Here is a 139,871-nt window from a genome sequence, read left to right as displayed (position 1 = left end):
ATGTATAATTATGTAATCAATATGGTTAATGAAATATTACCTGTGGGTTTTAACTTCTAACTTTAATTAAAAGCTATGAAGGGAATACAGGCCATTATAGCCCATGTATGTACACAGTGCTATGACACATTTGTCATCAATTACAAAAACAACTTATCTGCTGAAGATCACTTGTTGTATCCCATTATAAACCCAGCATCAATTACCACAGCATTTGTTCTGGTATAACATTATTTTATGTCACTGCGTCAGACTCTGGCTGCTACTATGACACGTAAATATCTGTTGATGAATCAGTGCAGCAGTTTCTGTGTGAATACAGAAATGTTTCTGCTGGAGGTGTAATAGCAGACTATCAACGCTAGGTAGCAGTGAAGTACTCACTGGAACTTGGCTGGACAGGGGGAAGCCGCTGCCAGGGCTTTTCTTTTTGTTGTTGTTATTGTTGTTAGTTCCTCCTCCTCCGCTGATGGTACTGCCACCTGACATCTTACGCTTCCGCCTTTTGTTTGGGGCCTGTCTCGATGGCTCAGCTGCAGAGAGGGGATGAAAGGAGAGTTATAGATTCAGTAATTGTGGCTGTTTGTGTGATGGTGTGCGCCTAAATCTGTGCATTGCGTTTGCCTACCTGGTGGTGCCACCATCCTCTGCCATTTCTGGAAAAGGCAGGTCTTGAGGCAGTCTCTGGGGCTGAGGCTGTATGTCTTGTGTCTGGACATCAGCTCCTGCATGGGCTCCAGAATCACACACAGCTGGAAGAGGGAACAAAGAGAGGCAGCAGGTTAGAGATTACACGGTGCTTCAGATCATTAGAGAGGCTCTGATTGATTGAGCACCATGATTATCAGCTGGTGTTCAGACAAATGACTCCATCGGTGAACTAAAAATTCTCTGATCGAAAAACCTAAGGGGCAGAGACAGGGGTGTGATGTTTTGCCTTGACAATTTGCAACCCATAATTGGTAGATTTAAAAAGCACTGTCTCCCTAATTTGTCTGCAAATTAGGGATTCCACCAGACCAGGAGCTCCTTACCCTCACAGCGGAGCTCAAGCGTCCTATTACGGCAACAGTAAATGGTTGCTATATACTATGGTATGGCATGGTTAGTCCAACATGTGCAGCTTTCTGTTTGTTGGCAGAACACAATATACATGTGTCACATGTATATAGTGTATCATTTTCAACGGTTATATTTATGTTGTGTAATTATCCTTTGCAATGAAACAATAATGTTCAGCTGAGTCATCATATTGCTCCATGAGTGCGGGGGTTGTTTTTCTTTGTAATTGGAGCACAAATAAAAGACAAAAATAATACAAAGTATAGTGTGGTCACTTTAAACTATTTTTTAATTTTTACTTACCAACTGTGATTTATAAATTACACACACAGCATTCAAAGATTGGTTTCATCAACCCCTATCTGTTTTGGATTAATTTCCCCCAAAAAATGAGTCATCCACTTATACTATCAGAATCTACTCTACTCTGAACTAAAACATGGCTGGACTAGTATTAAACCACCTTAAAGAAAAACAAAAACATTCAAGAGCAGTGTTGCTCTGGAGGTAAAATTTTGTATTTGTGCTCCACTCACTCGGAGGTAGTTGAGGGTGGAGTTCGACAGACCACATCTTGTTATGTTTTTGGACAGCTGGTCCAGCATCTGTGGGTCCTGGGCCTGAAACGACAACAGAGTACAGATATGAAATCTCAAATTCACACAAAGACATCTTTGTATACATCAGTGGACTACATGTAGCCAGTGGGTGCACTCACATGCATGGCCAGTATACTGCGGGGGATGAGTTCACGGTGTTGTCTGATGCTGAAGTGCCACGTCTTTATCCTCATCATGTCGTCAAACATGAACTCCAGGTACAAGCGCCCTTCTACACACACCTGTAGTTCAGAGGACTCAGGTCAGTTTACAGCAGTTGGACTCTATACAGAGATGAGTACAAGTTTCACCTCTGCAGAGAGATGTAAAGCAAACACTACATGTGTACTGTCAGGGTTGTATGCCGGGTTGATCAGATTGCTGAAGACTTTCAAACTATATAATGGCTTTCAACCAAGTTCAATGAGATTTAGATTTAGGCTTTACTCCACAGAGACCCTACAAATGGGGTGTGTATCCATCTCTTTAAAAGGAGGGAAACTTGACAGTGGGGTTGGGACGATTAATCAATTAGTTGTTCAAAAGAAAAGTAAATGCCAACTATTTTGATAATTTAGTAATCATGGCAGTCATTTTCCAAATAAAAATGTTAAATGTTATTTTTCATTTATGCAAGTAAGCAGTAGTTTTGGACTGTTGGTTGGACAAAGAAGCAATTTGAAGACGTTGCTCTATGTTCTGGGAAATTTAATAAGCATTGATGCTTTTCCCAAACTTTTTGGCATTTTGTAGACTAAACGATTAACTGTGACAATAATCTGTTGATTCAAACAACGGTTTGTTGCAGCATGAGTTAACAACCATTTACAATAAAATTAAATCATCTTTTAAAACATTTGTTGCACATAAATCATTCCAAATGTTTCCATTGTTTTACTTCTGTTTTAACTTAAATCTGAGCTTATGAGTTAATATCTATGTTGTTTTCTAACTGCGTTGATAACTGACAGAAAAAGCTGTACATATTTTAAACAAGATGTAGACCAATAAAAACTAGAGACATAAACACACACCTGTGTGAACATGGGCTTTCCATTCTGGGTGACCATGGTGCACTGATCACAGTCGAGGGAGACAAAGTTATTGTGGAAGGACTCCTTGGGGTGTTTTAGCACATAATAGAGCTCAGTTGCACCACCCTCGAATATACTCCGGAAGTACCTTGGAATCAACGTCCGGCCAATTGCTTCAGAGGAGAGAAGACAAATGTTATAGTATGCAGACCATTTGTGACTGAGGGACTTTACATTAATGGCTGACTTTGTCTCTTACTGTAGCGTTTGGGTCCATCTTCAAGACAGAAAGTAATGGTCAACATGGCATCATCTTCAAAGAATTCTGTAGTAAATGCATCCCACCACAGATTATCGCACTCCTACAGGGTGCAGAGGGGGAAAATAGGCAGTGAGCACAATTCTTGAATTGTTCTGAGAGTGTGTGTGTGTGTGTGTGTGTGTGTGTGAATGTAAGTGCCTACAAACCTCTGTCCAGTTCTGTAGCCGTTTATTAAGTTCAAATATTCTGTAGTCTGTCTGGTTGCCATATGGTGTGTGCCTCCTGGTCCATCACAGAAAGCCAGAAGGAGGATAGAAAAGCAGGACAGGATGTAGAGAACAGTCAGCTTGTGGTATTATGAATGATATATGTCAAGAAAATAATCCTGATCTCAGCAACGTTAAACCTCTCACTGTGTTCACACTTATAGAGCTGTTTCACATTCTAATTTAGTCTCTTGTCACAGACTTAATGCAAAATCTCTATTAGGAGTGAGATAAGAGCACAACTTCCCACCACCTTATCTTCACTCGTGTTATTAGTGCCTTTCACACCAGCTAGAGATAATGGGAAATAATGCAGCCTTACCCTATTCCAGGCTCCAGGTATGTGGGAGGATACATTGGGGTGGGACTGGAGAAACAAAAGAAAGAGAAATTATTACATTCAGCTATACTGCTAATATGCCTTTACAACCCTGGGACACAAGCCAAACATGGCACAAATTGGATGATACAAGGAGACAGTAAATAACAACACTTCTCAGACACACACACGCAAGGCACACAGACATACCGCAACCAAAGCTGATTTGCTTACTTGCTGCAAGAAGGCAAGATGTGAAGCACAAGGCACAGTACTGCAGAGGTATACCCATTAACTTTACTGGTCCACATAAGTCAAGTCAAATCAATGGTAGCATTAACACCAGTCACACACATAGCCCCTCCAGTATTTTCACTTAAGTGTGTGGTGTTAATGGTGAGAGAAAAAAAGTCTAAATTCTCTGATACGATTTTTGGTTCCGTTCCTTCCCTATGACAGTAAACTGAGCATCTTTAGGTTGTGGACAAAACAAGACATTTAAGGTCTTCTTCTTGGGCTTTGGGAAACACAGATCAACATTTTTATCATACATTTTATGGATGAGAAAAGTGACGAAGATAATCGATGGTTGAAGCCCTAATGTTGAAACGTTCATATTCAGCACCTGATTACGGCATATGACATTATCCTGACACAGTAATGTACAAGTGTCCAATCAGTGCACCTGACAGGACAAACAGTGCTACCTGGAGTCTTCCTAGATTTAACCTTTAAGGTTAAAACTGGAAAAATGGGCAGCTGTCCTGGGAACAAATCTTAAACTATCAGCGCAAACCAGTTCCTCAGTCAATTTAAAAAAGAAATCTTGTAGTAACTGTTCATGGTGTTTCAATCCGTGTGCATTTCAAATTCACAATACAGGCTGCCAAATTGAATCAATCTCCAATAGGTTTTACAGACTAACATCTCATTGCAGAAATGACACTGATGATATTTAGGCTGGATTTACACAGCTATATAAATATGGTATCCATTAATACAAACACCTGTCGAAGACATTCAAGGGCATGACTGAACTCCTCACCCACAACACACACAAAAAAAAACAGACATAAACTCACCCCACGTCTCTGTCCAGCATGGTGCCGGGATGGAAAGGGGGGAAAGTGCTACCGTTGGGGGGCTCCTTGGGGGAGTACAGTTTGAACGACTTGGAGGAACAGCCTGGAAGAGAGGCGAGGAAAAGATAAGAAAAACCATAAATGATGCGCTCAATTTTCACATTATATGTTCAAGGGTTACTGAACATGTTAGATTTTAGGGGTTCTAGATAAGAGCAAAAGAAAATCTAAAACAATGTGACAGCTAAACCCAACTACACATGACTCATGCTTCAAAGTTGGTAATAAATGCTGCATTTATTTAGCCACAAATGTAACGATTCACACGATAAACCTTTCAGCATGTAAATACCTAAATTATATGACACAACTAGAGCTGCACAATGAATCAAGATAAAAACAAACTGTATCAAGATGTAGGTAAAATGTGATGATCTGAATAATAATGGGTTAGGGTTAGTTAGTATTGTAGTGCTGCAGAGATGCCCTGGTCTATCAATCATGATCTCTAGAAAACATGTCTCTTTGGTACAGACCCCAACAAATGCCAAATCATCATGATTTCATTTTTATTTTTTGAAAAATGAAATGTTAGCAAAAATTATCATTTCCACTAACCCTAAAATACATTGCAATGCCTGTCGGAATAATCGCAATATACTCCAAAACCTTGTGGATTAACAATGTGCAAAAATTATTTTTGACAGCAATTGCCATTTTAATGAGTCATGATTTTAGTGGGAATGGTAATTTTTGAAAAAAAAAACTGAAAAATGACGATGGTGTGATTTTTGCTGGGATCTGCACAAAACAAACATGTTCTTCTGAAGAACATGATTTGTGTGCTAGGGACAGCTCTGTAGCACCACAATGCTTCATTTTTAATGGTATGTTGTGACACTTCTTGCTTTTCTCAAGAAACTGCAGCTCTTGCACTTTGGACTGCACTTAGCCATACTCTAATTTTGCTATTATTTTGATCAACTGTTCTGCCCAAAATTTAAGTTATATCTAATGTTATTTTTTTCACTTTGTTTTTTACAAAGAATGACTGTATCACGTGAAGGTGAGGGCACATGCAGCCTGAACTAACCAGTATGTCCCAGTTTCAGTTGGCTGCACTCATTCTCTGGTCATCCCCAATACACCAATCATGTTTCATAAAGACCCAAAACAACAACATGATGAGGAGGGAGCATCCTGTAAACAATGCTGCTACTGCTACACTGCTGCCCTCCATCTACAAATGCCAAACAGAAACAGATGGAACGATACTGACTCAATTCACACCCCCATACAATGTTGTTTTAAAAAAAAAAAAACACACACACACAAAAATAGATGAGTCCCCACTTCACACACACAGCTCCAACCCTTGTTCTACTCTAATTGCCCAGCTCTCCAATAAAGGCCATCCAGGCGTGGCGGCCTCTAGGTCACGACCTCTGGCGTCACCATGGTAAAGCCCCGCCTCATTAATGTCTCTCTGTCTTGTCTCTGCATATTAAACCAATCTCTGACACTGTGTGTGTGTGAGAGAGAGAAAGATATACACATACACACATACATACATACACACACACACACACACACACACACACACACACACATACACACACACACACACACACACACACACATCTAGAGACACGGACATGACTTAAGATTTAATTGCATTAATAGGATGTTCTTCAGCAGGGGAAACTGTGATTTGACAAAAAAAACAAAGATGTGAAAAGTAATATTCTTGTATATGGTATGACAAATATATGTATATGACAAATATAATGTATATTTGCCTCTCAGCAGTGAGAAGGTTAAAAAGCAGAAATTTTAGTATTACAGACTATATGTATTTTGATCAAGGGACATTATATCATTATAAACACTCACATATCAACAGTTACATAACAGAGAGATGGACAGACAGCCAAGCTGAACAGTGACATTTGGAGATATGCTGATACAAACTAGATTAGTAAGTCAGTCATCTATGTTCATATCCCTTTCAAATCAAACTCAACTTATCTTTAAGGAGATGAGTTACATCCCTACAACTTTAAATTCGACTGGGAGATTACTGTTATTATGGCCAATAGTAGTTATAGAGTCAATTATAGAAAAGTTTTCCATAAAGAGAAACACAGTTTCCTCAATACAAGACCTACATCTGAGGCCACAGAGCCTCCATCCATTTGAAACCCCGCCTTCACTTTGTGTAAAAACAAGTTGTTTACTGTGTGAGGCAGCACTGCTATGCTATAGGCTGGACGCACCACCAGAGGAAAAACAAATGGGATTGATAAATAAATAAATAAATAATCGATGGTTATGTGTCCATTAGTTGTTGAGAGCTCCATTAGCTCCTCTCCTCTCCTGTTAGCGGTTAATGACAGGCAGTCACAATCACATCAGCTGGACTCCACTTCCTCCACTGGGAATCGTGTTCCTCTCTCTTACAAGTAGACACAGTAACGTTATACTATGCATACGTACACACACTATACGTGCATACAATTGTAATCGTCCTGGAGTGGGTGTTGGTAAGCGGATTTTCACTACAAATCAAAACACAAATGTTGAGATTACACCCTGAACACTTCATTTCACCTGCACCCCAGACACAGAAATCAATTCAGCATGAAGTTTCCTCGACACACGAATAACCTGTAGTGGTTTTGGACTCCTGCCACCATGATTGCTCTGGGGGACAAGCAGCATATCCAAACGGAATATTAGCTATAGCTAGGTTGTACTGAACGACTAACCTACAGTAGCAAACTTTTCACAAAATAAACGATTTCAATCTGTTTATTTTTAAGCCGCATTTAAAAGAAAGAACAAACATCTTGCTCAGCTTATGTGTGGCTCATAACTTTACCGGTCAAAGCACAAATGACATGGAGTTGTCTGGTTACAAAGGCAATTAGAAAGGCAGCAAGCGCATAATGCTAACACTTAGCTGTTAGCTAGGCTAAAATACGAAACACAGGTGATTCCGGGACGCGAGTAAACTTCGCTACGTAATACCAACACGCATTCATTACAACCAGCCTGGCAGCGAGGCAAACACAGACTGAGCACGACCAGAAACCTCGACATTTTCAACCACCAAAACGTCCACTGTAAATAACACTGCCTTGTAGGCCTGCAGGGCAAGCTAGCGTTAGCAAGCCATAGAACAGTTGGTAACCAGTTAGCTGGTGTTAGCCGCACTGCTAACGCCTTAGCGTTAAATCCCTTTTCAGCGAGAAATCACCGAAATAAGACCAGAAATAACAACCGCGGCGGCTCGTGAACCACATTTAATCGCCACAGCAGACAGAGATTACAGTTAGTGTGTGTGTTCGGACAAAGCGACCCCTTTACCTGCAAAGAAGTCCAATCAGAAAATTGATGTTTACAGATCCGTGATGATAGACCGTGTGTACGCTCCGTGCGTAAAAACGGATAGGCCCGCTGGACGGCGGTTGGCTGGACGCGACGTACCAACACAATACGTCCCTCTGAACTGGATCAATGAAAAAAATCTCCTCAAACCGCGAGACTGGAGGGGGAAAAGGCCTAAAATTGCGGGAGTCGGTCGGTTATGTTTTGTCCCGCATGAGGCCTTGTCAGTGGGCTGAAGCCTGCTGTGGGTTTACATACGGACCCAGATGAGCCCTTTGTTCACGGGAGGACATGAACAATAGCTGTAGGCCCTCCTCCTCCTCCTCTCCCTCCGCAATGCATTTGCTCCTCTCTCCTCTGCCCAGCACCGCCAGTCGCCCTCTCCCCCCTTCTTCTCCTCCTCCCCCCACTAATGCACAACTGCACATGAAGGTTGTCTGGTAAGCATTTTTTTTTCTCTCTCTCTTCCTTCCTCCTCCCTGCATCCCATCCCTTCCTTGTAACTGACACAGATGAGAATTGGCCTAATGTAGCCAAGTGGGAGTGTTTGTGTTTGTGTGTGTGTGGAAATAAAGATCATGCTGACTGCAAAGTGGTTTTCATGTTTGCCTAATTAGTGCACATCAGCTTGCTGCAAACAACTGAAGTGAGACCGTGACAGCCAAGCGGAGCCTGCTCATATGCATTATACACAGTGTGGGTCCGTGCAGTGCTACGAGTAAACAGCTGATGCAGCAGCCTGATCAGTCAAAAGTAGATTAAGATCTCCTAAATTAACTTCCATGTAAGGATAACAGACTTGGGTTGTTTACAATTAATTGTGCCTTTGAGTTTGTACACTGAACTGTCTCCAAGGTAGACCAATAAATCTATTACCATTGGGAATCTCTCCCTCTCTTTCTCTTCGCCTCTCTCTCCACACACACACACAAACACACACTCACACACAAACACAGGAAGCACTAAGCCAAAAGGAGAATCCCATAGGCCGCTAAATCTGCTTAAATCGCCTCAAATTATAATCAGATATTCAGATCACAGCCAACGAGGACTCACCCATATGGCCGGAGTTGGGATATAAAAAGAACAAGCAGTATTAGGTCAATAGTTTTTCATATATTCATGCAGATGTATGTCATCATATTTGCGAATTTGATGTTCTTCATCCCTGAAGGTAGAAAGGTCTGAGACTCCTAACATTTTTGAAAAGTGATCCCCCATCAAGTTTTCTTTGCTCTCTAATGCTGAAGATTTTCCCCTGGCTCGTTTAATGAAGGACGCTCGCTGCGGCCACCAGCTTGAATGTGGCTGTGATTTATTCTCTGCTCATGTACACAGAGTGAAGACACAATGTTTCATAAATGATTTATTTGCAAATTAAGTCGCTCTTGGGAGATGCTCTTGGGAGACGCTCTGTGGGAACGGTTAACGGGATTTCTCAGAGGCTGCTGTACACCTGAATGCCGGTAATACTATATAACAATTATAACATAATTCAGCATTATTAAGGATCAAATAGAACAGAGAAGGAGGCACAAGTGTAAAGAATGTGGCCTACAAATACAGGGTGCATACATGTGAGTAAGTCTTATTCTGAGCCATGATCGTGTGGAGGATCATGACCTAGAACAACTTTTTAAAAATGTGCTTTGTACACGAAGAGTGCACAGATTAATTTGAGTTAGTATAAACAGTGAATCTCCAGGGTGCATTTCACAGATCAACTCCACAAACTGAGTTTGGATATTGTGAGCATGATATATGCTTTTCATTTGCTTTATTGCACAAGTGCACATAAAACTGGCTCTGTGCAACTTTTGTGTTGTGTTGGAAGCCAGTTGATAGTTTATGTTCGGGGATTCCATTTCTAAACTAACGCTCGCTACTGTTGCTCTCTGTCTTACAAAACGCGCTGAGACGAGAAAAAGTCACAACCTTTGGACTGTCTTGGGAAAATCCCAAGTGAGTCCTTGTCAATAAAATCCAGTCCAGCAGCATTAAACAACTTAAACATGTCGTCCAAATAGGCAACCAAGAGAGATCTCAAGTTTCATGTCATGCTACTATCCGCTCACATGTGGCCAATAACAAGGTGATTGATACATCTTCTTTATATCTTATTTTGTGTGATGTTTTTATCTATTCTTTTGTTATTTGTTGTTTATAAATGTGCGCTACGAATAAACTTGCCTTGCCGTAAATTGCTACTGATTTTAACATAGAGGCCCTTTAAAGAAAATAAAAAAGAAAGAATTCTAGCTTCCTTTATAAAAAATATTTTTTATGATAATGGGGCAAAGATATTATCAAAATTATGACCAAAATTATCTTTCTTTGGTAAATTCATTAAATAAAAAGGGCAATTCACTGACTCTTTTTTTGTCATTATGTAGCCTTATTGGATGGAACAGCTGAAGATATTGGACAGGAAATGGGAGAGGGAGAAAGGAGACATCATGCAGCAAAGCCTCACAGGCTGGAGTTGAACCTGGGCTGCTACGGTAAGGACACATGTCACTTCTGTGTCTGCCAAAGATGGATGACATAATGCCCTCTTTTCTTTACTTTTGGGCCTTGAGATAGAGCTATTTCATTCATCATCTTCAATATTCTGACATTTTGGACACAGTGAAGCCGGGTAAAATGATTTTCTTATCTTATTCTCCAGACTGTGTCTGTTAACGGTACTTTCCTGCTTTCTCAAACTTTATTCTGACATTTTTGTAGACCTTCTCTGTGTGGAGCTGCAGTCTTAGAAGGTGTCTCCCTTACGTTAGCAAAAACAAAGAGAGCAAACTCTTCGCATACTCCCGTGTTTGGAGAGTGCAGTGAAGTGCACAGTCTCCCAGAGGCAGACATGTTGAGAGGATAAGCTGCTCGGAGGCATGTCTCTCACCCGACCAGCGACAAAGATGCCTGGGCTGAGTTTATGTATATTGGTCCGAGCATGGTAAGCTTGTGACACGAGCACTTTGCAGCTCACGCGGCTCCTGTCGGTCCTTTGGCAGCATCTTTGTGTGTCTAGTACCAGGGGGAGGTGTAGTCAGTAGTAGCTTAGAGTGTCTGTTGTGGGTGACTTATGTGGATTTGCCTATCTTACATTCGCTGGCCCCTGTAGCCATGGCAACACGAGCAGTCAATGCTGTCACAACCGGAGCGAGGCAAAGAATCATCCATGGAAATGGACACACGAGGGTTAATCCTGTGTGTGTGTGTGTGTGTGTGTGTGTGTGTGTGTGTGTCTCCAAAGCTCGCCCATTGAAATGGTACATGACGGGGTTAATCCCCACTGAATGTGTGTGTTTGTGTGTGTGTGTGGTGATGGAGAAGAGGTGGGGGTGGGAGGTGTGTCAGGATAAGGCTTGAAGGGCTTACACACACCGTCTCTTTCGCTCTCAGGCATAGGGCAGGCCTTATCTTCAACCAGCACCCCAACCAGCGAGTCTCTCTCTCTCTCTCACACACACACACACACACACACAGCTGCCCTAACCTTCACTTCACCAGCTATAGCCTCATTTCCCGACTTGCAGTCACACATTCACACCTAAAGCCATAAATCCATGTACAATAAGTGATTAAAGCTGGAGCGCGAGGTGGCTGAATAAACTCCCTAAAGTGCATGGTGTGATGTTTTTCACTAAGCTTACATTTAAACCTACAAGTGCAACTTGTTTAATTCACCAGCATCAAAGTCCCCCCAAAAAATAAGGGAAGCAGACTTGTAGGGCATTTTTCTTAACACCTACAATAAGAAAAACATCTTTCACAGCTTTTTAGATGAGTTTGACCTCAAAGGGGTTTTGTCGCTGAATCAGCTGTGAGAAAAACAACAAGGAAAAAGTCAGTAAGAGACTTACCACCTTCAGTTTCAAGCTGTTCTGTCATCGCCATTTTGTCACCCACAGATGCACTTTCACAGCTCCATACTGATCTAACTCACAGACCCGGTCTCTGTTTTCATGCCTCACCCTCTCTCTGATATCTCCCATGTCCAGACTGTCAGGCTCAGGGGCACGAGGAGGGGGGAGAAGGATGCCTACGGTATGTGTATGCGTGTGCTATGAGAGTGTGCGCGCCTGCCAGTGTGTGTGTGTGTGTGTGTGTGTGTGCTCTCACGCATGTCTCGCCTTGTGTATGCGCAAATGTGTGCAGCCTGCCACTTCCACTCACTAGTCAACAGGAAACTGAGCGGCGCACACATCTGCCAGAGTTCTGATAACAACCGTCCCAGTCGGCCCCCCTTCAACACAGTCTCAAACACTGATCTGGGGACAGTCTTGTGTCAGTATGAGTGCAGAGACAGCCCCGACTAAACTGATCCTACAGATTAAAGATGAGAGATAACCTTTAATGAGAGTCACATCAGTTAATTGTTGTTTTTTCCCATTTTGTTCCCCTAACAGGAATAAAAACATGGCCACTCCTGTTTTCATGGATTGCATTCACAAGGATTTTTCTGCAGGGGGTCATGCTAAAACTACTGTTTCATGGGATTTTACCACTCCATAGTAAGAAAGTCAAACATACTGTACAATGGCACTGTCAAGAGGTGGCTAGTGGGGCCATGGCCACCCTCATACATTCACTGCCCCCCAACCTCACCTCAGGGGAGGGGAGGTTGTCCCATGTTAACAGCAAAGGTGCCCTCTTGGTTGCCCCAGTGGTAAAAAAAATAAATAAAAAAAATAAAAAATAACATGACAGAGCATCCTCTAGGTTTCCCTTCAAGTGGATAAAATGCCTGTAGAGCCCCCTGGGGTATAAATGTATCACAACTTTCTGCGTACTTGTGCCCCACCGCATCTAACTGGTATTATTTTTATTCTTTTCACCCCCACCTCTCTTCTGAGTCGGTACTGAGTTGGCCAATATACTGATATTGGCCTATCACAGATATATTGTTATTAGCATATATGTTGTCTGATGTGCACACTTTTTGTAGAGATTACAAAGCAGAAGAAGATCCTTGAGCTCATTTGTTATTATTAAAATCACAGATCCGTTTACTGTGAAATTATTACAATAAAGGTAAACACAATTGATAACTGCACAACCTAAATTTGAGTATATCATCATATGAATATATTGATATCATAACTCGTTACTCACAAACATTATGAGCCCCCAAATTGGAGTCGGTGGGCTTTAATATCTACCTGATATGTTTCTGAGTATGCATAATGTGCTTCTATTTAATTAAATCGATGGATGTCTATTTTTCATAATAGCTATCCTGAAAGAAAATAACAAATGCATAACCAGCCAGCTGCTTGTGAATATCCATCAGTGTGTTGGACTGTCGTACCATGATTTTCACAGGTCAGCCCTATGACAGATTTCTGGGGGCCCGACTGATACATCAATAACACAGATTGCCCCATTTCTTTCTCTTGAAGCTGAATGTCTCTGGAGCTGTTTTCAATGGTCGCTGTCACTGCCAGTTTGGACACTTTTGGCAGTTGGGCTCTCTCCTCTCTTAGTGGATCAGAGGGAGGAACAGAGATCTATCTGTCTGATTCAGCTCTGATAAAAGATCCAAAGGACATGCTGTCACTTTTTAGAGGATTGAGCGCTAACAGAGAACATTGGCCAACTTTAGACAAAGAGTCTGAGTCAGAATCACCCACACTTTTCTGCAGCAGTACTTTACTTGAGTACTTCCATTTTGTACTTTCTAGTACTTGGTTGGCAGTTAACATTTCTAGATATTTCAGATGTTTTTAACAAAATCTCATGACGTCTCCGGTGCTGTTTGTGGAGACAAACACAGGCATTTTAAACCAAGTGGGTTCTGTGCTTAAATCTAACCAGACCATAAGCACAGTGTTGTTATAAGATGAAAGTGAAATTTTACCTAAACACTGATCATTGGGTTGCACGCCACTCACTGTGTTTTTAAACAGGAACATACTCGAATAATGACTCAAATATGACTGGAATATGATGAACTATTACTAGTAATAAATATAACACTCCAGCATTATAAAAAGTAATTCACCTTATCTTATCCTTGGCCAGCTTTAACAAAAATTAATGGTATTGTGGCTAATATGATGATATTGCTGAAATACTGTATGTCACCTTACAAAGTCAAACTGCAGTAACCACGTAAATTAGATCAAAATGTTTAAGATTTGATGTGACTTGTTGACATTTGTTGTATCATATAAAACCATGCGTTAACATCATTAAGAGTGGAAGGAAGAGAGACCATCCAGTTGAAGCTAGCTAGTGACATGGGGAGGCTAGCTGGTAAAGCTAAATTCTTCTTGTTCTTCTTCATCTTGACTGAACTAGTTGTTTCCTTTGTACATTATAGTTTGAAGTTTTAATGAACATTTAGTCAGTTATCTCACATAAAAAGGCTAAGGAAGTAGCTAAATCCAGCGACGGAGAGTGAAAAAACAACTACAACAAAACAACTTGCCTAGCTTAGCCAAACAGGAGACTAGCATGTCAATGTTGTTATGTCAATGTTTTTTTGTTGTTGTTAGGGAATTACTCTTAAAGGTATTACATTAAATGAAGGCATTAAAACATTAAGCCTTTCATTTCTCAACTTAACTTTTTAGCTAGTTAACCCTTTGCTGTCTGGTTTTGTTGGGTCAGTAGGCTATATCAAGAAAATGTAAATTTGTCTACCATCAGAGATTTTCGCCTCATTAAAACGTTTGCCCTCCATGCTAGAGCTGAGCAAAAATATAGTTTTCAAAATAGTTCTGACAGTGTGCTCACATACCATAGATTATTAATCTGTGACTCTGAGGTTAACTCGAAGATTAATAATGTAAGTGTATTCTGGACTGATATCTCCACAATCATGCCACATATTCTGCATCATCCATTAATAATGAAGTCTCAAACATTAGCTATTAATATTTACAGCTGTAATACAGTTCCTTTACTAAACATGGCACATAATATATATTTTTGGGAACATCTCTCTGAATTACCCCAAAATAATCATATGTGCAACTCACTCAATCTAAAATCTCCCAAACTCTCTTTCTGTTGATGTGCATTAACCTTTACAGGAATTTAAATGAAACATTTGGAATTGGCCAAGATAACAGAAACCCAATACCTCACTTCTACACAGAGAGAACCAGCCGGTCATATAATATAGACTTCATGTCTACAGGTAACCACAGTCGCCAGCTTTGATTATCATAACAAACACTGTTATCCCAGCTTGTTTGACTTTTTAATTGCTTTATTGCTGTTGTGAAAACTGCCATTATAATTAAACATTGTGGATTACATTTTTCTTAGTTGATTTCGCTAAAATTGTGTTATGCAACAATAGATGCGTAGCACGAAAGAGGATTTTCTTTGCATCCCAACCCTAACCCACCTTTTAATATATAACAAAATGACTCATAGGTACAATGGTTTTGCATAATGAGTACTTCTACTTTTTGTACATGCACACTTTTACAACGTTAATTGAAGAAATTGTACTTGTATTGAAGTGTTTTGACATTGTTGTATCGCTACTTATACTTGGAGGATCAGAAGACTTCCGAATTAAAGTGCAAAGTCACATAAAATAATAACAATTGAAGCTGTTAATGATTTACAAATGACTTACAAATGATTTGTGAGTAAAACTGTGCACGAATTATGCTGCTGTTGCTCCATTTGATCTCCAGGCAGGACTTCACCATGAGAAAAAGATTCCCAACCTACAATCAGACGCTGTCCTTTGATAGCAGCGCCCTCTTGTGGCTGCAGTGAGCCGGTGTGTTTGTTTTCATGCTGCCCTACAGTATTTTCTCACTCGCTGGGTGAATTCCCTGCTCAGGATTTTCTCTGGCAGACGAACACAGACAAGCTGCAACAAGGGAACTTCAGTGGCCAGCTCGTCACATGTCCGCTCAGGCCAATGGGTGCAAGGATTAAATGAATACAAAAAAGAGGCTCTGTTGTGCACAATGTTGCCATTAATATATGTATAGTCTGTTTCCTAAAAAAAGTGTTCCCAAAATAAATGACAAGTACACGTTATGGCAACTTAATGATCAGCGTTATTAGCCATCATCCTCAGCTTTTTATCCCCTCACTGTGACATTTTGCAGGTGGCCTCGCCTTTAAAGGTGTGTGTGTTAGTGTCAGATGTGTATGTGTGTGTGTGTGTGTGTGTGTGTGTTTGCGTGTGTGTTTGTGTGTGTGTGTGTGTGTGTGTGTGAGCAGCAGCGGCGGCTGGTGTCAGCTGACAGCTGTGTGAGGGGAGATGACAGTGCCCTGATGCTGCGTTCTCTGTTCTCTGGGAGCCATTTTGTCTGTCTCTGATCTCAGAGTCAGGTCTGCCCCCCCACCCCCCCACCTCAGCCAATCACGTCACCGCTCAGCCTTGCAGAAAACATAGAAACACAGTCTGATCTCCCTCTCTCACTCTGTCACTCTGTCTCACCCTCCCTCCCTCTCCTCCTGCGCTCCTACAGTGCTCATCTCCCACTTGCCTCTCTGTTCTTGGCTCTTCTGCTCTCTGCCCCCCCCTCCCTCCGTCACCTCTCTTCTCTCCTGTTTTCTCTTTCTTGCCACCCTCCCTGCTCCTCTGGCTCTTCCTCTCTCTTAATCTGCTCACTCCCTCTCTCTTCCCCTCCGTCACACCCTCCTCCTCCTCCTCCTCCTCCTCCTCCTCCTCCTCCTCCTCTTCAGGCTCTCTTGTTGTGCAACCCGTTTCTAAACAGCTCAGCCTTTGTGCGTTTTTGTCTGTTGCCATTTCAGCCAGGCTGCAGTCTTTACTCATTTTCCTCCAATCAGGGACACCATGTGACTCTCTGCATGAGAGGGCATAGTCCCTTCCCCCTTCTCTCCTCACTCTCTCTTTTCTGTCTTTCTCTCTCCCTCCTCACCCCCACCTCTCCCCTCCCCTCATCCAGCCAGCCAGCCAGCCAGGCAACATACGCTAGTAATCAGGAGAGTCAAAGAGAAAGAGGGAGCAAGGGGAGGGGGAGATGATAGTATACACACAGTGCATATAGAGAAACGGTGTGAGATTTGGGGGGGGGGGGGTGTAGAGGTGAAGGAGCAGAAGCAGGAGGGTGAGGGAGGAGGGGGTGTGATGTAAGGTCCGGGTAGGTCAACGCGGAGAAAGCACAAAACATCTGTAGCTGCAAAGCGCACACACACTGTATTCTCGCGTCTCTTTTTTTTTTTTTTTTTTTTTTTTTTGTGGATGTACAGCACATATACACACACTCAGCTCCACTGTTTATGTCATCCACATGTCGGGGCACATGCATACGTCGACTCATACACACACACACACACAGACACACACACAATCAAACTTTGAGGCCACACAAGAAGGGGGAGGATCTCTCAGTGTTGAACACGGGTCTGGAATGTAAACAAGCGAGAAGAAGAGAAAGAGAATGGGCGACTGCAGAGAGACTTTCTAGTTTCTTTTGTTGTTTTACATTATATTATATTCTCTTTCATAGTTAGCCGGAGCAGCGTCTCCTCACCCTCTGAATCTATAACGAACGGAATAAGTGTGTAAATTAAGCAGCATCACTGGGGTCAAGTATCTCGCACGTCATGTTGCTCAGCACAAATTTAGCTTCAAGTTTCACTCGTCACACAACAGGTTTTCATTATTAACAGTGAATGACTGAATGCAATGGTTTTCCTGTTCCCACTTAAACATCACAGCACTTGTGTCTTCTTTTTAAAGGGGCACTATGCAGGTTTGGAGAAGAGTTTTAATATATACACTATTAATGAGGTAATAATACAAATATTTGTCTTTTCCATAACTGAACAAAACTCTGTTCTCAGAGGAAAATGAGGTCCCATCACACTGTTCGAAGCTGGAAAGGTGGCAGGGTCCGCCAAATATAAACAGAGTAAAACAGAATGAAATTGAGTTGTCCCTTTAAGATCGGCTTGTGTATTCAGTCATGAAAACAAAGAGAGTTTGTGAAAGGTTGAAAAAAAAAGGTCAGTCAATGAAGATCTTTCTCTTCTGATTAATGTTTCTTCCCCAAAACTACATAGTGCACCTTTAAAGTTACGCTTCTGAAAAACAGAGAAAAAGGGAGAATCCATAAAGCAGAGAGAGTCTGAGGCGAAAAGGAAAGGGGAACACCAGGGAGAACAATACGAGAGCGAAAGTGGAGAGCGCAAAAGAGTGTGGTCATAACGTCTTTTTGGAAATTTCCATGACCGCGCTGATTAAGTATGCAATCTGACCGCAAGATAGCTAAGGCCCGGTTCTAAACAAACGCACCCGTCTCTGCTGTGCAGCCTTGTTTAACGGCTGAGGTGGCAGCGTTTGCCTTCATAGCACGGGGCGCTGCGCAGAGATTGAAAACACACGCGTGCTCAGACACACGCACACACACAAAACTTAGTGTGCATGCAGTCATATGTAAAACTGGTACACCACGTTTTCTCTGTGCCATTGTGGGCTCGAGACAAACTGTCATCTGGTGTGTCTAGAGGGGTTTGTCCTTGCTGATACCAAATCCGTCTGGTTTGATCACAGTGCCAATATCTGTCTCTATTTTCCACGTTTTTAGATCCTTCAGCTCGTGACATTCCCTCAATCATTCAGCCACCTCCACGCTACAACGTGGACGATCAGGATGAGTTGGCATTGTTTCTTAATTTGGCCCTCCTAAACTTTCCGCCACCGCCGAAGAGTTTTCCAAACCACAAAAACATGGGACCAGTTAATGTTTCCATCTTTTTAATGATTAAAGTCAAGACTGGCACCAGGGTAATCTGATCCTGGATGCGTGGTTGGCTAAATTTCTCTGTCCACATCCCGGCTGTTTGAGGGCTGACCACAGCAGCCAATGTGGCCTGGTAGGCAGGAGAGGAGAGGAGGCCACGTCAGGGTGATACAGCACCCCACAGACACAGCAACTCTCACATTTACTTCCTCCTCCCCTGCTGCTGTGTATTGTATGACTGTACATTCTGAGTACATCTATCATGATTATGAATACATTCTCAGCTGGAGGATTATATTTCATGTCCTGCGCGGCCTGTGAGGAGTGCAACATAAATCGCTTAATATATTGCCTGAGGCTCAGCGGAGCAGGTTTTATTTCTAGACCTTGATTCCTCCTTTTCTTTCCTCCTCTGTCTGATTAAAGTCAATAAAATGAGAAGAATTATCTGTTTGCTGTCAGGCACTCGGCGCCCAAACACAACAATTTGGGCACTGCGGGGAGTTCCTCGGCCTTCAAAAGGCGGCGAAACAAGCGGCACGCCTCTGAATATGGCGGTCTAATATGACGGATATTACACCCTCCAGGTCGCCCGCGGTGACTCCGCTCCCAGAAGCCCGTGGATGTTACTCAACTTCAACCAATTTTATTAAAAATAGTGACAAGCAAAACTCTGACTGCGGAGTTCTTTTGTTATCATGATGTCAGTTTGGCTTTTAAAAAGGTGGGCTTGGTGGGAGACCAGGTTATCTTACTGATACCAATTTTAAAAAAAAATGTGAGAGGTCTAGACAGGACAGAAGAAGAAGTAGATGTGATAGAAAGCAGCAACAAACAACTGGCGATGCTAGTGACTGCACATCTCTGCCCCTCAGGTATGGACTCGCTGACCTCTTTCCCGTGAACTCGAGAAGAAAAAACGTCTGGCTCAAAGAGGATGGAAACTCCACAACAAGGCCATTAAACAACGCGGTAGAGTAGGTCTGCACCACGTACGGCCCCATGAAAGTGGTGATGATGCATTTTCATGTTTCATGCAAGTGACAAAAACTGAACCACAACTATGTGACTGTGTCCCCCTTACTCCTCCCGCTCTTTGTGCATCCTAAATGATCCTGTGTGAGCTGTGAAACATCAAACATTTATTAATAGCCGTTGTGTGGGAAGAGATGCAGGATCAATCATGCAGAGCCTTTGATCCGAGCCGGTGACCTTTGCCCTTTAAATGTTGCTCTCTGATCCTTCTTTCCTTTCCTGCTACTTCTGCACGACAGTCCGGTCGGTTCTGCGCAGGACTTCCTCTCCGGCTAAGCGAGTGTAACATCTGTGCCGACCTTAAAACAACTCTGTTGTTAAACTGGGCCGTCAGTCAGAAACCATCAGTGTCATCAGCGTCAGCAGAAGCAACAAGACCCACAACAAACTGGCGGAGGACGAGAATAAGAAGAAGTAGTGGAGGCATGGCAACAACTTCATGCCCAGATGTCTGCAAACATCTTTTTCTCTTCATCCCTCCGAAACTTAACAACAAACAGCACAAAGCACTTCATAATGAAGCAAACTGTACATGTTGATCCATCTCTTCTAGTACGTTCTATGCTCTCCATCCTCTCATCCATCACAGAGGGCGACCTCCCATGAGCCTTTGCAAACAGAGCCCCAGGGCCCCGGGGCACCTCTCTCCCTGCCCCAGTCACGCCACGGCAGCGGCTGCACTCTCCAACCAAAATACAACAACAACGACCAGAAAAAGTCAGCAGCTGACAACAGCAGCAGCAGCGGCGGCAGCGGCAGCGGCAGCAGCAGGGCTGTCGTTAAAGGCAAACCATCACCACGGCAGCTACTTACCGGGACACGCGCAGCCGCCCACGGACATCTTCTCACATGTCTGGTGTGAATCCGATCAGAATGATGGTGGTGGCTCTGTTATCCCTGCTCTCTTCCTCTCTCCTCTTTCTCACCAGTCACTGCTGCCGCCACTGAGGCTGCTCACATGAGCGTCTGTTATCCCCACGGTTCACACACATCCACACGCATATACACACACACACACAGACACACACACCACCAGGGAGCAAAGAGAGGGAGGGAGGGAGGGAGGGAGGAAGGGAGGGAGAGTGACGGCAAGGGAGGAAAAGAGAGAGAGAGGGGAAGAAAAGGTTAAAAAAAGAGCACACACACAAAGGATCGGATTCTCTCAGTTGTAGCTGTACACTGTGAATCACACCGTATATGTGTGTGTGTGTTAGTGTGTGTAAGTGTGAGTGTGTGTTATAGAGTGAGAAGAATTCTGTTCCTGCCTCTGCTCTGCCCTCACCCTCATCAGCCCTGCAAATTACAGCTCAGGTGGGAGGAGAGAGGGAGAAAGAGAGGAAGAGAAAGGGAGGGAACGAGAGGCTGAGTGCTCGAGAGAGAGAGAGAGAGAGAGTGTGTGTGTGTGTGTGTGTGTGTGTGTGTGTGTGTGTGTGTGTGTGTGCTAGAGCGAGTAAGGCAGAGAGAGAGAGAGCGAGAGAGTGGACTGTCAAAGTGACCTGAGAGGCAGATTTGAGAGAATAACAACCATGTGATGTGGGTCCTTTTTTTCCCCTTTAAATATGTAGAGGCTGTTTTTCACCGCTGCTGCTACAATGACACACACACATTCACACACACAACAGCACACATGCACACACGCACACATGCACACACACAAACACATACACATATAGAAGTGTGTACATGAAGGTTTAAAAGATCTTTGGAATTGTTTGTGTGCGTGTGTGTGCGTGTGTGTGTGTGCGCGCATACACACGTGCATGTGTGTGTGTGTGTGTGCTGCAGCTGAGTGGCTTGTTACCATCCAGTGAAGGTCTGCTACATGGCAGGGAGGGCAGAAGGGGGAGGAAAAAGGGAGGAGGAGAGAGGAGGGGGCGATTGACGTGCCTCCGCTCTCTCTCTCTCTGTCTGTCTCTCTCTCTCTCTCTCTCTCTTGCTCTCTGTCGTCTCCCTTTCTAGCTCATTCACTCTCTCGCTCCGTTAGTCTTTCTGTCTGCAGTATGCCACACAGTGTTGCTCTCTCGCTTCACTCATCTTCCTGTCTACTCGGCCATTTATCTCCCCTGCCCTCCCCCCCTCCTCCCTCCTCCTTCGCCGTCTCGCTCTTTCCTTATTACTCTTTCTTCCGTTCCACCTTTCCCTCCCACTGTCTCCATCGCGCTGTAATCTTTCTTCCATCCCCATGTCATTTGTCTTTCCCTGTTAGATGCACAACTTTGCATGTGTTTGTGTGTGTGTGTGTGTGTGAGAGAGAGAGAGAGAGAGAGAGAGAGAATTGTTAGGCCCAGGTTATATACAAGATGACACCTGATGTTCTTTCATTACCACTGTAGGTGATCTTGATACACCATTCAGCTGCTGTAAATACACCCTATAACTTACTGTAACACCAAATGTGTAATAATCCACAACTGAAAATAGTTCCCAACAAAGGCACCATTTACACCTGCTTGAGGCACATTTGCTAAAAGCTCCAGTGCTCAGCTGTTTAAAGAAATGACAGGGTAATTTCCAAAAGATTGCAACCAGTCGGCTCAGAGCTGAGCACCACAGCAGAGCTCCAGACTGACATTTTTCACCACAGTCCCTTCACTTTGTTATTATCATATAAAGTTTTCAGGTAAAAGCATTCAAAGTACCTTCACCTCCAACGATACTCAGATCCTTTAGTAGTCTTACTTAAGGCGACTCAAGTCAATGTTTTGATGACTTGCAACTTTACTTCAAAAAATAAATAACCTAGGACTCCAGTTGGACCTGGAAGTTTAAGACTGGTGACTTGACTTGAGAAATGACTACTCAAATGGCCTGTCTGTGTTTTTTGCTGTGGTTGCTCACCACATCCATTCAGCGGAATGGCTGAAGGGCAGCAGATGGGAAGAAACCAGGATGGTAGGACTTAGAAGCGATTACTGCCCATGTAAACTTGATAGATCTTGCTCTGCTGCTCAGATTTCATCGTGCTGAACTTCTGGCAGTAACCCCTGACTACCTGGAGCTGTACAACATGTCACTATTACCATATAGTATAAGCAGCCCCACTGGGCATGGGACAATGTTTCCAGCAAACTATGGAGCAGCATTTTTTTATATACACATAATTGTTCATACACAGAGATTTGTCAGCTAGTATACGTGTTGTGAAAAAACAAAACTTTTTGATGTGTTGTACCAATGCTTTGACATTCACTGAAGAACCTGCCTCTCTATGTAGCCTTGGACTGCAGCGTCCGACTGCAGTGTCAGCAGCCGCTTATAAAAACGCTTTGCTTTCAGTGGGAATCTTCCTGCAGGTAGGCAATCATCAGAGTGGTTGCCCTTCACCTGTAAGCTATGTTGCCCACAATGTAGCCATATCAAGGACAAACTGGGTGCGTTCCCTGCTGGTTGCGAGTTCACTGCTTCTTCTCCGTTTTTAACACATCAGTTTTTGTTAGTTGTGAGTTGTATGCCAGTTATCAAAACTAGCGCTGACACAGCACTGAGGCTTCATCATTTGCTAAGTGAGAGTTATATATTCTCATACATACAACAATCATGCATTTTCTATCATCCCGACGTCAGGAGTTATTGAGAGACAAACTTGGTCTTGGTCCTGTCACAAGATTTTTTGACAGTGAGGAAAAAATCTAGTGGTTCCAAACCTGAGGGTCTGTATGTATCTTAGCTCTTCATCTGAGGGGACATGAGATGAAAGAAGGAATAGTTCTGCTTTTTAGGGGATACGCTTATTCACTTCTTCATGAGAAAATTCATGATAAAATTGATACCACCCTCATGTAAACATGGGACATCATCTGGCGCCTTGTTAGCTTAGGAGCTCCGGGAAGCAAATGCGCTTATTTCCCAAGCTGTCAAACGATTCTGCTCGCTCCACAAAGCAGAATCGTTTGACACCTATGACAAGGGGTCACAAGTAGTCATTGCTTTTATGGGGGACGGTCGCAAGTCAAAAAGTCTGCTTGGGGCTGAAACGTACAGCATCTAAAAACACCATTTCAAACTATTTCAGAGGTCACGACCCCGACTGAGCCCACAGCCTCCGTCAGAACACACACACACACACACTTCAAGAGACCACATGATATACATGACAGTACACACACCTGCACACAGCTGGGAAGACAGGCAGGGAATATAAAGATAGACATTCTGTACCGTTTCCCTCCAAAATGACATCACAGAGGTTTCTCTTCTTACATGCAACGAGGAACACAAGTCTGCATAGATCGCCTCCCCCACATATTTCTACTTGCTTTTTTTAAGACACTTGCTCTTTGTCTCCCTCCCTCCCTTCCTCACCCTCTGTCTCATTAGGCAGTATCTCATTTTGAGGAGGAGAGTGTTAAGCCAATCAGAGAGGGGAAGAAAGAGCAGAGGAAGGAGGGAGATGGAGACGGGAGAGAGACGGAGAGGTTGCAGGAGGAAGAGGGCAGAGATGAAGAGAGGAGAGGAAGAGACGGAGGAAAAGAGAGGGCGATGGATGGATGGAGGGAGGTAGGGAGGGAGAAAGAGAATAAATAGCTCTGGCGCACTCGTCCCCCATTACCCCGGGAGGGCCCTGTCGCCATGGCAATGTGGCAGAAAAAGGATAGCACAAGCATGATGAGCTTCTACATACACACACACACACACAAGTGCACACAAACACATTTACAAATGAAAACTGTGATTCACACATATCTGCTCACATTAACAGTAACATAGAGACAGTTTTGACAAGTTCATACTTTCAAGCGGACGTGCGCACAAAGCACACTGTCTTACACCTTACCATAATTATTTATATACAAGTGTGCACACACACACACACATACTGGGAGACACACATGCACACACAGGCGTTAACAGTATGCCAGTTAGCAGATAGTCAAAGCCCACATAACACAGATAGATTACTGAGACTGAGAGCTATGGAGGCTAAAGAATAAAAGACAGAGAGTAAACAAAAAAACAAGACGGGGAGGAAAAGGCATCAGAGGTGAAAATCACAAAGAAGAACAGAGGAGAGATTTTTGCCTGGCTAAAAATTTTTTTTTTCATTAGCACGAATGTTGCCATCGTTTTTTTTCTAGTTTTTTACTTCTCTTGAAGCTTTGATGTTTTCATCTGCGGGTAATCTTGATTTGACCTGAGCTGACAGCGTTATTCTTTTCTTGCTTTTCTTCTTGTTGGCAACGCAACAAGTTGTAAACACACCATGAACTTATTAACCCTCTAGAAAGTTTTTAAGGATGACGCATTAGCCAACAGTTTATAATTTTACTTCCAGATAATTTATAGCAATGATGACATTCATTTGGAGCAAAGCATCAACATTCACTCTTTTTAGCCCCGTCTTTGGTCTCCACCACCAACAATTTTCACCAACTAATCAGTAACTTTGTGTGTTACGCACACGTGGGTTTTTAACCTGGTGCTAAATAATTGTAGATGACGGTAGACCAGAGATGTTTCAAAATATTCCTTCCCAATATAAAGATGTATGAAACTGGCACCGGTGTTGCAAAAGAGCTGAAGAGCAGTAAGAGTTAATCAAAACCAACAGGTTAATTTATGGGTGAACTTATCCTTTAACTGTTTTTCAGGCATTATCTACTATATCGATGGAAAGTTGGATGAAGTTTTGTAGGTCACAAGCAACTGACATACAGGAGAACTCAAATAAACAACATAACATGGCTCCACACAGCTCATCTAGTGTAATCCAAGTCTCCAGAGGCCCCTTGATCCCACGTGGATTTAGAGAGATGCCACCCACACCCTTGGCTGAGCTTGTGCACCCACTTTGGACATGGTGCACACTAACACTAACTTTTCATATCAAATTGCAGATACAATGTTTTCCAGTCTTAGTTAAGCATATTCAAATGCTAACATTTTATAATTGGCGATATACACAAGCACAGCTGAGGCTGATGGATATGTCATTATATTTTCCAAATACTTGGTCATAAACAACACATTATTCACCTGATGGTGGAGCTACATGGACAGTCGGAGGATCATTAAAGGTTTTTACAACAATTCATCCAGAAGGGGGGCACGAGTGTCCCAACAGTTGTCAAGACATTTCAATTCTAATCACAAACATTAACCTCGTGGTGGCACTAGAGGGAAAATCAGGGTGTCACTAAAGTCAGAGGGAGTCAAGCCCTGGGGACCATGAATGACCTGTAACAAATTTTATGGGAATCATTTAAATGGTTGCTAATATATTTCAGCTTGGACCAAACAAAATCACACACATCTCTTGAATAGAGATTAATCAGATTTTGATTTGATCTCAATTATGTAATTTATCCCAGGCGGATAACAGCCCCTTCTAGAGTCCCTGTAACACCTGTGACCTGGATCAACAGTGTGCTCTCATTGCTGTTAGGTTCCCTGGTCATTAATGTTGAAGGATTTGGACTTTGTCAACAAACAAACCATGTCTGCGACAAACAAGCCTGTTACAGAACTTCAATAATGTAACATCCAGCTAATTGAGAACAAGTGGAGGCGCACCCCACAGAGTAAAACAAATCACCCAAAGTCAGTATAGACTGAAGTTAAAAATGGCTTTAGCTTTCACTCTCTTGCCTTTGTTGCAGCACACTCATCTTGAAAAGTTGTTTGGATGGCAAATGTGGTGGTTAATTAGCTTAGGAAATCTTGTGTGCATCCAGCCCGAGGGCAAAGCAGAGAATGAAAGAGGCTGTTCGGAGCCAGCCAGCCCTCTGTAAACTCTTATGTAAGGCAGAATCTGCATCCTGTTTCTCTCAGCTACATTATTGATGCAGGCTTCTGTTACCGCGCTGACTGTGTTTGTGTTTGTGTTTGTGCGTGCCTGTGATCGTGCACACCTGTATGTCACCAATAGTCTCTCACCTCTGCTGTTCTGGAGAGAGGGTGGTCTCCTCCAGCTGAAGTCTTGTCACTTTCTCTCCTCCCCTTCCTGCCTCTCTGTGTGCTCCCTTGTCCTTTCTTCACCTCCTTTCTTTTTTTCCACTTGTAATAATGTAAGTCCCCTTCCTCCTCCTCCTCCTCCTCCTCCTCCTCCTCCTCCTCTGTCTCTCTCAGGCCTTCATCTCTCACTAACAGATGTTCTCAGCTCCACGTGGGAGGGCATTCCTCCTCTCTCTGCTATGAAAGCTTCAGAAAGAGAACTTGAAGTTAAGGAAAATCAAACGAGGACGACAGCAACACAACTCCCTCACTCAGCAGTCTCAAAGTAACGCCGGTGTGTCCTGCTTTCCCCTGTAGGGAAGGTGTCAAGTTAAAGATCAGAGTGCTTTTGCCTTTTTATAACACACTGCTCCCAGCGTTACACAATATCTGAAAGGTCATAGAAGTACACACACGCACACGTGAAACATAGCATGACTTTGCAGCCAAGATGACTGGAAGTCCTACAGGAAGACACACACATGACAGCTTGTGAACAGTGCGAGGGAGGCAGGGAAGTATAAACCTGACTCCTCAGACCTCATGGGTTCTTTAAAAATTCAAACATGGCAAAAGAGCACCGTGGGAGTCCTCCTGCAGGTCAAGAGTGAGGAAGGGAAGGCGAGGGGGGGAATGATAGAGCGCGAGAGGAGGAAGAGACATGGAAAAAAATGATGTGTTTTTTTTGTTTTTTTTTACTCTTTTTCCTTTCCCCCCCTCGAGAATGAGAGTAAAGTCTGGCACTATGTCAGGCTTCAGGGAATGACAGAGTATTTCACATTTCCAAGCAAAAGGTAGCCCTAGCGGGGGAAGAAAAAAAAAAGAGGATGGGGAGTAGGTTAAATATGTGTGTGTGTGGGGGCCTTGTACTGACATGGTGGCTGGGCGCTGGATGCTGCAGTAAGGTGACCCACTTACACCGAACTCCCCCCTCCTGAACACACTCACAGTTACACTTACACATGCCTCTGAACACACTCGCACCTCACCCGCTGGAGACTGGAGGATGCTTTGGCCCCATTTCAGACAGTAATGTGTTTCAAGAGTTGTGGGAGATGAGACGGGAGGTGGTGTGTGTGTGTGTGTGTGTGTGTGTGTGTGGTGCAGTGGGGGTGAAGAGAAAAATAGCAACAGAGGAAGAGGAAATAAAAGGTAAAGCAGATAGAGGTCACTGAGGAGCATACAAGATGTATATAGGAAGAACACACCAGGTGGTCCTGCGGATCAAATAGATGAACAAGGAATATGCAGTGGCTCGTTAAAGCGTGTGTTTCTGCGAACATATTTCCCTCCAAGCTAATCTAGTAGAGCCATTGACTCTGCGTACCACCATGACATTCAGCAGAAAGGTCAACTCATCGCTGGTATGCAGGAGATAACGGGCCAGGCGCATCCACGGTCGTCCACAGAAAAACAGTGAGATAAGACAAGATAACGCCACACAGATGAAGAGGTGATGATCCTGAATTCATTATGCATGAAATTTTAATTCACGTATGAATATCTGATTGGCATCCATCGGGGTTTTGCATGGTGCAATCAGCTTGGTGGGAGTTAACTCATTCACAACTTAAGAGAGCTGATAGAGCGGTGGAAAGTGTGAGCAGGAATCAATGGTAGATGTATGATGTCTCCATCTAGTGGAGAAGACGTATCACAGCAGATTCATATATATTATTGGCTGGAGAAGAGTATTTCCATCAAACAGTACATGGATGATTTAATCTCAAAATATATAAAGTCTGCAGCACCTCTAAATGATCTGAAGTTAAATTAGCTTCCACACTCATCAGAGCACATTGTGACAACAGCATGACTTCATTTTAAAAAAGGAAAGAAAACTTGTTATAATACGTTGAGACAGCTGACATTATGTGCATTTTCCTCAGTACTGAAATGTACTATAGGTAATACTTTTAGTTCAAAACATGCAATAATTAATTTAATCAACTCAACTAAATTATTGTGAAGAATGTGAAGAACTGAGAGCTCTGACATAATGTCAGAGACATCTACAGTATATATTGTGTTGCAGAGATATACTGAAGATAACATGCTAACTGGCTAGCCTCAGCCCATCCTTGTTTGTAATACCTCACCAAGCTCCCAGTCTGGACCACCAGACCAGGGGGGGCGCCTAATTGCACAAAATGTCAATTTCTATATAATATTGCTTTAAAGTAGGACACCACCAATTTCACATGGAAGTCAGTTTATTTGTCACAAGGAGTATTACTCAGTCTGAAAACTGTCTTTGATAATGTCTTTTGTGGCTCAGAAGAAGAAATTAAATTAAATAAATTCGAGAAAATATGATGTCATCAAATGGGGCCTGAAGACTTAAAATGTGTTGAAGAAATGTTGTGTTTGAAGAAAGGTGCTAGTGAGTGGCATTATGGAAAAACATGTGATTGCCAATGTTGTGTTGGAATTACCAACTCCAACACGACATGTAACAAACATCATTCTACTGTATATTTTATTTTACAGACATTTTGTACTTGGAAACATATCCAAATGTTCCATTCACTAGCCTACACAAATACCGTCCTCTACTGAAACATCTTACACCCTCCCCATGGGTGCTGCTGTTGTTGTGTGATGTCACAAAACTGCTCCCTTGTGAAATCCAGATAGATGTTTTTCCATTGTACGTTCACTGGTAGGCAGTCAGAAATGTTTTAGTTATGAGTGGTCTTGGATGCAGCATATGAGTCAGGCTTTCTCAATGAAGGTCTGTGCTGGCGTAAAACTGAGACATACCTGACTTGATCAAACTGTTTTGTATTCATTATGTTCATTACTGACTGTTTGCTCGCAAGGCTAACACAACACACTGGCTACATTCCATGTCTTCCTTCTTCCCTGCTGGGCACATCACATCTACTTCCAGCAACACGTCATGCACTGACGCAGATGACCGGCAGTCAGAGAGAATGAGAAATCTCTAAATTACATCTGAAATAACTGAACCTCGACAGGAGCCTGACCTTTGAGGGGAACAAAACAACAAAATGGCTACATCAGGTGGAAGAGCTCTACCATTGGAGAAATTTGCTCTAATACTGCTTCAAAGAAGATGTTAGACATTTTGGAAAATGCACTTAACTTGTATTTTGCTTAGAGTTAAATTTTAAAAAAAGATTCATACCAGTCTCATGTTTGTCTTAATACAGTATAAAGCTAGAGCCAACGGACTATTAGTTTATCTTAGCTTGGCTTAAGGCTGAAAAACACAACTAGCCTGGTTATGCATGAACAAACAAAATCCACCTTCCAGGACCCTTAAAGCCCAAACATGATACAACGTGTTCATTAATGAGCATGAGAGGTGCTGTTGGAGGTGGATTCTATTACATTTAGACAGAGCCAGGCTGTTTCCAGAGAGACCACAGGGAGTAAAGTTCAAATGAGGGGGAAGAGTTGTGCGAACACAATCTTCAGTTGATTTTTTTACTTCATTTCACACAAGCAGAAGTATCAACTGCTACTAATCAGCCTCACCTGGTCAAGGTGTGGCTGAAGGTGTGGTGGGAATCGACAAACAAGATGTCAGTTGGTAAAGCTGGACTGGTAGGACTTGATTCAAGACAAACACACAATTGGAAACTTGTAATGGGTACTAGCGCGGGAGCTGAGAGGAAAACACTTGGCGGCTGTACTGAATATGTAAATGTAATCAACCATCCAGAGCCCGTCATATGATTTGTCAGGGGAGCATGGGGTTTTTGGGCTGTTGTGGATCTTCATCAGCTAGAGGGCGAAATGCAGGTGAAAATACAGTTTTAGACAGCTGTGTTTATTATCCAGGTGTTGAGGATAATTATTCACCATATATCAGGAACACAGTGTGGAGTTGCACAGGAGGGAGTGGAAACAAAAAAGGATTTATTATGAGACAGCACTGGTTCTTATTCATGTGTCTGCAAAGTACAAGTCAAACAGGGCCTCAGTAAGTCATGCGAACACAAGCGGTAAATGCATTCAAATGTATTCAATCATAGTGATTTAGTGTACAGCACAAATGCTTTCTGAGGCCTGAACACATTTTAATCAATGCAAATACTCTGGACCTCAGTGGGTGTCATATCAAATGAAACAGGGTAGCAGCGCCGTTGTTAGGCTCGAACAGCAGACCATGTCAAGGTGTAGTGTGTGTGTACACACATTAATCGGGTAGGTCAACACATCAATATTGCAATGTCTGAACATGCAGATAATCACTGTTTGTTCTAGTGATGAGACGGACCACAGAAAGCAGATACACTCTTTGCTTTGCTGTAAGTGTCACTTCAAGGACTGGCTGTATTAAAGCTGTTTATTATTATAAATAAAACACTATGATACTTATGTTGAATGCACTCATATTTTTGTGCTATTCTCAGCAATTATAACATGGGAGATAGGGGAGCACTTGGGTGAGTTTAACAGCTTTATGGAGTGTTCTTTCCAGTTTGAAGGTAACTCCCAGTTACACCGTTAGCGCTCGCTCTATTAAAGCCTCCTGCCATAAAGGGAAAAAACAGATCCAAGCAAATCATTAATTTCATATTTTGTGAGGCAGCCAGAGCAGGGGGCTCTCTGACAGGTTTATCGCTCATTTGATTATGGATTGTTTGAACCTGCCACTACTGTAGTAAAAGGGTAACTCCACCAATTTTACCCATTCAAGTGTGTTCATGGGCATTTAGGAGTACTGTTATTATATGTGAATAAGGTCATATAAAGACTGTGGTGGCTCAGCAAGAAGCTGCATGTCATCTGATAAATTGCCTAGAGTGCATTGTGGGTAATCTAGGCTCCAGGTTTTGAAAAGCAGTCCACTTGTCTAGCAAGACGAGAGATAGCACCTTTTTTCAAGGCTTTCTTCTCCCTATTCAAAACCTACATTACCCAGAATGCAAATTAGCAACTGACTGACATCACTGGAGTTAATTTATTAGACATGCAGCTTCTTATGGAGCCACAAAAAGCATCACACCACGTTAGTGTGGATATGCTGTAGTACTTGGCAAGACCTGCAAACACACTTTAAAGTTTAAAAACGGTCAAGTTACCCTTTAACTGGTACAGTTTCATGTGTAAGGTATGTCACAGGATGACATGCCTGTTCTTTATGTGCCGTTTGGTAATTGTAAGTAGAATCTGTTGTAACTTGACACTTGGACACTAGTTGTTGAGCATAAATACATCAGATTAAAATGGAAAAAAATGACGCTCTATCAGCAATAACTGATTTATATTTATGACTTAATTTGCATAATAAGCAGGGTATTACATTATTTTAAACCGCTAATTACATGCGTTAGACAAAGAAAACGTGGAAAACGTATTCCTCATTTTTATCCACAGAATTTAACTAATAATCAGTTAAATAAAATCTCTGGCTAGTTTACAGGAAATAAGCTAATGACAATCAAGAGGTATGGAGTCGAAACATGTAGCTGACCTCGAATCTGATTTTTCTACTCGTCTTTCCGCCCTCACTAATAGACCCGGCGGCGTGAATCTGATCCCAGGTCGGCCTTCTCCGCCTGCTAACACGCGGTGACCACGTGTCTGTCAGTCCGGCCTGCCAGCGGACCATGTGGAGCAGCAAGATGGCGGCGCGCTGGAGGAGGAAAGACGGGGATTTAAATGCCGGCAGTAGCGACCTTCTGACCAGCAACACTCCCCATGAGGTACCGGTTCGCCCATTTTATCCAGTCTGACATGTAAACAGCTGCACGCGAGCGCGTTTCGATGCTTTTAACGGAGGCAATTCGCCGGCGCGTGAGGCCCCACGCGGCCATTGCGACACGTGGCTGTAGCAGGGCGGTAGTACTACTGAGAGAGGGAGCAGGCTGAGCTGCCCCGTCTGTCTGGACCGTGTAGCCACTGACACGGATTAATGACGAGTTGGTGAATGTCGTTACATTTTCCTTCGTGTTTGAACATAGTATCCTCTTTACATGTGGACGCTGACAGGGAGGGAGAGCAGTCCACTTCCTCTAAAGTACAAGATGTTCAGATAAGACTGCACCCTCAGCTCAGTCCTGCAAACTACACCGTCTCCTTTCTTTAGTATTTCTCCATCAATACCATTAACTTGCGCATTCACTTATTAATGAATGGCTTTATTGTCATTTATGAGCGTATAAATAGCCTGTTACAGTTGGACAGGCTCTGAAGGCTGTGGTATTATCTTCCCAGAGATGGTGTGCAGGTTGTGACCCGCCTATATGCCCCCTTGTCCCCTCGTCTCCTCGGTTAGCCTCCTAACTTACCTACTTGCACACGTTGGTCTGATATAACGTCGTCAGAGTAAGGCGCAAGAATGAATCCTTGACCATGCCTATGAATGAAGCCACAGAGCAGTGATGGAATATAACAAAGTATTTTTTCTTAAGTAGCCTTGCTCTTTAGTATTTTCCATTTGTGCTACTTACAAATACTTGACCACTACATTCATTTAACGTTGGTTTCACAGAGCCAAAATAGTGCGTTTTTGAATTTATGTTGTCTGCAATCAGATAATGATAAAAAAAAAAATACACTACTGATTTTCATAGTCAAACAAAATGCTGAATATCAGCTCCGATAATCAGACTGATTGATAATCAGTTAACCCAAAGTATACCATATGTTCTAACATGGAAATATGAATTGAACTTACACTTTTGATATTTTAGAACATCTGTTGCCAGGAAATTGCTGTTGATACTTGGGTACATTTAACATCAGATACATCAAGGCTTTTGTATGAGTGACTTTCGCTTTTGCTTAAGTAATATTCTAATATGATAACTATACATTTACTCAAGTATAACTAGATGAAGCTTTTGCAGTACTGCCATAGAAATAGTTTCTCATTAGTGTCGTCAAAAGTATCACAAAATCGATACTGAATATTAACAGTTTCAGGTGGTCTAGTTTCAGTCGGTGTCAAGACTCCTCATCTAGCTGCGTTTTTGCCCTCCTCTATTGCCGTAGTGCCTGCATAGTCCCACCTCATCCAGAAGTAAATACATGTAGGTGCTGTTGTGCTTAACACAATACACAAACCTTATTAAATCTGTCTTTTATTACAGATGGTATGGAATATCAATCTTTTTCCAAAGTGTTGTAGTAAAGTACAAAAATTCCAGTTTTTACATCATTCAGATTTATGCTCAGAAATGTCTGCAGCTTCATGACGCTGACATTCTTCATTTAAGTATGTACTTTGGTAGCACAAAGTAAATCTACAGTCAGTTAATTGTTTATTACCAACTGGTTCCTGCTTTTCAGATGTCGGTTTTGATAGACGTCAGTTTACTGTCAGACGTGATAGTAATCTGTGGTTTCAGGGTGTATATGACATTTGAATGCGTGAACTTGGCCTTTTTGAAATTGCAATCAGCATATTTAATTATCTCTGATATTAATAGACCAAATGGTTAATCAATTGATAATAAAGTTCTTAGCAAAGCTTTAGTTGCAGACCATTTTTTTTCAGTTTGTTGAATGTAATTTTTATTTACATAGAGATGTCTCTCTGTTAATGCTCTTAATCTACGTAGATTAAGCAACAGCTCTGCTTCACTTTTCTCCACTGCTGTATTTGAAGCATTGTCAGATTTTGCAGCTCTTCCTGTTTATGCTGAGAAAGTTCTAGCATGTCACGTCCTGTGCCTTAGTTTCTGGTCGCACCCAGAGGAAGGAATGAGTTGAAGTGTTGCAGGAGGCAGAAGCACACCAGATCAGTGTGCATGCATGTTCACATCACATGGATGTAATGTAATATTTGTCTCTCTGCAGTTGCTCCTGAGTCAAAGTGATGTGGAGATGGACACACAATCCTGCATGGATCACTCAATCCTGGCCATTTTTGAGGACTCCACTGTTGCATCAGAGGTCAGAGTTAAATCAGATTGCCACAGTAATCCATGCAGAGGAGAGACTCTGGGAGTAACACAGTTAAGTAAGAAGTAAAAGATGAGAATTGGTTCATAAGTCTTGGCTCTGGTTCCCCTTTTTTCAGGATAAGAATGGAGCAGAGGAAGAAAGTGCAACCCTTCTGTCGGCCCTGACTGAGATGCTGGACAGCGTGGAGGATGTTGACGGGACTCTGTCTCCCTTTGACACTCTGCCTGACACTCAACTCCTCACCCACCCAGAGCGCAGGGATAACATAGTGGTGGGTGCACACTCAGGGATAAGACACACAAGTCTTCAAAAACTTTCATGTAAACAATTACGGGTGGGCCACCCGCCCAAATAATAACAATCCACAATCTAAATTGCGATCTTTGTTCTCAATTTTGAAGTGCCCTGTAGATTATAGCGCACTTAAAATAGCCTCAGAATGTCTTGTTTTGCTCCACTGAAACACAATGATGCATTAAAGATAGTTCTTCTGGGCACAAGCTCACCTAAAAGTCACATTGCAGTTGTACAACATGTTGCCATAAGTTTGGAAACAGAAGTAAGAGGACCTTCAAGATCAATCACAATCTAAAAATCATCAGATTGGCTGCATCTAGAAGCAATAATCAGATTTAAATGCATTATCTAAAATCCAGTCCACTGCAGTACAGCAGTCCTTCCTGATCATGATTTTCAAATTTAGATAACTATGAGCAGCTCATGGTAATCACATGAATTTGCCTCATAAATATCAGCTTTATAAGAACTTGATAACTTAGATAAGGATCAACCACAGGCTTTAACAAACAGAACAGAATATTTGTGAGCACAATAGTGAAGTACCTACAAAATAGACTCGTATATTAGATATAATGTCCCATTAATAACCTTTTCTGCTGTTCTAAAGATCTGTTTCTTTTTCTTTCTCTCTCGTCTTCAGGAACAGTCACTTGCCGAAAGACTGAGGCCAAGATCCAAATCACCAAACATAACATTCACAATTAAGATTGATGGTGAAAAGGAAGATGAGAGCAAATTAGAGAAAAACAGCCCTTCACAGCTGCTTAAACAGCAAAATCAAACACTGTTGCAGTTCAGAAATAGGAAACCAGAGGCTGACGTGGAAGTCTTTACCTCAACTTCTCTCATCAACCTGGTGAAGGTCATGCACTCCTACAGTCTGAAGCTGCATGTGGAAGAGGATGGGGATAAGCTGATTAGGGACACATTATTCTCTCAGGAAGAGGTGTGGAAGTATGAGAGACCCACTGAAGAGAGCGATGAAGAGATAAATGTTGTGTCTGATGATGAGGTAACAAAGGAGGAAGAAAAAGGAGATGAAGAACGTAATAATGACAAACTCTTGAAGAGCGCATTGCTGAATGGAAACTCATCTAGAGCTCAACCATCCAGAGAGAAGAAGAGGGTGAGCTTTGGCCCCGTTCAAGTGCTTCCCTTTGATGAATCAGTGGAAAAGGGAATGAACGAGAAAAACCTAACAACAGTGCTCACAAGTGAAAGGTTGTTGGCTCCACTGAACAGCACAAAAGCACTTGAAAATCCAGCTAGCTCAGCACTTGAACCCCAAACAGAATCCTCAGAAGTGAATTGTAACAAAGCTGGAGTTCTGCTGCCTAAAGGTGAGACAAAGGCCAAATCACTCAGCCTCCAACAATACAGACAGCTGCGCCAAAAGAGACAGCCCCTGGTGGAGAAACCGGGAAACTACACCACCAAGTGGCCCTCTGTTTCTGAGGCCCCCAAGGAACTGACCCCCATCCTCTGTTTACAGGGGCAAAGACAAAATGGCTGTGGACCAAAAACAACACAACTTTATCCAGATGGTAAGAGAAGTGGGGCTGATCAGCTCCATAGATCTCAAACCCCAACTCCTCCATCCAGGCCTCACCCCTCAGAGGCCAAACTATCCACTCCTCTACGTTGCAGTGGATTAAAGCGCCCACGAACTGAATCCAAAACCATCTCCCCCGCTAGTCCACTGCCAGCAGTCACAGCTAACCCAAATGTTGTTGCGCCTGAAAGCAAAAAAAGTCCAGTAAAGAAACCATCACTGCTCAGTAGTGATCCCCCAAATCCTGTCCTCCTCCCCCTGCCAGTTAGCCGGACGACCTCACCATCCACTGACCAATCCTCATCAGAGACCAAAGTGGAATTCCTCAACAGACATTCTGACCTCGACAGCACCAGGCACTTTCAGGAAATCCAAAATAAGTCCTCAGGCACATCTCTTCATCAACAGCCATCCTCATTAGTGCCGGACCCCGAGGTGTTAAAACCTCAGGACTGCACCATCCAGTTACAGGAAATTAAAAACAAGCTCGCAGAGATAGCTTCAGGTGCCTCCACTTTATCTCCAACCAAAGTCAAACTTTTGGTGAGGCCTCAAAAATGCAGTCCGAACTTGATGAAAGAAACCAAGCCGGAACCAAAGACTGTGTCATGTAGTAAAGTGGATGCTCACACACCAGTAAAGGAAACATTGCCAGAGGTTTCCCCCAGTAAATCCACACCAGAGGAACCACTGCCAACTCTTCACTTCGGCTGTATCAAGCAGACTACAACCGCTGACTCAGGTAAACTGTTGAAACATGGCCGCTAAATCTGACACAACGGAGCAACTAAATATGCAGAGAAATAAACATCATCTTCTTAAGTAATCTTTTCATGCCTGTTTTTCTTCTACTTCAGGAATTGAAGCCCCTGACCTGACCAGCCTGCTGGAACAGTTTGAGGAAACACAAGGTGAGCTATCAGATTACTGGTAACACTGTGTTGTTGGATGCCCACGTCAGGACTTGTGTAACCACGTTTCGTTCTTTTTCCTCCAGCTAAAGAGGAGCGAGTTGAGCCCCAAGTGGAACAGTTTGAAATGTTAAGCACTTCCGACTCACCTAGGACCCCAGAAACCCTCAGGAATTTACCTCCTCCTCAAATGTCACAGGGAGTGGACATCCCAGAGCCCCTCGGCACTGAAATCATCCTCAGCACTCAACAAGATCTACCAACAAAGCGCAGAAATCCTCCATCTAAGGCCATTCAAATAATCGACCCCCGCCCTCTACCATCCAAGAGGACACACAGTAGCCTCCCAGAGTTCCCTGCTGCTCTCCCCTCACCCCACATTTATGCATCTATATCCTCCGATCATGATTACTGCGGACCTGTAGACCGTTCACCTACAAACTTAACTCAGCACAGCAGAGCCTCTAAACTAAAGGATATTAGTCAAACTGCTGATGAATCGCAGGTGAACAGCCATAACTCAAGTACTGCTGCTGAGTGCAAACAACAGACCTCCACAGGTGAAGTTAAAACCACCATCATCAGTGCTGTTAATAACTCTACAACGTCTGTAACGCGGCAGCTCTCTGATGATACAAGGACCAGGCTGGAGACCACCCTGTCCACAGACAATGTTCTGTCGCTCTCAGGCAGCTCTGCCACACATCAAGACAGTGGTTGTGCAACTGAAGACAAGACAGCTGCTTGCACCCTCCCTACACCTCCACCCAGCCCTCCTGTCAGAGGGAGGGACAAAAGACGGTTTCGGAGAAGATCTCCACGCTCTGACTCGAGCTCAAGCTCTTGTTCCTCCTCCTCTTCCTCCTCCTCCTCCAGCTCTGCATCTCCCTCTCCAAAAAGACAAAAGTAAGCATCTCTTGTTCATCATGTTCAGTTTTAGTCTTTGTCCGTCCTCTTTGTGTGTCACTCCTAACTCTCAAACTGCTTGTCTCGCAGGCGCCGTCACAAGCGTTCAGAGAGCAGTTCATGCTCGTCGTCCCTCTCTCGCTCTGCTTCCCGCTCGCCCCCTCGGCACTACAGGTTGTCTTGCTCCAGTTCAAGATACAGCAGGTCTAGATCCAGATCGTGGTCCCGGTCCAGGTCTAGGTCCCCATCCAGGTCACGATCACCATCCCCACAGATTTGCCGTAGGCGGTTGGGAGACGTTTACAGGTCAGTTAATGTTGAGAGTTTTAGATGCAAATATTTGTGGATGAAATGCGGATTTCTTTAAAACATAAATGTTCCATCCATCGTTCCTACAGAAGCAGAGAGTCAAGGAGGCTCAGGAGAGAGCACGAGATCAGGATCCAGAAACTTAAAGCCATAGTGAGTAAAATATTACTGACACATATGTTGTGTGTGTGTTTTTTTTTTTGCATGAGTAATAATAATTATAAAAAATGCTCTTGTACAGGATGAGCGCAGGGTGGTGTATGTCGGCCGTATCTGCAGGTCTATGACACACAGCGAACTGAGGGAGCGCTTCTCTCAGTTTGGAGAAGTAGAGTGTGTGTCGCTTCACTTTAGAGAAAGAGGGTAAGTGTGCACAATTTAGGTTTTATTTACTTTTGTTATGTTTTCATGTCTACAGTGTTTTTGTATAATTACTCTGTGTTTATCCGTAATATAATCTTGTCCCTTTTGTTCCTATAGGGACCACTACGCCTTTGTCACATTCTACAACATGGATGATGCTTTTGCAGCCATTGATAATGGTGGAAAACTAAGGAGGCCTGATGAGCTGCCATTTGACCTCTGCTTTGGGGGAAGAAGACAATTCTGTAATTCAAATTATGCTGACCTAGGTAAGACTCAAACCCACAAAGAAAGTAGAGAATCTCATCATTGTAAAGGTCGTAGTTCCTTTGTGTAGTTTTTCTGTTGGTATTTCGTGTCAAAGCCCCTGTCTGGCCCCACAGAAACCTCAATTTAATAATCCTGGTAGAATGTCTAAATTCATTGATTTAATCATTCGCAAAGTTTTCATTTAAATGTGGGATCAAATGTAAGCAGCTCTGCAACTCTAAGGGGTATTTGTCACGTTACAACTAGGGGTGTCACGATTCTCCAAATCCTCGATTCGATTACATTTTCGATTCTAAGGTCACAGTTCGATTCGATTCTCACCCCGAAGGTAAACATAAACATCAGCCCTGGAAGAAATCATCTCCCCTGTGCTTCCCGACCTTGGAATGGTCTAACACCATGCTATCGTTTGACTGGCTGTAGCTAGTAGCCAAGTCAGAGGAGGTTGACTCTCAGCACTTCAACATGTGTGTGTCTTTTTTCTGCTTGGCAAACCGACCAGATGTGGCATGGGGGTGTGGGTTGTGACTTAATTTCGGTCAATTTCGATTTAAAATCTATATCGTGACACCCTTAGTTACAACAGTGTGGAAAAAACATTTGTTATCAGGTACAGTGACCCCAAAAATATTTTTTTGGTTAAACTAACAGGTATCATTCTGTGGTGTATCAGTGACTCTGTACACCTCTTGTTTTATTGATGTGGAAGTCATTAAACACAACAGTCAGCCTGTAATTGTCCTTTTCCTCTCCAGATGCAAACAGAGATGCAGAACCGTCTCCTGCCAAGAACAGGTTTGAGGACCTTGACTTTGATCAGCTGCTCAAACAGGCGCAGAGAGGATTAAAGAGGTAGCAGAGCTGTGTGGGAGATCAAGAACACCAAGCTGAATGTGGCACAGATGAAAAGAGTCTTGTTTTTATTTTGTTTTTCATGAACCTCAGAGCCTTATGCTCACACATATGTAGCAAGCATTTGTATGTTAGTAGTTTTTGCATGTTTAACACTTTACATGCATGCAGTTTTTGATGTGTACAGATAATATGTACAAATAAGTAGCACTGTTTATTTGAAATTGTGTATTAGTGAAATCCACTAAAGATTGTTGTTGCATTCCATAACACTGATAAAATTTTATATATTTGTATAAAAAAATAAAGGCTATTAATTGTGTTTCCTGCCTATGTCTCGTGTGAGTCAGCATCCACAGTAGCAACAGGGTTCTGTCACTCTGATATTTTGAAGCCATCTGCTGAACAGCACAGATTTGACCTAGAAGCCAGTCTGTAACTCACCTGATGTCTTGTAGTAATGACTACAGAGGGAGTCTTGTTTCATCAACATCCAGTCAGTGTTCTGCAAGCCCACAGTCTTGAAGACAGCCTCTTGAACGTTTTGATATTGATCATCTCATTCTTTGTACATCAAGTCTTTGTAGGCTGTTTATGTCTGCTTTCTTCAGATGCTCAGCAGCCTCAAAGGCTGCCCTGTTAAATAACAAAGCATGGCATAACATGTGGATTAACTTGTACATCTCAAATGTTCCATCACAGTTTTCTCCCTCAGTCAATATTTTTAGGTTGTTCTCTGCTCTTTTAATAGCGACTTCTCATGGCAAACATAATGAATTGTTGAACACAGGTGTGATTAATAACATTAATTATAAATGTGCACAATTGATAGTTTGACTTCTGCTTCACTACTACAAGGGCTTCCTCACACTCCTAATTAAACTGCTATTTTTAATATCAATATACACATTTTACTTGAAGAATATTTGTGTCTTCAAACATCCATGGGCAATCCGCTGATGACTAATAGTAGCCTAGTCAACTGAATAATGTGTGAGCTGAGTAAGTCAGCACCTAGAAAGTGCTAAATATTGGTCAAAGATTCCAACACACAAGTATGAGAAATGTGAACCATGTTCATGTGGAAACTAAAAGAATAACTTTACAACCTCAACCAGTGGTGGAAGGAGCATTCGAACACAGCTTTTATTTTTTTATTTATTTATGTAGGGTAACAGGTTCTCTCTCACAAACAAGGAGATGCTGTTATCTGCTGATAAATGCTGATATTAAGCCTGCCAAAACTTTATTTATTATTCATATGTTGTTTTTTGTTTGTTTGTTTTTGCAAAGATTAGTTTTTTGATTACCCGTGGACATTAATTTAGTTGATGCTTTTTTCGTTTAAAATGATATGATAATGCACAGTTCTCCTTCTCAAACGATCGTGCGAACGATCAACTGGGGGGTCAACTGTGCGTGAGAACACATGAACAAACATGTAAAAGTGGTATTGTTAATGTGAATCATTATTATCATTTTTATCGTACGCTCACTCACTAAGCCAAGGGTGACTGACTGACCGAACAAAAAACGATGAGCTACGACTTTTTTTTTCTTTCACGGAAACAGTTGCTATGCTCTCTGTTTCTCATTGGCTATAATTCAACGACAGTGTCCCAGACTCAGCATACGATTGGCTTGCTCTCAGTCCTCTTCACCACTCTGATAACTAAACAGTGAACAACAAAGCGACTAGTCTGTGAGATCAAAAGAACGAACGAGAGAAAAGTGAAATCTGGAATCAGGTCAGTTCGTTCGCATTAAAGAGTTGTTCCTTCGAACTGATTCGTTCACAAACGAACCATCTTTTCTACCCTTTAAGATGACCATGAATGAACTATACTGTTATTTGCATATAGTAACTGACTTCATGAATTTTAATTGTTTATATCACAGCTTTGCATGTTGGCTGATATTTACCTGACTTTCTGTCCCCCCACTCTAACCAGGGATGCCTGTTTTTAAATCCTTTTTGCCTCTGATTCACATATTTCGTAGCACTCCATGCTCTAAAATCTTTGCTCTGCAAGCAGTCCGGTCACTTATCACCCCTGTGTATTCGTTCACTAAGCGACTGCAGCCGATCTGTAGCCTGCTTCACATCGAAAAAAAAACCCGTACTCCTAGGCCACTAGTATGGATGAGTTTCACATTAACTTTAATATTTTTGGAAAATACGATGATTTCAATTCTTGGCAAAAGGCTGAGTTGTAGTCACCGGTCGAGAAAAGAAAGAGTAAAAGTACAAAGGACAAAGCAAAATGGCACAAAGAGGATTGACACAAAGTTAACACAAAAAAAGAGCAGGGCATGGGCCATGTCAGTTTCAAAAGACTGGTTAGAGGACTTGAATTTCAGCGGACGTTTCAGTAGTTTGTGCGAGAGCGTTTCAGTAGTGTGTATTAGAGCGTTTCAGTAGTGTGTATTAGAGTGTTTCAATAGTGTGTATTAGAGTGTTTCAATAGTGTGTATTAGAGCGTTTCAGTCGTGTGTGTGAGAGCGTTTTAGTAGTGTGTGCGAGAGTGTTTCAGTAGTGTGTATGAGAGCGTTTCACTCACTTGTATGTATTATAACGTTTCAGTAGTGTATATAAGAGCATTTCACATGTATGTGTGAGAGCGTTTTAGTAGTGTGTGAGTGAATAATTTTTCAGTTGTTAATGTTTGTGAGAGGTAATTCTGAATAATGTCCCTGATGGCCCCTCATAAGATTGTGCGATGCTGTGCAGATGTTAACGTGCAGCCTGAACTGATGGAACTTTTTTTTTTCATTATTGAAGAATTTCTTCATCCAGAGTGAGAGACAGTTTCTTACATCAGCTCTTTTTCACGGCTCCACGTTTTCTTTCCTCTGAGCTGATCAAGGAAATTAGTCACCGCATCCTCCTTGACTCCTTGACTCTGCCCTCATTTACAGCTCAGGTGAGCTTCACCCTGCCGTCCCCAAACAGCAATGACCATGTTTATTTACTAAACTTTTGTTTATTTTTTTTTTTTTTTGAATTCATCTAAAAATGCATGTTTGGTCCTGGTATTTCTCACTAGTATTACAATTTCTCTGACCTTAGGTTGGAGACCTAATGTACATAAAATAAACAAAGCAGAAACATCTGAAAGGTTCCGACCATCATGTTTGACTATAAATTGTTAAAAGTTAAAAGTTACATCTGCAATTGACAGCAGAAATAAACAAGTGTGCTGATTTTAACATATCTCCACGATGCAAATCAATTGAGAGTCAACCAGAAGTGACTGGTTTTGTCATACTGTGGTGATCGGGTCTAATGGATACCAGTTGGTTGAATACATGAATGAAATGAGTCCAGATGAGGACCCGCATTTTTAATCATTACTAGCCTGCCTGAAATGTGGTGTAGAAAGTATCCCTTGAGAATTAATTTAATTAAAGCCTTAAAGAGAGAGGAGCTGGAGCAGAGCGCGTCAGACAGAGGCCAGGGCAGTACGAGTGAACTGATGTATTTTTCGAGCATTAAAGTTTGTAAACCCATTCTAATAGTAAACCAACATAAAATTACCAACCTGAAAAGGAACAATAATCTGTCTATAATGCTCACCGTCATCATCCTCAAAGCATTAATTAGGGGAAATAACATGAAAGAATGAAAAGAATTAAATTCATCCCTCCAGGAGAGTTTCAGGCTCACACCTTGAATCTAGTGGCCAGAGATACAGAAGAGGTAACTGAACAGCTCTACAAAACAATGTCAAGGGCTGTTTTTGCAAAAGCATTTGCTCTGTGGAACCGGGTTAAGCGAAGTCTGAAGGCCTCTGATACTGTGGAGGAAAAGCTTGGGATTGGCTTGGTTGTGCCAAATGACACAAGACGGAACTCTGTCTTTTTTGCCATGGAGTGACTATCTCGCATAGCAACACTAACTACCAAGGCAGAAATGAATGTGGCAGAGGTCACCCCTGTAAATAATGGCGCTCCCCTACAGCTGATTCTGCACACTGAGTGATGATTTTGGCTTTCTTCGACTCTCTCCACATGAAGTCAACTTCATACACAAGTCTGTGGATGTGATGAGGCCTTTGCACTAAACATCCTCCAAGCAGAGAAGAACACCTTTCTTGGCTACCTGGCTCCAACCATTGTGCAACTGCAATGTCATATGAATGACCTGTCGGATGAGAGCATAAAGCCCACTGCTGCAGAGGGTCTCATTACATGCCGTCCCCTCATAAATAGCATCTTGCAGTCACTTAGCACAAGGATGGCAGGACTTCTACAGAACAGGGAGCACATACTCTCCACTATGCTGGTGCTGAGATTCCTGCTAGACTGGGTCCAAGGTGAGGAGAATCGTGTGCAGTACAGATTGATGCTGAAAAGACAATTTCAAATCCTCAACTCTGATGAGTCAGCTGCAAGAGACTCAGGTCAAGCCCGGTCCAGTGGTGGAAGTGACAAGAGAGATCCGGCAGCTTCATTCTTCAGATTCAACAGAAACCCTCAGGTTTTTCGAAACACTGAAGTGGACACCTATTTGCATGCCCCAACCACAGATGGGTTTGATGAATACATGCAGTTCTCAAAGCTCAAAAGGCTGTTTATAAAACACAACACCGCTCTGCTCTCAAGCGCTCCAGTAGAGAGGCTCTTCAGCATCGGTGGTCTAATATTCAGGTAGGGATGAGCTGTGATTACATTCCATAATTACTATGCTCTGGTAATAAATACAGTAAATACCCAGCCTCAATCATAGTTCTGTCTTGGTGATATTATTCTAATGCTTATGCAGCTAATAGTAGTTGTGGTCTTCAATATAAGAATTTGGTCAAATTATTTCAGTGATCGCCTCAGTACACAATTCCTTTAATACCGATTTCTGTTACCATTTTTGCCACAATAATCATGATATTAAAATTTCCTGTTACTCGTTTAGGCTCAGTGGAAACCGGCTGGGAGATGCCAGCTTTGAGAAGCAGCTTGAATGCCAACAAAAAGATTTGAAGGTATATTAAATATTGTTGTGACCTGTTTATTGGGCTATAGAAGTACAATGTATTGCCAATGGAGACTGGGAGTCTCTAAAATATTGACAGTATGCTAGTTTTTGCCACAAATGTTTATTTTTCTGTATTTTTATCATCATGGAGAATGCATAAATGTAGGGAATTATTGATGTATGACTCATTCATGAGTGTGATTTATAACTAAATAACCTTTAAAAGATACCAGCATGAATGCAAGTCCTGCAATCAAGTGTCTTCTGTGTTTTCTCTCATCATAGTTGTGTGAAAAAGAAAGGATGTGAGAGAGTTCACTGGAAAAGCTGATGCCAGGGCTCTGTGGTCAAATAAACTGTACTATTGACTGTTAACAGTTTATTGTAGGTAAGGGGTGTTGACAAGGACTAGATCGTTTAAAGGCAGTTTGGACTATCTCTGCTCTCAGGACAGAAACACAGTCTCCTCCCTCAACAGGAAACAGCTGATCCAGCTCGGTCCTTCACTCACTCGTCTTCATCAAAACAAGATGAGAATTTTATTGTTGTTGCTTCTCTTCTGTCACGTTTGAAACCTTTCAACTCTTTAAACATCAACATTTGAGCTGTCTGACACCTGACGGGTGTCGCTGATCACATTAATGATGTGATCTAGCAGTCTACCAGTGAACCATGGAGGTGTGGCAGACAGTGAGCCATGATTCATCATATCAGTGAGATTCTTTGGTGTCAACTCTAGTTCCAAAATAAAAGAACATATGAAGTGGAGTACGAATAAATGTTGGAACAAGAAACAATCATGACAATTCAGTAATGATATTCAGTTTCAGAAAAATGAAGCAATTGTTAATGAATAAAGAGCTGATATTATACACACACATAGAGAAACACACACTGAATCACACATACACTCACACACACACACCACCAGCCTCACAAAAAGGTAGATATTAGGTGTCACATTGGCCGCTGTGACCGATGCTCACTGCTCCTCTCCTCCAGGTGGAGGCGGTGTAGGACAAACAAACACAGATGGTTTGTGGAGGTTTGTGATGGAAACAAGAAGCTAAATGAGCAGTGATGAAGCTGCTGTGACATATAAAGACGTTGTTGGTGAGCGTGTGTGTGTGTGTTGAAGAGTATAAAGAGTGTATAAAGACTGGGTCCCGCTGTGTTACTCCGGCTGCACTACAGCGTCTATTCACAGGCGCGATCCCACTACTGAGCGGCACGGGGGCTTTGACCTGCTCCGTCTCCGACCTGGGCCGGTGCACCCCTCCTTAGACGACCTGGTGGTCCCGGGCTCCCCCAGGAGCACCATATCGATACCGAACTTAGTGCGGACACCCGATCGACATAGTCCGCTGCAGCTCAGAGGTCCTGAGCTCAAACGATCCTCCAGCCTCAGCCTCCCGGGAGCTTGGATTACAGGCGCGCGCCACCGCACCCGGCGAGGGAACCCTGCGTCATAGAGGGTGTGGACTCTGACTGGCGTGACGTCATCAGGGAGCACCCTCAGGTGGCATTTGGCGACCAAACAAACCTGCATCTGCAGTGTGGACTCACAATACATTTTTCATGGGAACTATTTTACAGAAGACTACAGATATGACACAGTGAGAATCAGGGCCTATTGGCATAGGACATACTTATACTTATTAATTAATTCATTAATTCATTCATTTATTCTCATTGGCACTAAATTGTCTTCTGTTATTGTTGTACTGTTTGTTGTTATCTGCGGTGTCCTTAAGTGCTTTTAAAGGCGGCTAAAAAATGCATCATTATTTATTATCATTATACAGGTGGTCACCAAAAGCGCCACATGCTGGAGGGGCACCGCAAATAAGATTTTAAAAAATGATTAGCTGTCTTGAAAATAATAAATGAACAAAGAAAGAAGAACAAACTGTGCCTCCCTGTTGTTCATCGATGTACGCTCATGAAAACATTATAAAAATACATCCTGTGGTTTGATGCCTACCTGTATACTGAACATCTGCCATAAACTCTACACTGATGTGTTTTTGAGTACTAAAGCATGTAAAACTCTGCTAGCAGTAATCCAAAATAAAACTATGAACCTGAAAGTAAGCATAATGTCTCCTTTAAATACTGTAAATACTTTTAGCTTAATGTTTTAATATGTATCTATACATAATTATATATTTAGTAAAGTAAATAAAGTTCCATCAAGTGGAAATGCTCAGGAAAATAAGTACCTGAGTAAATGTAGGCTACTTAGTTACATTCCACCACATTACATTACCTTAAACAATACTACTCAATACTCGTTTTAGTTTAGTCACAGAAATGTCCATGTTTCTGTGCTTCGTGTTTTCGGATGTCCTGCTCCTTTAAGACACGGGTACACTGGCCCTTTAAGACGTCCACCCGGTAGTCAGACGCACGTCCAGTCAGCGTGCGCCTGTATCTGAGGTGAACTTCAGTCATCACAAAACAAGAGCTGCCTTTCTTATCCGACCACAGTATTTACAACTTCACACTTCGGGCCATGTTGGCATCATGTGGCGCAATGCATGAAACCGACCGATCTGCGCAGGCGTGAGAGGACGGCGCAATAAAAGTGACGGATATTACAGGTTGGCGCACAAAGTAATGAGTGACAGTAGCGCTGTGTCAGTGCGTCTGTCTGAGTATTAGTGCACTGGGAAGAGAGGACAGCCCGACTGTGAACCATGTCGACACCGGGGAGCGCCAACAAGGGGCCAACCCAGACGGGGACGAGGCGGTTCATCAGCGGAGTGGTGGAGGGTGAGCAGACTGGGACCAGGGCCCCCAAACCATCACCCAGAGATGATCCTGCTGCTGTATACACTCAGCCAGGCTGCACGATGAGGGGATTTGCCTCAGCTAGATTTTGTGGAAATGCAGTCAGGATATCGATCATGAATCGGTCACTTCTGCTTAGGTGACATCATTTGGTGCATAACTTGACCTTTGCTTGCTGCAGGTTTTTATGGGCGGCCGTGGACTATGGAGCAAAGGACGGAGCTTTTTAAAAGGTATGTGGCCTTTAAGTGAGCTGACAGCTGTGAGGGAGGGCAGGGCAGGAACGCAGTTAAAAATGGAGGTTTACCTTGACTGTTGCCTCATACTGGTGTTTATCATATAGACTCCCATTTTTGTGGCCAGGGACTATGTTTCTATATGTAATGTTTACTGTGATCAGATGTCTCCTGATGCCCACTTTCACTGCCACTTTTAAAAGACCCTTTAAAAACAGCCTGATCTACTGCCACTCACTGTCATTTGTCATCATACAACTTCTGATGTGGTGCTTGATGTGACCGATCACTGCTGTTGTTTGACAGAGAACAGAAGTGGGGTCTGAACACATACCTGTACGCACCCAAGGATGACTACAAACACAGGATGTACTGGAGGGACTTGTACTGCGCCGAGGAGGCAGGTGAGTTTGGAGGAAACCTCCTCTGTTTGAACTGGATGGAGACAAATAACCAACATGCACAGGACTGTCAAACAGCTCTCATGGGATACTGCATGTATTTACTTGTCAGAGAAGCCAAAATGGGAATATATTTTTTTTCTCTCTGATTAGAACTGAGTCTAAATTGATGTTTGCAACCAGTATTTCTGGCATTAATAGGCTGTCTATCAGAGCATCCCATTGGGGTACATTTGGAATCTTGAAAAAGACAAAATCCGTGCACACCTGAAATGTCAAAAGCGCACACCTCTGCTGAGGCCCAACAGTGGCCTTTAATTCAGTCAAGCCTAATCCAATATCAAACCCGACTGCTCCGTATCACTCTAAATATCAAACCACCCATAATTGCTTCACCATCATTTAAGATCACCAAAGCCAGGATCTGCATCAAGTTGTACTCACTTACAGATGCCGGATTTTTCATCAAGATCCATGCATGTTTTCCTGGGGAATTAACGAAATTATCGAAGAACACACTCTCTCGTAATGTTGGAGGAAGTGGTGCAAAATACTTGGATTTGTCCCTTCATTCAGATCCACATCCAAGGTGACTGGGGTTTATTCTTGGCCTCAGACCCATCCACCATCCAAGCTTGGTGGAAAACTGGTGGTTAGTTTTTGTGCAATCTTCCTGACGAACCAACACACAGACATACACAGGTGAAATAAATTCTCCTTGGTGTAGAAAAGATAGCTATCAAGTGAAAATTTCCACAGCGAATTATGTCTTTTAACCCCTTTTCCTACACAGACTAGGTGTAGTTGTTTGTCATAACAGGTTAATGAATATAACACATTTTGATAATTTTTCATTCAGACCTCTAAATTTGAAAACATACTTTATACTTGACTGTATCACGAGGGACCCACATTTATGTAAAACATGTTGTGGTTGCTAATCTACTTAGAAGATGAAGCAAAAAAAAATCTATTCAACCTGTATTCAGGTCAGCGTTAGCATCAGGATCCTCGGTCACAACTGTGCAAAGCTACGCTCATGAACCCAACCCAAAAAAATGTGATAAAACATGTAATAACACAAGTAATGTGATTATCTGTTTCTCATCTCATATCAGTGTCCTTATCATTCCAAAGTCCCATTCCGAGTCATCATTATCTCTTCAGAGACGTCGTTTTATTGCTCTATTTGGAGTCCCTCAGATGCATCTTATCAAAAAGTTACACACTGAACCGCTGCCATGATTTGGAGTCGGATGTGTTTGAGCCATCATGTCTCTGATGACTCCAAGTGGACTTGGGGCCATATGGCGTATTATTATATTTGCACAAATTACAGTCCTAATGATGCCGGCAGTAGTGAGAATAAAACAGCTGATGTGAATTGATTGTGACTGCACATGAGAACCTTGGCATTTGGTATTCACTTTGTTTGAGAGCCGTTGATTGTTGAACGTCGCTCATGGCTATCATCATTTACTTCCCCTTCACTGAGGATACTTCTCCGACTGGGAGAGCGGTTTCTTTTCATTACAACATCTCTTTTTCTGTTCCCAGAACAACTCATCGCCCTGATATCAGCAGCCAAAGAGCACGATGTCGAGTTCATCTATGCAATCTCTCCCGGCCTGGACGTTACTTTTTCCAACCCCAAAGAGGTTGCTGCCCTGAAGAGGAAGCTGGACCAGGTAGGACTTTGTATGCAGAGGTGAAGGGTGGAGCACAAGAGATAATGTTATAACTGTACAGCTCTCTGAGCGTTTGTTTGGTCTCCACCTTAGTTTATATAAAACAGGCAGCAGTAAAATGGAAGCGCTTCATACGCTGTTGGTAGGTCAAAGGGCAGCATATGGCGCTGACACTGCTGATATGTATCTGAGACTGTTGCATTGTGTGTCATTTCAGGCTGTTTGCGTTGTCATACCAAAACAACTTTATAAAATGATCTGAGGTCCTCCCCTTCTGTCCCTCAGGTGAAGGAGTTTGGCTGCAGGTCCTTCTCCTTACTGTTCGATGACATCGAGACTGAGATGTGTGCAGCTGATAAACAGGCCTACAGCACCTTCGCCCACGCTCAGGTGGCCATCACTAATGCAGTGTACCAGCACCTGGGAGAACCCGAGACCTTCCTCTTCTGTCCCACAGGTCAGGCAGCGGGGGTCACCGACAACTAAGGAGAAAACGTTGATCCTGCAAAAAATGTATAATGATTCAGTCCCATTAAACACAGCATGTCTGCTTGTTCTGTCCAGATTACTGTGCTTCATTCTGCACTCCCACTGTGTCCCAGTCCTCTTACCTGCACACCGTGGGGGAGAAGCTGCTGCCTGGGATAGACATACTGTGGACAGGTGAGGCTGCACTGAACCTGAATCTCACCTAACCTGTGCTCATGTGTTTTAAATCACAGCTTGTGACATTTTTTTTCTTTCGACTTTGTGTTATGAGGTCCCAAAGTGGTGTCCCACAAAATCTCAGTTGAGTCAATTGAAGAGGTGTCCTCAGTCCTGAAGAGGGCACCAGTCATCTGGGACAATATCCATGCAAACGACTATGACCCCCAAAGGCTTTTCCTCGGACCCTACAAGGTAAAAAAAAAATCTATATTATAATGACTTTAACAGTCTGTTCATGCTCCAGGGTCTGTATCCTGACATCATGAACGATATCTCTTGTCCTCAGGATCGTCCCACTGAGCTGATTCCCAAACTGAGAGGAGTGCTCACAAACCCCAACTGTGAGTTCTACCCGAACTTTGTGGCCATCCACACTCTGGCCACATGGTGCAAAGCGTTCCCTGATGGAGGACAGAGGGATGTAGAAATGGGTGAGAGTCTAGTTTAAACAGCTTGTTTGTATTGTATACCTCATTAATATTGTAAATAATAAAATTAAGAGTGTCAATCCTTTCTCCACAGGATCATAATAATAATGAAAATAATAGTGGCCCCTTAAAGTATTTACAATAATGACTAAAATAACTTTATTAATAAAGCTACACTGTGTTTTTACAGAAAAAACATCTAATGATGACAAATAAGACCCAAAACTTCAAATATAGAAATAACAATAAACACCAAAAGCCACACGATAAAAGCGTGTTTTAAGAGGAGGTTACGATACAGAGTTTTCCGGCCTAAGATCCCCAGGCCTGGTCACTTTTAATTGTTAATTATTATAATGATTACAACCAATATAACTGATTGATAGAATTGTGGGGGAGGAGCATGGCTCTCTTCTACTGGCATGGATTTGATTTTCCAAATCATAACATTGACTCTTAGATTGATAAGATGCACTTAAAAGCATCAACAAACAAAACAGAAAACTTTAATATGAAGCTGAAAATGAAAAAGTTAAATCTGCTCGAACCTGTGCTTCACTGACTCTAACTCTGGATGGCAAAATGCTTGCCTGTTTTTGTTAATGCAAATGGAGTCTGATATTATAAATAGAGGAAAATAGAAAATTGTCTGTTTTCTACCTTTTTCAAGTGCAAATTGGCAGCACACAACATATCGCATTCAAAACAGTGCAAATTAAACACCTTTTACATGGAAACATGATGGCAGTTGCAGGGTATTTACTTGTGGAGTCTGTGCATTGTGTCAGTGTCTTTGACCTCCATCAGCAGGTGATGAGGAGCAGGACCGCTGCTACAGTCCGCAGAAAGCCCTGACCCTGGCCCTCACTGACTGGCTGCAGGAGTTTATGAGCGCCGACCAACCCGGAGGTAGAAAGTCGCTGAAAGAACGCTTTATACATTAATCAACCAACAGTTAAATGATCTCAAAAGGCAGGGTGAAAACAAAGCGTGTCATCACTCTCTTCCTCCTTCGTGGCCCTTGTCAGCTCGTCTCAAGAAGGAGTCGTCGGAAGAGGAGCCAATGCAGACAGACATGGGAGAGAGCTATGTTCCTGGCCCCGATGAGAACCCGCTGTACACGGCCGAGCCCCTGACCCTGAACGACCTGAAGCTGCTGTCGGAACTTTTCTACCTGCCGTACGAACACGGGGCGACGGCCAGGACCATGCTGCAGGAGCTGGACTGGCTCAAGAATCAGAGATCGGCCGCCGCAGCAGAGACGGATAAGGTGGCTTTTCAGAGAGCAGACGATGTTGTTGTTTTTTGATGTTTTTCGTCCGCCACATTTACATTTTCTTTAACTTTTTTTTCTTTTTTCCAGACAGCAGAGTGGTGCTCCAGAGCGCAGCAGTTTGACGACATGTGCGAGGCGGTGGTGCAGATGTTCAACCGTCTGTCCAACGCCCCAAACCGCAGCATCCTGTACGACCTCTACAACTACATCTGTGACATCAAGAGCGGGGTCGGTCTGGCTCGAGCCTACATCAAAACACTGAGTGAGTAAATCTGAATCTTGGAATGATGATCAGACTGCACAGCTATACACACTTCTGTTTGAAACCTGTCACACCAGGAGACTGCTGTTCTCGGCAACTGATATTTGTTCACAGCTTATTATGTTGCTTGTATTTAACCACATTAGGAACAAATTTGAATCCATAAAGCTAATACTTCGGATGTTATGTTACGTCTGATGTCAACAGGAGGGCAGCGTCCACCCTCAGCCCAGGTCATGAACAATGATCCTGAACCCTGGGGCTTCAGAGGAGGCCTCTCTGGAGAGTTCCAGGTAACTTCTAAAGACAGTTTGTGAAATCTTCACAGTCTACTTTTATGGTATTCATATCTTCTTTTACGTAATGTTTTCTCATCAATAACTTGCAGAGGATGCTGCCTTGCCATGGCAACAGGGACCTGTTCCGACATCCTCCCATGACGGAGGTTTACTGCATACGGCCATACTGCCCCGAGGACAAGGTTACGATGGAAGATCCTCAGATGCCATATTACATTTTGGTTCAAAACTGAGCAGTGGTTTCATGACATATTGTTTTCTGTCCTAGATGGAGGTGCAGAGGGTTTTCAGGGAGATGCAGAGTGCAGGAGAGGGCAAAGTCCCGCTGATGGCGCAGCCTCCACTTGTCTGTGATGTGTAAGACAGTCATATTTCTCTCTGGAATATTTGTGCTTGTTTTACTCAAAGTTAACGTTCCCTCTGTTCCACTGCAGCCTGTCAGAAGGTGAAATCTCCCCATCACCTCAGTGTGCTCTCATCCTGGAGGATGAGATTGGGGTGTGTGGCTACGCTCTGGGTCTCACCGACGCCAAACCAGCCACAGCCAAGATTCAGGTGATCAAACGAAACATCTAATCCCTCTCCAGAGCTGACGATGAAGACAAAGTGAAATATTACTACTGTTTTTTCCTTTTATTTCCTCTAGAGAGCAGTAACTGATTCAGTGCTGGAGGACTTCCCTTCCTTGGTTACCATCCAAGTGCTGCCCAGGGTCATGGATTCCTCTCCAGCAAATCGTATGATCGGTCGGTTGTTGTCCTCCATCAGGAGCAGTGGTAGGTCAAGACTGGGAATGATGTCTAATTCCTTGATGGGGCTTAAGGAATGTGAGTGCAAATAATTCTCAAACTGTGGTCCTCCAAGTTGGAGGTTCTCCACAAGGAGGAGCTATTGAGTCATTGTCAAATCACAAGTGCAGGCCAGCACCATCAGTGGGGTCCATAAATCTGAGACCACATTGATAATCTCTATTGTCATGGAAACCAAGAAATAGCCAGAAAGTTAGAGGGATGAGATGAATGTCAGAAGTCAAATTGTTATTCCAAGCAAAGAGCAGCTTTCTCAGCATCAAGTCATTGACACGTTTTGATCAGTCCCATTTTAAATCCTCAACGTCTCAAGCACCATCCTGATCTCCTTTCCCATAACTTTCCAGGTTCCAGGGGAGCGTTTTGCGAGCTGAGGCAGAGCGATCGCAGGATGCTCGACTTTTACACCAAACTTGGCTACTTCAACCCCATTAAAATGGCCGGTCTACCTCAAGACATCATTGCCATGGGAACAAGCCTGTGAGGAAGATCAGTCTCCTCAGGTTTGAGATGTTTTGGGATACTGCGAAACAACTGTCGTCATTTTTCAGTTGATCTCACAATTTGTGTAATTTAGCTGTCATGACCATTTATCCGTGTCTTCACACATTATTGAAGGAAATGCTTAATGAAAATCGTGTAACAAAGTATTGTGTGATAGTAAGTGTAATGTTATGCTACTGACTTTGTAGACATGAAATTTGTAAAATGTATAGTCATTATTTTTTAGATCAAATTGCACAATAAAGGGTTGACTAGATATGTGTACAAGCTGGAGTTTCTGATTTGTGGTGTGCATCAGACACATTAAAAACAAGACATAAAAAAAATATTCAAAGAGTAGATATTTTAATTACTTGTACTTCGAGAGGATATAAAATAAGTACATGAACCATTAATCTTTAAATAAAACAGCTGGTGTTTCACTCGTTCTCTGAGAAGTGAATAATATTCAGTTTCTTAGCATGTTAACCAACATTTGAGCTGGACCTTAAGTCCAATCACTTCAGTGTGTCATGGTCAGATATAACACAAAGCCTTGAGTATGTTTATTTCAAGTAACTTAAGGACATTCATTTTTTTTTTTTAATAATGTTATATCCTGTTTGTTCCCCTGAGTGTCTGACCAGCAGAGTTTTGGCTGCAGGAGAGGAGATCCACATTACCTGGTGTTTGACAGACTGATCATGACTCCTCTGGGATATCAGTAGTGTGTAATCAAACCATGACGTTTAACACAAGGTACAGATTAAAATATCAGCACTGACAGGAAGTAGTTAAAACTTATAGAATGTATTCACACTAAATAAGGCATTGCTGCGAAAACTCAAGTCGACCCATTAATTTAAATGTGGGTAATACTTGTAATGACTAATTACTGCAACTAGAGATGCACTGACTACTTTTCTTTGGCCAATTCAGTCTAAGTCTGACCTGCTGATTCTGATTTTGTTCAATCCAGATTTTGCTTACTTTCCATGAACTATAAATAACATCACACACATTTCTTTTTACCTTTTCAAAGGAACATTCAATTGTATTTTCATAATAAAACACTTTTAAAAAACTAATTACAAAAACTGTAAGATGGCCTCACAGCAGGCCTAAATGAATTTAAGCTTCCTCTTATATAGCATTTACATAGTGTATACTGGTAAAAAAAAAAATATTGCTGCTATGGTTTCGACTACAGATCCTTATCCTAAAGGATTGAATGCCAGATTACCAGTAATAAACAAAAACGGGTAGAACAGATCCCAACACATCCTGCCATCAATTTGAGTTACGTCCCTGTCTCTGCCCTTCTGTGTCTCTCTGGACTCTGCTGCGACAGTGAAACACACAGGCAGCAGAGGAGATGAGAAAGGCATTAGAAAGCGCGATTGTAAATGACAGCAAAATGCAAAAAAGATTCTTACACTGACCTGAAATTGCAACAGTGCACATACTCTGGGTCAATAACACCAAATACTTAGTGTGTTTCTATCGGTCTGAGGTGGGAGTCCCCCCAAAAAACGCTGATTCTGGTCCCTGGCAGATCAATTTCTAGCTGCAATGCTTCATTTGGTGTCAATATAGCCTAAAATCTAAAAAAAATCTTTGTATAGGGGTTTGACTAAAAAGTGACAACTTCTGTGTGACTGGTGTGTAAAGCTGGTCACAGGCTAACTGCCTGAGACAGTCACACACAAGCTGAGCTGGTCAATCGTTGGTAATCATCCTCCCTTGGTGGTTGTGCTGCGGCATTCTCCTACCCTTTTACCTTCTCTTCAACTATCATCTGGATAGTTCTGAAATACATAACTTTGGGTCAATATTATTGCACATCAGGGCTGAAAGCGGAATGTAGCTCTTAGCACTCAGCACAGTGTTTCAAGTCAACTTCTTAAAATAACAGTCTGCCCAAAAACTTACATTTTGTCATTTCCTACTTGCCCCCGTACAGATGAGAAGTTGGACAAGGTTTTGTGGTCTGGGAAGCATTTCTGGTGCATCACAGCAAAACTGAAGTAAATGAGGACAAAATAAAATGGCTCCATACAGTCAAGCATAGTCCATATCTAAGGCCAGAGATTCAAAATTGTTGTGAAAAGCTATTTACATCCTCATCACTAGGTTGAGCTTTTGGACACACTTCTGACAGGCTGCACACTAACTAAACTTTTACCTTAGCAGCTATAGTTAAAAATTCGGTTTAAAAAAAATCAGTGTGGGGCGCTGCTCAGCTCAGTTGGTAAAGTGGGCACCTCATGTACAGAGGCTTTGTCCTCGCTGTGGCAGCCCTGGGTTTGAGTCCCAGCCTGATGCCCTTTGCTGCAAGTCACTCCCCCTATTTCTCATCTTGTTTCCTGTCATATCTTGAGCTGTACTATCAATAAAAATATCAGTGCGAAAAACACATTTTTCAAACAAATTTTTTTCAATCTCCAAGCTTCTAGTTGAAAGTTGTTTAGGAGAATACTGCAATGTTGTTTTGCTGTGAAGCTCCACAAATGTTTAGACTACAAAACTTAACCTGACTTTCCATTAATATAGGGGTGAGTAGTAGTGAACTGCTCCTTTAATCTTCTAAACCAAGGAGGAGGAGGAGGAGAACCCCTGCGGATTTTGTCTTCAGGCATGTGTGCACCCTCCGCCCTGTACTCGTCAGATAAACTCCAGCCCTTCATACTTCACATTCCCTATCTTTGTCTCAGGCATCAGCACCTGGCCGTCTAGTGTGAAAGCAATGATGTAGGTGGCGATCCTGCCGGCATCTTCCTCGGATTTCAGAGCCAGAATGATCTGATCGTCCGTGTCTGGAACAAATTTAAACGAGGAGAAGCCGTGGGTAGGGTTGAGCGGCCCAACATGCCGCACTGATATGTAGCTGAAATCTGCAGGGCAGGACAGGAGGAGGTTGGTGGCACGCCGCTCGTCTGCAGTCTCGTCATAGTGCTCGTGACTGGCACGGCGAGGGAGGAAGAACCAGTTCTGGAGACGCTCGCTCCACGCTGCTGATTCATGGATAAGGTAGCCTGTAGAAGGGAGAGGATTGAAAATCACTACAAAGGAAAGAAAATATGCAGTTTGTATGTAAATGTGGGTGCCAACCTTGGGTGTAATTTCTACTTTCCAAAATGCTGTTTTCTCTCCCTGCTATTACAGTTTCAACAGTGTCCTGACTGTCCAGCAGTTAATGTGCAATGACATTATCTTCCAAAAAACCAAATGTGATTTTAACTAAATTGAGTGCAAATGCAATGCAGTATTGAACTTCAGGGTTTATTTATTTACCTTAGTATTTATGAACCCCTGACACTGAATCAAAATTACCCCCTTGATGCCGACAATAAGATATTCTATGATCCGAGCATTGTTGTATGTTGACAGGAATGTAAAGAAGAAAACCCCCCAAAAAACAGGTCAGTACCTGGTGGTTGGATCCCTGTAGCGCTCCGCAGGGCATTGTAGTGCGGCACCCAGTTCTCATGCTCCACATCACCATGGTAACCAACAACTTTCACCCACTCTGGGTTGTTGTTGACGATTTCACCAGAGGTCGTGGTCCACTCCTTCCCCAGGCCACCAACGTACAGGTGCTCATCTCTCACTGCCAGCCACTCTGCCTTGAATCCTTCACACAAAACAAACACTGAATTGTCAATTGTCTCTAAAAATGACCACCAACTTTTTTGAAAGTTTTGGTTGCCTTCCTGTCGCCAAATGTTTTCTACGGATATTCCAACTATGGTGCAGAGCATGATCTGAAAAGGCTCCACTGGAAGTTTTTTGAATACATTTTTGTTTTTTATTAGTCCATATCAGATTTACAAAGCTGTCTTCTCTCAAGAGGACTTACATGTGTGCATCACACAGAAGTAATACATTAATTAGAGACTGACCTTTGGAGACAGAGCCGTCACCATCAGGTAATATAACCCAGGGAACAGCCTGCGTGCCCTCGATCCTGTACACCACACCAGTCCGGTCATCCACACTGTACAAGTGACCGTTGAACACCACCAGCTCGGACAGCTCCATACCTGCAGCACAGACAGTCAAACGATGAGTGAGCCCTCGTACTGAGGTGACAACACAAACACAGGTACAGAATAACAGATCAGTGTGTCTGTATCTCTTTACCTCGTCCCTTTTCAGCTAGATGACTCTCCAGGGTGACCTTCTCAGCATCCCACTCCACCTCCAGTCTGTCTCCACTATTTGAAACAGTCAAGTAGCCTCTTTTCATGTAGCTGAACCACGTCTGATCCTTTGAACTGCGCGACGCCGTGTCCAAGTCTGCAATCACACCAATACGGTAGCGGATTCCCTGCTTTGTCCTCTCTGGCGGACTTAATGGATATGTGTCATTGTAAGGTTTTTCCCTTTTCTGGTGGCGGGAGAGGGTTCCTGCCGATTGTCTGCTAGTGTCCCTGAAGATGGCATCCTGATCCTCACTGTGCATGTGTAAACTGTGAGCCCCGTTTCGGTAGTAACCTTTGGCAGCAGAGCCTCTGTCTCCTACAGTCCGGTGCAGGTATAGCATGAGCACTAAAGCCAGGAGGGTCGCCACAGTGATCGCCCGCCATTTAGGGTGAAATCGAGAGTCTGAGGTGGTGGCTTGTGTCATGGACGCAAAGGCCAGGGGGAGGCCTCGGACAGCAACACCAAAGGAGGTCATTGGGGTATCGTTTTCATCCTCACTGTCAGGCCTGGACTTGGGGTGTTGACCGCTACAGCCTGGGATTGAGCACAAGGACACTTCAGAACAGAGGCATGATGGAGGATGTCATATGACAAAACCCACAAAAAATAGGAAAGTGCAAATGCATGAACTGTAAGACAAGCCCTGTACTTGTTTTCAGATGACGGGGATCAAACCAATATTTGTACGTGCATTTTGTTGTTATTTTCATCAGGAATCTGAAGAAAGTTTAAATAATAAACACTGAACACAACAGTTGGGGAGGATGAAAGAATGAACACAGGGGGAGGAGAGCAACTTGTTGGGAAAAAAGGCTCTTGTTTCCATTGTTCTTTGGTCACAAAAGAGCTTTGTTGTGCTGTTCAGGCAAAACCTCCGACATGCATGCTGAGTAGGTAGCTGGCGCGTCCGGCTTCCTCATGATGACAAGTATATTATCAATCTCGCTCTGTACAATGATTTTGTCCTCCTGAGCCCCAAAAGATATTTCTTTGAAGACTTACACTGAATCACTAATCATCCAACTCAAGTTTCATTAAGTAATCCCAATGGTTTCACTTGATTCAGAGTTTCCCACAAAGCAGAGGGGAGCAATCTTTCATGAAATAAAGACCACCTCCACTGATGTCTTCAGAACAAATACATTACAACAGTAAAAGTGACATATTGAACATGACAAGGAAACTCAGCTGCATTTTGCTCCTTAAATCAATAGTTGGTTAGAATGAGCCATTACCTACTTTTCAGTGAAATAAACAGGTACAGAGCTGGTATAACATGCCAACAGACACCCTACCTGCAGAAATACGACACGTGTTTGTGAGTGAGAGTGTCAAGGTGACCCTTGACTTTTCTGTTGTAAAGGCCAACAACAGGTATAGTAAATTAGCTTCAGCACATTCACAGGTGGAGCTCCCTCTACAATACTGCCCTGAACAGTACAATGGGGTTTCTCCCTTTTAAAGTGCTTTTTTTATGGAGATAATGTTTTCTGGATATCGCCCAGTATACTGCTGTCAGTGCATATGTTGTCCGATATGAGCCAAATTAAACCTTTTTTTTTAAGATTATGATGCAGAAAAAGGTGCTTGTAACAATAATTAAATCCCTAATGAGGCTTACTGTTTTAGTGCAACGATATCCCTTTAGACAGTTAAGTTTATTTATAAAGTGTAAATTATCCTGCCTCCATTACACATACTTACACATGTGTTTGATAACCACATTAAAAGGGATCATTGCAAAGATATGTGTATGGCCTATGTACACTGGCAGAAGTTTCAAACGTGCTCTATGGGCTACAAAAGCTCTGCAAAGATCCAAGTAATTTTACAGCCAGGAAGCTACGCTTCTTTGGCCTCATCCACCTCCAACACTATACCCAGATTTCCCTTATCACCATGACTATGGCAATGACAGCTTCAAAATGAGTGAGATCTTAAGCTCAATAAACATCTTGGTGGGACTGAGGTAGCAAACCACTTCAGGTTTAGAAAATAAAATCATCACCATTTAGCAACCCAAAACACACAACTGTGCGTCAACAAGATGTTTGTCTCTGCAGTGATCATGTTTTCCACGATAAAGGTGTAAACACAGACTGGTCTGTGGAAATATTTGCCATAGGGTATTTTGGTATTACATAAGTGCACCACATAGTCTTACATCACATACAGTTGCAAAGCATTACTAACTCTCTGCCTCTTCAGCTGCTCTCTAAACAAGTTCACACTCCTCAACTAACATGCTCTTTACCGCACACATACATACAAGCTAAACTGGCAAACTCTTGGCCAACAAATAATGCCCTTATTGTCAAAATTGCATGCATGGCTCCTCTTTTACAGCACAGAGCCGAACACAGCCTCACTGTGTCAAGAATTCAATTATTCACCCTTCCGTCGCCTCTTCTCTCCTGAACACGCTGGAACCATCATGTTGTTCTCCTTCGCACGCATCACATAATAAACTCCATGTCCCTTCAGCTCCGGTCTGTCCCATGTGAATAGCTGATCTCTATCTCACCCTAACAAGTCTCCTCCTTTTTCCTCCAGTACACTATCTCAAGTTTCTACTTGTCACAGAGCCAAGTAAGAAGTCAGGCTTTGTTAAGACTAAGAGATATTCTGGCAATCAGGAGGAACAGGTTGGGACTGCTCAACAAACCCGCAAAAGTGTGGCATGTCTGAGTTTTAGTAAGCAGGATGAAGAAAGATTAAGGCCTGGTGGTGAGCACATCTTGTACGAGTTTTGAAACCAGTTTTAAAAGCAATGGTTGCACATACAGTGATCACTGAGCATTTTTTTAAAAAGTGTCTTTGAATGTTAATACACAATATATAAACCTTAATCCCCGGGATGGCTTTCATACATCTCCATCTCCATCAGGTCTCATGCTCAGTGTGTCAATTACGTTCAAGGGCAACACGAGCCTCCAGAAGTCTGTATGTGTTTGCTCAAACTTGTATCACTTCTTAACCCTAGCACGAAGTCTCAAAAGATAAGTCAGTTAACAGAAATTGAGTGATTTCCTATTTTTACTACTTATAATCCAGTTTATCATGCAAAACATCTAGATAGGTAAACACATTTTTAGCATATCTTTAATAGATAGTCTGCTGACTTAACTGATAATTGGTTAAACATTAATTATACCTGAGATATGTAAAAAGTTTTTTTCACTGTAAAATGTAATTAAGAAGTGTATTAACCACGTATATAATATATGTTTGATGCAATATCAGAGTAGGCTACATTAGAGACCAAATGACACACGATAATAACTTCATTGTAATTTTGGAGCACACATATTGAGGCTACAAATGGGCTAGAATGTATTTATATCACTTTGCATTATATAATGTCTTTGTGTGCTTTATAAATTACAACTGACTCTTATCCTAATAAAATACATGTTCGCAAACCAGTATTTAGTATTTCATCTTGGATATACATGATAAGCTTTTTGATGTGTATAAAGACTTTAGTAATCACTTCCCTCAAGACTGACACCGTTAACTTACAAACTTGAGTGACTGTAATGTGAGTTGACTAAAAAAAAGCAAACAAGCTGTAGTTCTTGTCCTAATTAGATACCAACTGTATATGGCTTCGTTAAAATCTCTGCTTTGATAACTGTACTTCATGCAACAGCTGACACACACACACACACACACCTGCCTGTGTTCACAGATGGCCACGAAGGCAAAGAGGCATTACAAACAGCACCCAGGGCAACACTTAGAAACTTTGACTGGCTGCCACTGAAGTGAACAAGACGTCATTCCTCGAAACGTTCATCTTCCGCAGTCAGACGAAAGTAAAAGGACTTCCAAGTCGACTGATTGAAGAATGCCAGTGTTGTCATTTAGCTAAACTCTTCCCTTGTACGAGAATTATAAAGACACCGGTTCCATTCAGACAACTTAGCATTGATGCTAATGTCAGCTAGCAAGTTTAGCCTGCTAGCCTGAACCTTTGCCAGGCTAACGTTGCCATTACTAACAAGCGCAGTCACTCGGCACGAAGCTGGTACAGTTATCTGTTCACCTGGTCGTCATTTCGTGACTTCTGAAGCCGTGTGCTTTACCTGGTGCAGATGGTCTTCATGTCCGCCTGGCTGGCCATATCTGATGGTCTGTTTGTTTAGCAGTTTGTCGGCGGCTAGCTCCTCCTGCCTGCAGGCTGTGAACCAACAGGAATGATCCTCGTGGACGCTCAACTCCCCCCACTCACATCACGTAACTTCAGTCATGTTTTACAAAGTACATAATAACAGTGTAGACATATATATCAAATGTCAATAGAGATACGAATATGGTGTCTATAAAAGTGAAAACTGGTATTTAACGTTCAAAATGAGACATGTTAAGGGTGAGTCGGTTTTTTTTTTCCTGACAGTGGACAGAAAACGTTCCTTGTCCATGGGCAGGTTAACATTATGTAGGGTCTTCAGGGCTCAGACACCTAGAAACCCACTACGATTCCTATATTTACAAATAAAACCCCAATAAACAGACACTTTAATGTACTTTAAATGGTACAAATTCACTTGATACATTTTCAGTTAATCAAACTACTATAAAACTGGGACTTTTACAACACAGTGTTATAATTTGTGTTGAAAAACAAAAAAAAGAATAACTGAAATTATCAACAGAATGTGGACAGCAGTTTTGACATTGTGATGTGTATGTATTGTGTTGCAGAGATATCTACTAAGTTTGCATACTAACCAGCTAGCACTGGCCCAGTGTAAATACCAAGACCCCTGGTGCCCCAAGCTCCCAGTCCTGACCTCTGGCTCCACATCTACCTGAGTCAACTAGCAAACATTAGCTACTATTAGCAGCAGTTTTCTTTTGTGTAGGAACTCAACAGGTGGCCAAATCATACTGCACTTTTATTAAAGAGTTAATTTATATTTAGTTAACTGGTAACAAACAATGGAATTCTTTCTAAACCATTTATTGAGCATTTTTTTATTGTAAAGTTGTAACTGTTTTTACTATAGTGCTTTGTAAATGAAAAAAACAATCTAGCTTTCCCTGTAGCTGTAGCTCATTTATAAACATTATTTGGGTGGCCATTTTAAAGTTGCAGCTTAAGTCTTAAATAATTGGTTATTAAATGGTTTATAAAGCACTTCATTGCTCAATTACAGTGAAATTACTTTAAGTTAAAGCTATATTAACTATGAATTCACCATTTATCAATGATGGTTATTCTGAAGTGGTACCCATAAAACAATTTTCATACAGAGAACCTAGGGTTTCAGGAGCCCAAACTATGCCATCAAATTACATCACATCTCGTCTACATCTAGATATACATGAACAACAGCCTTCACAGAAAGTCTCAAATATAAATATTTATTGTGACAATATTCTTCATAATCTACAGTCATGGTTAACAGAACACTCTGTGACAACATTAATGTAAACACTCAATCATTATGCTAGACTGAGGGCAGTGAGTAACAATGTTTATCAGCTAAATTTAGTCCCATTTGTTCTTTAATAATATGTGCATTTTAATGTCAGTGTTCTTCAACTGTATTAGGATAGGAAGTGCAAAAATATTGTTTTAATTAGCAACATTCACCAAGTGCGGACAACACATTAAGATTCCCTGGGTGAGATATCAGCATTGTGGCGGTTACAATTAAAAGCTACATTCACTTTATATGATAAATATCAGTACCCTTGACACGATTCTTGTCCTATCCATGGACTTGAAGTTGTGGTGTAGGTTGTCACAGGACACAAAACCGACAGACCCACCCTGCTACAAAACACTGGAGATATACCAAAACTAACAATCAGCTCTACAAATTCTAGTTCTTCAGTGGAACAATATTTCCTGACAATAACACTGTGCAGCACTATGGTTGTTAATAATCTGCTGAGCCAGTTAACTCAAGTTTATTTGCAAAAAGCACCACCCTTGATGTGAGTCGGTTTCAGGCACACAATGTTCTCTTAAAATGATAACATATTTGGAACATATGAAGCTTGTTTAGGACATTTCCCGACAGCAGTATCTAGACTAAACAGAAATAAAACTAACTAATGGTGAACTAGACGGTCATAACAATCCACCTTATCGCTGATGAATCAAAGTGGACAGAAATTGTACATTTACCATTGTACGAACCTGAAATAATGCATATTTGATCAGTATCGGTGCAAGATGACTCTGTTCAGAGGTGTATGTTGATACAGAGGTATGCTGATATTAAATGATGCATCAAGCACGGCCGCCTCAGCTCTTTCCCATCATCTTCAAGAGAAGCTACAGAGAGATAAATTAATTAAAACACCACTGGTTCAACAAGAAATAATGCACACATTCAAAATAAGTACTACACTCAGGAAATGCCATTCTTGTAGCTTTATATTTCCTTTTTTGTTATTGCCAAAGCTCCCGCGGTACAATAATATAGCAGTGAAGCGAAGAGAAAAAAAGAACGAAAGACATCCTGGAAAAAATCATCGACATCCATCAGTATATTTTTGTTGTGTTTTGTGCTTGTGTACCTTAGTTAGGTGATATTCTCCATCTACCAGCTGCTCGATGATGCTGAAGTGATCTGTGTTCGCCACATCCTCCATCGTCACATTCAGCCCTGTCGCCTCCAAAGTCTTTAAAGGAAGAAGAAAGAGGTTTTTAATGGTGACGCAATCTTGTTTTGGATTGTTCTACATCGAGTATATTTTGGCAATGTAGACTAGAGAAACTAGAGTATGTCAACTAGAGAATGTCACCCTTCGCTCAAAGAACCTGTGATGGGCATATTTAACCATGTGTTGACATACACTTAACCATGAACCATGAATTGTACAAAAAAATAATCATTTGATGAATTGATTTTTAAAGTAATAACTAGTTTTAATCTTCAGGTACACCAAGTAGGTTTGGACCACTAGTGCAGTGTTTGTAAAACTGGGCTCCCATTATGTGTTTATAGTAAACAAGGAAGCACATTCATGAAATGCTGTTGTGCTGGTCTAAAGAAACACAGCAGTACCAAAGTGGTAACAAAGGCAGTGAGGAGGAAGAATGAAGACTGTTTACAAAATAACTCCCCAGCCCACTTTAAATAAATAAATAATTTAAAACTGCAATGAAAATAGTGTTTGTGCTCCATCAGCGGCACTGACTTTGTAGTATTCTTCAGACTGCTTGCGGAACTCCGGCGAGTCGTTCTCAGCGACTGCCACAATGATGTGGCAGCCGGAGGAGGAGAGCTTGAGCTGAGGGACCAGCTTGCTGGGGCTGTTCCTCAACGCCACCTCCCTGTAAACAAGAGACGACCAGGAGACAAGGGAGTCAAATACTGACTGGCACGACAGGCCAGCCGAGGACAATCACACCCACACCCACACAGTTCCTCTCCACAAAGACAATCACAGTTCTCTCTACAGTTAATTAACGTGCACACACATAGATTAAAAACTGATTTCTGCAGGGTTTACATGCAGGGCTAACATACTCTGTCATCTTCAAAGGCTCATTGACGTAGGTGGAAAGGATGGGCAGGAGGTCGTATATGCCACTTACGAGGAAAGCACCTATGAGACAATTAGGGAAAAAAAATGTTACGTCTCAACACTGTACTGTCTTAGCATATGTTTCAGTATATTTCCATAGGCCGTTACTCATAATCAGGCCAAGCTCTGCCACATATATCACTCAATTCACATGATAGGCCTCACCTTTGATCTGAGGGGTGACAGTGTACTGCGACCAGTCAGTGGAGAGAACCATCGCAGCCAGATGAGCCCCAGCAGAGTGGCCACACAGGTACAGACCACTGAGGGAGAAACCAGCAAGACTTCATTAAAAACAGAGACAGTGTTTTTTTTTTTACAAGTATGGTCAGAGGGAAAGTTTAAAGATGACATTTTAATGTAATACATCAAACCTGGTGATAATGGGTCAACCAACAATCTTAGGTACCTGATGTGAGAATACTGCTGAACAACAGACACAACACTCCTGCGTACTTGAGACACCATCAGATCCATGTTACCTGAAAAGGGAGTGAAAGAGGCACAGGCAGGCGGCTGACATTTCCAGCTCATCTTCAGCAGCTCAACGACTTTGTCGGAAATGAAAAGAATCTACCTTTGGGGGCGATGTCATAGCCAACGGCAACCACCACTACACCTTTATCAACGAGTGGAACAGCCATGAATCCCGACTCCTCCTTGCTGTAGAAGCACAAAGCGACAACATGAAAGACCTCAAGGACAAATCTCAATCTGCAATGTGCAATGCAGAAAAGAGCACAAGACCTGTACCTGAGAAACTGCCAGTAGCCTCCATGTAGGTAAATAACAAGGTGGACATCTGGGAACAGAGGGAACCAGACCTGTTAAAGCTGACACATGTTATACGTGTTTCTGCAGATTTGAAAAATGACATCGGAGTAGGTTTTGGATGTCATGACAATCGAACATGTCTGTACCCAAAGAGTTGGTGCTGGGTATGTAGACATCCAGTTTCTCTCCATCTCCATCCCCATATGGCACGTTGAGCAAGGTTTGGGCCAGACCACGGGCCTGGTCCGTACCTGGACACAAAAAGCATGAAATTCCAGTGGACACCAGGGGTAAACAATGTGACTATACATACAGTCAGACAAGATAAATGTGTCTACTGTCAAAGTCTTTGCCACATTGTTAAAACTGTGCCTAGTGATATCTCTGGGTATATTAGGTCATTGTCCATAATGCTGTTGTCCTAGGATTTTACAAACACAGACATTCCTTTGGTTTTATCCTTAAACAATTTCCCAATTATGAGGCACAATAGTGGGTCGAGGCGCTGACCCAATTCAGGATTGGCCAATGGGACCCATGTCGCGTCTCACCCCCCACCTCTCTCCCCGCTCACTCACTGTGAAGTAAAAGTAGTATAAAGCCTTTCGTGGCTGCGTGTAATCTGATAAACTGCCTTCAGTGACATCACTTAGTGGCTAGTTGCATCGTGGGTATTGTAGGCTGAAAAACAGTCCACTAGTTTACACTGCACTCCTGTAAAACCAGTGGACTCAATACGAACAGTTCAAACCAAATCATCATAATCGGTACAGCAGAACCAGATGTTGCCTCTTTTATTCCACACAAACTTCTTCCTTTTTAAAACCTGCTACCTACATTACCCATGACACTACTGGCCACTGAGTCACATCACTTGAGGCAGTATTCACATTACATGCAGCTTCCCCTGGATTCAAAACAAGGCGTTAAACTACCTTTTTCACACATGCAGTAGTAACTCCCAAAGACCTGTAAACACACCTTAACGTGTAAAGTTGGCGGAATGGCCCTTTTGATAGCTCTGCCTACATAACCTCTCACACAAAAATCAAAGCACGCCCCAGTATAGGCTACTGTATGTCCTGCTATGTGGGTTCATATGAAATGTGAGGCGTTCTTTATTAAACAGTATTTTCAGCCTTAACAGGTGAAGCTGTTTTAATAAATATGTTCAAAACTAACTCACGACAGTCGCCAAATACATAACTTGTACAGCCTTAACCTCAGGAAAACATTTAGAGTGCGTTACATGTTTTGTCAGCCTCTGTTTACTCAGTCGACACGTTTTAAAAATCCAGTATGAAACGCACTTCCAGGTGAATACAACACTGGGTCAGACACCTGCGCTGCTGTGTCGCTGCTGCCGCCCGGCCTCCCTGTCTGCCTGTCTGCCTCCAGCCCCGACACGTCTGTGTGTCGTCGCTAATTAGCATCTAGCATCAAAACACACCGACCTTCCTTCAGAGCCTTCACATGAGCCTTGATCACGTCGTCTGCGGACATCCTGTGCGACCACCGGCTGGGTGAGTACTGCCTGTCGAGCTCCTGTCACACGGAGAGACTGCTGTCAACCGAGCGGCCATGAAAGCCGAGGCAGCGACCACCATGAGCGGCCGGAGTCAACAGTGTAAACACGGTGAACAGCGCCCCCCGCTGGCAGCAACAACACACTGCTGCACTCTTTCACTGTCGCTTCCTTTTTCTGACGTTAATACAGGAACAATGGAGCAAACTAATCATAAACTCACTGTCAGAAATACAGAAAGCAAAGCTGCTGTTAAATCCTCTAACGCTAGCAGTGAGGAAATGGAAAATAAAAGTCAAACTCTTACATCTTTCTTCATCTCAGTCCAGCGTGACATTCTGTCTCTTCACGTGTCCTCACTGGTCCAAAGTGAGCCGACAGACGAACCCTCAGGCTGCAGAGGAGCTGAACTTCAGACCCGTGACGCAAACGTGACTATTGACACAGCACACAGACCGAACTGTTCCTAGATTAAAATAGGGAGGAGAATAGAAACATACTGCAGGCACTTTCAGCACCAACATGTGTTGGTATGACTGACTAAACTTGTGAGTTTAAAAGACAAAGGAGCAGGTCAAGTGGAGATCAAGACGTTTTGATGTAACAACTACAGAAATGCATGTGTATTTGTGGGAAATGCATACTAAAGTTCAGTGTGTGTTAGTGCACTGTTATCTGCTTCATGACCTGATCTGGGGGCCCTGTCTTTAAAGAAGGCTACCTCATTAAAGGGGCACCATGTAGGTTTAGGAGTCAACTTCAAGGTTAGACTTATGATGTTTATAATATTAATGAGGTAGTAATATAAACTCTAACTTTTTTTTCCATAACTGAATAAACAAGCTGTTCTCACAGGAAAATAAGGCCCCCAGAACAATGCTTGAAGCTAGAAAAGTGGCAGGGTCCGCCCTGTATAAACAAAGAAACTATGTTGTCCTTTAAGGTCAGTTTGTTTGTTCAGTTTATTCAGCTATGAAACCAAATACAAATCCTCTGATAAAAATGTCTTCTCCCAAACTACATAGTGTGCCTTTAATAAAAGTAATATTCAGCTGATACTTTGCTTAGATGGTGCATAGTCCTAAATTTGTGTTTTGCGTTTACATAAAACTGTAACTGGACAAAATGAAACATTTTCACACAACACATTTTGACACGTCACATAAAGGAAAAGCAAAGCTGCAAATTATTAACTTGATGATGGCTGAAGTCCATTTAGCTGCTTTAGTTTCAGGGTCTTGGTATTGTTCATACTGACTCACTGTCACACTATCATGACTTGCTGGTAGGGGTCATCCAATTGGGCTTTTTCAGGGCTGATGCAGATGCAAATTATTGGAAATCAAGGGAGACTGATAACCACTATTTGGAACAGATATTAATTTGTAATTCCAATTTATTCAAGTACTGATATATCTAACAAAATATATATTTTGTTACTTGTTACTTTGAAGATTCATAGTATTTTATTGTGTACACTGCCAGCTAAGTTAAAACAATGTTGAGTATTCTCTCTACATATGAGGATGGTTACACACACTTATCTTTGTAACAACTTCTGAAAACAGAAAGAAAGCATTAATTCTGAATGTAGGCTGGAACATTACTTTATTGCAGGATAGTTATTGACCTATAGCAGCAGCGTAGCCTTTACAGCTGGCCCTTTTCTCCTCTTCTCTTTACAATATCCTTCATTATTACTGTGTAAAATACTGTTTTTACAGTTTAATAAACATCTGGCTACATGTGACTCTGATTGTCAAACACAAAATCCCCACAGAATGGTGGTCTGTCCTCTGATTGGTTAGCAGTCGCGCAGGCGCACTCCACTGTCACGTCTCCCTGGAAGTTGATTGGTTCAGAGGGTCATGTGAGTCTTCGCCCATTGGTGGAATTTCAGCTAAAACGCAGACAACCGCCGGCGCGCAATATTCAACATTTCCTTGCAGAACAGTCTGTCCTGTGGGATTCAGTTAGTAATTTATTTGTTTTTGTATAACTGTTTTATTGTTTTTTTTTTTAACTGTCACGTCATTCAATACAATGGACTGCCTGGACCTTCCAAGAACTCTTCCAAATTCGCCGAGGAAAGCTCGGGGACAGATTCAGGTTCGTGTCTGACTGTAGCTAACTTTATTGTTTTAACCAATGTTACAACGTTATCATACCCTCGACTGACGAAGGTAAATTAACTAAGGTGAAAAGGACATAGTCATGGCTAACATTAAGTGTATTTAGTTGTTGTGTGTTGGTGACTTTCAGCTCTCTCTGCTGACTTCCTGGGTCCGATAACAGCCCCTCTACTCTTTGTTTGCAGGTCATTTTTGGACCGATGTTTTCAGGCAAAAGGTGAGTTATTCATTCGCAAACGTAAACACAACACGTCCGTTGCAGATGTGAGTTGCTAGTGTTATTAATTTTCAGTGACAACACTGTTGTCACAAATTCCGCCCAGATTTGAACGTCCCGCCAAATTCGCTGCATTGTTTACCCAGCTCATCGATATGAATCACCTATTGTACAGTAAAGCATGCTTTAACTATTCAGTATGCTTCTTATATTCACACACCCTTGGACCATTTGACACTGGTGTTGCACATCATTATATACATTGCACAGTATTCATTCTCTCTAGCTTATTCTTATAGTGTGGCCTGCTGTATTGAAAAAATGCACAGATGGGTTTCACTGATTTCAACTGCATTGTCATCTATTTTGCAGCACTGAACTGATGCGGAGAGTGCGCCGTTTCCAAATAGCCCAGTACAACTGCTTGGTGGTCAAATATGCCAAGGACACACGTTATTCTGACTCAGGCATGGCCACACACGACAAGTAAGTCCCCGGATTTAATTTACTTTTGTAGTTTGATAAGTTACTTACATTTACAGAAATGGGTCTGTGTCTAGGGGTTTTATTAAGTAAGTAGAAAAAGAAAGACCTTTGTAACTTTGTGCATTAGTTTTAATTTATGCACTACTATGAAGAGATTTTCCCACAATGGCAAATGCAACAAAGGGTAGAAAATGAGCTGTCTAATTTGGCTGCTCATGCTGATTATGAAGAGTACAATAGAGATTACAAGAGAATATTGTGAAACTGGGGCGGACAGCTGAAAAGAGATCTTAAAGTACAGCATCAGCCTCTTTAAACAGTCCATTTAGTTTGAATTGAACGAAACATGAGAAGCACAGTTAAGCCATCATACCTGCAAGAAAGGTGACCTCTAGTGGCGAGATTTCTTTGTACATGTTGTTTCCTGTTGGGTATGTTTTTGTTTTCTGAATAAAGCAGGAAGTTATTTGCAAAGTATTTTCCAGACATTTTGAACATGAAAGGGCAGATCAAGTGAGGCAATAACACAGTACACACTTCCTCTATGAAAGTTAAGTTTTTCCACCCTGTCCTGTCCATTCTTTAGAAACACAATGGCAGCTGTTCCAGCCAATCGTCTGGGAGATGTGCACTCACTGGCATTGCAAGCCTGTGTCATTGGAATTGATGAAGGACAGTTTGTAAGTATATACACGGTAAACTAATCACTAAATACATTGATAGATTGATACTGATAATTAAGCGTGAGCCATGTTTTAACAGGGGGAAATGGTACAACAAATCCTATTTTCTGGTTTCTCCACTTCTGTGATGGTAAACTAAAAATCGTTGTGTTGTTGACAAAACAGGGCACTTTAGAGTGTTATCTTTGGGCTTTTGGAAACTCCAAGTTTTTTAAGCATTTCCTGACATTTTATAGAACAAACATACTCTTCTGAAAACCAATCTGCTGTTCACCTTCATGGTGACCAGACCGTCTCTGCTCTAGTCGGGGAATTCAGCGGGATGAATTCCTCTCTAACTAAATCTGTGCCTGTTTTGTGTTGTAGTTTCCAGACACAGTGGAGTTTTGTGAGGAAATGGCCAATTTAGGGAAGACAGTCATTGTAGCTGCTTTGGATGGAACCTTCCAGCGAAAGGTGAGTATTTGTCTTGTCATATCAGTGTGACGCTGGCAAACACTTGCAGTTCCTGTTGACAAACGCACATTGTGTGCATGCTGCAGGAGCAGATAGGGCACCACTGTGTGTAGACGCAACAACATTTGCAAGAGAAATGCAATCTGCATGAGCAGCACAAGAACAGACAGTGCAGTGTGCTCCCTATTCCACCCTACAATGTGTCTGTTCTGTCCTTGTAATGTCATTACACCTCCATCCATTCAGCGATACTGACTACTTTTCTGCTGTCTTTTGCATTCTTGTAGCCTTTTGGTAACATCCTGAACCTCGTCCCTCTAGCGGAGAGTGTGGTGAAGCTCAACGCCGTCTGCATGCAGTGTTACAAAGAAGCTGCCTACACCAAGAGGATAGGGGCAGAGAAGGAGGTGAGGAGGCAAACCTGAGAAAAGCCTTGAATAGTTTAACCCTCTTACATTGCCATTGTTTGTGTGAGAAGGTTTCAGTAATAACATTAGTTTATATTATAACAAGATCATTTTAGTATTTGTAATAAATTGAGAATGTATTTGGGCTGTGGCCATATCACTAATTCCGTAGTGAAACATATTCCCCTTTTCCTGTGTAGTATTGTAGCAAGTATTGTTTGTCTGTGCCACAGGTGGAAGTGATCGGTGGAGCGGACAAGTATCAGGCGGTGTGTAGAAAGTGTTACGGAGGTCTGGTGCAGGACAAAGAGAACAGCGCTCCTCTCAGGAATGAAACTCCACAACAATGTCTCACAGGAAAAGTTGCAGACCCCAGAGTTCCCAGGAAGCTTTTCTCCGCTCTCCACCTCTGAATACACAAATAAGACTTGTTTCAGATGTTGGGTGGAGAGTAGAGATCCAGGCATTGACTTTAGTTTCTTGTATGTGGGTCCTTTTTTTTTTTTTTTTTTTTTAAGCCTTTGTCTTTGCAATGTAATTGGTATGAAGGTTTATTCTTAAGATTTAACTTGAATAGGTCTAGCAGTGCCACATAATTACAAAAATGAAAACCAATCAATAATGTGGCAAGGCTTCACTGCATTATATATCTGTGTATATATAACCATTTCAAATGTAAGATTTTAATTTATTATTGATTAACAATGTATAATCAGCCAGCTATCATTATGGGAAGTTTGGCTTGTATTTTTCACCATGTACAGGAGGTCAGTGGTGCTGAGATAAATGTATTATTTCAGAACACAGGGTCTGATTTTGGTTATTTCTCAAAGACATCCATAGAAACATTTGAATTCCCCTTTCCTCACACTTTTAAAATTAAAAGGATTTTACCTCTGTGCACTTACTGTGTGATATGTAACCCAATGCCCTCGCATGCTACAGCAGACCAAAATAACCTGTTTAAATCCTGGCAGGCTCCAAGGCTGTGCGGTGAGGCTGGCAGGCTGGAATGGAAAAGTATATCATGTGTACTATATAAAACCTGTACTTAGGGCTGACCAGTTTGAGATATTATCAAAATTGCAACGCGGCTACATTGTTCTATTCAAACAGCGTGATAATGAAGTACTGTAGGGCTGCAGAGATGACGACAAATGTCGCATCATGGTTCTCGTTTTATTGGTGAAATTGAAAATTGTGATGCTAAAAGGATCATTCTGGCTAATTGTGAATCATATTAAAGATGTAATATCTGCGAAAATACTTGCAATAGACTGGCCATATCATGCAGCCCTAACTTGGAACACTGCAGTACATGAATGCAACAATATACTCAAGAAGACTGAACATCCTGTGAATCATTTTATTCCATGAACAAAAGGTCTCAAGTAAATCGCTGTTGTGCTTCTGATGCCATGACATTAAGTTATGGCAATACACAAAAGGGCAATGACACAGCTGTCCAATAAAACAACTTAGGAAAAACAGTTCAAGTCAACCAAAATTGTACCGGTCCTCATAAAACATTTCTTGGTAAACTCTGAATGCAAATAATTTTAGCCTCTTCTAATCTAATACATGGAGTTTGATGAAATACAAATGAATCTAACAAAACACTGAATCAACTACGATTTCAACGTGTGCTTCTGAATTCACTTTCGGTCATCATAACATATCAAAATGTAGGCTTATGCTCCCATTAAAACACTAAACTGGGACAGAGTAGGTGGAAAGGCACAATTTACTGACCAGCTGAGTCGTTCCAAGTTGGGTAATTACAGGCTGCAGTTTTTACCATCAAATATGAGCACTGATTTTAAATGTTCACTGAGGAGATTTAACTGATTTTCCAGCGCATGAAAACAACTCTTGCACATAAACAAAAAAATCACTCAGGCACAGCAGCGAGGGATACTGTGATACACAGCTAGTCAATGTAAATATAGCTCCAGTGTTTAGTGATGGCACATTTTATTCACTTTCTAGCCCTCAGGAAACTTTAATTTATCTCCTTAAGGCACAAATGACAAACGGCCAGCGGAATACTTTCATATATTTGGCGTCAGTATGTTACTCATTTTCGTTTTCTTCTGAAGGACAAACCTAGTCTTGAATATGGCACCAGTAACATGTTTCATAAATATAACCACATTCAGTTTCTGGTGTGTCATTAAATGATCTAAAATTTGCTCACAACCCAGGAACAATCATCTTTATCTGACCCTCTGACAATTTTTGAGTTTTTTTAACAGCTAAAGATGGATCAGGAGGCAGTCGAGGTGTTAAACTGACAAATGTATTTTGGTGCCAGTGCAGCAGTGTTAAACCAGTAGTCTTCTGAGGACAGGTGTTTGATTCTCACCATAGCAGACCGAGGTGATAATCTGTGGACCCACTGCAACCTTCAGCTGTTTAGATAAAGGAATAACAGGAGATACACATCAGGATTTAGAAAACTAAATGCCACCGAAACCTTGGAAGAAGTGTGCAGCCAAACTCTTCGCAGGCTGAGGAGAGGCAGCATTGCTGCTAGTGGTTAATAAGTTACACTTCAGTATGATGACATGCTCGGTGGGTAAACCTGTTAAACAAGTGCATAGTTATCTACATGCTCCTCCCTCCTGTCTATCTGAACATTAACAACAGGTTTAAAGGGCAACACACTTCGAAAGATTAGCATAAATTACCCATTTTTAAATTTTTTACATGGTCAGATCAAATTGAGGGTGTTTACGTTTTTTCAGACCAAGACATTTTGATTAGAGTGGTCCTTAAACAGGTATTTGGCATGGGGGGGCACAGGAGCTATTTTACTGTAGCACAAAACTTGCTAAATGTTCTTTCAATGGTGATTTTATGGTTATATTGCTAACAAACTCTACTGCATACAGAGCCCACATTTAACAAACAACAATTTGGCTTTATAGTGGTCTTCTCAGACATTACTCCCAGAAAATGATTTGTTAGTATAAAACTAAGCTGTTTATAGGTCCTCAAGATTACTGCAGAAATCAGGGGGGAAATCCACAAAACCAAATAAGAAAAGAAAGTCAGGCACATACAACCATTAAAATGGCAGCTCCACTAATTGAAATCTATGTACAAATGCACATTCTCAGGCTCCACCAGAGAGAGAGGAGAGATGAACACAAGAAGTGTTGGCTTCTTCCTCTCTGGTTGGAGCTCATACGTATTCTTCATAACGTCACATAATGTGACCTTTGACCTCCTGGGTACATTCCAACTACCTCCCCCATTTAGGATGAGCCCACTTGAGGTAAAAGTTGAGTCTTTACAACACAGGTCTATGGTCAGATTACTCAATCCTCAGCCCTGATCTCAACACTCAGCCTGACGTTTTAAGATCTGACCACAGACCGCCTGACGTAAACCGGAGTGTCCCTCATGTCTAACTTTGCTGCTGCACTGCTCAGGTTCACAAATGCAACGACACCTGCAAAATCAAAAGTAAAACCACATCAATATGATATAGCTCTGGGTCTGTGCAGTGCTACTCTAATCAGTTAACCAACCAAATGACCTGGAGCAATACCCTCCCTCTGTCTCTGTCCTCCCTTTGTCTCAGTAGTTTGGTGGCTGGTATTCTCCTTGCGGCTGGAGGTTTGAGGTGAAGGGAGGCTGCTGCATGTCGGGCACATTGCTGGGGTAGGCTGTGTAAGTGGTAGGGGTGTAGGGAGTGGGGTTGTAGGAGGTGGGGGCATAGGTTGGAGGGTAGGGGGTGTGGTGATCTGGCGGCGGCTCTGTGTAGGTTGGGATGGTGACTTCATTCACACCACGGCGGAAACGAGCCAGGGCAAAATAGGTCAGGATCCCCTACACAGTGAAATAAACAAGTCCAGGTTATTACAGTTTCAGTAAATCACTTTGACACTTGAAGCTTGCTTAGAGGAGGTAATCAATCACAATGACATCCCTCTCTCAATGCATTACATTATCACTACTTTAATGATGCATAGTGAGGTAGTTAAATGCCAGTTTGTCTTGACAAGTCTTCTGAAAGGTGCATTCAAGTGTTGGTGCGGAGCTCCAACACATACAATTTAAAAGCCAGCTAAAAAATACCGTCATGCAAATCTGCCATCTGAAAAATCCAGGCTAGAGGACAAGCAATATGCAAGTGTTTTGTGTATTGGTGGTGGTCTGACTCTTAAATGTCAGAGGTATCTTCCAGTACTTAAATGCACCAACTTGGAGGACTCAAACAAATATGTAAAAAGGTGCAATATGTAAGAATTTTGGTTAAAAACATAAAGAAATTAACTAAAATTATCAACAGTGTGAAGAAATAACAGTTTGACATTATGTTGAAGACATGTATTGCATTGAAGGTATATCTCTTTAAGTCAACGCATTATTCAGCTTGTCCGTGGCCAATTTCTCAAGAGGTGATGGTCCGATAGTAAACAAGAACAACACTCGGCCATATGGCCAAATGTTAACCAGCAACCTGGTTAATTGAGTTTACTAGCAAACAGCGGCTTCACTTAGCAGCTAGCAGTTACTCTGGTCATATGCTGTCCTCTGTTTGTTCAAGCACGTTTCAAGGAAGGAATAGTTTGACATTTTTAGAAATATTCTAACCAGATTTCCTGCCAAGAATTAGATCAGAACATGGATCCCATTTTCATGTCTCTGAGGAATATGAAGCTACAAAATACCACTCGTTTGCTTAGCTTACCTTAGTTTAGGGTAAAAACAGGAAACAAGGAGCAACAGCAGCCCAAAGGTAAAAAAGTCTGCCTAGTAACCCTAACCTCAGAGGCTCACTAGTTCATGTTAGTTTGCTTTTTTAAGTGTGTATAAAAAAATACAGCCTGTTTTACAATACAGGAAGTCCCTGTGGCCAGCCTAAAAATAGTCTCAGACACAAACCGGAATATGGTCTTTATGCAAAGTTGATCGAATCATCACCTGGCATTGCTATTTATATTCAACAGACATAGACAAGGTGATTGATCTTCTCATCTTTCTCTTGGCAAGAAAGTACATTTTAAGGTGCAGTACATAAGAATTGGCCACCTTGCATTCATATTCCAACACAAATATGAGCAGCATATGACCAGAGTACCTGGCTACTGCTGCTGACTGTATTCTGTTTACAGTCTGTAGCTAAGGTTAGCACAGCTAGCCGTGCAGCTAGCTGGATTACCAGGGGAGCATTGGCGTTAACATCACTACCACAGGTGCTTTGGACCACAGTGAGAAAGAGGTTTTCTTAGGCCCCAGCTAGCTGGTTAGCATGCTAACTTCAGTATATATCTCTTTAACACACTACATAGTCACACTACATATCAAAACTGTGATTTCTTCACATTGAGTTGATTGTTTTGATTAATTTTGGAATGTTTTGAACTAAAACTCTTACAAATTGTATCTATAATACAGGAAAAGTACACTACTCAAAAGGAAAGGCGTTGACATTCCTTCAAAAATGTATAAAAACACAGTATGGTTCTGAAGCTGCCTTGAAAAAAATTTAAATAATAAGAAGACAACAGCAATCTCACTCACCCAGGTGGCGATAGAGAAGAATGAGAAGGCCACAGTGGCGCGTGCAGCGTCCTTGGGGATCCCTCTGGTGTCATGAGTGCGACCCCACTGACTGGCCAACAGGCAAAAACACACAAACCACAGGAAGGTCCACGCCCCTGGAAAACATACAGAAACAGGTGCACAAACACATCACACAGATATAAATGATTGTTCTCACCCTACGAAAACATATCAAAAGCGCTCAGCTGTAGCGCCTGATATGAGAAGTGAGTTCCTGTGAAAAACACACATCAACAGAAGATAGAGGGGTCCCCTGCCGCCATCTGCTCAAATGACCACAAGCTGTTTTTCCAGCCACCACTTCTTTGTTTCACTGAAGAATGGCCGAATGTGAACCGTGCCATGTACAGCTGATGAGGGTTTAATTTCATTTAAATCTGACGTCGCCCTCCCCTCCTCCACCCATCATCTACTGTGTGCAGCGATGAATAATAGATGTAATGTTATGGTAAACAGGCAGTGGTCTGTCCCACATTCTGTTAATACTCTGAGGCTTTGTGTATGAAGGTCTTCGCATTCAAATGGACGAAACTAAATGGGAGGGATTCAGAAGGAGTGAGAACCACTCGAGGTACAATTACTGCCATTGTACAATTGAAAAAAGTCACTGCAATACTGCTAATTATCATCTGGTCTTATTCACCAGTTAATCGGTGGACACAGAGTCATCTGATCCATTGTTAATTGAGCCAAAGGAATATTGATTATGCAGCTTTAAAGGCCTTACAACGCAAACAAAATAAGCACCGCAGTGCTCTTGCTCACCTGAGAATCCCAGGTCTGCCATGACAGCATACTTCCTCTCCTGCGCGTTGCTCATGAAAGGCAGGTAGACATCCAGCACCAGGAAGCTTACACATGCCAGGAAGGCGATCACCCCGATCCCCACAGCATAATGGCATGCCGAGTCATTCTGGTTGAAGATGCACTTTGCTTCAGAGCTGTGGGGAGGGTTGATGTATCCCTCTGTTGTGATGGAGGCGAACACTACCAAGGCAAATATCTACATTTGAAACAGGAGAGAAGAAGGTGGCCTTCAGTGGTTCGCAAGGACACAAGAGGAGACTGTCATGCTAAAGGACCATGCCGCTGGCTTTTTAGGTTTATCCATTAACTTGACATTGCATACTTCACATGAACTGCTAAAGGTTTGAGACAGATTTCCGACCTCTTGCAGGTGCAGTGTGAACATCTACTAGCTACTTAGAAACACGTGAGCAGCCTTATAATGTCTTATGAAAATGAACTTAAAGGTGCAGTAATTTAGAGTTTTGGAATGTCAATGTGAATAAACAGCACTGTTAATGTTATGACAAAAGGAGATGTATAGGTAGCCATCAGTAATGTGGATATAATGACTGAATTTGTAAAGGAACAGAAGGAACAGTCTAGTAAATCCAAAAAAAGGACATCATTTTACTGTAATACAGCCTTTAAAACCAGGAAAAGACAACACTTACGCCATATCAGGATATAACAGTATCCAAAATCTAATCTATGCAGTCTCATATCCAGAAAACAATAGAATATCGAGCCATACTGACAATCATCCAGCCTTTGCTAAATACCCTCAGGTTTAGCTTGTGTCTTCTAACAAGCAACCAATGCACCAGAGAAAAATTTAAATCATCAAAATAAAATGACGTGACATAACACATTTCACAAGCACCTGTATCCATTTCACACGACTCGACTGAAACATGTGATCACGACATCATGTTGTGTCATCGCAAACTGTTACTTTTCCCACTGCTGACTCTTTCAACACCTCCGAGCTCTCCTGCTCATGTTGTGTTTACACAGTGAAGAGCACGAACTGCTGCCTGGTCCCTCTGACCATCCCGTGGTCTGTTGCTGTCTGCTCTGGTTACCCACCTAACCATGTGACCTACTTCTGAGTGCAGCTGCCTGCCATGTGACCCCAGAGATGCCACCGACTCCCTAACAACACTCATAATGAAATCCGAGTTTGGAGGATAGAGAGGGACTGTTTGACGGGTAGGGAAGTGGGATGAGGTGAGAGGGCACAGAGGGAAATAGGCCACGATCCTGCTGACTGGGTGAGACAGAAAAGTACCGAAAATTACAGAGGACGGTGACATAAGGAAGTGAATATGAGGAATAATGAAACAAAAGACAAAAGTGGGACAAGGGGGACAGTTTATGGAGCAGATGGAAGTTTCTGAAGTATTTGTGTGTTGACTGACAGATGTCCAAAATATACCCACATGTCCCATATGTACAAACAGTGTGTTCTTTGTAAATATTTTGAGCTTATTGCTGATTATGTCACACGGATATATTGGAAATATAATGTTTCAGTCCAGCATTTAGTCAGGACCGCAACAAATATGAACCGTTTTTAAAAAAAAAATCATATTTAGGCATTTCAGAGAAGGTATTCAGATTCAATACCTTAAATTACCATGAGCTTTCAGCCTTTACTTGTTCTGGGAGCAGCTGTGGTGCATTGTGGGATTTGCAGGCAGGGTTACAGAGGCAACAATCCCCCCTTGTTCCATATATGCTGGCTCACTGCAGTGAGATTAATATCACCAGAGATAGACGGTGATCTGGTCAGTGTGACTACGAGAAGACGTGAACACAGCTGCACTGAGTGTGTTACTGTGTGTGTGTGTGTGTGTGTGTGTGTGTGTGTGTGTGTGAGGGGGATCAGTAGCACACATTCACCAAGAGTAAAAGTGAGAGGTATCACCTTACCTGCCCATCAGTCCCTGTTTACCAGTGACACACACACACCCACACACAATCCCTCTCACACACCGTTTCCCAAACACATGTACGTAAACACTCCAAGCAGTCGAGGCTACTGAGGGCACATTCTGTCCTCGGAGCTCATCCACCATATCCAGGTAAAGAAGCTGCGTGTTTTCTCACAGAGGCCTCACATATAGCTGAAATCAGCCACAGTCTCTATAATCTAAGATGTGTATCTGTAAGGAGAAAACAGCACTCACAGCAAATAAAACTCACTGTTAGGTGCAAACCTTATCACCGAGGAGATGTTCGAGGGCAGATAAAGGAATTGGACTCTTCAGCCTCTGTGCTCACAGTCACCCAGTGTCAGACAACAATAGCATTATGGTAACCTGTCTGGTTGAGGCTCAGTTTGGACTTTCCAAATCAGTGTGCAAACCACAAAATCAAATCCATGCATTAGATTTGCCTAGCAACAGGTGATCAGCAGTGTACTTCCCATAACTTTCCCTGATTCATGAATTCCCCTGCAAATACCCCCAACCCTAGTTATCACAACACTGAATTAAATACTATTAATATTATTGTCTTAAACATTATAGAAACAGATGATCTCTTAAAATCTGGCTTAACATGAATATAGTCCTCCTGTCTGAGCACAAACCCGGTGGTACAGACTGCACATTAAATGGGCAATTTGTAGTTTTGGTAAAGAAATTCCAACTCAGAATATTCATATTTTCAATAATGATATGGCGATAATATAAACTCATAAAGAAAAATGTCATAACTAAATAAACAAGGCATCTTTATAGGAGAATAAGATCTCCAGGACACAAAGGTGGCAGGGTCCGCCAAAGTAGTACAATACAGTACAAAAACTGTGTTGTCCTTTAAAGACAGTCTGTTAATTAATTTGATTTGCTAATTAAAGAAATCACTGAAGATTTTTCTCTTCTGATTCAAACTTCACGGAGCACCTTTAAGATGACCACACGTCCCATATATAGTTTTGCTTTTTGTTTTTCGTGTGACAGTTTTCGGTCTTTTGCCCTCCAACAACAGCAGTGTTGACCTGTGCTGTCGCCGACTTGCTGTCATGCACCAGCTGCATGCAACATGACGCCCCGCGGAGACGCAGCGCATAGTAGCCTGTTGTTCCCTCACACTTTAAAAAAAAATCTATCATTTCACCGCTCCACGGAGCCGCTTTACGCGCCCCGGGCCCAGGCGCACCTGCTCACAGACCACGTTGGACGTTACTTCTGAACCTTTGAACGACACAACACAACACAACACAACACAACACAACACAACACAACACACACTCGCTCCACTCACCCAGCTGAGCAGGCGCACGATGGTTTGCGGCTGTCGGATAAACTTGGAGAAGTCGAAGCCTCCTCCTGCGAGCGAAGCCCCGTACGCACTTGCACCGCCCGTCTCCTCCATGTCTCTCCCGTTCAGCCGATTCCTCTGGAGATCTCCGCGTGGTTCTGAACTAACCTGAGGGGACAGCCTACCAGCTTGAACTAAACTAAACCTGAACTACCGTCCGCCCCCGCCGCGCTTCTGCTCCACTTGACGAAGACGAAAGCGCAGAGCCACCCGGAGGAGCTGCGCAGGCGGCTGCGCCGTCCTGCTGCGCGTCACAGGGGCGGAGCTGTTCGGATACAGGAAAGATGATCATGTGCGCCTCTTCTCGTCAATTTTACCACCACACACACACACACACTTAAGAGATAGATGATTTAATTGTTAATCAGAGGCATTTGTTTATTAAACTTCAAGAGCATGTTTTTACAGAGCAGTCTGAACCATCAGGGCTCCTCAGCTGGCTCATCCTCCAACGTCTTCTTCTCTTCCTCAATCTGGGGCCATTCATCCACAGAGTCAAGAGATGCCTGAGGAGAGGACAGGCAAATAAGTGATAACAGTTGATTCGTTTCACTCATTAATTTTATTCATATTTAGTTGTATGATATTGATGAGGCGAGATGCCCGAAGAGCCCAAAGGACACTTAAAGACAGCACCCAGCCCAGCCACTTCCTGTTCTTTCTCTTATGACTAAAAATGTCATCCCCAAAACTACATAGTGCACCTTTAAATGACAAATAAAGAACCTTGTAACCTTATTTGATCATCTCACCTGGTCCACCTCACCCCACCTGGCTGCATTCACCACATCAGTGTCCTCGTTGTAATGAGACAAATCCTGTAGGGAGAGACACCTGAGCAGCTCACACAACATGCTACGATGAAAACGGATCAGTCTTATAATAATGGAGAAACTGCACATGAATATTGACTGACCAGCTTGCCATAATACACAGGCGTCATTCTCTCCATCTCAAAGTCCAACCTGAGAGAGGGAAGAAGGCAGCTATCACTTAAACAGTCTCAAGAGAGGCAATGTTTATTAGAAGTGCAGTTGTAAAGACTCATAAAATCCTACAGGATATAGGTCTGACTACACACAGTGCTGTAGCTGAGCACACCAAGGTCAGTGGAAACTGCTGTTTCTGAGATTTAGTGTTCAATGACCTAAGGGGAGAGTGCACACATTCCCATTACACTCTGATGGATGGATGATGGAGCTTTCTTTTTTACTCATCACACTTAAATTAGTCTTTGACTTCTGGCAGATAACATGAAAAAATGTCAATGCGTTTTGTCCACAAGTATTATAAAGCCTGGGCGTTTAGCATTTAAAAGCACCCAGAACATCATTCATTAAATGAATCTTCAGTCTAGTGTAGCAAGAGACTGTTCACCTAAAACATACAGTAATTAAGCAGATTAAATGTGAAAGAAATGTAAAAATATGGACAGGCTGTATTTTCTTTCCCCACGTTCACACGTTTGACTGCTCACAGCGAGGACAGCGCTATGGGCGAACATTTCACCAATTAGCCAATTTAGCCAAGCTGAGCATCTGCTGTCATCATTCGTCATCTTTATGGTAACATGATACTGGCTTACTGACTGTAAGCTGCAGTCTGAGTCTGTTTCAGTTCCTTGGTCAAGGGAGGTTTCATATATACGTGACCTGCTCGTCCAGTAGGTCAGATACATCTGATGCGTAACCACATTCCAGCTCCAAACCGTCACATGTTGTTTCCCTTCTCCCCACATTTACTGTCAGTTGACAATGTCAAGCTGTCTTATAGAGACAAAATTGCTCAACACTAAGACACACGTTCAGATTTTACCCTAGATGTCCTCCCAGCTCACTGAGTGTTAACCGTCAACAAGAGTCCTTATCTTTAGCTGTAATATAAATGGAGATCATCTCTGTTTCCAGGTGTAATGTAAAGCACAGTATATCACTACTATTTTAATCCACGTGTGACCATAAATAAAAAGTATTAACTAGAATCGGCCGTATTTCCATTCTACTTAGTAACATATCATCTGCCATCATTTCATTGGATTGCATCATGGTGGAATAACAGCCATTGTGTCATTCTTCCTCAGTAGAGGAGAAAAGAAGAAATGACTGGGGGAGGATCAAGCAGCACCGTTCTCTCTACAGGAGGAAGTAGTTGCTTCATGAGGAATTTTTCGGGGTATCAGCATTAGAAAGAAAAACTGACTCACAGAGACTTCTCTCCATAATGCCGTCGCCCTGAAAGAAGAGTGAAAACATTTATTCATAGTAGAGCAAGTGAAGAGGAGTTAGCCGCAGCAGATACATGACAGGACTCTGAAATCATGGAAACATTTGCTTTGTTTCCACAAGCATGGTGCCGGTTCCATCCTGGTTAACACACCTTATTTTGTGCATTTCAACCAAAAATAAATGAGTTCAGAAACACCAAGTTTGGAGGCAAAACTAGCAGATTCTTTCTTGACCTGAAGTGGGCGAGACATATTCAACAGGTGATTGTGCACTGTTCAGCACCCACCATTGATGAGGCGTCATTCATTATACAATGCTCCCACTCAAAACTGATGTAAGGTACATGAGACAGTATCAACGTTCCAAGAACCTTCAGTGGTACCAGTTCAAGATCATAAGCTACTTTTGCGAAAAAGCATTAAATGTGAACTCAGGGACTCACTGAACACCACTCCAAGTCCACAACAAACGGAGACCAAGAGAATCAGGAAGGTGAAGCTTCCGAAGACAACTGCCACCACCCAGACGGGAAGACGATTCAGCGCTGGGGGAGCAGGAAGAGAAAGAAGAGATTAAAACCAGCTGTCACATGTCATGATGATGTTTGACCTACATCAGAAAGAATGGATCAACTGTACTGTGTTTGTCCAGATATAGTCTCCTGCTGCTTATGGCGGTGGTGTTGTCAAAGCTGTCTGACACTTCACAGTGGTACGTCCCGGCGCTGCTGTCCCCTACTGACAGCATCAGCATAGCCATTTCTGGGGGCTGGTGGTCCACATAGTAGAAGCTTCCTCTGTCATCTAGAAGGGTTCCATTGAGGAACCACTGGTACCGTGGATGAGTTCCCTTTTCCGCCTTGCAGTAGAAAGTTACGCCGATCACATCATAGTTTTCACCACTGTCATAGGTGTAAGGCATTTTCACTGGCCCACCAACCGGTACTGTTGGAGACATTATGGGTTGAAAAGAGACACTGTGGACAAACACTGACAAGACTTCTTGTGTTTCATGGTGTAATGTCAGCAGTTTTTAAACCTTGCACATACCGACTTCCAGGGGAATCTTTTCACTGTATGTGGCATTGTCTCCATTTCTTGCCTGGCACTGAAGAAATCCCAAGTCCTGGCCCAGAATCAGCGGAACCTTAAATGTGGCGAATTGCTCTTCAACCGTCACGCTGGCAATGACTTCTGTGCTGTTGTAAAGTGAAAAGGTGACAGGTGGAGTCCCTCTAGTTGACCGACAGGTGACCACAGCAGAATAGTTTTGGAAATCCTCCTTTAACACGGTGAAGGAGATGTTAGGGGTTGACACCAGGTCTGAGGGAACAAGATGGAAGATGGTGTTATTTTCTTCAAAGGAAACCTCATCATAGCTCTAAAAAACAGAGAGTTCATTCACAACAGATGACAGCAAACCTCTGACTGTGATTACAACTTCAGTGCTGTTGGAGGTGAAGAAGTCTGTTTGGTTGAAGCTGTTGGATGCGACACACCTGTAGGAGCCGCTATCCTGGGAAGTTGTTCTGAGGGGTGACACGAGCAATCATTTCAGTGACTCCTTTGACTTTGGCTTTATTGGATGGATTAATTGATTTTGAGATCTTTGCAGATTTCTGTCTACAAACAAGATAGTACAGAATGCAACAATCTCCATTACCCAGAGTACAGACTGGTCAACATAACCAAATAACTTGTTGAAATGCTGAAAACACCACAGAAACCAGCCGGCAACCTCAAAGTAATGCAGTAACAGTCTACCAGAGACCATGTGACTCCACCGACCTGTTGATCAAGAGACGGTCATCGTGGAGAAGAGACTGAGACACAAGCTGGCCATTCAGCAGCCACTTGTAGGAGACGTGATTTCCAGCTTTGAGTTTACAGCGGAGCTCCAACATGTTCCCCTCAAATAAATCCACGGAACCCGAGCGGACCTCAATCTCTGCGCCTTTCACTGGCTCTGCAGGACAGTCACAGCAACAGACTGAGATCCTGGTGTTACTTGAGAACAACAATAAATCTTATTGAAAGAACCATCGTCTTAGGGAAGTTAAGGAAGTTAGTAATTCCTTTTTTCTCTGCATACTCATTTCTCTACTAGTCTTACAGGTGACCATGCCCATCAACTAAACATAACTTTGCTGATTACTGTAAAATAAGGTTCCTTAAGAATATACATTTAATGACTTTAGTGAACTCCTGTAATTTTTGGTTTATGATCCATTCCCCTCCACCTCAGCTAGCAAACATAAGCATGGTATACTTGCCAAATATCAGCATGTTAGCAGTGTTACTGTGAGCATGTTTGTACGCTGTTGATAGTGTCGGACCTCTTTGATCGTTGCTGCTTCATCAGTAAATGACAGGGATATGTTACCACTGTGTTACTGATGTTCACTGTAGGACAACTTTGTGTAACATCACCTAATTTCGCAGTTCACAAAATATGGTCACTTGTATTTTAAGAGAGCAAAATGTGTTTTTAGTAGAAGTAGTTTTTGGGGTTTTTTTTGGTCAAGGAGGCATGCTTACACAGAGGCCACTGCCCCCCTGGTGCCCCCATTTCCAAAGAAAATGCTGCAAAATTGCTGTCTTAGATGCCCTCTGGGAGATAAAACATGATAAAGTGCCCGTTTAGGTGCCCATGGTTAAGTGACATCAAAAGTGAGATGTGTTTCGACTTTATACTCATTTTTTTCACCTCTGCCCCTCAAACATCCACCACAGTCCACCACTGCATACTGTCAAAAAACTATATCCATATACAGACACACGCCCTTTGAGAAATGTGTTTCTCTTTGTGTTGAGCCTTTTTCAAACATACATGCCCATTACAATCAATGCTGCTGTTACGGGGAAGACATGTGCATAAAATATGTGGGCTTTACATTTATCGTAGCAAAAAGACTCACCAATAACCTTCAGGTAGTGTATGTTGCTGACAGTGGGCTCTATGAGAGAGTTGTTCTGCGCCCTGGCCACACACTCCAGGTTGCCCTCATGGTAAGGTTGGACATATATAGGGAAGTCTGCCACACGCCTCTCCAGGGAGGTGTATTCAGCAAACAACCTGCTATGGTTACCCTCCCTGGAAAAGGTTGGCAGTTGGAGGGATTTTCTATCATTACATTAACATTTTAATATAGTGGTTAGATCAAGTTTGAACAAATACCCACCTGAATAGCTGCAGCAGGATGGGTTCATCCTCTGGGAAGGTGAGTAGTTCACAATTCATTACTATGGCAGTTTTCACTAAAGCCTCTGAAGGGCCAAACAGTCGTGGAAGACCCAGAGATGACTGACCTATCAGAAATATATATCAAACAGCACAGCACAAACACAGAGCATTAGCTACAAAGGTGCATTCATTGACTGTACACACACTAACACACTCAAACAACACAACTGACTTACTGCTCGCCCTACTACAGTAGCACAACCCTGTAGAGAGGAAACAGGAATAAATAGTTTTAGAGTTTAGAGTTTCAAAATTGTGAAAACACTGCAGCGGCGTTTGTGTTGATAAGCTTACCCAGTGCGATCACAAAGACGGAAGCAAACATTCTTGATTATTGAAGAGAACTTGTTGCCTCATACAAATGTATTCTAAATGTGATCACACTAGACACGGTAAAGCAGACCGTTTGGCCGTTTTTACTGCACCCACCCAACCACCCACCCACACACACACACACATACACACACACGCACGAAACATGTGCAAATAGCTGATAGTGTTTCACTACACTTCCCTGCCGTCCCCTCCCTCTCTGGAGCATCACAAGATGAATCCATTCTCTCATGTCATAAATGCCATGGTGTTGTGTTACATTTTCAAACATGTGGATATGAAAACATCATGTCAGGCATATTGTAGACATGACGGTGTAGTCAAGCATTATGTTTTCACTGAAAAAAAAACTACACTTGATTTTTGATTACAACTTTTATTTGCAAAAGAAACATGACAGTATACATCAGTTTATGTTCTTTTTCACTGAATGTTCTACAGTGTCTTTTAGGTAACTTGGCAATACAGGCTAAGTCAGAATTGTAATACTGACAGAACAACAACAACAACAACAACAACAACAACAACAACAACAGAAATAGCTGCAGATTTAAACTGAAATAAAGACAATTGGATGAGAGGTGCAGGCTCCTTCTGTGTCATACTGTGATCTCTACAGTCTAAAACAGAGAGAAAGAACAGTCACAATGTCTTCTTGTACCTATATACCTGGGTCACATTTGTTTCAGATATTACCAAAGGTGAAATATGTAGGAATTAAACTGGAAAACAGTCAAGAATTAAAGTGTCAATAGAAAATTTAAAAAAAATAGCGGTTTTGACGTCTATGTATTGTGTTGCAGAGATATCTACTGTCCCGGTCCATAGCCCCTGTGAGGTAAACACCAACACTCCCTGGGTGCTCTGACCTTCCAGTACAGACTGCTAGCTGCTCAGCTAACTGAGCTAACTACAATGCCACAGCTGCAGTATGTGTCAGTTATGGGTTACTCTGGTGATAGACTGCCGTTTGTTTTGATTGTGAATTCAATAGGTCACAAATTCTTACATATTGCACCTTTAGAAACAAAACAGACACCTAATGTAGAGATAGTTTATACATTTAAATTCTATGAATACGTTGCTGTCCATTCTTGGAACAAGATTTGATTTCATAAGGAATTTCCTTGAAAGAAATGCTCCAATCAAAGGGAGCAAGAAGAGAAAGAAGAGATTAAAACCAGCTGTCACATGTCATGATGATGTTTGACCTACATCAGAAAGAATGGATCAACTGTACTGTGTTTGTCCAGATATAGTCTCCTGCTGCTTATGGCGGTGGTGTTGTCAAAGCTGTCTGACACTTCACAGTGGTACGTCCCGGCGCTGCTGTCCCCTACTGACAGCATCAGCATAGCCATTTCTGGGGGCTGGTGGTCCACATAGTAGAAGCTTCCTCTGTCATCTAGAAGGGTTCCATTGAGGAACCACTGGTACCGTGGATGAGTTCCCTTTTCCGCCTTGCAGTAGAAAGTTACGCCGATCACATCATAGTTTTCACCACTGTCATAGGTGTAAGGCATTTTCACTGGCCCACCAACCGGTACTGTTGGAGACATTATGGGTTGAAAAGAGACACTGTGGACAAACACTGACAAGACTTCTTGTGTTTCATGGTGTAATGTCAGCAGTTTTTAAACCTTGCACATACCGACTTCCAGGGGAATCTTTTCACTGTATGTGGCATTGTCTCCATTTCTTGCCTGGCACTGAAGAAATCCCAAGTCCTGGCCCAGAATCAGCGGAACCTTAAATGTGGCGAATTGCTCTTCAACCGTCACGCTGGCAATGACTTCTGTGCTGTTGTAAAGTGAAAAGGTGACAGGTGGAGTCCCTCTAGTTGACCGACAGGTGACCACAGCAGAATAGTTTTGGAAATCCTCCTTTAACACGGTGAAGGAGATGTTAGGGGTTGACACCAGGTCTGAGGGAACAAGATGGAAGATGGTGTTATTTTCTTCAAAGGAAACCTCATCATAGCTCTAAAAAACAGAGAGTTCATTCACAACAGATGACAGCAAACCTCTGACTGTGATTACAACTTCAGTGCTGTTGGAGGTGAAGAAGTCTGTTTGGTTGAAGCTGTTGGATGCGACACACCTGTAGGAGCCGCTATCCTGGGAAGTTGTTCTGAGGGGTGACACGAGCAATCATTTCAGTGACTCCTTTGACTTTGGCTTTATTGGATGGATTAATTGATTTTGAGATCTTTGCAGATTTCTGTCTACAAACAAGATAGTACAGAATGCAACAATCTCCATTACCCAGAGTACAGACTGGTCAACATAACCAAATAACTTGTTGAAATGCTGAAAACACCACAGAAACCAGCCGGCAACCTCAAAGTAATGCAGTAACAGTCTACCAGAGACCATGTGACTCCACCGACCTGTTGATCAAGAGACGGTCATCGTGGAGAAGAGACTGAGACACAAGCTGGCCATTCAGCAGCCACTTGTAGGAGACGTGATTTCCAGCTTTGAGTTTACAGCGGAGCTCCAACATGTTCCCCTCAAATAAATCCACGGAACCCGAGCGGACCTCAATCTCTGCGCCTTTCACTGGCTCTGCAGGACAGTCACAGCAACAGACTGAGATCCTGGTGTTACTTGAGAACAACAATAAATCTTATTGAAAGAACCATCGTCTTAGGGAAGTTAAGGAAGTTAGTAATTCCTTTTTTCTCTGCATACTCATTTCTCTACTAGTCTTACAGGTGACCATGCCCATCAACTAAACATAACTTTGCTGATTACTGTAAAATAAGGTTCCTTAAGAATATACATTTAATGACTTTAGTGAACTCCTGTAATTTTTGGTTTATGATCCATTCCCCTCCACCTCAGCTAGCAAACATAAGCATGGTATACTTGCCAAATATCAGCATGTTAGCAGTGTTACTGTGAGCATGTTTGTACGCTGTTGATAGTGTCGGACCTCTTTGATCGTTGCTGCTTCATCAGTAAATGACAGGGATATGTTACCACTGTGTTACTGATGTTCACTGTAGGACAACTTTGTGTAACATCACCTAATTTCGCAGTTCACAAAATATGGTCACTTGTATTTTAAGAGAGCAAAATGTGTTTTTAGTAGAAGTAGTTTTTGGGGTTTTTTTTGGTCAAGGAGGCATGCTTACACAGAGGCCACTGCCCCCCTGGTGCCCCCATTTCCAAAGAAAATGCTGCAAAATTGCTGTCTTAGATGCCCTCTGGGAGATAAAACATGATAAAGTGCCCGTTTAGGTGCCCATGGTTAAGTGACATCAAAAGTGAGATGTGTTTCGACTTTATACTCATTTTTTTCACCTCTGCCCCTCAAACATCCACCACAGTCCACCACTGCATACTGTCAAAAAACTATATCCATATACAGACACACGCCCTTTGAGAAATGTGTTTCTCTTTGTGTTGAGCCTTTTTCAAACATACATGCCCATTACAATCAATGCTGCTGTTACGGGGAAGACATGTGCATAAAATATGTGGGCTTTACATTTATCGTAGCAAAAAGACTCACCAATAACCTTCAGGTAGTGTATGTTGCTGACAGTGGGCTCTATGAGAGAGTTGTTCTGCGCCCTGGCCACACACTCCAGGTTGCCCTCATGGTAAGGTTGGACATATATAGGGAAGTCTGCCACACGCCTCTCCAGGGAGGTGTATTCAGCAAACAACCTGCTATGGTTACCCTCCCTGGAAAAGGTTGGCAGTTGGAGGGATTTTCTATCATTACATTAACATTTTAATATAGTGGTTAGATCAAGTTTGAACAAATACCCACCTGAATAGCTGCAGCAGGATGGGTTCATCCTCTGGGAAGGTGAGTAGTTCACAATTCATTACTATGGCAGTTTTCACTAAAGCCTCTGAAGGGCCAAACAGTCGTGGAAGACCCAGAGATGACTGACCTATCAGAAATATATATCAAACAGCACAGCACAAACACAGAGCATTAGCTACAAAGGTGCATTCATTGACTGTACACACACTAACACACTCAAACAACACAACTGACTTACTGCTCGCCCTACTACAGTAGCACAACCCTGTAGAGAGGAAACAGGAATAAATAGTTTTAGAGTTTAGAGTTTCAAAATTGTGAAAACACTGCAGCGGCGTTTGTGTTGATAAGCTTACCCAGTGCGATCACAAAGACGGAAGCAAACATTCTTGATTATTGAAGAGAACTTGTTGCCTCATACAAATGTATTCTAAATGTGATCACACTAGACACGGTAAAGCAGACCGTTTGGCCGTTTTTACTGCACCCACCCAACCACCCACCCACACACACACACACATACACACACACGCACGAAACATGTGCAAATAGCTGATAGTGTTTCACTACACTTCCCTGCCGTCCCCTCCCTCTCTGGAGCATCACAAGATGAATCCATTCTCTCATGTCATAAATGCCATGGTGTTGTGTTACATTTTCAAACATGTGGATATGAAAACATCATGTCAGGCATATTGTAGACATGACGGTGTAGTCAAGCATTATGTTTTCACTGAAAAAAAAACTACACTTGATTTTTGATTACAACTTTTATTTGCAAAAGAAACATGACAGTATACATCAGTTTATGTTCTTTTTCACTGAATGTTCTACAGTGTCTTTTAGGTAACTTGGCAATACAGGCTAAGTCAGAATTGTAATACTGACAGAACAACAACAACAACAACAACAACAACAACAACAACAACAGAAATAGCTGCAGATTTAAACTGAAATAAAGACAATTGGATGAGAGGTGCAGGCTCCTTCTGTGTCATACTGTGATCTCTACAGTCTAAAACAGAGAGAAAGAACAGTCACAATGTCTTCTTGTACCTATATACCTGGGTCACATTTGTTTCAGATATTACCAAAGGTGAAATATGTAGGAATTAAACTGGAAAACAGTCAAGAATTAAAGTGTCAATAGAAAATTTAAAAAAAATAGCGGTTTTGACGTCTATGTATTGTGTTGCAGAGATATCTACTGTCCCGGTCCATAGCCCCTGTGAGGTAAACACCAACACTCCCTGGGTGCTCTGACCTTCCAGTACAGACTGCTAGCTGCTCAGCTAACTGAGCTAACTACAATGCCACAGCTGCAGTATGTGTCAGTTATGGGTTACTCTGGTGATAGACTGCCGTTTGTTTTGATTGTGAATTCAATAGGTCACAAATTCTTACATATTGCACCTTTAGAAACAAAACAGACACCTAATGTAGAGATAGTTTATACATTTAAATTCTATGAATACGTTGCTGTCCATTCTTGGAACAAGATTTGATTTCATAAGGAATTTCCTTGAAAGAAATGCTCCAATCAAAGGGAGCAAGAAGAGAAAGAAGAGATTAAAACCAGCTGTCACATGTCATGATGATGTTTGACCTACATCAGAAAGAATGGATCAACTGTACTGTGTTTGTCCAGATATAGTCTCCTGCTGCTTATGGCGGTGGTGTTGTCAAAGCTGTCTGACACTTCACAGTGGTACGTCCCGGCGCTGCTGTCCCCTACTGACAGCATCAGCATAGCCATTTCTGGGGGCTGGTGGTCCACATAGTAGAAGCTTCCTCTGTCATCTAGAAGGGTTCCATTGAGGAACCACTGGTACCGTGGATGAGTTCCCTTTTCCGCCTTGCAGTAGAAAGTTACGCCGATCACATCATAGTTTTCACCACTGTCATAGGTGTAAGGCATTTTCACTGGCCCACCAACCGGTACTGTTGGAGACATTATGGGTTGAAAAGAGACACTGTGGACAAACACTGACAAGACTTCTTGTGTTTCATGGTGTAATGTCAGCAGTTTTTAAACCTTGCACATACCGACTTCCAGGGGAATCTTTTCACTGTATGTGGCATTGTCTCCATTTCTTGCCTGGCACTGAAGAAATCCCAAGTCCTGGCCCAAAAACAGTGGAACCTTAAATGTGGCGAATCGCTCTTCAACCGTCACACTGGCAATGACTTCTGTGCTGTTGTAAAGTGAAAAGGTGACAGGTGGAGTCCCTCTAGTTGACCGACAGGTGACCACAGCAGAATAGTTTTGGAAATCCTCCTTTAACACGGTGAAGGAGATGTTAGGGGTTGACACCAGGTCTGAGGGAACAAGATGGAAGATGGTGTTATTTTCTTCAAAGGAAACCTCATCATAGCTCTAAAAAACAGAGAGTTCATTCACAACAGATGACAGCAAACCTCTGACTGTGATTACAACTTCAGTGCTGTTGGAGGTGAAGAAGTCTGTTTGGTTGAAGCTGTTGGATGCGACACACCTGTAGGAGCCGCTATCCTGGGAAGTTGTTCTGAGGGGTGACACGAGCAATCATTTCAGTGACTCCTTTGACTTTGGCTTTATTGGATGGATTAATTGATTTTGAGATCTTTGCAGATTTCTGTCTACAAACAAGATAGTACAGAATGCAACAATCTCCATTACCCAGAGTACAGACTGGTCAACATAACCAAATAACTTGTTGAAATGCTGAAAACACCACAGAAACCAGCCGGCAACCTCAAAGTAATGCAGTAACAGCCCACCAGAGACCATGTGACTCCACCGACCTGTTGATCAAGAGACGGTCATCGTGGAGAAGAGACTGAGACACAAGCCGGCCATTCAGCAGCCACTTGTAGGAGACGTGATTTCCAGCTTTGAGTTTACAGCGGAGCTCCAACATGTTCCCCTCAAATAAATCCACGGAACCCGAGCGGACCTCAATCTCTGCGCCTTTCACTGGCTCTGCAGGACAGTCACAGCAACAGACTGTGATCCTGGTGTTACTTGAGAACAACAATAAATCTTATTGAAAGAACCATCGTCTTAGGGAAGTTAAGGAAGTTAGTAATTCCTTTTTTCTCTGCATACTCATTTCTCTACTAGTCTTACAGGTGACCATGCCCATCAACTAAACATAACTTTGCTGATTACTGTAAAGTAAGGTTCCTTAAGAATATACATTTAATGACTTTAGTGAACTCCTGTAATTTTTGGTTTATGATCCATTCCCCTCCACCTCAGCTAGCAAACATAAGCATGGTATACTTGCCAAATATCAGCATGTTAGCAGTGTTACTGTGAGCATGTTTGTACGCTGTTGATAGTGTCGGACCTCTTTGATCGTTGCTGCTTCATCAGTAAATGACAGGGATATGTTACCACTGTGTTACTGATGTTCACTGTAGGACAACTTTGCGTAACATCACCTAATTTCGCAGTTCACAAAATATGGTCACTTGTATTTTAAGAGAGCAAAATGTGTTTTTAGTAGAAGTAGTTTTTGGGGGGTTTTTTTGGTCAAGGAGGCATGCTTACACAGAGGCCACTGCCCCCCTGGTGCCCCCATTTCCAAAGAAAATGCTGCAAAATTGCTGTCTTAGATGCCCTCTGGGAGATAAAACATGATAAAGTGCCCGTTTAGGTGCCCATGTTAAGTGACATCAAAAGTGAGATGTGTTTCGACTTTATACTCATTTTTTTCACCTCTGCCCCTCAAACATCCACCACAGTCCACCACTGCATACTGTCAAAAAACTATATCCATATACAGACACACGCCCTTTGAGAAATGTGTTTCTCTTTGTGTTGAGCCTTTTTCAAACATACATGCCCATTACAATCAATGCTGCTGTTACGGGGAAGACATGTGCATAAAATATGTGGGCTTTACATTTATCGTAGCAAAAAGACTCACCAATAACCTTCAGGTAGTGTATGTTGCTGACAGTGGGCTCTATGAGAGAGTTGTTCTGCGCCCTGGCCACACACTCCAGGTTGCCCTCATGGTAAGGTTGGACATATACAGGGAGGTCTGCCACCTCCCCCTCCAGGGAGGTGTATTCAGCAAACAACCTGCTATGGTTACCCTCCCTGGAAAAGGTTGGCAGTTGGAGGGATTTTCTATCATTACATTAACATTTTAATATAGTGGTTAGATCAAGTTTGAACAAATACCCACCTGAATAGCTGCAGCAGGATGGGTTCATCCTCTGGGAAGGTGAGTAGTTCACAATTCATTTCTATGGCAGTTTTCACTAAAGCCTCTGAAGGGCCAAACAGTCGTGGAAGACCCAGAGATGACTGACCTATCAGAAATATATATCAAACAGCACAGCACAAACACAGAGCATTAGCTACAAAGGTGCATTCATTGACTGTACACACACTAACACACTCAAACAACACAACTGACTTACTGCTCGCCCTACTACAGTAGCACAACCCTGTAGAGAGGAAACAGGAATAAATAGTTTTAGAGTTTAGAGTTTCAAAATTGTGAAAACACTGCAGCGGCGTTTGTGTTGATAAGCTTACCCAGTGCGATCACAAAGACGGAAGCAAACATTCTTGATTATTGAAGAGAACTTGTTGCCTCATACAAATGTATTCTACAAATGTGATCACACTAGACACGGTAAAGCAGACCGTTTGGCCGTTTTTACTGCACCCACCCAACCACCCACCCACACACACACACATACACACACACACGCACGAAACATGTGCAAATAGCTGATAGTGTTTCACTACACTTCCCTGCCGTCCCCTCCCTCTCTGGAGCATCACAAGATGAATCCATTCTCTCATGTCATAAATGCCATGGTGTTGTGTTACATTTTCAAACGTGGATATGAAAACATCATGTCAGGCATATTGTAGACATGACGGTGTAGTCAAGCATTATGTTTTCACTGAAAAAAAAACTACACTTGATTTTTGATTACAACTTTTATTTGCAAAAGAAACATGACAGTATACATCAGTTTATGTTCTTTTTCACTGAATGTTCTACAGTGTCTTTTAGGTAACTTGGCAATACAGGCTAAGTCAGAATTGTAATACTGACAGAACAACAACAACAACAACAACAACAACAACAACAGAAATAGCTGCAGATTTAAACTGAAATAAAGACAATTGGATGAGAGGTGCAGGCTCCTTCTGTGTCATACTGTGATCTCTACAGTCTAAAACAGAGAGAAAGAACAGTCACAATGTCTTCTTGTACCTATATACCTGGGTCACATTTGTTTCAGATATTACCAAAGGTGAAATATGTAGGAATTAAACTGGAAAACAGTCAAGAATTAAAGTGTCAATAGAAAAATTTAAAAAAAATAGCAGTTTTGACGTCTGTGTATTGTGTTGCAGAGATATCTACTGTCCCGGTCCATAGCCCCTGTGAGGTAAACACCAACACTCCCTGGGTGCTCTGACCTTCCAGTACAGACTGCTAGCTGCTCAGCTAACTGAGCTAACTACAATACCACAGCTGCAGTATGTGTCAGTTATGGGTTACTCTGGTGATAGACTGCCGTTTGTTCTGATTGTGAATTCAATAGGTCACAAGTTCTTACATATTGCACCTTTAGAAACAAAACAGACACTTAATGTAGAGATAGTTTATACATTTAAATTCTATGAATACGTTGCTGTCCATTCTTGGAACAAGTTTTGATTTCATAAAGAATTTCCTTGAAAGAAATGCTCCAATCAAAGCCAAAGATATACTGAAAGAGTATTTTCATATGTTTTGAGCTGTAAGCTTGCCTGTAGACAAATCCTGTGTAGGTCTGCTGTACACTGACGCAAAAACTTTTTTGGTCATGGTAGAACATCATCCGGTTTCATTTGATGGGTTTGTTATCTCCCAATAATTTCTGAATCATTTCCCCAGTTCTCTGCAGAAAACTGAATTAATAACTAACTTGAAAAATAGTTAAAACAGACACCTTGTTAAATTCATTTTACATGATTAATTGCAATTAATTGCTAGCTTTTAGTGAAAAATGCCAAAATGTGAAGACATTACATTTGTCTACAGGCAAGCAGACAATTGGAAAAATTAGGTGAATTAATGATTCCCAATGAACAATAAGTGATATTTTGTTTGTTTTATGGGAAGCATATTTTTCATTTAAATCGCTATTATATTATATTATATTATATTATATTATATTATATTATATTATATTATATTATATTATAGCTATTATTCTCTCTACTGTGCAGTGTTGTAATGTGTTTTGCAGGCCTGTATACCTGATTCTGAACACTAGAATCTGTAGAGCAAGTATCAGCCTGTTGTCCTTCAGACTGGGACAGAGGTGAGGACAGAGGTAGTGCATCAAGACTGGGACTGGAAGACACAAACAGTGTTGAACAGGTTCATTTGAGTTAAAGACCAATAAACCTTCTGTACTTCAAAAACCAGGGGCAATCCAGGCCCTCCGACTGATAGAAAGGTGTCAAAACTTTCCTAGTTCCATAAAAAGAAAGCTTACTTTGTTGTAGCAACGTGGGCGTGAGCTGTGAAACAAAAAAATGAGAGGTGGAGACATGAGAACATTCCATATGAATTCAGTTCATATTTTCCTGTCAATAAATTTCTCCCTCAAACATGCATGTACACACACACACACACCTTGCTCATGGTCAAACATGGTGAACACACAGCCCACACACGCTGCCAATGTCAGAAGAAGGAAGCAGCAGAACGCTATGGTAATGGCCTCTATGGTGGGCATGGGAGTGTCTGAGGGAGAGAAGGGACAAGGCAAGTGAAGTATTACATACTGTAGAAGCGTCATGTAAGGCATTTAAAGGTACAATATGTGCTGTTTACTTTGTGGTGTTTCAGTGGAAGGTGTTGCTGGAGGCATGGAGTTATGGTACCTGTCTGATCAAGAGTAAAAAGTGTGATGTGGTAAAGAGCACAGAGACCCCACACAAAGAGGACATTTATAGAAAGGCACATGTGAAATGTGAAGATGAGGGTGGATTGAAAAATAAGTCTGGGAAAGGAACAACTAAACATTTTGTAAAATATGCGTAACTGCATTTTTTACAGAAAGTTACTCAAGAAGATTATTATCACTACCATATCTGTGCAGTAAACATGTAGCTGGAGCCAGTAGCTTGTTAGCTTAGCTTGACATAAGGACAGAAGTCACACACTGTGGCTCCATATATATTTCTCTTTTATTCGGCCCCTCAAACCTTCTTCAAGACCAACAATCATAATAAGATAATCCCATTCTAACTGCTATATGGTCAGTATGAAGCTATCACCAGCAGCTTGTTAGCTTAGTTTAGCATAAAACCTGGGAGCACCTCTAAAGCTTACTTCAAAACATGCTATTTATTATTTATTTAACCCCTGCAAAAGTTTTAAAATGACTTTGGCAAGCTTTGGTTTAAACGGACTACTAGTAGCTCAGATCTGGCAAACAGGAGTGGACCCGAGTGCCATCAGTATATGGGCCAGATGAGGGAGCCTGGTACATATTCGCTATCTGGGTTGCTCCAAGGGTTCTAAGTTCCCAAGGTCCAATGCTCCCAGAATTCTTGGTTCCCAGGGTTCAGGGTTTCCAAGGTCCTATGTACCCAGGATTCTGTGTTCCCTAGGTCCAACATTCCCACAGCCCCATATTCTCAGGGCTTTATGTTCCCAAGTCTTTCATTACCAAGGGACTTTTTTTTCCAATGGACCTACATTCCATGGGTTCTGTGCTCCCAGGGTCACAATTGCCAAGCTCCTATTTCCCAAAGTGTTATGTTCCCTTGTTCGATATTCTGTCGACACCAATGAAATTTATTCTTGGGTCAGACACCCCATCCCTGGGAACGTTGGACCCTTTGTCATGTTTTTGTTCCTAGGGTCCCATGTTCCCTAGACCCTGTATCAAAGGGTCTAACATTTCCATGAAAGTTCACATGTTCTATGTTCTCAAGATCCATAGTTCTAAGGTCCTTTGTTGCAATGATCCCAAGTTACCATGTTCCCATCATGACCCTTGGAACATAGAACGACTATGACAATTTCCTGCTGACCAGCAGTGTAACCTCTGGGAGTCTGTACAGGTTGTCTGGCAACCTCACAGTTACAACAAAACTCCAGTAAATTGCTGCACTGTAAGTCACTTTCACACTGATTAATAATGTGTTAATCAGCAAGCTTTAGAGGTGCTGGTAAGAATATTTTGTTACCTTTAGATAAAGCCAGGCTAACTGATTCCCCCTTATTTCCTTATTTATGCTAAGCTAAACTAATCAGCTAATGGCATTAGCTTCATGTTTACCCCACCGAGATGAAAACCGTATCAATCCAACCATCAAACTCTTGATAAACAGGAGAATAAGCATATTTCCCAAAATGCCAAACTTTTATTCACCATCTAGTCTCCATCTTTTCACCTGTGACTCGGACCAGCATGGCTGGACTCTCAACCCAGGGACCAGAGTCATCGTAGCTGTCCCTGGCCTTGCAGCGGTAATACCCAGACTCCTCCGGGCCGAGATTTGCCAGAAAGAGGGTTCGTCTATGGTCAGCTACAGCATACTGAGACAGCGCGGGCTGGATATTGGAGTCCACATGTGTCTCAGAAGGAAGGACAGAGTTGTTGAAGAGCCAGGAGACATAAGGGAAAGTGCCTCTGCTGACTTGGCAGCTCAGCCTGGCTGCAGCTAGTTTGGAGTCAGCTCTGTAGAGGTACTCAACCTCCACTTTCACATTACCTCCGACTGGGACTGCACAGACAGTAGGGTACAGAAAGAGAAACAGATCATCAAAGAGCACAAATAAAGTAGGCAACCATGGGAAGACACATTTGCTTCTATTGTCTATACAGCTCATACCCACAACCAGAGTCACAGGCTCACTCGTCAACTCCTGCACCTCAGTAGTCACTCGACATTGAGCCACACCCATGTCCAGCCCCGGTACCATGTCGACGGGGAACCAGGCAGTGAGAGATTCCGCTGCTGTGACAGATCCCACTTCCCTATCATCTAGTGTAAGAGAGAAGTTGACCGGAGGACTCCCCCTTGTTGACCAGCAGGTCACATTGCCATGGTAGCTGGCTCCCTCTTTGGAGATGGAGAAAGAGATCCTTGGTTTTGAAACGTTGACTGGAGGAGGAATGAGGAGGGGACACAGGATGACACAGTACATGTTAGTCTGCAAAGAAACTTCAGGTAGCTGAGTAAATCTGGAGTATTTGGCCAAAAGTATGTGGACAATGGCGGTCTGGGGCTGGTTTTGCATAGTTTTGAGTTAAGCCAATATCTTCCATTAACTCAACGCTTAACTCTTAACACTCTTTTAGTGTTGATCTCTTTTTTTGTTATTCATTAATCAAATTGTATAAAAACTGAATAGAAGTAAGGAGAAGAATAAAGGAATATCTGCAGCCTGGTTCCAAATTCCCATGGTTTTGAAATGTGATGACCATTTTCTCAGTGTCCACGTAATTCGAACCATAATTTGTTTGCTAGATGGCATCTAGTTAATTTTAGTTTGTGCATTAGCATGCTTAGATTTCATTATTAGCACTGAAAACAGAGTAAAGCTGATGATGATAATGTGATTTCATGCCAGTTCATCAAAGAATTGTTAAGACATTTCAGTCTACTCTAGAACACAGTGACAACCTTGCGTTATTTAATAAATCCATTTTCTGTTAAGCTTTTAGTGCTTGTATTTTTTGTTGACACATACCTTTGACTGTCAACTGCACCGGTACACTGTTTGAAAGCCTCTCAGTGTCCTGCACCCTAGACTTAACCATGCAGTAATAGGACCCAGCATGCTCGAGAGTCACCTTTCCCATTACCAGCGTGTTGCCAGAGAGGTGGAAGGCTGGAGAGGTGGAAGATGTTACTTTCTTTCTGTTGAAAAACCAGGTGTAGGAGAGGTGTGAGCCATTTGTGGTGCAGTTCAATACGAAGCGAGACCCCTCATACGCGACTGGGGGGAAGGGTTCGGACGTCACTCTGGTGTTCGATGCTGGAGCTAGAAGTTCAGAAATGATGGAAGACTGAAGTCAGGCTCTGGAACTATTGCCTACAGTGCTGAAAAGTTTGAACAAGACAAATGATTTCTATGTCTACGTCTATGTTTACTCACTGACAACAGTCAACTTGATGCTGTTGCTGACACCTGTGCTTCCTCCAGCTGTCGCAGTGCAGTGGTATGACCCCTCTGATGTTGCAGTGACCTTTAGAACGAATCTCGCACTCTGGTCCCCCTGGAAATCGATGTCTGTGTTAATCAAGACTCCACCATCCCCCATCAGCTCGTAGGTGACTGGCGGAGAGGAGTCAGTTGCAGTACACCAGAAAGTCACCCTGGAGCCGAGGTAGGCCACGTCAGGACCAGTCAGCAAGGGTCGAAGAGAGGTGGATACACCTGAAGAAAGAAATGAATCACTTGGAGTTTGTTTGGAGGCCTGAAATTCACCCATTACAAGTTTTAAAGACAGTATGAGCAGATACTGATAGCAATTCATTTTAAGATTTTAAGAGCATTTCTAAACCAGCGAGAGCAAACAAAAGATCTCAGCAAACAGAGCTCCATGTCTCAAGCACTACTTTAACAAACTTACTTATCCTGATGAACAAACTTGCCAGAGCTGAAAAAAAGAACAAATCAACATCACATTTCAGTAACAATATCGGACCATACACTTACTTCTTTTTGTCGCAATCATGAACAAAATTCAACAAACTCACCCAAAATTGGCAACACGGTCAGAGTCTGTAGATTCTTCATTACAGTGCTCTGCATTTATCTCTGACATGGCTTCCTTAGCTCGGTTCAGTGTGTCTCTGTGTGTGCATGTGCGTAAACGCTATGGGTGTCACACATGTGCTGCAGGAAGATAACAGGTCAGGCTTCATGTGTGGTTTCATTTTAGCCATCTGTGTGATCGTAAACACAAAAACAGCTTTAAAAAAACACAAACCATGAATGTTTAATGAGCAAGATGTTTTTTTTTAATAAACATTCAAAGTTAATTGAGTACAGGTAAAGTGAAATTTTGGAGCTCGACAAAATGTTATGACCATCCCAGAAATGATGACTTGAAATACATTCAAATGCATAAATTACTCAGTTACTAATACAACATAAAAAAGAAAAAAAACAAAAAAAACTTGAAACACTGGCTGCAAATTAAGCTTAAAAAACTCACAAGAAGATCAAAATGTATCACAATCAATCCAATGAAAAACTGCAGAAGTAAGAGAATGTATTACATAAATGTTAAGTAAAAGTTTGGGGGTTTTAATCAGAAGAGAAAGCTTCTTCACTGACCGATTTTTTTCATGACTGTATAAGCAAACTGATCTTAAAGGACAACACAGTTTCATACTGTTTTACTTTGTTTATATGTGGCCGACCCTGGCACCATTTACCTTCAAACAGTGTTGTGGGGCCTTATTTTCCTCTGAGAACAGCTTGTTTATTCACTTATGGAAAAAAAAGGCTGAGTTGTATAACTACCTCATTACATTGTAAATATATTACATATTGTCCAAAAACAACATAGTGCCCCTTGAGGACCTTCCTAGAAAAGGTCCCAACTGCATCACTAGAACAGGCCCGACAGCTCGGGGACTTTAATCAGTTTGTATGCGTGGAGGGGGGGACCGTCAAGTGGTTGCGTGGGGTGTCCTCTGTGGTAGCTGCAGCACGGACCTTGCCGGTGTTTTTCTGACGTCTGAGCATGGTGGCATGCTGTTTCACCAGAAATCGCTTATCTGAGCTACTCTGAGGACAGAAGGAATACAAATGTATAGACAAAACCTGCACACAGATAAAGCATATCACACTAATGGAATGATTCACTTGCATTAGCCAAATGAAATGGGTGCGACTCAAATATTTCCTTATCGTCTGTCTATGACTAATTTGTGAGTGTGTAAGTTGTCTGATAGCATGTGACTTACCAGAACCAGCATGTCTTTCAGTCTCTCAATGGCCTTCTGATTGGCTCGCCCACGTGACACATATGAGGTTAAGATTATACTGGGGAGACAAAATGTGTTTCATGTGTGTTCAAAGACCAGCAGATCAGACAAAAGTACTGCGCAACAGCTTGTATTAACATGGTGCTCACCTCGAGGTTAAAACAGTCTTAAACTAGATTCTACTTGTTGTTATGCAAACTGGACAAACCCATCACACAATAAATACAGAGCCAGCATCTGCATAAACACGTGGTCTCTTGGCATGCTTACACTTCAGCTAGAATGAGCGGCAGGGCGAAGGCCTCGGAGGACAGGTAGCGGAGGGCGGTCTGTGCCGAGCTTGGGAGCCTGGCCACACACTCTCCTGTCACGTTAAACAAACTTCCTCCATTTCTAAATGGACCACAGGAGGACCTGTAGGGTAGACAGGAGGAACACAAGATGAGCTGCAGAAGAAAGTAAAGAAGGGTGGGGGATCTTTCTTTCGATTGTTAACAGGGCAAAGATGCGTTCATGTTAACAACTGAAGAAAGAATTTGAAAATAAACAATGTTACATGTGGACATGACATTCTCTGGTTAAAGCAAAATGGTAAAAGTTACAGGAAAAAGTACCCATTTGTGTTCGGTATCCAGAAATTGAAGCCCAGTGTGACTGCGGCCATGAGGAGACCGAGCAGCAGCATGAAGTGGAATAAAACGGAGGAGCTGGAGCCTCGAAACATCCTCTGCTCTGCCACACAGCACCGCAGGACCGTGAACTGAAGAGGGTGTCAGAGAGAGACATGGACACTGTTGCAACCTCACAGTGATGTTGAATATTGTTGTTCTGTTACTTCTTCTACGTTCTTCCTATTGAATCATTTATTGTTCCATGATATCTGAATGTTATCTGAATGCCTTTTTGTCAGTTGTTTTTGTTTTATCTTTTTCAAAAATATAACAATTTATTATTCTTTTAAGGTACTCTTTCTTACATATTTTGTGACATTTGTGCAAGTACAGGCTGTTGAACTGGACTTAAGCATTAAGAGAGAGGGAGAGGGAGAGGGACACTCTCATAACTCAGGCAACCTTTTTGATGTAATACGTGGCGATGAGTGTGACAGTTCCTATCAGCGGGAGCAGAGGGCAGTAGTAGACGCCCACCCAGGACACAGTCTGACTATACACCAGATCCAGGACGTTGAACGGGATCAGGAAATGCTGTTTCCCCAACAGCCGGGCCAGCAAGGATGAGGGGTACTTCTCCTGCAGTAACCTGTCAGACAGTTGGCACAGAGATTTTAACTGAGCTTCAGTATTACTCTAGATTAACTGTTGTCGAATCTGCTCAAGAAACTCATTGATTTTTCCATTCAAACCACAAGAGAATGCCACTGTTGATTTCAAGTAAACCCACTTCCTGGGATAGCTCAAGAGAAAGGCATTGCAGAGAGTGGCCAGGAAGTTGAAGTTACACAGCTTGTACATCTCTCTGCCAAACTTGTTCTCCCGGCACTGGAAAAGAAACACACGTGAAAAAACTAAAGATTTCCAAGCTAGACTTTGCACTTGACGTCTCATTAACGTCTGTAGGGTGCTGAAACGTAAATCACTCTCAACTCACCGAATGATTTTTTGTTTGATCGAAGACAAAAAATAAGTAGATCCCCAGTGACGCGAGCTTCAAGAAGATGCTCCTGAAGAGAGGCCAGAGTGAGTCCATACAGGTGTGTTTTTGTGTGCGTACAATTGGGTTTAACCTGCGTTCATCTCCCCTCACCTCACAAGGGTAGCATTGACCTGTGTGGTGAAAGAGTAGTCTTCAAAAGATGAGATCTTGCGGAACATGTGGGGGAGGAACAGGTTGACGAAGGTGATGGTGATGGGAGGAAGGTACTGGAGGACCAGACTGACCATCCAGTGGTGCTCTGAGGTACTCTAAGAAACACAATCAAGGATGTCAGATATGAGCTATTCACTAAATCCAGGACACACTGGAAGAAAACCAGATGTTCAGCATCAGATTCTTACCTTGGTCTGTGATGTTGTCGTGGCGAAGTAGATAAGGTAGAAGGCTCCACCCAGCAGAGAGAGAACGAGCAGGTTGAGGATGAACCTGAGAAGGTAGAGACGCGCCTTCTGTTGCAGTGTCCTCTGAGCCTCGCGCAGGGAGAAACTCTGCTCCTCCAGGAACAGCTGAGGACCAACAGGAGAAATACAGGAGAACCTCTCCACCGTGACCATCTACATATAACAGTTTTTCACCACAATAAAACATAAGCACATACAAAAACAAGATTCATACAATATATCCACATGGCGAACCTTTCCTTCCTTAGTCAGGCATTTTCACAGAAACATACATCGCAAATTAGAAAGGAGGACATGCGTTTGTTTCTGTAGCTGTTAGTTTAATGTTAAAAAGTCACATGATGTTGCTTTAATGATTTTCAAGGTAAAGAGGGGTATGAAAATGAATATTTACTGTACTGTGTACATTTACTTATCCAAGCATTGAATACATGTTAGTGTTATTATTAAATAGAATTTTTAAAGTTTATATTAAGTTGAGCCCATATTTTGTAAAATAATAATAATCAATAATTGTGTAATACCATATACTACGAGAGAGTGATATTTTTTCACATGGTTATCATATGTGAAAATGTCATAACGCTTCAACCCTAACACTTTATTGTACATAAAGATTAGAAGCATAAGGACAATGTTGCTTATTGATGCCTTCAATCATTACAGAGGTAAACACAACTTTTTACTGACGTTTGCCACCAGGTGTCTGTATTGGCAGGCATACAGTACATGTACTGTCCATGCACTAATGCGAGTGTATGTGTGTATGCATACACGTTTTGGATGCAGGGCGGTAAAACTGTTAGGTCAACCATCCACACTAATTTTACTATGGTGATTTCTCGGTAGAAATTAAACAAAGTATTCAGAATGACGTTTTTATCAGTGCATGCTCTCAGGAGACACTGACGCTCTGCGCCTCCTCAGATTGAACCTTTTATATGTACGGACAGAAAAGGTCCTCCTCCACAATGTCTGCCATGTTTGTACGGAAGCCCAGAACGGACAATATCAACACTGGCTTTTACAAGGCGCGTTTGCATTTTTCATGTTTCAAGTGGCCACGACAGGGAAACGTGAGACATGGGGTGTTCAGTCAGTTGCAATTTGCGATCTCACCAATAGAAACACACTTAATACTGGACACTGGACTTAATAATTAACACAAATAACTGGGAGGGAACTTGGTGCTTTGTTAATGAAGGAGCAAACTTAAATTTTGCTGATTGAAGAAACATAGGTCTCCTAACAGAGCATTAGGATGTGACCTGATTCTTTGTAATTTACCAGCATTTGACCAGTCACCATGGTAAATTACCAAAGTGTTATCATGCATCCAGTGACTACATGTGCAGCCGTTCACCTTGAGATCATTTCTGATGAAGCTGCGTTTGAGAGTAGCAGAAGCACGGTCCTGGATGGAGAAGTCCCAACCACAAAAGATCTTGTAGCTGACATTCACACTGTATCGCTTCCCGAGGATCCAGGTGTGCTTGTAGCCAACCACCGTCCTATCAGAGATGTTTGCAGATAAACAGATTTAATGTGACAAAAACAGCTGATGAAACGTTTTACTCTGCTGCAGTTAAACCCTCACTGACCTGCGGACCACCATGATGAGACTGAGGAAGAGGATGCTGAGGATTCCAGCCAGGTACAGCAGAGGTGTATTCAAGCATGGCAGATTCAGAGAACCAGGAGTATAGAAACCAAAGAAGACTGGAGAACGATCCAAGTAGCCCTGCAGAGAGGAGGAGGGAAGGTACATTGCAGTAAAAGCACATAGAAAACACACACACACACACACACACACACACACACATACACAAGCATACAAACCGCTTACCGATCCCAGGAAGAAATCCAAAACAGAGTCATTGCCTCCATACTTCAAGTGTGCTGTAAAATCACAGAGAACGTCACAAAATAGTTGTGGGAGTCTACTTTGACTTGTGGTTAATTTACTGTAATCTCTCATTACAGCTGACTCACCACTGCTGCCGTAAAATGCTGTCGGCCCCAGAATGAAGCCAGAGATAAGAGCACAGTGGAGAAGGTTCAAGAAAACCAGATATCTGAGGAAAACAAAGTAAGCCTTCACGCCAACTCCAAACCTGCCTGAAACAGATCAGTGACAGTCAGGATTTCATTGCAGTAAAATACAGTGGAAATCAAAGAAAGACAAGCCCTTATAGTGTACTACAGGCCATTCTCACCGTTGATGGTGCGCAGAGTCTGCTGCCATGGTAAAAGGCCTTTTAGAGCCCCTCCCATCTGTGCCATAACCCTCTTCCTATTGATGCTCTGGCTCCGCCTCCACGAATCCCAAAATCCAATGTTACTGATTTGCATCTTCCTCCTGTCCCTAATCAGCAGCATTTATATGATATTTAATGAATGCATGAAAACACTATTAACACAATATTTGATCATAAACACAGTATGAAGGTGCGACATGTTTTCAAAAGTAAGCAACAAACTCTTGTACAGACAAATATTTGGACAGATTTAAAGGGGCACTCAACTGATTTTACTCATCAAGATCAGTGTACTAATAACAGAGAGTACAACACAGTCTGTGGGGGGAAAAAAACGTTGAATGGTTACTATGGCTATCCAGCGTCAGAAAATCACCCAGATGATGTTGTTGTGATGTAATCAGGGTTTTCTCAGATTGACTCTGGGATTGATCTTGGCAGAAAAAGACTGGATTATAAATTGGAGGTGGGGATGTGTTAAAGGCATGGGTGTTAACCAGGCAGGCAGGGTGAAATGATAGATGCTACATGCAGTGGCAGACTCGAGATGTTTGAGAGACAGGGGTGAAAAACATTCTAAAAAAGCACCAGCTGTGTGTGGAGTGGCATCAGCGTGCAGAAAGTTGTGATATGAAGTTGTTTTCCCCACTTGAAGGGCACTTTGTCATGTTTTATGTAACATAGTGGCATCCAAGAGGGCACTTTAGCTGCGTTTTTTCGAACGTGGCGGCACCAGGGGGGCCGAACCTGGACGTGGGAACACTAAACAGAATTACAAGATACATTCAAGGGGTCATGACACTTTTTTCCACCTATTGACTAATCTTTCCTTTTTTCAATCTGAACTGAATATCTTCAGGCCCCTAAAAAAGTATAACATTCCTAAGTTAACATGGTGCAAGCATAGGCCTCTTCTACCAGAGTATCACAGCAGAGTGAGAAGAAGCAGATTTGAGGAGTGCGTGATAGGCTTTCCCACCTGGCATCTCTCTTCCCCTGAATACACATAACAAGGTTCCTGAGTGGCCGTGTAGACGCCTTGTCTTTAGGGCCTCTGGACAGGTGGCCATGGCTGATGTTCTCCCCCGGCTCTGGGCCACCCTGGTTGGCCTCGCTGGCTTCCAAAACACCCTGCCTGTTCTGCTCGTGCCGGCTGGCCTGGATGCTGGGCAGCTGATCGAATATCTCTGTCTGATAATACTCACAAGAGTCTGACGACAGGGAGGAATGGATGCTGTCGACTGTGGTGAGAATGACACGTTAGTAGATTACAGTCAGTGTTTATATCCAGTGTGTTTCACTTGCAGAAAACGGTGAATAAAAATCTGATAATTTAAGACGTTTCCTCAAGTAATATTCTGCTGCTTCAAATATAGAGCAATGTCCATTTGACAGTATGTCAGGAGAGTGGGCCCGTGTTTCACACAGATCACAAAAAAATGCAGTAATCATGGCTCTTTGTTCCATTTCGTAGAAAAGTATGCAAAGGTCAAGTCCATCATGTACTATAAGTACTCAGGATAATCCTGCATAAATTCACACAAACATAGTGTCAAACACTGATGAACAAGCAAGATGTTCTCTCTCTCTCTCTCACACACACACACACACACACACACACACACACACACACACACACACACTTAGAGATGTTAATTCCACAGACACATTTGAGTTATTTTTCTGTTACCTGACATGAGTCTCATGAGGGTGACAGTATCGCGGTCCTCCATTTTTGCTCCCTGTACTTCCTCTTTATAACAAACACCAGTCTTCTCACTTCATGTAAAACACAAGTCTACCAACGCTGCAACTTAAAGTTCTCAAAAAAAAAGACAGTTACTTCCGGAATCTGCATCAAAACACCACCGGCATGCAGGTCACAAGCTACACACACTGAAGTGTGAGCTGGAGTTGGTGTTATTCCTCAAAGAGCCCTGTTGGTGCGGCTCCCTCTCTGGCAGGTGGAGCAGATGTACGTATAGTCTGTCCACGCATACACACACTCTGACCGAATTTGACAGCTCAAAGGAAATCACATGACAGGATGCTGTGAGAAACAAGTGCTGCATTAAGTGGCTGAAAATATCGTACCCAACTTCACAGCAAATCAGGGAGCGCCCACACACACCACGCACACACACACACACACACACACACACACACACACACACACACACACACACTGGACTGAAACAAGAGCAGTACTGAGTAGTGAAGATCATAATGAGGTTCGGACACTTACAGTACTAACAGAGTGGAGCTTTTTAATGTTGCTTCATACGCTTTTCATGTTCTCCTGTTCCAGTGCATTTGAATGATTTACAATACAATCAGATCTGTTTTCAGTGGACCTTCTATGTGAAAGCCACTAAGGAACAGTTCTAAATACACATTTTGTTTGAATTCAAACTGTAAATTCAAACACTGAATATGATTTGACCCCATTTTGAAAATAATCAGATAATCAGCTAAGTAATAGTCGTCTGCCATTTTCATTGAATTTATGGAAATTATCATCTGCCTGACAGTAGACTCGACCTGATCTACACTCAGCAGTGTTTCATCATTTGCAAACTGACATTTGGTTCGAATGTATGAGTTGATGGAGCAGAGCAGCTCTTTCCTCCCACTTGCAACACCACAAAGACATTTGAGGTTTCCAGCTCCATTTAGTGAGAAACATTAGCAGAGGTTTCTTAAGTATTGTTTTGACATACTTGTTTTCCTTTCACTGAGAATTTTAAAGCATAGATCGTACACAGAGATTGTGTTAATTTGGAAAAATTTCTCAACTGCAGCAGACATCTGGTGTGTAGGGGTGGAAATGGTACTCATTTTTAATATGTTTCTTATTTTACATATGCAAAAGTAGCTAGAGTGGCTTAATAAAGTATTCCCCATGTGTGAATACTGTCTCCATGTGTGCTGATAATACGTTATACAGTGGCTTGCAAAAGTATTCACCCCCCTTGAACTTTTCCACATTTTGTCACGTTACAACCACAAACACAAATGTATTTTAATGGCATTTTATGTGTTACACCAACATGAGGTGGTGCATAATTGTGAAGTGGATAGAAAATTATACATGGTTTAGAACATTTTTAAAAATATAAAACAAAGTGTGGTGTGCAAAAGTATTGACCCCCCTGAGTCAACACTTGGTATAACCACCTTTTGCTGCAATGATAGCTGCAAGTCTTTTTGGCTAAGTCTCTACCAGCGATGCACATATAGAGACTGAAATATTCTAACATATGAACATGCTTTGATCTAAACCGTTCCATTGTAGCTCTGGCTGGATGTTTAGGCTCGTTGTCCTGCTGAAAACTGCAACTCCACCCCAGTCTCAAGTCTTTTGCAGACTCTAACAGGTTTTCTTCCAAGATGGTCCTGTATTTGGCTCCAGCCATCTTCCCCTCATCTCTGACCGGCTTCCCTGTCCCTGCTGAAGAAAAACATCCCTACAGCATGATGCTGCCACCACCATGTTACAGGGTGGTGATGGTGTGTTCAGGGTCCTGTGCAGTGTTAGTTTTCTGCCACACAGTGTTTTGCATTTAGGCCAAAAACTTCAGTTTTGGTCTCATCTGACCAGAGCACCTTGCTCCACATGTTTGTTGTGCCCCCCCACATGGCTTGTGTCAGACTGCATGGCTTTGTTTCAACAATGTCTCTCTTCTTGTTACTCCTCCATAAAGGCCCAATTTGCGGAGTGCATGACTAATAGTTGTCCTCTGGACAGATTCTCCCACCTGAGCTGTGGATCTCTGCAGCTCCTCCAGAGTTACCATGGGCCTCTTGGCTGCTTCTCTGATCAGCGCGCTCCTTGCCCAGCCTGTCAGTTTAGGTGGACTGCCATGTCTTGTTAGGTTTGCAGCTGTGCCATACTTTTTCCATTTTCAGATGAGAGATTGAACAGCATTTTATGATGCTGTTTGTTCCCTAATGTTCTCTAACAAACCTCTGAGGCTTTTACAGAACAGCTGTATTTACACTGAGATTAGATGACACACAGGCAGACCCCATTTACTAATTAGGTAACTTCCGAAGAGTAAAGGGGGGGTGAATACTTTTGCACACCACACTTTTCAGTTTTTTTTTTTTTTAAATGTTTGAAAATCATGCATCATTTTACTTCCACGTCACAATTATGCACCACTTTGTGCTGTTCTATCACATAAAATCCCATTAAAACACATTCACGTTTGTGGTTGTAACGTGACAAAATGTGGAAAAGTTCATGGGGGGTGAATACTTTCACAAGCCAATGTATTACGTATTATCATCACACATGGAGACATCAGGTTTATTTAAAATGTAAAAAATAATGTCCCTTCGTAATTGAAACATGAATGTGAACATAATAGCAGATGGTTTATGGGCGTGACTGGCGTTCTTCACAGGGACACCACATCTGTTACAAATAACATTGATGACTGCTCTGTTCCATGTGTGCCTGTAAATCGTGACAGTGTGACAGATTGTGTGCTGCCTGAAACTGAAGTTAATGGAAATGGAATTCAGCCATCATCAACTTATTTTAATTCACATTTGTGATTATCCTACTGTGACTTGTCATCTGTGAAAAAGGGCCAACTGAGGATTATCCACAAAATGTCCATATTGGCAGCAAAATGTCAAATGGCCTCTGTGTGACTTTATATTTTAAAAGGTGCACTTTGCAGTTTGGGGGAGGAAATCTCAATCAGAAGAGATCTCTGGGTTGTCCTCATTGACAGAATTACTTTCATGCCTAAACAACTGAATAAACTGATCTTAAAGGACAACAGTTTCATACTGGCGGACCCTGCCATCTTTCGAGCTACAGACGGTGTTCTCTGGACTTTATTTGAGAACTGCTTGTTTATTCAGTTATGGAAAAGATACATATTTCTGAATTTGTATTGTATATTAATATTGCAATTATTCTAGTTTGGCTTAATTCTCCAAAACTATATAGGGCCCCTGTAAAGCACACCTTTGATGGCCTCTTACTTGACTGGAGGAAGACGAATGAACTGATATAGATGAGGCAGGTTGTTTTGACATCCTCTGGCTAGTCAGTAGTTTTTAGAGAGAGAGACTAGGTGTGGTAAGGTATGTAGCCTACAGGTGGGTCAAGAGGAAGGGCCAGGGGACTTTGTTTCTGTACAGTAGCCTGCTTCACACAGGTAGCTAGCTACTGTACTGTTTGTATTGCCTTTTTAGTCTTCACCATTTATCTTCATCAGATGTGTTGTCTATTTTCAGATTGCTTCGTTTGTTTTGTTTTTTCAACTTCCTGTGTAGACTCACCACACCATTTTGACGTCATGTAACCTTTCATGTACCAAAGAACTGAAACACTGACCATCGCAACACACTGTCTGTATACTTTTCCATTGTGTGAGTAGAAAATCACTGGTGGAGGGATTTCACGCCTGAATAGGACTGAACCAACAGCGTCAACTCTGCGGGGTTCAAATTTACGTTGCCTCGTTATCAGTACAGAGCCGTACCTGTGAATGTATGTCCAGATTATGGATGTTTTAGAAAGAGAGAGAGATATTAAAGCAATAGACAGGAGCTTCCCATGGCACTGCCCTCGGTTTGACAGTTTAGTGTAGACAAAGTACAAACCGAAACCCCCTCTGAGAGAATGGTTTCTCCCCCGCTGTCCGGGTGCTCGTGTATACTATTTTGACTGACACAGACAAGCGCCCGCTCGACGGCTTTGTGAAGGCACAGAACTGGTGAGTGGACTTTTTTTTTTTTTTTGGCAGTCTTTATCCAGGTTTTAAGCTGTTCTTTCGGTTCGTGTAGCTACTTCTCGGTTTGTTGAACCGCAGGTGTGTTTTTACTTCTAAAGTAAAACTTCATAAAACTCAGTGACAGGTTGCCCAGCTCGCAGCCTGCCAGCCGCTGGTCGTCTCTCCTCATAGCTCACTTGTTAAAGCTAATCGACAACAGACAACACGGGAGAGGTCAGTGTTTTAAATGGACGAAATCACTTTACCTTCACAATAAGTCGCCCAGAGATGTGAGCTTGTTCAGAAGTAAAGCCGGAGTAATTGCTCACTATTCACTATTTCGGCGGAATGAGCTTTTGTCCCATATTGTGCAACAGCAGGCTGGTTGGTTTGTTGTAGTAACTACAACTTTTCGTGTGCTCCCCCCATGTCAGAAACCTAGAGTATAAACTCGCATACGTAGATGGAAAGATTTGTCTCCAGTTTCTGTCACGCAGCCGAAGTAAGACTATAATTTTGTGTCCTTCTCTCTGAATGAAGGCGGAGATGCCTGCAGTATTATGGGCCCCAGAGTGCAATAACACTGTAATTGTGTGTATGCACATGCATGCCTGACTGTGTTAGTTCACCAGAGCCGTGTGAACTGCATTACGATGTCTTTTTTTAACCAGCCTGTTACTGTTGTCTGCTTTTCTGGTGTTGTCTTTTTTAAGTATCTGCCATGCTCCAGATACAATTAACAAATTGACTTCCTTTTAAACCCTTCAAAAAGTGCAATTCGGCTTCTTTAATTGTCTCCATAATGTAACTCCCCCCTACCTGAAATGCCTTACTCATAACATGAGGTTATTAGAATACAAATATCTCTGCTGCCTTGTTTACTGTAGCTTTATGCCTCCTGGCTCCCCCCATTGTTTTTTTTTTCACAGGAACCGATTGCCATGCAGTTGTTGAAAGCTGTCAGAGCGGTCAGACTCCTTTGCACCCCTCCCTTCCCTTTACCCCTATGCCCTTCCCTCATATCTGCTGATAACTGCACTCTGGTTTCTGTTTTATAAATGTCTAACCATGTATATAATTTCAGGCAGTGATTCCATTTGTGGACAGGGATGCCTGCCACACATTTTGGAGATGCTGCTCTTCTGTACAGCTGGCACTGTTAGTGTACTTTTTGTCCTGTTTCATGTCATAATTGTCTTATTTCCCGTTTTTAAGGAACACTATTCTTCCCATCTTAAGATCACATAAAGCCAATCTGTATTCTGTCAAGCCTCTCTTTGTTTTCCCAGCATATTTTATTTGGCAGTGGCGCAGCTCAACCCTGACCCCCTGTCAGGCTGTGTTAAGCATTTGTCCCTCCCCCACAATATCTTGCTCTGGCTGTCCAGTCTCAGAGGACAGCTTCGATATTTGTTATTACGTATACACACATTAAAAGAAGACACAGCAAGTCACTATAGGGCTAAACACATGATGTTAGACAATGACCAGCCAACCCCAGCATTGCAACAGTGCGTAAAGACTTTGTGTTAGCTGTTTGCCCTGCAGAAGTAAGAAACTGGCATCAACAAAAACAAATATATGGAAATAGGAAACTCTTACGAAAGTGTAACATGATCCTGGAAAGTGCAGCTAATGAGAAAAGTATGTTTAAGAGAGAAAAAAGCAGATGTGTGCAGTAGATTACAGCTACAGGGCCTGAAAAGAATTAACTCAACAAAAGGATCAAGTTTGATGGTGGTGGAAGGACATTTCTGAGCCGTTCGGTCATTTAGGCAACGTGTTGGCTGATTTCCAGAGCTGCACCCTACTTCATGTATGCAGCTGACATCATATTCACCCAAGACCAGAATCAGAAGACCTCCACCCAGAGCAAAAGTCCTGGTCTCTGCTGTGACTAAAATACTCAAATGTTAATGTGTGTGTCACTCACCCACTACACATTACAGAGGGCACTTATATCAGACACAGCAATCAGCGATTGCATATGTGATGAGGTGGATGCATTTTCTGCAAGCTCTTTGCAGTGAGTGGCACAGAGTATAGTATTGACGTAGGAGGCTTTTACTGGGAACTGAACATCCCAGCTTGGTTAAGCAGTAGTTTAGTTTAAAGGGGAATTGGGTAAGGGGACTTACCCTGAATGAGTCAACCCCTTGTTTACCTCTAAGATCAGTGTGAGGTTTAAAGGTTTGTTGAGTTGTGAGCTTTTCCTAGTTTAGACTGTGTTATCAAGTATTAGCTGTTCATATAGATGTAAACAGTTGAGATACCCCTTTGTACTACAGAGTAATAAACCCTCAGAAAACCCTCAACTGTCAGAAGTTTTCAAGAGCACAAAATCCTAAGAGGCGCATCACTGTTTAAGTACTACTGTTTCTGCAGTGGGTGCGTGTAAACAGGAAGTGCATGTGACGTTTAATGTAACGTAAGCTATTCTCATCGGGGAACTTTCTACATACAGAGATGACTGTGTTGTGTAGTTGATGCTTCTGAGAAAACCTGCGACCCGACATTTTATCACAGTGTATGCAATTTTATTTTCTGGATAATCATTTGATAATTTAATTGATGATAAGATATTTAAAGATAAATCGCTGTGTTTTGGTAAACTAACAGTTGAAAAAATATTTTGAATTCAAATGCAGAAATTCTCTCCACTCCACCATAAAATATCTATTATGTATGTGTGTAGTGTGGCACAGTATGGTAAAAGAAAATCATACAACAGAACAAGAGCGGCAGGATTTTGTTTCGTGTGTAGTGTAAAGGGACTCCAGCTTGCATTTTATTTTGGAACTCTGTGTTGTAAAATGAACCTTGAAATCTAGTTAAATTTATGTCCATACAAAGTCCTGCTCATTGATTTGCTTCATTGCCCACAATGGCCTCATAAACCAAACAAAGCCACAACAGTATAAACAGTAAGGCAAAACGTGCCTATTGTATCCACAACTGCGCAATGCCTCTTAACAGTGAAGTATGTGGAGAAATCATAAATCAGATCAGCTGTTTTTTTTACAGCTCACCATTAAGTGCAATCATGAAGTAACATTCATAGATTGTGTTTTATTTATCCACAGTCTGGTCTGCGTCATCAGGGTTAAATCAAATCTAATGAATCGCTGGATTCAGTTTTCTTAAAATCGCAAACTCTTCTCTAACTTCATTTTATGACTTTTGTGGTCATGATTTGAAACAACAGGACATGTCCTCTCTGGTGCTTTGTTGAAAGTTTATATGCGGATGCTGCACTTAACTGAGGGCAGATTTTTGGACAGAAGTGGGTGCCTTTACAAACACTCTCACAAACACACACAGGAACCAACGTGCTTCCTCGAAACCTCCCATATGACGCTGTGACTGACTGTAAACACTGACAATGCATCTTTCTGTTTCTCCGGCCATGAATATTCATTTTGCTGGTGACACTGTGCCTTCTGACTCACTCTGACCACAGTCCTGATCACAAGCAGTGTCACAATGGAGCTCTCATAAGTCCGGACATAATGACGTAATTCTTTATGAGAACCATTGTCCTCTCAAAGTGCAAATATGGAAGTTGTTTTTTAAAGATGACTGAGGTAGTGACCCCATTTACACTTTTATTCTTATCAGATACAGATTGTTAATGCAAAGTTTTAATGAGACCCGACACATGAAATACCATAATCGGTTATTACGTTCAGGTTTCAAGGTTTGTTTCCTCACTGTGCAGTCAAATGTGTGCACAGGACAAGCACCAACTTGACATGGCTGTTCAAATTCCAAGACAGTGTCCCTGCATTTTTTCCTTCCCCTCTCTCTCTCCCTCTCTTCCCATCGCCCCGCCTCACCCACGTTTTCCCCTCCTCTCTCAGGTAGAGAACTAAACACCATGATGGGAGTGGAGAGCAGGTCTGAGCAAGTGATGGTGTGAAACCCTCCGCGATTGGTCAACAACGGAGGTGACAGCCGGTTAGATTTAGTAGCTGGAGGAGAAGAAGAATGGCTCGAAACGTTAACTTTGACCTGAGCCACCCTCTCATGGAAGCTGGACTGGAGTGAGTGTTTCAGTAGTCATTTCTTTCTCCTTGATTTCTTTCTTCTTCTTCTTTCGTTTTCTGCTTGCTGTTTCAAGCTTTCAGCTCACCAAGCGCTGCTTTACATGAAGGCCACGAGGAAGGGTTGGGAAATAAGTAACCGAGATAACAGGATTAGAAGTACTCTTTGATGTCTCGGTCGACATTAAACAGGAAGGCAGATCATAATGCACAGTGTCCCAGTGTTTCACATATGTTTTTAATGTCATATGACCAACTACTAAGCTACACTTCATTGTCCTCACATAAAATTACTCATGTTTGTTTGATTAAAAAGCATATTTGAATATGTGCGTGTCTATATACAGTCTCTATGATAGTGTTTTGATTTAAAAACAGAACAAGCCTAATTGACCTCTGTGTGGCCCTCTTCTTGTGCTATCAATGTAAAAGTACTCAGTCAAAGGGAACTGGAGTGGCTGTATTTTCTTGTGATTTTTTTTTGTTGTTTTAAAAACAACAGTCAGTCCAATTGGCTTTGCCCTGTTCATCGAGATAGGGCAGGATAAGGGTCACACAGAAGGTAATTTGGGCTGCCCTGCTCACAAGTGAATGTAAATGACACCATAGACTCTGCCTGGGTTATTTTGTTGCAGTTTCCCCCCATGAGAGTACTGGTGCCTGAGTCAGAAGGTCATCAGGGTTTATCTGCAGCTCTCTGAGCACTCTTGGGGGATCTAACTTTTCTAAACTTTCTGAGCCTGTATTGCACTCTTTCCTGTCTTTGTGTCCATCTTCATGTCCACATGTCTCTCTGTCAGGAGTCCTGTGGATGAGGAAGGTGTTCATGACTCGTTCAACCAGCTGATAGCAGAGCAGAGTCAGAATGGAGGACCGACTGAAGCCTTCGAGCTGCAGCAGCTGCAGAGAGATCTGGACGAGGAGGGTCGAGGTACTCTGCATTTGAAAGTGCATAGATCTGGGAATCTATTTATATTGTGATATAGGACATTTTCTGGCTTTAGAAGCTACAAAAAATTAAACACTACACCTTTTGAACTCTTAACAGTTTTTTGGTTATCATGTCCATGCAACCAACAAATCTTTCTTTCCCAGCTGTAGCAATATTTTTCATGTGTTTCCTCTTAATTTCACAGATGGTATAGCTTACCTGTCCAGCCCTGGAGGCCGGCAGAGGCAAAGGGACATGGAATGGGAAGATGACGAAAGACAGACAGACTCCCTCATAGCTGAACGTTGGTCCTCGGCTACCTTGAAGGTCCTGTCCTCCATGCCCAGTCGCACCATTGGTGAGTCCTGCTGAAGGCCGGTGTAAATACTGATGCAGGGATGATGATACATATAGAGACATCATTATAAAATGGCTTCCATGGCAGTCACCCTCTCATGGAGCTAATTCAGTGGACACTCTTTGGCTGAAGAGCATGAATAAGAGCTATAAGCAGGACTACTGCACACTGAATCATGTCATGTCATTGTCCGTAACCGCTTATCCCTTTCCATGTGGTCGCGGGGTGTTGCTGCTGGAGCAATCCCATCTCTCCTTGTCTCAGGGCAAGGGCAGGGTACTCCCTGGACAAGTCGCCAGCTCATCGCAGGGCCCTCACTGATGAGCAATGTGGGGTTCAGTATCTTGCTCAAAGACACTTCGACATGCAGCTCAGCCTTGCCCTGAGCCGGGATTTGAACTAGCGACCTTTCGATCATTAGTCGACCTGCTCTACCCGCTGAACTACAGCCGCCCGGTGCAAAAGATGATATTGATTTTTTTTTTGTGCTGTAGCATTTCATGTTAGGGACATGCTGAGCTCATAAGTGAAAAGGATTTTTGTGCATGGTTTAACTGTAGATGTTTTGAAATCATTTTGTCCCTTTGTGGTAATGGGAGTACCCCCAGGTTTCTTGCATTACAGGCGATGAAGTGCGAAGGTATCACAACTGAGAAAAATTAAATATCAGTGACTTTTCTTAAATATTTCTTCTAGCTAGTCTCTTGACTCAGCAGCAGTAATACATACTATTGTTATAGCCTATAGCTCAGAGTGTGCTGTAGGCCTGAACAGTCCTCTGGGGGTTATGGAAACTTTACCACCCGTTGTGGTTTGTTGATACTCATTCAAAGCCAAGTGGCAGATGTGCAGTTAGTGTGAACAGTGCTGCTTATCATAGTTCCTGAAACCTTTTTTGTTGTTAAGTTTCACAACATATAAAACATTGTATGAGCATCAATAGTTATGCTTATTGAAAGCGCCTTGATTGTAGCAAACTTATCAAGTCTTGGTCCAGTGGAGCATGAGAACCTCACTTGGCTGTAGTGTTGCCACGCTGCCTATGTTGATTTCCACTATAAAAGATAAAACGGATGTCTCTGCTGAGCACAGTTTCATGGGGAAGCAGTTTGTCTTTCATCTTCCTGTCAACGTCTGTGGCTGGTCAGGTGTTTTAGCTTGTTGATTGCTTGACAGCTGTTGCCTGGTTTCTTTTTCTGTGCTTCATAATGTATCTGAGGAAACACGAAGTGGGAGATAACGGTTTATCCTTTGGTACTTCCCTAACCCTAACAGCCACATGAGGTCCAATAAAGCTACGCATTTGTTAGTCATGAGATGAGTATTTCATTCAAATCTAAGGAAAGATTTGAGATTCATAGCTTCATCACCAATTCATACATATATTCATACACTGATGTCTGGCCGCCGCCTGTCGTTCCCTTTGGGTGCAACAAGAGAGAGAACTCACTGTCAGCGTAAATGCTGATGAACTCATCTCTGAACAGTCTGCTCCTCTCTCTGTCAGGTCGCAGCCGGGGAGCCATCATCTCTCAGTACTACAACAGGACCATGCAGCTTCGAAGGCGCAGGCAGAGCAGACCCGCAATTCGAGACTTCTCTCGCTCTGCAAGGCCGAGCATACGAGGCTACGGGATGGAGGCTGACACTACAGATGCACAGGAAGCAGAGAGTGAGGAAAATGGAGTTCACCGATAAGACAGTAGAATAAAAACATACCTGTTTTTACATGTCTATAACGTGCGTTACAGGGAACAAGAGGGAACGGTTGGTGAACAACCTGCAAAACCTGTCAGTGAGCGACAGAGTCAGGATGCTCAGAGGGATGCCTCTCAGTGTGGCTGAGAAGAGTGAACTGAGGTAGATGTTATCCCTGTTCTCAGTATTCCCATTTAGATAAAGTATGTACTGGTCTGAACATCTCTCTCTCTCTTTACAGGAGGTTAGCACTACAAAAGCAGAGTCACAGACTGTCCAGCAGTAAGATACCTTGTTGCAGTCGGCTCAAATATTACATCATCATTGTAAGTCTCTTACACCACCAGAAGCATCTTTTTGTCTCCTACTTCCTGTGTTTCACCCTCCACATGAGTGCCTTTGCTTCTGACAGGGCTTCTAGATACTGTACTGTTTGTGTTTTTAGTCCCCCCTTTGTAAATATGGCAGACAGTATAAACTCAAGGGCAGACACTGCAGGTGAATAGGATTTTAACAAATAGATATCATCATGAAATTCCCCCAGTTGATTATTTACATCTAGACAATTATTTCTGGTTTTATCAGGCATTTTCTCTTATTTTATGTTTAGGTAAGCAATTGAGGTCTTAAAGGTGAGGTCTTTCTAACGTGCTAGGTTGCATACATTTCCAGGACAGAAATACTGTCAATAGATACTTAAAAAAACAAAAAATATTTTCACTATGTTTATAGGAATGAAATGTTATACAAGCAGACTATGAATTACATAAACCAACCCCTCAGTAAAAACCTTCAGAGTAACGACGTGGAACACAACTGGGAAGGTTTGGTGAATGTTCATAAGTGGTACAGAAGTGGAGATTTCTGGCACTGTTGAACAAGTTCTGTTTAAATGTACAATTAAGGTTGTCTAATTAAATCTACCTTTGTACGCGGGTAACTCAGGAACAGTTTTGGTTTGTGTTCTCAATCTCATATTATTGATCCTTTTAAACAATTAATGGCTCACAGAAACACATAAAAAGACACATTCTTCTCTAACTAGGTGTCAGTCGGTAGTACAAAAAGTAGTTGTAGTATAGGAAGTGGGTAACTCAGGAACAGTTTCGGTTTGTGTTCTCAGTCTCATATGAAATCATCTCATCATCTGTCTAGACATTATTGCCTCATGAAGTTTCCTGTTTTAGGACACTGTTGATTAAATGTAAACTGACTGTATGCTCTGAGTTATTAAAGACTTGGATTATTATTGATCCTTTTAAATGATTAATGGCTAACTGAAACACACATAAAAAGACACATTCTTCTCTAACTAGGTGTTAGTGGGTTGTACAGGAAGTAGATGTTGTCATCAAGTCAGTGTAAGCTCAGTTACCCAAGCATTAACAGCTCTGGGGGTGTGAGTCACATGTTTAAGAATAGATGACAAACATGTGTACTTTGCCTGGAGCCTTGTGAGTCTTTCTGAGCAGAACATGTTTCTGTGTCACCATTTGTTTTTTCATAAACAATAATACATGAAAATGAGTTAGTGTAGATTTTAAGATTGCATTGAATTTTCCCCACACCCCCAGGCTGTCAGACAGAGCTGGTACAGCTGGCTGTCCTTCCTGCACTCCCTCCAGCTGTGGCAAGTGGCGCTCAAGAGAGTGAGCGGGCGTTTCGGCACAGGAGTCCTCTCATACTTCCTGTTCCTTAAGACCCTGCTCTTCTTCAACCTCTTCCTGTTCGTGGTGACGGGTGCCTTCCTTGTGCTGCCTCAGGCAGTGCACCCTCCAGTGTTGTCTACGGCTAGACCCGCCTTCACTGGACTGGAGTTCCTCACCGGAGCGGTAAGCTGTTTGCTGTGTCCTATGAGTGCAACACCTTTCACACACTATGGGCCCTTAGACTCACCAAATCCTTCATCTTTAAAGAGCTGGAATTAGAGTCTGCCTCCACTAATAAATTGACTTAGTTGTTGTTCCTTTGCTTTGATATTCAACTTGACTGCACTTAGTGTTTTGATGTTTCAAACTTGTACATTCAAGACTTTGTGAAATCACAACAAGCTTTGAAACCAATTATGGTCCAATGTGCAACACACAAGTGCACACACACTGAGAATGTACTTTTCAGTTGAGCATGAGACATTTTGTGTCCACCGGTTTAACTTTAACTAAAAAAGATTACGTATTCACAAACACAAGATTTTTTTATTGAGAGAGAAAGAGTAGATTTATTTTTAAAAAATAACTGTTAACCAATTAATAGTTTCAAAACAGTCTTAGTGAAGTATTTCATATTTAAACACATGTTGAGGTAATCTTTAAGTCTCAAAACAGGTCAGCAGAGTAAATAATAACATTGTCTCTGTAGGTTTAAACCTGATATAATAATGATATATAGATGACTCTCTCTTGATTTCCTTTTGTGTCAGGGTTATTTCTCAGACACGGTGATGTACTATGGACACTACTCTAACTACACACTGCGCAAGGGCTGCAGGGATGATGTTGGAGGGCAGAATTTGTCTGTGTCCAATGGAACCAGCCTGGACTGTGTGTCAAAACACCACTCTTACAACATGCCTCTTGCATACTTTGTCACCATTGGAGTGGCTTTCTTCGTCACGTGTATCATCCTTGTATACAGGTACAGTAGTGTTTTTTGAATATACAACAAAAAGGAATGTCTAAACATAATCTATATAGAATGTAATGATGGTTTTAAATGTAATGTTATCTGATAATCTGAACATCTGAAACATGATAATTTTCCAACAGCATGTCAAAGTCGTTTGGTCAGAGCTTCCGAATTGACAAGTCCCACAGTATCTTGGCAGTTAAGGTCTTCTGCTCCTGGGACTTTAAGGTCATTAAGAGAACCTCTGTCAGACTCATGTCTGAGAATATCTGCATCCAGCTTAAAGTATGTATTAACATACACACAAACACACACTTGACTTTTTAAAAACGCATCCCCCCTCTTTTTGTTCCCTTTTCTGTTACATGATTTGCAGGCATTAATGTGATGATTTAATAATTGTATTCCTCTTTTCTCTCACTCTGGTTCCTCCACTCTCTCTAGGAGCTGCTAGCAGAAGTGAATCATAAAAACATCATGAACACTGTGTGCCAGAAGCTCTCCAGGCTGATGGTTCATGGCCTGGCCTGGGCTATCTGCATAGGCAGCAATACTGCCTGTGTGTATGCTATTTACTGGTTCTCTGATCACATGCATAAGGTGAGGCGAGGTCGTTTCAAGGTCCAAAATTTAACATTTACGATGGCTCAAAAGTTTTATAGGCAGATACTTCAACTTCAGGCTGTCTTTGTAGGAGAAACTATTATTACATACAGTGTGTCCTTCCTATTTCAAACACACCACTTATCAGCTACATGGTTGCTTTGTTCAAAACAGTAACATCGTCATCTCTGTTTCTACTGTGAAGTGAGCATCCACATTAATGGCAGGACCGAGGGTTTCACAGCAGAACACTGCATAAAAATGAGATGATCAGTGTTATTCACTTTACGTGTTATTATTTTAATGTTTTAGCTTTTAAAGAGCATTTTGTCTGATTCTCATTGTCTCTCTCCCAACAGAATCTCCAGTTAACTTCTCGCAGTACTACTAAGGACCCTTTGCTGTACGAGGCAAGTCTGCTGGCTCCCCCTGTGGTCGTGTCGCTCATCAACCTGCTGCTGCCTGGCCTCTTCAACCTTGCAGCCTGGATGGAGGACTACGAGTCACCTTCTGTACGCACATACGTTGCCATCGGCAGGTACGAGTACTGGATGTTAGAGGTTTACAGATGCCAGAGTTTGAGAACGTGTCAAAGAGATGGTTTGAAGGTTTGGTTGGTCACGTGTTGTTTGCTGTCTGCATTTCTAGAAACTTGATGTTGAAAGTGAGCATCCTTGGAGTCCTGTGCTACCACTGGTTGGGTCGGGTGGCTGCTGACCCTAAAATCATTGGACTGGAGGTGAATTAAGTGATGTGACTTAATTTTTACTTTTAATACTACCACAGCTGGGTTGAGGAATAGCAATAATGTATTTGAGTTTATGTTGTTAAATATATTAAATGGCTTAGTCTGCTGTGTCTCCAGTGCTGGGAGAGTTTTGTCGGCCAGGAGCTTTATCGTTTCCTACTGATGGACTTCATCTTCACTCTACTGGACACCTTGTTTGGAGAGCTTCTTTGGAGGTTGGTCATCCTTAAAATCCCTCTCTTTCTTTGACTCTTATAGTTTTACAAGTACCTGTTGTACCACACTAAATTCTTTTATTTGTCCTGTTCTTTCTTTATTAAACCATCTTGTTTTTCCTCCTGTTGTCTGCAGGTTGTTCTCTGAGAGGGTGCTGAAGAGAAGGAGGATGCCAGAGTTTGATATCGCCAGGAACGTCCTTGAACTCATCTACGGACAGACGTTGGCCTGGTAAAAAAAAACTACCTGTTCAGATGTATACACAGTTAATGTGTCAAAGTGTTTCTGGGTAATGACTTGGAATATAATGTTTTTCAGGTTGGGTGTTCTCTTCACTCCTCTCCTGCCTGCAGTGCAGATTCTCAAACTCTTGCTCCTGTTCTACATTAAGAAGGTAACTAAATGGAACTCAGTCATATTGAAATGCTAAAAAGAAGATGACATTTTTTTAAAGTTTTAATTTTTAGGTCATTTTATCCTTTAATTTCCTCAGTTCTGTTTTACTATTGCTTTACTACATGGTTGAAATGAAACTCTACAATGGAACAATGGAACAAATGTCAAAGCTCTGATGTCTTGAGCATGAAAGGAACAGTAGCTTGACAACAAACCCTCATTGGACTCATGTTACCCTCAGATCTCTGTCTCATAGCTGTGATGGAAGCTGTGACCTTTGACCCGGCCTGTGTTATTTTCTCCCCACAGAGCAGCGTGATGATGAACTGTCAGGCCCCCAGGAGGCCATACAGAGTCAGCCAGATGACCACCATCTTCATCACTCTCCTCTGCTTCCCCTCCTTCCTCGGTGCCTCGGTGTGTGTCACATACACCATGTGGAGGTATGCACACAAAAATACTAATTTTCCTACTGAAGTTTGGCAAACAAATTATCTTAACTTTAAACCAGTATGCATTTATACTGTATAATAGATAATAATACGTGTAACATACCAAATAGTTTACTCATAAGTTTTTTAATAATGTGAGTCCTGTGTGAGCAGTTTGATACATACAGACTTTCTTCTGTCTTCAGCATAACGCCCTCCACGTCGTGCGGTCCCTTCCGCGAGCTCAAAACGATGTTCCAGGCGGGAAAGCGCTGGGTGGAAGAACTGGAAAGAGACAATCCCAACCTGTCCCCACTGGCCTGGGCTCACTCCTATCTGGTGGAGCACCCGTTCTTCCTGTTTGTGGGAGCAGGCATCTTCCTGTGAGTACACACACACATCAACACAGCTGCAGCTGGATGGTCCTGTGTGGCAGATCAGAGTCAATGTGTGCTTTGTCTGTCATGAAGCAAGTAGTAGAACACCATTATACTGCATCATTATTGAAATCAGTGTTGGTTTTATTGATCTGATTCTTTCCATCAGGATCGTCATTTACTTCCACAGTCAGGTGGTGGACGGTCAAAGGAAGATCATCAACTTACTACAGGAGCAGATAGAAAACGTAAGACATCACCTACATACAGACAGCTCTGTTTAACTGTAAGGATTAAGATAAAGCAGGATAAACTTGAAAAATGTTTTCATTTCTCTGCTCAGGAGGGAGAAGATAAGAAGTTTTTGATAACTCGCCTCCAGTCGATCCATGAGCAAAAACGAACCCCCGCTCGAAGACTTACTAGTCAGGTCGGTCTTTTTTGCTGCTCTGGTGCTTGAAATGCTATTTTTCTGTATATGTTGACCTCCTCTTACCGGCTATGTGTTTGCTGTTTTCTCTCTAGGACTCCAGCTGTTGAGACCTCCAGTAGACAAGCTTCCTCAATTCTGTGAGGTCTGGAGAAATGTTAAATCAGCGTGGAAATAACTGGAATAATAGCCAGGGAAGGAGACCTGTATATAAGTCCAAATTCACATGTATCATGCATTTGGTAGATTCACTAAGGATTTTTATTTGCAGGAGAGGTTTGTAAAAAGAAACAATGTGGATATATCAGGTGAAACTAAGCTGTGTGCTTTATACAGTGCTGTTTATGGATGAAATGCCTGAACTGCTCAGGAAGTTAAATGTTATAGACGGACAAACAGAAATCTCGAGGCTGATGTTATCAGTTCACACAGATTTCAGTCATCTCTCATAGAGGCACTTTTCATATCAACTGTGAAGAAATAATTTTTTATACTTATTCATGCTGCAAAAAAAATATGTAGTCTCCATTTGTTTTAAATGCTTTTAATTTTATCAGTTTGTACTGTATGTTGTAGATACATTTTGGATGTGGGTGCAATTATGATGATAGAGAAAATTACTTTTTGTTAATCCATTTTTTTTTTGGTGACAACTACCACTCATACTTTTCTAATTAAATTATGTTTTATCATGTCAGCCTGTATTTTTATTTATTTCTGCTTAAGTCAGGTGTGGTCACAAGACAAATGTATGTTACAAACAGCCTGATAAAAAATACATATCTCATTCCTACTGTTATCATACATGTATTCATTTTCTACACAAACATGCAAATAAAAAAGTAAAATATGTGTCTGACTATAAGATGTATAAAAGGTAATTTCAGTAGAAAAATAAATATACAGGAACTTTAAAGTAGCCTGAAGAACAAAGTAATAATCTTAATCTTTGTACCTTTTTTATTATTATTAGTAAATATTACCCATTAAATTATTATTTTCCAAAAATGAGAAAAAGCAGCATATTTGGTGGAGGGTAGAAACAGCAGCACCATAGATGGATTTCTGATTGTAATAGTTGAGAGTTGACAGAAGAGAGCACCAAATCCCCACTAAAGAGACTGGGAGGTGGTTTCATTCCAGTGCTTTCCCATCAAAACTATCTCGGACGACCACCGTCATGGTCTCACCTGAACATACGTAATGTATGGTACATATTTACTGTATATACACACACTGTACCCACCGTTTGTTGTATTTGTGTACACCCCACAATGATAGTATATCTACAGTAGACAGTATATGTGAAAACAAGGAGCATGTGATCACGTATGTTTTGTTTTTAAACAGCTCAAACGTTCTGGTTTGATTGTATTTGACTAAACAATGTCTTTAAAACTCATCAGGCACTTGCACAGTGTTTGAGTCGTTCAGTTTGTCGGAGGCTGAGTCTTGTTTATAGTTGTTAGAAGACAATGTTTTCTCATTCGAGGTCATGTTCTGTCGTCCTCCGCTGACACCACACTAATATAGCTGCACCTTAGTTCCCGTTATTGAGCATGCCCAGTAGCGTACTGGGGTCCATCCCCTGCTGCTGGGCCATCTTCTGCACGTCAAAGCCCAGGTGCTTCAGGAACTGGATCACACTCATCTCCTGTCCCGTCAGCTGGTCTCGAATGGTCGGGCAGGAGGGATTGCAGTGAGGCCACGGGCAGCTGTCGATCAAATGGAGAGGACAACCCCTCGCGGGTGGGGCCTTGTGCTTTTGGTGGTGGTTGATGCTGCGGCTACCGTTGATGTGGTTGTTGACCTGGAGGCTGCGGTCCCAGCAGTGGATGGCTCTGGGCAGGGAGGTGCCTTTCACCTGGATGTCCATCCAGTAGCTGCAGGGACGGGAAGACACACAGTGATGGAGGAGAGGACACAATTTTTTTGACAAGAACTTTGTATAGGTGTGTACGCTCTTTGTGCACTTTGTGCACTGTTTTACATGAAGGTTCTTGTATTAAACCACTGGATTTACTTACGTTCTAGTGATGAGTTCATGTGACAGACAGGCCGGAGCAAACATCGCCCTGCCATTCAAAACACACCATCACTCAGTTAATAATTTCACTTTACAGGATCTAGTGGTTTTTTTTGTGAGCGTGTGTCAGTCTTACGGTACGTCACGTAGCGTGCTCCTCAGCTCCTGTCCCAGGTTCTGTATGTACCTCCACTGACCCTCGTGGACGGGCTGTCCAGTCAGATGGATGTTGTCGACTGTCAGCTGGGCCTCGTCAAACAGCCACTGCACCACAAACACCGGGCCTGGAGAGAAGAGATGATGAGCTGCAGGTTAGACTTCAAATGACACACACACACACACAGCCTGTCTTGGACTGTTCTGTCACTTACTTTTTAAGGTGGGGTAGACTTTATATCCAAAGAAACAGTTCCACTCCTCTCCCACATGAGCTTGTCTGCAGCTCTCTGGCACCAAGCTGCCCCAGTACCTGCACACAGCAAATTATTGTCGTTTTACTTAATCTCTATTTTTTAATCCCTCATCAGTCCATCTGTCTGTCCATTCAGCTCTGCTCTGGTCCTACCTGATGCCTCTCTTTATGGCCTCAGTGGGGGCACAGCTAATGGTATCCAGACAGTCTGTGAATTTGAACTGTTTGTTGTCAAGGAACCACCCGGAGTCAGCCAGACCCCTGACCTGCACCCCTAGGTGGCCCTGCGACTCCAGCTGCTCTGCGACATGATCCACGTTCAGGAGGACGCCTGTACCGCCCGCACTGGTGACAGGGAGAGTGGTGTCAGAAGGTGCGACGGAGCTATTCTCATTAATGAAATACACACGCAAACACACGTTCATATAGATGCTGGACTGACCTGCTCCCTGCCAGAAGCAGGACCTTGGCGTTGTCCAGACCTTTTGTCAGTAGCTCGTTCACCACCTCCTTAATGATCAGAGAGCCCATGAACGCATAATCACCTGAGGACGAAAAAGTTTTATATTTTTGATACTGAGTCATGAGACAGACTTTTCAAATTAGTTCTCATATGAATTCAAATGCACAGTATCTTGTATCATGGGAGTTGCTGTCTTCCTTGTTAGATGACCACCATTGACGAAAAGTTACAACAACCAGCTGTAAGAGCAATTTATAACTTCCTATTTTGTTAATTTTTTTGGTTACGATTTGATTTTCTGGAGTACAGTTAGGAAGAGGAAGAAATACTTTATCAGTCCCTTTACAGAGAAAAGAGGGGTTCAGTGCCTTGCTAAAGAGCACCCTGACAGTGCTCAGCAGGTGAACAGACAACCCTCCTGTCTCCAATCTGCTTCCCACATCTTACTATGAACACTTTTTTGGAAAGGAGAGGGACTATTTTGCTCTTTGGGTGTAAGGCTTGAAGAGTGTGCAGACTGAGCTACTGCCATCTCAAAGATATATTTGTACTTTTGCAGTAAGTATATTTCAGTGTAATGTTTAGGAATACTGTTGGATATTTAATATGACGTGCTCCTATAGGCTGGTGTGATCTCTGTGAATCTTTGTCATCATCCTGTGCATCTTGGTTAGCCCACCTGTGTTACAACTAAACAGGAAGTGGAATTTAATTGTGAAGTGTTCAGTGTTTGCTAGAGGAAATAAGTCAAGATAACGATGAAAATAAAATAGGAAAGCAAAAAAGCGACTACATGACACATGAAGAAGACAGAACTAGGTCTTGGCTGTCTGATAAAATGGTATCAAGATTTATCTTATAATGATTCATTAAAGCCAAAAACTGTGTCTATTGCCAGTTAATGGTGTGTGCTCAAAAAAACAACATCTACACTGCACCTGGAGGATTATATTATAGTTAACCTGACAATTAGTTTGCTACTTTTGTGTTTCCATCTGCAGCATTTTAACAAGAATGTCTAAAGCGTTCTAGGGATTTTTCATGAAAGGGGTGAAATCATGTGGGTTGCACAGCACCTCTGCAGGTGTGTTATGTTATTGAAATTCTTGCAACAGTCTAAAAGGAACACGATATCATGATTTCAGTGAGCCAGACAAGTGAAAAAGTTACAGCTAAAGTTCAGAAATGTGAGCATGACTTCCTAGATCATAAAATCTCTGTATCTGTAGCCTCTTATCTGTCACTCAGACGCTCATCATCCCTACCTTTAAATAGCTTGTAAATCAATACTCACAAGCTCACAAACAGATTTATTGTGACTTACTGTTCTCTGTCTTCGGAGTGGCTCCGCTCCACACATCACTGGAGCAGTACGGGATGAACCTGCAGGAGAGTCACATTTAACATCAGAGCAGCTTTTATTTGACGTGGTTCACTGACAGCTGACAGGTTGTAGCTGCACAAATGAAAGCCACACTGGCTGTGTGATGGTAGACTGAACACAGTACAAGGGTGCAAAAACTGAGCTCTGTCAGTGAGCGCTTTGTTATCAAACAGTGACAAGCAGCTGGTGGAGCAGAACAGGAGGAGACTGAGAGTGTTGTCGGGCACTGGTGATCATTTTCTGTATGAAATGAAGAAAAGCATGAAAAAAGGCAAATACATTAACAGCAGAGGTAGCAAAAGTTGTTGTATATTTTATATTTATTTATGTAACTGAAAGTAGAACTACCAAGATGGAAATTGTAATATAGATCATTAAAGTTAAATTCCAGCATGATACAATAATTTAACTTGTAGAGGAAATCATTTAGGACCAAAAGTGAAGGAGGCGCTCATTGTATATAGGGAATAATCCTTTTTAGAGTGCTAAAGTGTTAGAAGTATAAAGTATTTTAAAGGATAAGGTATCCCAAAAAGGAAAATGCAGTCATTATCTTCTCACCCCCATGCCAATAGAAAGTCCACAAACAGTTCTGGAGCTTCTCCTACACAGCTGATGTAGATGGGCACTTGTATTTAAACAACAGCTACAAAAAACCCCAATTGAGAGGAAAAAAACAACAAAATGTTTCCTAGCAGTTTGTCTGAACTCTAGATTACGGTAACCCAAGTCTCCAGTAACCCCCCAGATCCAATAGCATAACATCATGGTGATAGGCCCCCCACCCCCGCCCTAAACACAAGCGCACGAGCGCACGTACGTACGTACGCACAACCACTCGAAAGAACTGCTAATGCAGGGGTGGACTGGCCATCGGGAGTACCAGGATTTTTCCCGGTGGGCCAATAGTGGGCCGATGGATGGCCGTTTTTTTTATTTTATTTTTATTTATTTGTTTATTTATTTTTTCTGCTGCGCCTTGCTTTGGTAACTATGATAACTCTCCTGGCCCGGGGAGAAAGACATGCATCAGCTCGGCCCACAGTGCCTGACGTCAGGTCATCGAGACTCATCATGACTGACAGGCATCAAAGTGATTGGTCAAGTTATCATTTCCTCCTCCTATACCAGCCACTCAGCATTACCATACCGACCTGCCCCCAGCTATTTCATTCACAAAAATAGGGGCCTGTGGCAATTCTGGACAGCTGTTTTTTTTTTTTTTAAATTCCTTCTTCATGGGCCCCTGACAGCATCTGGGCCCTGGTGCAGCTGCACCGGTTGTAGCGCCGATACTTACACCACTGCTCAGATCCCAAATTGATTTAAAAAGATATTTACTCCCTTTACAACCAAAATCATCACTGTGGCTGCTGAAAGTTAAAAGCTGTGAGTGCACAACCTCGATCACCCTCAAAGGTAGTAAATAACAAGATTTAAAATACAGAGAGTGAGCTGTTTGGAGCCATTTTATGTTTTTGTATGGTTGTTTTTTTACATTTCAAAACAAGTCCCCATCTACTTCAATTGTTTGGGAGAATGCTGTTTTACTGCGAAGCTCCAGAAATGTTTTGTGGGCTTCACCCGACTGTCCATCAACATGGGGGTGAGTAGATAATGATGATTCAATTTTGGGGTGTACTTATCCTTTAACATTTGTAGATGGCTCAGGTGTAGCTGAGGGACTAACAGTAGTTTTAACACCCTTTAAATGAATCAAACTGCAGATATTATATAAAACATCTTTTTAATCTTTTATCATATTTTCACTAATTGGAAAAAGTCAAATGAAGCACCAGCATGTCAATGAAATCACATTTTTTTCTCGTCAAATAATTTGAGTTACGGTGCAGTTTAGAATACAAGAAAAAGGAGAATAGTAAAACACATGAGTGTATCAATATATAAAGACAGGGAAATACATAAGCTCTTACACCATGTTGGCGTTCCACCAGTGAGGGTTTTCCTCGGGTTGAGGAGACATGATTCCTGTTCCTGTGGAACAGAGAAAGTGAGCTCATTCATTAATTTACTCTCTGGATAAACGTCCTCATGGTAGTGTCAAAAAGCTTCAGCAAAAGTAAAAGGTATCCAAAACGCCGGACGTATCGCTGTGTGTTTTGATGTATGCTGAGATGTGTTCCCTGCGGTCAGTAAGTCATTTACTTTCCCTGCTTTGGTCAGCAATTACATGCAGCCATTGAAGAGCTCTGTGGCTGCTGAACTGGCCACCAGTGTAAAGTGTACTCAGAGAGGGTGGTGAAGAGAGGGAGCCGTAAACAAACAAGGAGTCCCCTGATGGCTGAGGGGAAAGAGCCGGAGTTTGACTTTTAAAGATGAATGCAAACTCAGCTAAAGAGGAAACACAAACACGACTCTATGAAGCTGGTTCATTCAGGGGAGGGTGTTTTTTCTTTCCCTCTGAGAAAAGCGAAAGCTCTGTTGAGCTGTGCAGAGATTTTGCAGACACTGCACAAACAAGTGTATTTATGTGTGTGTGTGTGTGTGTGTGTGTGTGTGTGTGTGTGTGTGTGTGTGTGTGTGTGTGTGTGTGTGTGTGCGTGTGTGTGTTAGTGTGTGTGTGTGTGTGTGTGTGTATATGTCATAGTGTGTATTGATCATGCTGACTGCACACAATGCAGGAAACATTTGTGTCTTGTTACCTGTTCTGGTTTGTGGCCACTTGGTGGAGCTCATCAGTCTCCTCATCGTCTCGTACCTGCTGTCACAGGTCTGTCTGTTGAAACAGTACCATCCACCTGAACAGAGCGCGCGCGCGCACACACACACACACACACACACACACACACACACACACACACACACACTTGTCACTCATGTTTCATAGAGTTGTGTTTCACCTACATCTGTGTGGTTCATCCTCACCTTCTAAGAACAGTAGCCACCTCTTGCTGCCTTTTGATTCCTTGATGTAGTACCTGTGTGAGAACACCAGAACAAATCACTGAGTGTTTCATGCATAGGCACACACACACACACACACACACACACACACACACACACACACACACAAGCTCCAGGAGGGATGCTACCTTTGATCCTGACATGAGAGATTTGGCTCTGATCGCACCTCTAAAAATCTCTGCAGGAGTGTGTTTAGAGGCAGAGGTCTATTAGTTATTTGAAAAAATGAACAGAGGAAATGCATCATGCCGTTGGCATCACACAAACAGACACACACATAGAGGCTTAACAGCATGGGTGGCATATAAAAAAATCCTGTGTATTCACAGTCACAGTATTTTAATTTATTTCATTGGCGACCTAATCCTCCTCCCTCACAGTCTCCTGTTAGCTGCACTGCCACACCTCAGAAAGGGAGTAATGTGATAGTATCCATGCAAGATGCACTTGTAATCCTTTTAGTCCATGAGATCAAAGAACTGAGAGTTATTCCACATAGTTAGATTACATTTTAAGATCACACTGAATCCTTTCATCTTAACAGAAAAATGGCCTTGACGATTGGCACAACACTTGGTACTCTAGTTAATAGAAATCCCCTATCCATCCTCTAATTTCCATTGGCTTTTGTGGTTGTATTTATCTTGGCATGTTTTTCCTGAGAGTGGAATCTTGCAGAACTGTGCAGGAGGTACATGAGTCACACGTGTTGTACAGTAGCTGTTTGGAGTGAGCATCCCGTAAATCATTACAGCACAAATCAGTCAAATGTGCTTATGGGTCTTCTGAGATGAGTTTGCTTTAGTGTGTGTGTGTGTGTGTGTGTGTGTGTGTGTGTGTGTGTGTGTGTGTGTGTGTGTGTGTGTGTGTGTGTGTGTGTCTGTTATACTCTTTAACCAGGACTATCCAAGTCCATCTGATGGATTTAAATGTAAGTCAGGAGGGATATCACACAAGTTTCTTCTATTTCTGCCATAGTCAAACAAAACAGACACCTGTCATGGCTAAAACTTTTATAAAAACTGCAAATACCCCATATCAGTTAGGGACATTGAGATGTGGATGCATATATGCATGTGCATGGATATGCAATAGAAGTCGAATGAAATGTGTCGCATTATCTTTGGGGAAACTCACAAAACACAAAATATAAACTCAGTCATGTGAGAGACTAACAGTCCAATGAAAAACAAAAATACACCTCACTAATTTGGAGTAGTGTATTAGACCCATGAACTTTGCTCACTCTTATTTAAATAATCCAATAAATACACTTGGCCCCTCTCTCGGGGGCGCGCGTGCTGTGTGCCTCTCTCACGCGCTTGCTCAACGGCAGCGCGCGCTCCTTTCTCTCTGATCTGGTCCTTTGATCCATTTTGGTCACATCCGGAGTGAAAGGACACTGAAGGGCAGAGAGCTAACTCACAGCCAGAGTGTTAATCAGCCTTTACGCAAATTGGATGTTTAGTTGAGCGGAGCGCAGCTCACCCTGTGCGCCTCCGTGGCTTTAACCAACACATTTCTACCTACAAAAGGACCACAGGTCTTTCAGGTGAAATCTTGTGAGTTACTGAAAAAGTTATGAGGCACTACACTCACCCTGCAGGTGACCCGTCATTGCAAGTCACAGATACGTTCTTCAAAAAGTGCAACTTCATGTCTTGATCCAGCTTCTGCGCAGAGCATGGGTACAGAGACTGCGCCAAGTTCTTTATCTGTACCATGAAGCTGTCCATGTTTCCCTCCACGGCTGTAAAGTCTAACGGGAAGCTCTCTGCTCCGTCCACACGCTCCCGGCTCGCAGGAGGCTGCGGCTGCTGCTGCTGAATCCGCCGACTTTGCGCCCGACCCCCGGTCGCTCTCCTCGCATCCACCGGTGCGCTCATGTGGATGAAGCACAGCAGCAAGCAGGAGCGCACCGCGGACAGACCGGCCGAGCCTCTCAACACACCACGGCACTGCATGTCTACTTGTTACTGGAAAACCTGTCTGAAGTGTATGTGAGTTGTGTGGGTGAAGCACAGCATGTCCTAGGAGTCGTCAGAAAAGCGAGAAGTTCTTTGGGAACGCGCGGTGACCTCTGGGGAGCTCGTGAAAGGTGCGCAGGATGATGGACGCAGGCTGCGGCTCTCCATGGTGCCTTCAAGGATGTGGAGCTGGTGGAAACGATTCAACTCAAATGCACGTGCAGTCCCGCGCACGTCATTTCGGTCCTGAAATCGTGAGCAACCGGTAGAAGCGTCATTACGCGCGCGTAAGTCCCCGAATTCGGCGCAGTTTGGTCTCTGTGGACCTGTTGGCTCTTGGTCTCAGGTCCTCATGAGCTGCGGACGAGGAGGAATTTTATTTGAAGTCCCCCCCCCCGGCCCCCGCTGCCCCTCCCGCCCCCTTCCTGCCCCCTTGCCCTGCGTGCTTCTCACTCTCGCGGGCCAATCGTTATTACCGTTGGCTGATGCTCCTCGCGGGGCGTCTGTCTCACACCAAGAGCGCGCGCATGCCTGGCACGCCCCTAAAGTCGGTCCGCTCGTATGGTCGGTCCCTTTGAAGTCGTGTCATCATATGACCGCGCCGCCTTTGAAGTGCCTCTGATTGAATGTGGTGTGTGAGCGGAGCAGCAGGCAGGCTGCGGAGGGTGACACCAAGAGGAGCAAGCTCTGCGGCTCCGCATATTGCTGTTGTTTGTGGCCGGGGGGGAGAGGTAAAATAGTAGATAACACGAGAGATAAGGTCACCGGAAGGCTTTAAATCATGACTGGTGTGTGAGGACACAGACAAGTTTCTCCCTTTGTCATTCACCAACTGTTAATAAAGGTCGCTGCATCAGTTCTTTGTATCTTCTATGACCCAAGGTTGTAAAATTACAAGTTGTAGTCCCTTAAGGCTACACAAGGAAAACTTTTCATGTTGTTGAGGATGAGTTCTGCAGCGTCACAGCCCGAGGAAAGAAGCTGCTCTGCAGTCTGTTGGTAAGGCAGCAGGTGCTTCTTTCCTTCACTGGGTGACAGATATCAACTATCTTTGTACTCTATAGATTTTATTTAAAGGACTGAACTTAAAGGACGATACAATTTCTTGCTGCTGTTTGACTTTGTTGGCGTACTCTGCCACCTTTCTAGCAGACTGGGGACCTTATTTTACTCTTAAAACAGCTTGTTTATTTAGTTACGGAAATCACATTTTAGAGTGTGTATTATTACTTCATTAAAATTCAGGACTTTCACCCTGACCCTTTAAAGGTTTGGTTACCTGCAGATAGTATCAGCTCTTTATCTGGATATTTTGAGCAAATGGATATTTTGAGGGGAACATTTTCTTCTTCAGCCTGTATGCCTTACCAAGTGTGGTTTGCTGGGAACATTCAGTCTTTTCTGATACCATCACAGCCTCTGGTCATGTTTAACACTCACTGTGTGTCTTGACCATCCTTTTTCCTTTTTATTTGCAGCTCATCAAACCGCTGGCTGTGAATGCCATAAAACACGTGGAGCTTTGAGTCCAACAAAAACTCAGTTCTGTGAATTGGCCTCTCACTTCTCTGTTCACTAGTCTTCATTGTTTCTGGTTTGAAATCCACAGATGATTATTTTTTCAGATTAAAACCTTCTTTTCCTTCTGTGGTGGACTAACTACTAACCTGACCTAGCCTGACATATGCACTGTAGGTAACACAGCCTGGTCTGGTCTGATTGAAGCACTCTGATCAGCCGTTTGTTAAAATGTTTCTAGGTTGCTTTTTTAACAACCATTCTAAATCTTTATTTAATGTACTCATTCAAGTCATACACTCCCCACGTCTAGCGAAACTGTTTCAGACTTAAAACAAGAGCCATGATCCATAATTAAGTCTGACATTCAGTGTCTGTTAAATCGCTGGTTGAAGTTTTATGTCTGTGAAAATCCTGCATAAAACCAGACAAACTCCCAGCACACATGCCTTCACTCCATCCAGGCAGTTTTGAAGTTTCTAGCCTGCTGTGTGAGGAAGGAAACTGATTGTTTGTTTGTTTGCTCAGACGGTGGCAATTTCCCCCCAGAACTGAGAACTGTATTCACCTCTCTCTATCTCTCGCTCTCTCTCTTTCCCAGGTGGACTGTGACTCTAAAACGTTGCTGGAGTGGTCAGCCAGTCATATCTATGTCCTCCACTCTGAAGCTCTGGTCTCACACCTCTCCATCTGTTGGCACCACGTGTCGCGTTATCTGTCCTGTCTGATTCCAGCTTTAATCCAATTTGATCCTCGCTGAGATAAAATGGACCCAATTCCCTTTGTGTGTGAGCAGGTCGCCTGTCAAACAGCATATGGTACATATGAAAGTTGATGTACTGTATGTACCAAGACTTTATATATGGAGTCATCCATATGGGGCACAGATTGGACGTGTGTTGCCAGTTTACAGACAGGATCTGCCTTCTTTTCTTATGATGGCCACTGAAGATGAAACATTTTTAGCCAGAATGTGGGGGCAGCATAGTCTGTTTTTTTTTTCTTTATATGTTATGTGCTACAAATGAGAACAAGAATAATGTGTGTATTACAAGGGATTAAACAAATGCAACTTCAAGTTTTCAGACATGTGATTCAAGACATTTTGTCCAAGTCATTTTTTTGGGACTAGTCAAGTCAAGATAAAGCACTACCTGGCTTTCATGAAGAGAGAAGACAGGGTAATAATGATAATAACCTTTTAGAAAAAGTATACAGTTGAGGCCAAAATTATTAGCCCCCCTTATGAAATTAGACAAAACTCTTGATTTCTCCTTGGAAATGACCATTAACAACACGTGTTTATATTGTATTTGTTTCCAAAATAAAAGAGACAAAATGTCCAATAAGTTTGATTAGGATATTTTATTGATACACTGAGTTGAAACAAAAAAGAGCTAAAATGAGACGTCCAAAATTATTAGCCCCCTGGCCATTAATACTCAATAGTGTACCTTTTCTGAGCCACAACTGACAACAACCTCTTAGAGTAGTTCTGTACTAGGTTGGCACAGGTCTTCTGAGGGATTTTGGCCCCTTCTCCCATTGCAAATTGTTCCAGCTGGTCCAAATTGCTTGATTTCCGAGCATGGACATTCACTTTGAACACCCGCCACAGATTCTCAATAGGATTGAGGTCTGGGCTCTGTGTGGGCCACTCCAGGACCTTGGTTTTGGTATCCTTCAGGAACTGTTGGATCAATTTCGATGTATGCTTCGGGTCAGTGTCTTGTTGGAAGACCCAGCAACGGCGTAATACTAGACTACAAGCAGATTTCTACATATTATCCCTCAAAATTTCAAGATAATTTTCTTTTTTCATGATGCCATGCACCCGAACAAGGCTCCCAGTGCCCGTGGCTGCAAAACAGCCCCACAGCATGATGCTCCCACCAACATGTTTAACTGTAGGAACTGTGTTCTTTGGGTTGAAGACCTCTCCCTTTCTTTGCCAAACATATGCCACATCCATGTGCACAGACTTCCAAAACTCATATTTACCTGTGATGTGCTGCTATTCGAGTAAAGGGGTTCTTCTGGGACAATGGCCCTGAAGCCCACAACGATGAAGAGCTCTCACAACTGTGTTCCTTGAAACATCAACTCCAGAATAGGCCAGGTCAGCAGCAATCATCTTGGCAGATGTCCGGGGGTTCTTGCTGACATCTCTGACTATTTTCCTCTCCAGAGTTCTT

The 139,871-nt window shown here is 42.4% G+C and overlaps 12 protein-coding genes and 1 long non-coding RNA gene across 31 annotated transcripts in view; 5 read left to right on the top strand and 8 right to left on the bottom strand.

Annotated features, from left to right (window-relative positions):
• ldb1b (LIM-domain binding 1b) overlaps positions 1-20,776 on the bottom strand; it is a 23,350-nt gene extending 2,574 nt beyond the window's left edge. The window contains exons 1-10 of one of the 4 annotated variants that reach the window (XM_037092961.1): positions 20,551-20,776; positions 4,625-4,727; positions 3,546-3,590; positions 3,164-3,239; positions 2,955-3,057; positions 2,696-2,868; positions 1,781-1,903; positions 1,599-1,682; positions 629-752; positions 385-533 (exon numbers count right to left, since the gene is read on the bottom strand). In XM_037092961.1, coding sequence (XP_036948856.1) covers positions 385-533; positions 629-752; positions 1,599-1,682; positions 1,781-1,903; positions 2,696-2,868; positions 2,955-3,057; positions 3,164-3,239; positions 3,546-3,590; positions 4,625-4,727; positions 20,551-20,578 — 1,008 coding nt within the window. In that variant the 5' untranslated portion in view covers positions 20,579-20,776. Of the gene's footprint in view, positions 1-384; positions 534-628; positions 753-1,598; positions 1,683-1,780; positions 1,904-2,695; positions 2,869-2,954; positions 3,058-3,163; positions 3,240-3,545; positions 3,591-4,624; positions 4,728-7,993; positions 8,312-11,874; positions 12,015-20,550 lie in introns of those variants that run through there. The other 3 variants (XM_037092942.1, XM_037092952.1, XM_037092969.1) reach the window with 3 other exon arrangements.
• Positions 8,388-16,024, top strand: LOC119016753. The gene is made up of 4 exons (XR_005074249.1): positions 8,388-8,454; positions 10,042-10,106; positions 10,408-10,515; positions 15,670-16,024. It is a non-coding gene; the product is annotated as an uncharacterized LOC119016753 (long non-coding RNA).
• A 10,857-nt stretch (positions 20,777-31,633) lies between the features above and the next one.
• Positions 31,634-40,339, top strand: si:dkey-93h22.8 (uncharacterized protein LOC449943 homolog). Of its 2 annotated transcripts, XM_037092920.1 has the most exons (12): positions 31,634-31,753; positions 32,161-32,348; positions 34,447-34,542; positions 34,670-34,825; positions 35,495-37,148; positions 37,264-37,317; positions 37,404-38,223; positions 38,314-38,529; positions 38,622-38,685; positions 38,774-38,895; positions 39,013-39,164; positions 39,921-40,339. In XM_037092920.1, exons 2-12 carry the CDS (start codon positions 32,253-32,255, stop codon positions 40,019-40,021), a joined length of 3,531 nt encoding a protein of 1,176 aa, XP_036948815.1. In that variant the 5' UTR covers positions 31,634-31,753; positions 32,161-32,252; the 3' UTR covers positions 40,022-40,339. The 2 variants fall into 2 exon arrangements, with proteins under 2 accessions (XP_036948815.1, XP_036948824.1); XM_037092929.1 differs by lacking the exon at positions 31,634-31,753 and having other exon boundaries at positions 32,165-32,348; positions 35,501-37,148.
• A 7,062-nt stretch (positions 40,340-47,401) lies between these two features.
• On the top strand, positions 47,402-54,649 carry ogal (O-GlcNAcase like). 2 transcript variants are annotated; one of them, XM_037102046.1, is made up of 17 exons: positions 47,402-47,764; positions 47,964-48,015; positions 48,325-48,422; positions 49,977-50,107; positions 50,393-50,564; positions 50,672-50,770; positions 50,868-51,007; positions 51,102-51,246; positions 52,054-52,152; positions 52,272-52,513; positions 52,607-52,781; positions 52,989-53,074; positions 53,170-53,262; positions 53,349-53,437; positions 53,515-53,635; positions 53,727-53,856; positions 54,237-54,649. In XM_037102046.1, exons 1-17 carry the CDS (start codon positions 47,689-47,691, stop codon positions 54,371-54,373), a joined length of 2,085 nt encoding a protein of 694 aa, XP_036957941.1. In that variant the 5' UTR covers positions 47,402-47,688; the 3' UTR covers positions 54,374-54,649. The 2 variants fall into 2 exon arrangements, with proteins under 2 accessions (XP_036957941.1, XP_036957930.1); XM_037102035.1 differs by having other exon boundaries at positions 52,051-52,152.
• Positions 54,650-54,721: 72 nt separating this feature from the next.
• cant1b (calcium activated nucleotidase 1b) lies at positions 54,722-62,861 on the bottom strand. Of its 2 annotated transcripts, none has more exons than XM_037102068.1 (5): positions 62,667-62,861; positions 58,516-59,112; positions 58,275-58,415; positions 57,803-58,006; positions 54,722-57,407 (listed from the first exon to the last, which is right to left on the bottom strand). In XM_037102068.1, exons 2-5 carry the CDS (start codon positions 59,051-59,053, stop codon positions 57,037-57,039), a joined length of 1,254 nt encoding a protein of 417 aa, XP_036957963.1. In that variant the 5' UTR covers positions 59,054-59,112; positions 62,667-62,861; the 3' UTR covers positions 54,722-57,036. The 2 variants fall into 2 exon arrangements, with proteins under 2 accessions (XP_036957963.1, XP_036957954.1); XM_037102059.1 differs by lacking the exon at positions 62,667-62,861 and adding an exon at positions 60,972-61,099.
• A 1,066-nt stretch (positions 62,862-63,927) lies between these two features.
• Positions 63,928-69,063, bottom strand: afmid (arylformamidase). Its single transcript, XM_037093047.1, has 11 exons — positions 68,736-69,063; positions 68,358-68,448; positions 67,050-67,154; positions 66,883-66,931; positions 66,707-66,792; positions 66,539-66,611; positions 66,295-66,392; positions 66,072-66,150; positions 65,740-65,875; positions 65,116-65,220; positions 63,928-64,870 (listed from the first exon to the last, which is right to left on the bottom strand). The coding sequence occupies exons 1-11, from the start codon at positions 68,763-68,765 to the stop codon at positions 64,841-64,843; spliced, it is 882 nt and encodes a 293-aa protein (XP_036948942.1). The 5' UTR covers positions 68,766-69,063; the 3' UTR covers positions 63,928-64,840.
• Positions 69,064-70,342: 1,279 nt separating this feature from the next.
• On the top strand, positions 70,343-73,710 carry tk1 (thymidine kinase 1, soluble). Its single transcript, XM_037093284.1, has 7 exons — positions 70,343-70,537; positions 70,746-70,777; positions 71,150-71,263; positions 71,850-71,943; positions 72,313-72,402; positions 72,690-72,809; positions 73,043-73,710. The coding sequence occupies exons 1-7, from the start codon at positions 70,472-70,474 to the stop codon at positions 73,220-73,222; spliced, it is 696 nt and encodes a 231-aa protein (XP_036949179.1). The 5' UTR covers positions 70,343-70,471; the 3' UTR covers positions 73,223-73,710.
• syngr2b (synaptogyrin 2b) lies at positions 73,299-82,706 on the bottom strand. The gene is made up of 4 exons (XM_037093166.1): positions 82,446-82,706; positions 79,152-79,389; positions 78,345-78,481; positions 73,299-76,646 (listed from the first exon to the last, which is right to left on the bottom strand). Exons 1-4 carry the CDS (start codon positions 82,554-82,556, stop codon positions 76,395-76,397), a joined length of 738 nt encoding a protein of 245 aa, XP_036949061.1. The 5' UTR covers positions 82,557-82,706; the 3' UTR covers positions 73,299-76,394.
• A 102-nt stretch (positions 82,707-82,808) lies between these two features.
• On the bottom strand, positions 82,809-96,762 carry LOC119016466 (contactin-4-like). Of its 8 annotated transcripts, XM_037092312.1 has the most exons (17): positions 96,621-96,762; positions 96,503-96,529; positions 96,265-96,391; positions 96,001-96,176; positions 94,871-95,048; positions 94,505-94,611; positions 90,693-90,870; positions 90,327-90,433; positions 86,515-86,692; positions 86,149-86,255; positions 85,777-86,049; positions 85,366-85,671; positions 85,170-85,271; positions 84,706-84,733; positions 83,419-83,467; positions 83,255-83,320; positions 82,809-83,008 (listed from the first exon to the last, which is right to left on the bottom strand). In XM_037092312.1, exons 1-17 carry the CDS (start codon positions 96,649-96,651, stop codon positions 82,925-82,927), a joined length of 2,124 nt encoding a protein of 707 aa, XP_036948207.1. In that variant the 5' UTR covers positions 96,652-96,762; the 3' UTR covers positions 82,809-82,924. The 8 variants fall into 8 exon arrangements, with proteins under 8 accessions (XP_036948207.1, XP_036948553.1, XP_036948725.1 ...); XM_037092658.1 differs by lacking the exon at positions 96,001-96,176 and having other exon boundaries at positions 96,621-96,742; XM_037092830.1 differs by lacking the exons at positions 94,871-95,048; positions 96,001-96,176.
• Positions 96,763-97,019: 257 nt separating this feature from the next.
• LOC119025699 (Fc receptor-like protein 5) lies at positions 97,020-103,019 on the bottom strand. 5 transcript variants are annotated; one of them, XM_037109560.1, is made up of 11 exons: positions 102,819-103,019; positions 102,692-102,718; positions 102,214-102,495; positions 101,806-102,099; positions 100,944-101,216; positions 100,503-100,835; positions 98,932-98,985; positions 98,731-98,841; positions 98,591-98,615; positions 98,349-98,445; positions 97,020-97,273 (listed from the first exon to the last, which is right to left on the bottom strand). In XM_037109560.1, exons 1-11 carry the CDS (start codon positions 102,871-102,873, stop codon positions 97,253-97,255), a joined length of 1,572 nt encoding a protein of 523 aa, XP_036965455.1. In that variant the 5' UTR covers positions 102,874-103,019; the 3' UTR covers positions 97,020-97,252. The 5 variants fall into 5 exon arrangements, 3 of the variants coding, with proteins under 3 accessions (XP_036965455.1, XP_036965437.1, XP_036965445.1); XM_037109542.1 differs by having other exon boundaries at positions 100,503-101,216; XM_037109550.1 differs by lacking the exon at positions 98,932-98,985 and having other exon boundaries at positions 100,503-101,216.
• A 40-nt stretch (positions 103,020-103,059) lies between these two features.
• tmc8 (transmembrane channel-like 8) lies at positions 103,060-110,439 on the bottom strand. Its single transcript, XM_037109531.1, has 16 exons — positions 110,081-110,439; positions 109,370-109,631; positions 108,349-108,497; positions 108,125-108,250; positions 107,979-108,031; positions 107,734-107,873; positions 107,496-107,643; positions 106,073-106,237; positions 105,822-105,979; positions 105,666-105,738; positions 105,459-105,556; positions 105,131-105,317; positions 104,672-104,817; positions 104,328-104,471; positions 104,037-104,115; positions 103,060-103,857 (listed from the first exon to the last, which is right to left on the bottom strand). Exons 1-16 carry the CDS (start codon positions 110,121-110,123, stop codon positions 103,711-103,713), a joined length of 2,118 nt encoding a protein of 705 aa, XP_036965426.1. The 5' UTR covers positions 110,124-110,439; the 3' UTR covers positions 103,060-103,710.
• A 3,548-nt stretch (positions 110,440-113,987) lies between these two features.
• tmc6b (transmembrane channel-like 6b) lies at positions 113,988-127,833 on the top strand. Of its 2 annotated transcripts, none has more exons than XM_037108220.1 (21): positions 113,988-114,128; positions 117,986-118,168; positions 118,969-119,099; positions 119,305-119,457; positions 120,965-121,129; positions 121,209-121,317; positions 121,397-121,481; positions 122,730-122,987; positions 123,575-123,789; positions 123,921-124,065; positions 124,225-124,380; positions 124,743-124,921; positions 125,032-125,122; positions 125,249-125,346; positions 125,483-125,578; positions 125,666-125,741; positions 126,053-126,186; positions 126,381-126,557; positions 126,721-126,799; positions 126,895-126,981; positions 127,077-127,833. In XM_037108220.1, the coding sequence occupies exons 2-21, from the start codon at positions 118,113-118,115 to the stop codon at positions 127,089-127,091; spliced, it is 2,505 nt and encodes an 834-aa protein (XP_036964115.1). In that variant the 5' UTR covers positions 113,988-114,128; positions 117,986-118,112; the 3' UTR covers positions 127,092-127,833. The 2 variants fall into 2 exon arrangements, with proteins under 2 accessions (XP_036964115.1, XP_036964123.1); XM_037108228.1 differs by lacking the exon at positions 113,988-114,128 and adding an exon at positions 115,210-115,283.
• On the bottom strand, positions 127,510-136,638 carry notum1b (notum, palmitoleoyl-protein carboxylesterase b). The gene is made up of 11 exons (XM_037108235.1): positions 135,791-136,638; positions 134,153-134,205; positions 133,930-134,025; positions 133,201-133,261; positions 131,207-131,265; positions 129,862-129,964; positions 129,573-129,764; positions 129,379-129,476; positions 129,144-129,291; positions 129,009-129,056; positions 127,510-128,864 (listed from the first exon to the last, which is right to left on the bottom strand). The coding sequence occupies exons 1-11, from the start codon at positions 136,153-136,155 to the stop codon at positions 128,522-128,524; spliced, it is 1,566 nt and encodes a 521-aa protein (XP_036964130.1). The 5' UTR covers positions 136,156-136,638; the 3' UTR covers positions 127,510-128,521.
• Between the last annotated feature and the right edge of the window lie 3,233 nt (positions 136,639-139,871).

Source organism: Acanthopagrus latus, chromosome 1 (assembly GCF_904848185.1).
Source record: "Acanthopagrus latus isolate v.2019 chromosome 1, fAcaLat1.1, whole genome shotgun sequence".
NCBI classification, from domain to species: domain Eukaryota; kingdom Metazoa; phylum Chordata; class Actinopteri; order Spariformes; family Sparidae; genus Acanthopagrus; species Acanthopagrus latus.
The sequence above is the reverse complement of the archived record's forward strand: the minus strand, read 5'-3'. Positions and strand labels throughout refer to the sequence as shown.

Coding starts and splice junctions, on each gene's coding strand:
- si:dkey-93h22.8 (XM_037092920.1), top strand. CDS start 32,253: ATGTGGAGCAGCAAGATGGCGGCGCGCTGGAGGAGGAAAGACGGGGAT. Junction 32,349..34,446: donor CCAGCAACACTCCCCATGAG/GTACCGGTTCGC, acceptor GTCTCTCTGCAG/TTGCTCCTGAGTCAAAGTGA. Junction 34,543..34,669: donor ACTCCACTGTTGCATCAGAG/GTCAGAGTTAAA, acceptor CCCTTTTTTCAG/GATAAGAATGGAGCAGAGGA.
- ogal (XM_037102035.1), top strand. CDS start 47,689: ATGTCGACACCGGGGAGCGCCAACAAGGGGCCAACCCAGACGGGGACG. Junction 50,565..50,671: donor CTTCCTCTTCTGTCCCACAG/GTCAGGCAGCGG, acceptor TGTTCTGTCCAG/ATTACTGTGCTTCATTCTGC. Junction 50,771..50,867: donor GATAGACATACTGTGGACAG/GTGAGGCTGCAC, acceptor TTGTGTTATGAG/GTCCCAAAGTGGTGTCCCAC.
- cant1b (XM_037102059.1), bottom strand. CDS start 61,035: ATGCGTGCGAAGGAGAACAACATGATGGTTCCAGCGTGTTCAGGAGAG. Junction 58,416..58,515: donor TCTAGCTGAAAAGGGACGAG/GTAAAGAGATAC, acceptor TCTGTGCTGCAG/GTATGGAGCTGTCCGAGCTG. Junction 57,408..57,802: donor TACAGGGATCCAACCACCAG/GTACTGACCTGT, acceptor TCCCTTCTACAG/GCTACCTTATCCATGAATCA.
- afmid (XM_037093047.1), bottom strand. CDS start 68,765: ATGTCACGCTGGACTGAGATGAAGAAAGAT. Junction 66,932..67,049: donor ACCCAGCACCAACTCTTTGG/GTACAGACATGT, acceptor CTCTGTTCCCAG/ATGTCCACCTTGTTATTTAC. Junction 65,876..66,071: donor GAGCCTTTGAAGATGACAGA/GTATGTTAGCCC, acceptor TCTTGTTTACAG/GGAGGTGGCGTTGAGGAACA.
- tk1 (XM_037093284.1), top strand. CDS start 70,472: ATGGACTGCCTGGACCTTCCAAGAACTCTTCCAAATTCGCCGAGGAAA. Junction 71,264..71,849: donor GGCATGGCCACACACGACAA/GTAAGTCCCCGG, acceptor TCCATTCTTTAG/AAACACAATGGCAGCTGTTC. Junction 72,810..73,042: donor GGATAGGGGCAGAGAAGGAG/GTGAGGAGGCAA, acceptor TCTGTGCCACAG/GTGGAAGTGATCGGTGGAGC.
- syngr2b (XM_037093166.1), bottom strand. CDS start 82,556: ATGGAGGAGACGGGCGGTGCAAGTGCGTACGGGGCTTCGCTCGCAGGA. Junction 78,482..79,151: donor GGCAGACCTGGGATTCTCAG/GTGAGCAAGAGC, acceptor TATGTTTTCCAG/GGGCGTGGACCTTCCTGTGG. Junction 76,647..78,344: donor TCTTCTCTATCGCCACCTGG/GTGAGTGAGATT, acceptor TTCACTGTGTAG/GGGATCCTGACCTATTTTGC.
- LOC119016466 (XM_037092312.1), bottom strand. CDS start 96,651: ATGTTTGCTTCCGTCTTTGTGATCGCACTGG. Junction 95,049..96,000: donor ACACTACCTGAAGGTTATTG/GTGAGTCTTTTT, acceptor ACTGTCCTGCAG/AGCCAGTGAAAGGCGCAGAG. Junction 90,871..94,504: donor AGTTGTAATCACAGTCAGAG/GTTTGCTGTCAT, acceptor ACTGTCCTGCAG/AGCCAGTGAAAGGCGCAGAG.
- LOC119025699 (XM_037109542.1), bottom strand. CDS start 102,873: ATGCAGAGCACTGTAATGAAGAATCTACAGACTCTGACCGTGTTGCCA. Junction 102,719..102,818: donor GACCGTGTTGCCAATTTTGG/GTGAGTTTGTTG, acceptor TCTTTTTTTCAG/CTCTGGCAAGTTTGTTCATC. Junction 98,986..100,502: donor CATGCTGGTCCGAGTCACAG/GTGAAAAGATGG, acceptor ACTCTTGATCAG/ACAGGTACCATAACTCCATG.
- tmc8 (XM_037109531.1), bottom strand. CDS start 110,123: ATGGAGGACCGCGATACTGTCACCCTCATGAGACTCATGTCAG. Junction 108,498..109,369: donor CAGGGGAAGAGAGATGCCAG/GTGGGAAAGCCT, acceptor GCTGCTGATTAG/GGACAGGAGGAAGATGCAAA. Junction 103,858..104,036: donor TGAAAGACATGCTGGTTCTG/GTAAGTCACATG, acceptor TTCTGTCCTCAG/AGTAGCTCAGATAAGCGATT.
- tmc6b (XM_037108220.1), top strand. CDS start 118,113: ATGGCTCGAAACGTTAACTTTGACCTGAGCCACCCTCTCATGGAAGCT. Junction 121,130..121,208: donor AGATGCACAGGAAGCAGAGA/GTGAGGAAAATG, acceptor CGTGCGTTACAG/GGAACAAGAGGGAACGGTTG. Junction 125,347..125,482: donor TTTGGAGAGCTTCTTTGGAG/GTTGGTCATCCT, acceptor TGTTGTCTGCAG/GTTGTTCTCTGAGAGGGTGC.
- notum1b (XM_037108235.1), bottom strand. CDS start 136,155: ATGCAGTGCCGTGGTGTGTTGAGAGGCTCGGCCGGTCTGTCCGCGGTG. Junction 131,266..133,200: donor TGGTGGAACGCCAACATGGT/GTAAGAGCTTAT, acceptor ACTCTCCTGCAG/GTTCATCCCGTACTGCTCCA. Junction 129,965..131,206: donor CACTCCGAAGACAGAGAACA/GTAAGTCACAAT, acceptor TTTCGTCCTCAG/GTGATTATGCGTTCATGGGC.